Genomic DNA, 144,179 nt, shown 5'->3' with positions numbered 1-144,179 from the left:
TGTATTCCTGATACCCCAAGTATCTCTGTCCGACAACACCACCCACAGCTCCAATATTAACAGAACAAGTCACAGAAGTCAGGAGATGCCTGGAATGTGCTGCCATGGGAATTGGTTGGAGGATAAATGTTAGCTGCACATTAAAGGCATTTGGACTGACACAGAAACATGCATGCAACAGGAGATGCAGGGCATTGACAAGACATGAATATCACATACTGAGTTAGATGCAGAAAATCATCATCATAAATCAATCTAAGTAGAAGCAGGGCACATGACATGGGAAGTAGATTGAGAAAGGCCTTGAAGCCTAACGTTATCGTTCGATATGGCCATAACGTAGAACAGAGAGCTGTACAGTGTTTGGTCAGCTTCACAGCCATTATGTCTCTGCCGACCTAGTTACCATTCTAAAGTAATCCCAGTTGTCTGTGTATGCTATGTGTGTCTCTGTTCTCTGATTGTTCATCCGCCTAAATCGCTTTAAAAAGTTGCTGTCATATCTGATCGTTGCAACTGAATCAGCCGCACTTCCATACGCCACTATCTTTCATATTAAAACAATCCCCGCACATGTCCTTGAAAATTTCGGCCTCTCACCTGAAACCTATGCTCCTACTACGTGATATATACATCCTGTTGAGCCTCTGACTATCCTCTTTCTTCATATGTCTCATAATTTTATGCGATTCCATCAGGTCACCTCTTCAGTTTCTGACGCTGTAGCATAAAGAATCCAAGGTTGTCTAACGCCTCTTTTCAGCTAATACACTCCAATCGAGGCAACATTTTACCGCCCCTCTTCTGTATTCTCACCAAAGCCTTCACATTCTTCCGACAATTGAGAGAGCAAAAATGTGTTTCAAAAATTGCCGGTTCAAAGGCTCACACATTTGCAACAGGACTTGCAAATTTTATTCGCACTTCCCAGATCTATGAAGGCCAACATGCCATATGCTCTCTTTAACACCTTATCCACTTGCAGGGACCTAAGGGATTGGAACCTCATTCCACCAATTCTCCTAAGGGTCCAGCCAATTACAGTGCTTGTCACTCTTGTGTTTCCAAATGTGAGTCAACCCTGTCATTTAGAATCTTCTCCAATTACTTCCTAAGGACACGTGTACGACACAGTGACCTATAATTTCCTGAATTATCTCAGGTGTCCGTCTCAAACAAACAACAAACATGAGGTATGCTCGAGTCTTCTCGTTCCTCACCTGTGGCTAAAGACAACAAAACAAAAGTTCTGTTGAAGCCTCAATAACTCCTTCCTGACTTTTGCCCTAAGATCAAATGCATCAAACACTCGGGATAGATGTCCCTTATTGTTTTTTTAGGATACGCAAAACTTGGTCCTTCTTATGCTTAACATGATTCAGAATGCAAACATATCCGTTCCAAATATTGTCATCATCCATGTCGCTCTCCTTCGTGAGCACTGATGTGGAGCATTTATTCGGGACCTCACCCACTTCCTCTGGCTCCACGCATAAATTTCTTCTTTTTTTCTTGAGTCTTTCCCCACGAACTCTGTTGCTTCTAAAATACTTGTTAAATGCCTTGAAATTCTCCTCGATCCTATTTGCCAGGAACATTTCATGACTAGTTTTGCCCTCCTAACTGCTCAACGAAGTTCTTTCCTGCTTCTTTTATATTCCGCAGGAGTCTTGTTTCATTCCATTTTCCGAAACACGTATTTCCTTTTTTCCCCATTTTACCTAATCTTTCAATGTCTCTTCTCAATCACCTCTCATGAATCTTGCTATTGTTCTCTTTCATGATCACAGGAACATGTTGATGTCAGCACAGTTTAAAATGAGTCTAATATGTTAAGACGGATGTTGGCCAATCACAGTCAAATAGGCCTGGTTTAATTTGGGAAACTTTCAAGGCATCGACAAGTTGGACTGAAGAGCCTGTTTCCGTTCTTTATGAATGGATGATTCCTTTTCAAGAACACCATAGTGTTCTCTGGTAAAGCATCTATGTCTCCGGTTTGCTTTAGCACTCCAGCGAATCTCAGCACAAGCTAGAAGAAGACCACGTTATTTTCTGCTTGCAAACCCTGCTCCATTATGAACTGGGCAGATCTTCCTTTGGTATTGTAAAGTAGAAAGCAGATGGATGGGAAGGTGTTCATTGAAAAAAAAACACAAAAGAACCGCGGATGCTGTATATCAGGAACACAAACAAAGTTGCTGCAAAAGCGGAGCAGGTCTAGCAGCATCTGAGGAAGAGAAAACAGAGTTAACCTTTCCAGCTCGTTTCTAAGGAAGGATCATTTCCCCCAAAACGTTGACTCTGTTTTCTCCTCCTCAAATGTTGCCAGACCTGCTGTGAAGGTGTTAATTGAGCCTGTTTTTGCATGATCTGTCATTAATGTCAGTCACTTTGGATCCTCCTTTTGTCCCTGGAGGGGCATGTCTTTCTTTATTATTGAGACGGTTCTTGAAACATGCTGTACTATCGCGTCAGTGGGAGTGCTAGATCGCTCGAAAACAGGGGTCTACCACTTCCAAAAAGAGGGAGGAATCAAATTCTCAGAGCGATTGACTGGATTTGCTACAACAATGAATCGAAGATTCTATGATGGACTTTTCTGGATTTCCCAGGTGTGGATATCTCTACCAGCTCGAATTCAGAACGTACTTTGGATTATTCAGGGCGTCAATTACCCCATTTTGGCAGTCGTCGGTGTTCCAGGTATGTATCTGGTAAGGCCACAACGTCTGGTGAGGACGCCTTTGGAGTTCAATGTTTGCTTCTGCTAGGCCTGCGATAGGAAGAAAGTTATTAAGCTGGGAAAAGTACAAAATAGGTTTACAAGGATGTTACCAAGGCTGGATGGTTTGAGTAACAAAGGGAGATTCTATTTTGTAGGACATTTTTCCCCTGTTGCATATAATGGGGCATGTTGATCTTACGGTGTATTCCACCTTCGCAAAGAACGTAGAAAAGGGGAATAGACAATGTATTTGCCCCAAGGTGTTGTAGCCCAAAACTAGAGGGTAAACATTTCAAAGGGATGTGTGACGCAGATTCTTCATAAACAGGGTTGAACGCATGTGGAATGAGCTGTCAGAGGAAGTAGTAGAGGCTGTTAAATTACAAAATTTAAAAGGCATTTGCATAGGTAAAGGCATTAGAAATGCACAAGTCAAAGGGAAATGGGACTAGGTCAGTTTGCGAAGCATGGTCTGCAATGACAAGTCGCTCCAAAGCTTCTATTTTTGTGTTGAATTAATTTACGCCTCTATCTTCTTCCATCCATCAGATCTAGTAAAATCTCATCAACTCCAATATTGTTTTCCCCAAACAGGACTTTGTGAAGGTGTGCATCCCTTTCTCAGGACTATACCCAAGCCTGGTCTCCTCTGCATAATAAGCTCATGTCATATACATCGACAGCAAGGAAGAGAAAAGCTCTTCAGCGGATTCAAAGACTGAACTTATTCACCTCAGCAGGCACTTCTCCTGCCTTTTCCCCTTGATTCCATTTCCTCGTGAAAAAGAAATGTGCTCAGTCTTGACAGATAGTAGGAACTGCCGATGCTCTCAGTCCTGACATTGCCTGAGCACAGGCGATGGCTGAGTGATGTTGACATTGGGATATTGATTTGGAATATCCTTGGAGGGGTTCTAATTCAAATATTGTAGTTGGTGGAATTTGATTTCGAAATAAGTCTGAAGTTGACAGTTTTAAAATATCATAGAAACGCCCAACAGCAACTTACTGTCTGTCAGGACTGGTTAAGTCTGAAACTCGCACAATATTGATGTGCACTTGACAATTATATGAGCAAAACTGGGATTCAAATAGTGAGGTAATAAAATGTGAGGCTGGATGAACACAGCAGGCCCAGCAGCATCTCAGGAGCACAAAAGCTGACGTTTCGGGCCTAGACGCTTCAAATAGTGAGGTGTGTTTTTTGCTTATGTATGAACGATGGAGAAAGGTATATTTACTGCGTCGTGAGGGCCTATGAATCTTTGGCTCCTTACTGAGCCGGTTTTCCACCTCAGTATGCGGTGTCTCCATCTACAGATGCTGGCACAATATTTAATTCTATTTCATGTTCAGGTAACAAACATTTGTCTCACATCCCCTCACTGTATGTTTGCGGTCTTCACATGTTTCTCTTGTCCTCATCGATCCCTCGATATGTTTTCCTTGTCTGGTTAATCCAGAATATTAATTATCTCTATCTTCACAACAAATGTCCTCACATACTCCAAGGATACCCCATTTCCATGTTCACCCTGCTTCTTGTCATCCTTTATTTTATCGATTTCTCAATCCAGTTCCATGGTTAATTTCACATCTTTCAACTCAAATATCGGAAATAGTTCTGCAATCCACATTATACGAGGGAAGTGACAGCACTGGAGAGCGTGCAGAGGGAGATGTGGTAAGATGTCACCTGGTCTAAAGAGGTTCTATAATGAGGAGGGATTGGACAGACGGTAATTGTTTTCCTTCGTGCAGAGGAGGCAGGAATGGAAATGGTGGAGGTGTATAAAATGGTAAGGGCACAGACAGGGTAGAAAGGTGAAAAAAAACCTTGCGCCTTAATGGGCAAATGAATGAACAGGGGACACAGATTTAAGGGAAGGGCGGGAGATTTAAAGAAGGGAAAATTAAGAAAAAATATTGTCGTGGCAACCTGGAAGTCAGTGCCGATATCAGGCAGAAACCCTCATCACTTCAATGAAGTAATTGCGATGGCAATATATACTGTGCCATGGGCCAAGGGCTGGAAAATAGGAGTACAATTGTGAGCCGGATGCAATTGAACAGTTGAGACACATTGGGCAGTAGGGCATTTTTTTATGAGCTAGACGACAACTGTGAATTCAGAAAAGTGTATATGAACAAGGAGAGAAGGTAGAAGAAGAGCAACATCATCCATTTTGAGCTGCAATGCCAAAAAAAGTGGTTGTAATGGGAAGAAGCGGCATGAAGCAATAATGTCAATATTTCACAAGATGGAGATCAAATCCTACTTTCCTTATGTGTCGAAAATATGTATATTTTCGCCCGAAAGGCAAAATGATCAAAGAAGACTTCAATTATCGTTGCATTTCGGAGAGAAAATTTGTTGACTGACAGAGAAGAGAGGGTTGAGATAGATGGGTCTTTTTTCTGGATGACGAGCTGTGAGCAGTGGGACGTTGCAAAATTCAATTCTTCGGACTCAACTATTTACAATCGACATAAATTATCTGCAACCATGTTTTCACCATACAACACATACTCATGAGCAACCGAGTCCGCAGAAGGCTCATTAGCCAAAGAGCCAGAGACCCAGAAATGCAGAGTCGAAGGAAATCCATCATTTTACTGTATTTTTATCTCAGCAAATTTCACCCTGTTATGGTCAATGATAATGGTGTATTCAGTATGGAACCGAATGGCATCCTTGCTCCTTTCGTCATTCTGGATACACGATTTTGTTCAGGAATTAGGCTTCATGCTGCAGCTCCTCAGCTGCTGTACAAACTCTTTGATTTATGCTGTAACAGAGACTACATTCAGACGGCAATTGAAGATTGTGATGAAGTATCCCCTCACTCCAATAATACAACGTACTCAATAGAGCATAGAGAACAGTTCAGAACAGTCCTTTCAACCCATGTTGTTGTGCTGATCTCTTACTCTACTGTAGGGTGAAACTAAACTGTTTCCCCTTCCTTTTACTATTTCCTGTGTGCCTATCCAGGAGCCGCTTAAACGGACCTCATGGATTTGACTTTACTACCAACGCAGGCAGAGTATTCCTTGCTCCCACCACTTTGTCTGTAAAGAACCTACCTGAGACATGTCCCCCAGGCCTTCCTCCAATCATCTTAAAATTATGACACTTGTGATAATCATCGCCGCTCTTGGAAAATCATCTCTGGCTATCTACTTTGTCTATGCCTCTCATCATCTTGGATATGTCAATCAAGTCAACTCTCATTCTTCATCGCTACAATGAGAAAAGCCCGATCTCCATCAATCATTCCCCATGAGGCCTGCCCTTCAGTCCAGGCAGCTTCCTGGTAAATATCCTTGGCACCCTGTCTAAAACTTCTACATCCCTTCATTAATGAGCCAATCAGGGCTGCATACAACATGCCAAGAGTGGCCTAACGAAGGTTTTATGAAGCTGCAGTCTATCTTCATGGTTCTTAGACTCAACCCACCCGCAGATGGAAAACAACACATCATATGCCTTCTCAACAACTGTATCAAGTTGGGTGGCAGTATTGAGGGATCAATGGACATAGACCCCATGATCCCTCCGTTCCTCCATACTGCCCAGGATCCTATCATTAACCCTATAATATGTATGGAAATTTGACCTTCCAAAATATGAAACAGAATATCTTGAAAGTCTAAATCGTTTAAATGTAACATTCTGGCGTGAAGATAAAGCTGAGAATTTTTTTCAAAATATCTTATTATGTCCAATGCTGCCAGTTTCAGTTTCCTGTTCCATTTTGAATATTTTGTGAGTTATTGTGCAATCATTAGATCCATTTTTCTTTCTGTATAGTGTCACTCAGTTCGTGAAAGTCATTGATTCAATACATTACTCTATCCATTATTGTCCTAATTTACAGCTCACGTAGATTTATCTTCTCTGTTAATAAAAAGTCTGTCAATTCTTTAACTGCCACATTTTTCAAGGGAAAATATCATAGGACAAAACATAATAAATATGTAGGAGAGATACCACACCAATTCTCACAGGGAGATAATTCATGATATTCACATTGAGTTGCCCAATACCATGATCAAATGTATTTTTTTTCTGATGATAATAGGAGCTAGGTGACTTTCAGACGAAGGGGTGTTTCCAAAAGGGTTTTCTCGATGTTATACTTTGGAAAGTGAATTGCTACCGCCTGGATTGTACCACCTAAATTTGGAATGGTGGAAATGTCAGAATTAACATTCGACAATGATACCTGCGAGTTTATCATCTAAAGCATATTAAGAGACTGTCAGGAAGGAGGCTATGGACGAATTTGATGAGGCAGATGAGAATTTATTAAGTAGTGTCAGAGCAGCTGATCAGTTGAATGGAGACTGAATTTAATAACACGATGTTGCAATTAGAGGGTATTAAAGACGAAGTGGGCATAAAAAACCCATTCTGGTCACATTTAAAGCCCGGAATTGTGGTTAACACGATGCAGCCTTCTCCAGCTTGCAGGGTGATGGATTATGCTGTGAAGACAGAAACGATTGTAATAGACACAATGAATGACGTCTCCTGCATTCAATCTTATGGAAGCTCGTCTAGCAACATCACACTTACATGATGGTGAAATAGTGGAGAGTGGGAAAGGTTGTCAGGTTCGGTTTCGGAGACCCTCACGGACTTGCAGCAATAACAAGACACTGACCTGTTTAGAAAAACACAAATCCTTCTATTACCAAGCAAGTACAAGCTGTGGAGAATCACTGTACTCAACCCGGCACAGAGTGCAGAGTCTCACAAGTAATTCTCCCCGAGCAGCCGACATTTCACAGGTTACAAAAGACATGATACATGAAACAATTACTACAGCAGACAAAGACAGGATACCAAACAAGTATTGCATCAAGAACATAAAAGACCAGGATATAATATCGATTGCTAGTGAAGTAGCTGCTAATGACAGGAGGCGATTTCGAGTTGTTGTCTGGGACAGATTCTGATTTCAAGTTGTCAGTGTGCCTGGCTAGGACAAAGTCAGTGCCACTTTGTCAGCGACAGAAGTTGCATGCTTCAGAGGTTTCACACCTTTACAAACTTTTCCCACCTAACCCTATTTGAAAAAGTTTGATTTGAATTTTAATTCAGTCAGGAAGCTTAAGACAGTGTCTGCATACCGATGTGTGAGAAGTAAAGGAGTTACAAAAGCTTTACACTGAATTCCTAGCTGGGCACGAAGCTACAGGACAGTGCCTGCGTACCTATGTGTAGGTAGATAAGAGTTTACTTCAATAAACTAAATTCTCTGCATCGGAATCAAATGCAGATAAGAGACTATAATTTATAGAAGGTTAGAAATCAATGAGATGTTATCACATTGACGTTCAAGGTGAACTAATGATATGGGTAGCGTGAACACATGTGAATGAATACAGACACTACTGTATGAGAATGTAACTGAAATGTGGCATGTATATTGGAATGATAGCAGTAGTGCTTCGGGTACTTGTAGAGTTAGAAATAACGAAAAGGGATGAGAAGATATTGTAGGTTGTGGTCTCACATAGTTGGATAAATAAGGACCAGAGCCAAATCATGGGCACATAGAGTCACAGATTAACAGAGCTCCTCAGCACCGAACGGGGATTTTCAGTGCACTGAGTCTGCTTTGATGACAATCAAACACCTAAATAGTCATATGTCATTTCCTTATGCTCCTTGGCGTCACTAGAATACATCTGAATATTTCTCTAATTTAAATGAACATTTCTGCCTCAAACGCCCTGACAGGCAGTGAGTACAAGATCCTAATACACTCTGGATGTAAAATAATATAGTATAATCCTTCTGTTCATTACCTTAAATACATGTTACATTAAAAACTCTACGTTAACAGAGGAGAAATCTTTTTTGTTGTGTTTTATGTACCTGACTCCTGTATGTGCTAAGTCTCCTCAGTTCAATCGAAAAGAATTCCAGTCTGGCCAATTTGTCCTTGTAACTAAATTTCTCCAGGTCAGTTAAAACCCTGGTGCATTTCCTCTGCATCTTCTCCAGATCTCCCACCGACACCCACTCCAGAAAAAAAAATCTTCTGATGTCGAGTAAGAACTGCCCTGACAAAGAAATGCTTCATGCACGTTCAGAGTAATCTATTTTCTTTAAACTATTTTCTTCTGCTAATAAGAAACACTTCTCTTCCACTTAGCGACTTAAAGTGAGACTTCTGCATCACAGCTGTGTCCACGTATATTCTGAAGAAGATAACTTGTTTCTAGACTGAGTGCTGGTGTTGAAGAGTATAGTTACCACTTCCATGAGCTCACTCTTCAGAAACTGCTTTTCCAATTACAGTGAGCTAAAATGCTGCTTACATCTACCACATAGAACTCTCCTTACCTCAGAACATAAGCTGTTGCAATGACTTCTGTTGCAATTACAGATGAGTAATTTAGTGGTTTCCTGTCCAGTCAACCATATAGAATTCTATAAAGTAAGCATTGATTTTTGAAGAATGGTCTCGGCCCAAAACGTCAGCCTTCCTGCTCCTCTGTTGCTGCTTGGCCTGCTGTGTTCATCCAGCTCTACACCTCTTTATCATTGTTCTTTGAAATACATTATAAGTCATTCTCTAGAGCGGCTGAAGGCGAACCACTGACAGTCTTCCAGAAGACACTGCCTCACCTTTTAAACCATCATGCAAAGTCTGTTTCAGATTTACCTCACTAGCCCCGATCGACATAAACCAACATTAACACCCCATGCCTCATATAATTACAGTGCTGCTGTTTCCCATACTAACCATCACAAGCATTTGTTTTACACAGAATCCGGATTTTCCTGCATTATCTAAGAAATTCACTCAGAGTTTTCAGTTTATCAAATTTATCACATGATGAGACATTGCCCCCAGAGCACAAAAACCTCTATGTATTGAAGTAACGTCAATTTGAGTCATAAAGATATCCAGCACCAAAAAAAACATAAATTTCTAACTCGTCCATTCTGATCAGATGTCGTAAATTAATCTACTCCCATGTGCCAGCAATCAGCTCACATGTCTCTACACCCTTCCTATTCAGTCAAGATGTCTTTCAAATGTTGTAACTGTGCCACCCTCCACCAACTCTTCTGGGAGCGGATTTCATACTTCCACGACGCTCTGTGTGAAACATTTGCCTCTTGGGTCTCTTTTAAATCTTTCCTCTTAAACTGATTGCCATCTCATTTTGGACTCAACAAAAGTCGGATAAAGACTTAGATATTCACGTAATGCACGCCCTTCGTGATATTATAAGTCTCGACAAAGTCATGATTCAACTTCTGTCGTTGCTGGGGAAAAACCCCAGCCTATTCAATCTCTCCTTGTAACTCAAACTCTTCAACCCTAACAACCTCCTTGTAAATCTATTCAGATGTGATTCGATTCTGACTGCATCGTTTGCGCAGCATGAACAGAAGTGAGAAGTAATATTTGAAAAGTAGCCTACACAATATCCAAACATGGCCTCCCAATTCCTATACACAAGGCACCGTTCAAAGACGGCAATCATACCAATCATCTTGTTTACTGCACAAACAACCTAATCAGTTATAGCCATTCTGATCAAAAATTGCTATCGCAACGCTATCATGTCTGACAAAATCAGAAATTGTTGTCTGGGAGCATCTATCGGCCGAAAGTAACCTTAAAATTTCCAGTCCAGTGGCTGTTCACCAGAACTGAAACATTTCGTTTGCATGTGTGGTAGGTTTTCTTTTGGGCATTAAATTTTTTTTAAGAAAAAAAAACTAATATGTCACGGGCATTCATTTGGCCAGTGTCTGCTTTCACTCCAGAGATTTTTTTTAAAATGTTCTGATGATACTGTAGAGACCCGCATCCTGCATACAATGTGGCTAGCATTCAGATCCCACAGACTGTCATCTAATCCTTCCCATCTTCCATTGTAGTTAACTTCAGTTCGGCCATCACTCGTCTCAGGACCCAATTTTCACCAGAAATATTAGAGATTTTGTGAGCAAAAATTAAGCTGAATGAAGACGTTCCAGAATTAACGATCATCCGAAAATATATGATTTTTAACCATTAACATCCAGAAACGGAAGTTGATGTTGAGCCAGAATGAGTGACAAACCAGAAGTTCCAAACACCAGTATACAGAAAAGCGACTTATAAACATCAAATGCCTAACTTCCACAGCAACCACCCCAACCGTCCACAAACACATCTGCGTTGGGACACTATTTAAAAGGGCCAGAACACACTGCAACACTCCAGAATTATGCCAGGAACAAGAGAAACCTTGATACAAAATCCTCGTTTTAAATGGATATCCCCACAAATTCATTCCCAGATGCCTCCATATCAGACAACAACAGAAGGAGACAATACTACCTAACACACTTACCACACTTCCCTAAAGCAGGAACATATCAGAAATAACAACAAGACTCCTAAGACCACTAGATATCAGTGTGGTCCACAAGCCCACAGCCATTCTACGACAAGCACCAACAAGGATGAATGACTCAATTCCAATAACATGCAGAAGGAATGTGGTTTAGAAAATATCATGCAACGACAGACACAAAAATTACATCGACGTACAGGAAGGAAACTAACCAACAGAATACATGAATATCAGCTCGCAGCAAAACAGCACAATGAACTCTCCTTAACATCTGAGCATTTGGACAATGAAGGCCATCAGTTTAACTCGGAGAAAGTAACCATAGTAGCCCAAGCCAAACGTAGACCCGCATGGGAATTCCTAGAGACTTGGTTTTCTACCCATACTCCAATCAACTAACATATAGAATCTGACTCCATATATAAATCCATACAGATAATAACCGGAAATTACAGTTATCAGCACAACGGAACCGTCGGTATAAGTTACCACCGGAGGAGCATAAAATTGCTTCGTAGGATGCTCCACTGATGATTTCACCTCGCATGGTGATGGAACTTCTGAACGTTAAAAAAAAAAACAGCTCGGCAAGCAAGGCAATGCTCTCGTCCACAACCTGAGCGACAAATCTTTACCAAGACTTTATTCAGAAACAAAACTATGCTCTGGAAAAACCGAGAGGCAGGACCAGTAATGTTCTGTTGTCCGTCATGTTGTACACGTAGTAACGACAAAGCTCAAGAGATCCTCCCTGGGAGCATCAGAAAATAAAATGGCATTTCCATCTGTCAAAGCCAGAAATATTATGTGACGCGTATGGACACGAAGTCAGCGCTCAATAGCAAGTGAAACAATGTAAACACTTTTTTTGGGCAGCAGAACTGTGTGTGGAATTGATCTGTCAAACTCTCGTCATTCATCATCTATCGATGTGAGGAGAGCAGTGTGAGTGGGAGCTGAAAATTTGGGTTTGCCATGTTGACTGTCTTTGTCAGAGAATGTCGCTATAAGTTGGTCATGAATGTTCACTCTCGTCGCTCCAGAATCCTTAATTCGGGACCTTCAGGAGTAATGCATCCCCCGTCAGTTATGAACAAACATTATTGCCACAACTTCGTGTTGATAGGTTACAACAGAACGTAGGGGTGCCATTGCTTTTGAAAATAACGTACAATTACCTGTAATTTCAACCAGGCGTCGACACTTCTCACTGAAATAAAGGGATAAGAATTAACATGCCAAGAATCAATGCAACACTTATAAATAAACTCAACAGAAACAACAAAACTCGGACTAATAATTTCCTTTTTGTTTGCAAAATAAACGATATCTGGAAATGTAAAATCATCATTTCATGCAATACTTATAAAATGCATTTTAATTTTTGCAGCAAATGAATGTTGTGAATCTTTTTCTCGATCTTACAACCTGGATTTCACAGACAATGTTATCTCAATGTAATTGGACATTGTGTGAGCCTCTTTGGGATCCATGCATGGATGGTGTGACTGTTCTGCTCGTTGCTGCATTGCCGACTTACTCACCACTGTTACCGTACCTGCAGAGAGCATTAATATTTCCCAGTTTCCAAAAGAAAAAAATCATGGGCTGTATTCAAACAATAAGTAAATTAATAAGTGATTTTTAACATTTAGCATTTAACCTTCAGCTTTATACTGCTCTGCTGTCTACATGATTAAAACATCACAAGCGGAAGTCATCAGCAACATTCAGCGGTAATTCGCAATTTTCTCAATCCCAGGGACGATGGGTTTACCATGCATCAAAAGAAACATTTTAATATGTAATGGTTTAAAAATAATTCTAGTGGTCAAAACAAAGGAAGGAGGTCTTTCGCTCCAAGTGGCCTGTCCTGCCTCTTTGAACAAATTGCTGAATTAGTTCCATTTGCTCTCCTTGTTGCCCACAGATTGAAACTCTGAGTATGTATGGCCCACGTTCAACTGCACTGGGGCCAGGATGGTGATGAACCTGCTTTGTGCCTTCTATGATTCTGCTTGAGCTGTTACCAACGTTCATTGATGATATATCACATTCCTATCACAAGTTGATGTGTGAATCGAAATGCATTTTAAATTTAAATTAAGCTAAAGTGTACAATTAATGTGAAGTTATTTTTCTGATAAACTTTGACGATTTTTAGTTTCTCCCTCCGATCTTATTTTTTTTTCCTTTTGAACTTTTCAATAGTCTCCAAACATCGAAATGGTTGTTTCCAAACTCTGAATCGTTTTATTTCGATCTGTAAAGATTCTCTTGAAACCTGAATTCACTGACCTAAATCATCTCTGACTCATTTGTGATTGGTGGGCAATGTCCCTAGATTACCAATCTTAATTTTTCCCCTTCTGACTGTAATGTGTAGGAGAGAATGTGCGACAAAAATATAATACACGCTTGTAGGCTCGTGTGTTTACTGGGATATTATCCTCATTTGTCAGAATAAAATTTTCAGCCTTTCTACTTCTCAGCATGTACTCTTTCCAGCGCTCTTAAACCACCCATCACTTCAGCTGTTCTCTACCATATATTGCTGAATTATTGCCATACTTTTCAGAATTCGAACCTGTTACATTGTACACGGTCACATACATGCCACGAAGATTAAAATCGTACGAGCCCTATTGATGTGTTTTAAAGAAGTCATTTGGCCGGAATTGAAAATATTTTGAAGTACTAAGTAAGTTTTTAAAGGTAGGCTGTTGAGTTTAATGTGATGTGTCAAGACTTTTGACGTTTCTTATTAACTGAACAGTTTTATAAAATAACAAATCCACATCTGATCAGTGGCATCATTTTGAACACAGAGTCTGACGTGAGGGCTGTTACAAACTAAAGACCCTTCATCGAGCTCCTCATCTTGTTATATCATATGATGTTGTTGGCCTCAGATTATTTGTAAACACTGCGCAATTCAGCATCACATGCAGCAGCAGAAAAAAAGCTCCTGAATTTCCCGTTCTGCATTTTACACTCTTAAGTATGCAAATTGGAGTCCAAAAACATCAGAACAATTCTCTATCTTTCTTTTGGATTACAATTCACGCCCTTCCAACTTTACATATTTGTGCCCTTGAGCATTGCATTGAAATGTTCTCCTTTATCTTAACTTTCAGTCCCTCTGTCTTTTGTTCTGTGCATACTCGCCATGTGTTCCACTCGATCCTCCTCCCCACCCTGTCCACAGTCCAAACCATCACCGAAACTATGATTTGTCATTTTTTTTAGATTATGGTGTCCAAATGTTCACCATCCCCTGGGTGATTTAATTCTCATCACTATCCCATTTGACATTTGACCACTCATGCCCATTAAATAGAATTTCGTTACCACCTCACCTACAAGAGGATATGATTATTTTCTCTCTTCCTCTGGGCAATGTGGTCAAATTTCAAATAACTTTGGTTTTGCCTCCAAAAGGTTTGGATCCATTGGGACAAATGCATTGCAATGAATTATACACTACGACGAATCCAAATTCCCACATATTGGATTGGCTATCTATCCTCTTGATATTCTTCATCTGGAAAGCCTGCAGGGATTGATATCATGGCGCAGTGGTGTTTCATCAATCTAATATGTAAATTCTACAGAAGTTTGATCAATGCTTATGGCCTGATAATTTGTACTCATCAACACAAGAGGAGAGGGAAACCTATTCAATGTATGTTTTGGTATGTATTGCCCAAAGTTTTCAATTCAGCAAACATACGTGAGATTGAGAGTGAAAAATGTTCACCACATTGTTTCAGAATTAAGAAACAAGGAGAATCAAGGATGTACATTTTGTGGAACTCAGCGTTGTTTGCGAGTGATGCTGGTGTGCACCATAAGAAAAATGATAACAGGTAACTTGAAACTTTTCAACAGAGAACACTGGAAGATAGCATGGATTTCAGGAGGGGAGTTATGTTTGAGAACTCCACAACTTTTTGAGGTGATAAATATTATCACAAACTTGAGGAATTTACGCCATCAAGTGTGAATGGATTTTACAATGCTTTTCATAAAATTCCACATGACCAGATGATTTTGGACGATTGTATCAAGTGTGATATTGCCGGGTTTTCTGATGATAACCTTTCAAAATAGCGTCAAGGTCCACCAAACAAGTTGGTTTAAGAAGGAATTATGTAATCTTCTAATGCTCAGTGTGACGTTATCGGTATTGAATGGAAAATAAATGAGAACAGAATACCGATGTGTTATTTAAACCTTTAAAGAATAGGAATTGGATCGGAACAAAGTAATGCGGGTGATCGTGTCCACCAATATCTGAAAGCAAGGCAGCATGTACAAGATTTTTTTAAAAAGTCCATTGGTAAGTTGGCCATCGTTGTACAAAAACTTCAGTGCAATGGCAAGTTCTTTCACTGTAGTGCTTGCACAGGATGTTACATAGAACACTGTTGAAATATTGTGTTCAGAAGAATCAGAAGCGATCTGATTGAAACGTATTTGATTATCATAAGCCTGGACATCCAGGTACAGATTTCATCTTCCATGTGGTTTAGGATGTCTAAACAAACAACGTGGCCACTGTCTTTGGATACGACATATGTTATTTCTGTCAGACGTAACCAGAGCTTTCGTAACTCAGAGGAGAATGAATCAGTGGAATTATTGAATATTCTTGAATGGCAGTGAATACTTTTATTAAGAAATGAATACGTTTCCTGCCATGAAATTTTGTATATGATGTTTGTGGAATTTAAAGCTAAAATGTAAAAATCTAGAGGATTGTCTATTGTTGCTGAATTGTGATAGAAAGAGGAGAGAGAGAGAGCGAGGTGGAGGGGATGGGGGAATGGAGGGGGAAGAGAGGTGGGGGGGACGAGAGAGAAAAAGAGACAGAGAAAGAGAGATGGATAGACAGATAGTGTGCAAGAGAGATAGAGACGACCAATGATGAATGGAACCATAAGTTCACCGTACTTCAGGCGAGGAGAGTGTTTGAAAAGGCAGAGCCCTCAAGGTATCCTCAGCCAAAGCAGGAAACTGCTAAATCTGGAATTCTGGTTTGCGAAACAACCTAATGCCACAAAATGTCTGAGAGTCTGTATGGAGATGTGTATCATAATGTCATATACTCTCAATCGAAACAGGTCCTACTTTCCATCATTGCTGTGTTGACTAACAAACACAAAGCTGCACTAATTCAATTTACCTGCACTTTATCGTTGTGTACCTTTTCCTTTCAATTTAATTCCTGAACCAGATTCTGCTGAAATGTAGCAGGATGGCCAACCCCAATACCATCTTTTCAAACAGCACATTCAATATGTCTGCCAGGCTCTTGGTCAAAATAAAATTTCCTCAGAATTCCTTTAAACGGCTTTTAACTTTCTGCATGTTGATCTCAGACAAATTGGCCATGGCGAAATGAATCACATAATATTCCCCTATCGATGCATCACCTAGATTTGTACCACTCAACCAGTCACCTCTGAGCCTTCTCTGCCCTGTGAACAAACCCATCCTGTCCAGTCTCACGTCATGACTGAAACTTTTAATTCCAGGCAAAATCGTTAACTTCCAGTTGTTAACTTCCCGTGTGCCTTCTTCACTAACTGGCCTCCTGGTGCTACATCTTCAGGGATCTAGGTACTCTACGTCAAAGTCCGATTGTTCCTCCATACTCCCCAGGGCCCTGCCACTTGTGATATATATTCTATTCTTCCCTTATCCGGCCACAAAAAATGCAAAGCCATTCTCTTGTCAGGATTCAGTTCCATCTGGCATTATGGCACCGATATTTACGTTGCACAACTCGTCACAAGGTTTAAATCAGTAAATAAACATCCATCGTCATTCTTGGCCTCAAATTTGCAAGCCAATTTTGTGCCTAGTTTTCCACCTTACCTTGGATCGCAAGGGCGCTTAACCTTTAGGCTAGCCATCCGTCTGTGTCCTTAACAAACGTCTTACCTGAATTCCCGTAAACCACATCATCTGCACGACTTTGATAAATATGTTTCATAACCTTTCCAAAAAGACTGAATTAAATTCATCAGACGGGAACTCGCTTGAGCAAATCAATACTGACAGCTCATGATCAATTCTTGTCTTTCCATGTGTTTCTTCGACTTCTCCCTCAAAAGACTTTTTTTCTATTAAGGTCCCCATCCCTGACATCAAGCTAACATACGTCATGCTATTTTGCCTGTCCCTGTTGCTTTAATCAAGTAATAACATTGGCTGTCCTTTGGTCATCAGGCACTTTGACCTTGTTCCAGGAAAGTGCTCAATTTCTATACGAGGGCTGCAATTATCTCTTATCTCTCATTAAATATCACCTCTGTGATTGGTGTCATCAGGGTCTGTAACTGATAAAACAATACGCCACCTCAGCAACAAACCCCACTTCTTTACTGATCATAACATTTTCTACAACCTCACCACCCCAACTGAAATCACCAGCTACAATTCATTTTCTCGTTCTGAACAAAGTTTTCTCTTTTGACGTACAGAACACCGTACTATTTACCCCTTTCCGGTAATATGCTTGAAAAATACCTGCTGTTGTTGAGTGGGTGTGGTAACCTGAATCCTAACCGCCAAACATATGTTGCACCTTCCATTTTCTTTTTCAGATCACCCCACTACATAACACACACACACACACACACACACACACACACACACACACACACACACACACACACACACACACACACACACACACACACACACACACACACACACACACGCACACACAGTCCAACTGGCCCCTGCTACCTTCCGGCAGCACCCCTCCCCCCTCAACAAAATACACACACACTCATTCTTTCTATTTTGAAAGACCTTTCCTTTTCTTCATGCCCTGTGTCTGGTATGATGTGCAGCCTTTTCCCTTCTCAAACTCTGGAGATTCCTTAACATTCATGGTTCCCTGGACGTTTACGCCCGTGTCTTGCACTCTTCAAGAAATACACTTTGGCTGTTAATTTTCATTGTTCTACCTTCAAATGTCACCCATTTTCCAAATTAGATATGCCCATAATTATCTGTTCCAATTCTATGTATCCCAGATCATGGTAAATCGCATTGAAATTATTCTGACCTTAATTTAGACCCTCAAAATGAGCACTATGTAGACTTACATTCACTATCCCCAGAATGCACATTTGTGAGGGGAATGGATTTACACCTGCAATTTCTTTTATTATTATTGTCTTTGCGTCTGGTACCTGGGATCACCTCGTTGTGAAATATTTAAACAAGGTAATATGTTCTTTATAATGATTATCCAGGGTATCATTTGGTGCCAGTATGTGGATCGTCTTGCTGCAGATAGAGCAGTGCTAGGTCAAATATATAAGGAATGAAGCTGCTACCGTGTTCGAGTGCAGCTAACTGCCTCGGTCTAGCCCTACCCTATCCCAACATACTCATAACTGACCTTGTACTGATGGCCTTGCTAAGCCAGTTCAGAAATTCCATTACAGGAATTTATACCCGCTCAAGTTTCAGAAATAGTCAAGACTTATTCATGATGCGAGATTTTCTTCCCACAGTAACATGGTCAGACCAGATGATTTCTAACGACAATTGATTAATGATCAAATGCCAGTTCTTTTTCAAATAAATTGGTTTGACCTTCCACAATCTGCCATGCTATGCTTTGTAATCACGTTGCAGATTACAGGCTCGGCCTCATTTCATATCAGTCGCTGTCTTGCCTCAAAGCCCAAGTTCCAGAAGGACCTCACGAATCTCAAACATGTAACCTGAACCTCAGAAACCATTGGCTCTCGTGAATCTACATCTAAGAGGATGTTATTCTGGGAAGAGTATCATAGAAATGGCGACATCAATACAGAAGAATGTTAACGGTAAATTCAGGACAATTTGATATTTGAACAAATGTTTCCTTGCTCTTCACAACCTACGCATCTGAAAGAGGGACGTATCAGTGTTTCGGGTGTGTTCAATTGAAACAGAAAAGCAGATCATATTCTGCACTCCAAATGATTAAACTGCAAATGATTTCACATAACTATTTAAAAATGCATTCATGGAGTGTGGGCATCACTGCTTTGGAAGTCATTTTAGCACATCACTATTTGCCGGTTGAGATCATAGCAGAGCTGCCTTCTTGAATGTCTGCCGGCCATATGTTGTAGGGAGGTGTAGAATGCCGTTTGGAAGGCAATTTCAGGATTTTGACAGAACAACACTGAAGGGAAAGCGACATATTTCCAACTCAGTATGCTAAGAAGCATAGAATGGAACTTGCAGTGTTCTGATATACATGCTGTACTTAGCCAACTGGATGGAAGTGATTGGAGATTTAGAAGGTCCTGTTTGATGACGTTTGGTGAATATCTACAGCATATTTTGAAATTCTTCCACACTGCTGCTCCTGAGTGTCACTCTTGGAGTCAGTGAACGTTTGTGGATGTCATGCCAAACAAGCAAGTTGCTTTGCCCTGTATGGTATCGAGATACTTGAGTTTTGCACCAATCACTACCTTTCAGGACTATTTCAACACTCGGTTTCTCGCTCCACGGATGTAGTGAGGCATGCTGAGGGTTTTCAGCATTGTAGGTGTTCAATCGGGAGCCATGTGACCCACACAGATATCCAACAAGGCGTCAGTGTGCGCTTTCGTTTTATGTAATTGTTGTTTGATAGCACTGTAGACGATCCATTCAATCATATTTCTACTGATTGAGAGTATGCAGTTCAGTGAATAATTGGCCTAGTTGGATTTATCATTCTATTCACGTAAGAACACAAGGAGTCATTTTCCAACACTGTCTGTAGACACTTTCTAGGTACAGGGAGACTGCAAAAAACGGACAATATATCTAAACATCCTTCCCCATGTGGCTGCTTCACGGCAAAGTGTAGCTCACATGCTACGTAGTGGAACTTTTGCTTGATCACAGAAGACAAATGAAAATTGTGAAAGTCTGTTTTCTTCCACCCCCCTCTCCCTTGGTCTACAAGCATCAGTGATGGGAGCTCGGGCATTGTAATATACATCAGTAATTTGAATGAAAATGTTGGAGGTTTGATTAGGAAATTCTTCATAGCCGCTGTTATCCTAAATGCCCGAATCTACACAGAATCTACACAATTCTATTCTTAGTATAAAACAACCTTTGTCTTTTGCTCTGGTTATTCTTGCTATCTCTTTTCCTCGTGCATATTCGGTGAACAGGACATAAACACACCCATCCATCCCTCTTTAGTTCTGAAATACAGACAATAGACTCGAAATAATAACTTTGTATTTCTCCGGAGTTTCTGCAGCTTTTTTCTGTCCTTAATTCAGACTCAGAGATTTGATTGCATTACCATGGTTACAACATTGAATCCAGTTTAGTGTGCTCAATCATGTTGATCCACATTTCAGTTTAACTTGTGCTTTTTTGCTGATGTCCACATGGTAGTACCAAAACAATGATTCACAGTTGTGCTGCAGAACGTCACAGCATGTATGAGTATTGTTAAGATCGAGGGAACATTGCAAACCATCTGGTGAAAGGCAGTTTTTCAGACGGTAGCAAAATATACGAACACATAGACTGTTGTCAGCAATGCTGGACATTCCTCACGAAGATCTGCAACAGTTGAGGCATAACGTGCTGCCTGAAAATATTTTGAAGCGATTTTGTGAAAAATTGTAAATCGGAGTGAAGTAAGATTTATACAAGGCTCAATGTATGAAAAGCATTTCTCAATCTGCTGAAACACAGAACCATCATTGAACATTTTGCTTTTCTGCTGAATCAACAGGAAACGCCTGCCGTTGCCTGAATTTTGTGCTCAGGTATTCCTTTTCGACGTTTTCCAATTTACAATCCAGAATTGCAGACGGGAAACAAAATAAATTTAGAGTTGGAATTGAAGTTCCATATTGTCCTATTGAGTAGTTCATCAAGGCACCCTCTTCACAGCAATGAGGAATACGTGAATATTTTGAGACCTGAAATCCTCGATCATCGTATGCAATTTCAGTCATCTTAGTACAAGAACACAAACGTGTTAAAGAACATTTGAGCATGTAAGGATAAAGGGGTTTGAAGTCTAGTTAGTTTCAACAAACATGAAATCGAACAAAGACCATCACAGTACATTTGACGTAAATCTGCATATCACAAAAATCATTGAATCACAGTGGTGTTTCAACGTGGAATTGGGCTATTCTCCCAACTGAGTCTCCACTGGTTCTACAAGCAAGCCTGATTACCTAGGGCCAGTATCCTACCTTAACTCATAAGCTTTCATAATTTTGTTTAAAAACTTTCTTGCAATTCCCTCCAGAATGACCAATTTGCGTCTTCCTTTACCAGATTTACCGCCAGTGGTCCCCCATACACTAACTTCACACACTATTAAAGATACCTTTACATCATTTTGGATACATTTACAGGTCATTTATATTCATTTCCTTCAGTTCTTGTCCAGTTACAAGAGGGAAGAGGTTCTCCTCATGCTGTCAAAAACAAAAGGGCAGATGATTATTTAAATGATGGCAGTTTAGGGAAAAGTGAGATGCAATGAGATTTGGGAGTCACTGTGGAACTGTCATCAAATGTTGGCATGCAGGTGCAGAGGTTGGCGAGGAAATCTAATGGTATGCTTGCTCTAAAGCAAGATGATTTGAGTATCGGAGTAGGGAAGTCTTGTTGCCATAGGCAGGTCCTTGATGAGGCCAAATCTTGAGTCTTTTGTGCAGTTTTGGTGTCCACGTCAGTGAATGGTCATTTTGACTATTGCTGGTGGCCAGTGAAGGTTCAACAGACCGATGGACCATAATATCATAAAACCATAAGGCATAGAAGCAGAAATTAGACCATTAGGCTCATTGAGTCTGATCTGCCATTCAATCATGGCTGGTAAGTTCCTCAAACCCATCCTCCCACTTTCTCCCTGTAACCATTGATTCCCTTGATAATCAAGAACTTATCTATCTCTGTCTTAAATGTACTCAATGACCCGGCCTCCACAGTCTTCAGTGACAGTGAATTCCATAGATTCACCACTCTGTGACTGAAGAAGTTTCTCCTTATCTCCGTTCTAAAAGATCTTCCCTTTACTGTAAGGCTGTTCCCTTGGGACGTAATCTCTCCTACCAATTGATGCATCTCCCCAACACCCAGTCTTTCCAGGCCATTCATTGTTCTGTAAGTTTTAAACAGATCCCCCCAGTCATTCAAAACCCCGATGAATTTGGCCGAGGAGTCGTCAAACGTTCCTCATATGTTAAGATTTCCATTCCTGGGACTATTATCATGCACATCCTCTGATCCCATTCCAAGGCCAGTGCATACTTGCCAAAATATGGGGCCCAAAACTGAATATAATGTTACAAATGTGCCCTGAATAGAGCCTCATAAAGCTTCGGCAGTACATCCTCGCTTTTACATTCAAGCCATCTCAAAATAGATGCAAAAATTACATTTGCCTCCCTAACTACTGACTCAACCTGCAAGTTTACCTTGAGGGAATCCTGGACTAGAAGTCCCAAGTCCACTTGAACTTCAGACTTGTGAATTTTCTCAAAACTTAAAAAAAGTCTATGCTTTTATTCCTCTTTCCAAAGTGCATGACCACACATTGTCTCACTTTGTACTCCATCGACCACTTCTCTGCCCACTCTCCTGAATTGTTTATGAGGACGTCAAGAACTAAGAATAATGGTAAACCATTCAGGACCAAGATGAAAGATATTTATTCACTCAGAAAGTTGTGAACCTGTATAATTCTCTCCCACAGGAAGCTTATGGGCCCAGTTCATTAAGTATGTTCAAGAGGGAGCTGGACATCACCATTGTGGGTAATGGATACATGCAGTATGGAGAGAAAATGAGTTGTAATACTGAAATTGCATGATCAGCCATGGGTCATATTGAATTTTGGTCCAGACGAGAAGGGGGAATGGCTTACACCTGCACCTATTTTATCTTATCTCCGTGTAGCTCTCTCATGGTTTTGAAATTCTCTACAAGCTCTCCAAACCTCCATTTCCCACGAACAACAGTCGCAGCTTATTTTCTCGGAGAGTCAGAGAGATGCACTGGTCAGAGAAAAGTCCCTTTTGTCCATCTTCTCTCCGCCTGGCAAAAAAAAAGCCACCGACTGTACCTAATCCTATGATCTGGATTATGACCTATTGCCTTCTATGCACTGACACCACAAGTGAAATGTAAATACTGCTTAAAAGTTATGAAATTTTCTGTTTCCAACCATTTAGAGACCGTGTGTTCCAGATTACCACCATACTGTGTGTGAAAATACCTTTGCACACATCTCCTCTATGCCTTGTACACCTCTAGTTAAATTGGTGTCGCTGGCCATTGATCGTTGTGCCCAATGGTAGAGTTCCTGTCTCTCTAGACTATCTATGCTCCTCACACTTTGAAACATCTCAACACTGTCTTCACTGAGTATCCTCTGCTCCAAGGAAAATAATTTCAGTTTGTCCAGCTTGTCTTTGCAATTAAAATCCTTCAACTCGGAAACGAACAGGGCAGTCTCATCTGCAACATTTGAAGTGCCGTGCCCATTTGAGCAATGAATCTGCATCCGCTGTCATGTAAGGATACACCCTCCACTATTTGCCCTCTGCCATTTTGTTTTACAGCAAATGCAATCTAAGGACGAATTTTAAAAATACAGATGCTGGAAATGAGAAACATAAAATTAAATACTGAAAACATTTCTAAGTCAGGGTGCAACTGATGCAAGGAAGCAGAATTACTTGTTTAGCATCAGCCATGGAAAGTTTGATGTTTACGGTATACATACAACTAATTTGGATGAAAATGCCGTTGGTATGGTTAATAGGTTTGCAAACGACACTTAAATTGGTGGAGTGTGGATGGTATCAAATGTTACCAAAGAATGTAACAGGATGTAAATCAGTTGGAAAGTTAGTCAGAGAAATAGAAGATGGAGTTAACTTAAGAAAAGTTAAGTTTTAGAATAATCTGCGCGGTTCTGGCCGCCCTGCACAAATGGAAGATCTACACAGTCCATAAGCCTATTAACTTAAAAGGGGATGAATGTTACTGCGTCAATTGCTTAAGAAATGTATGCAGAAAATGGCAGGACCCATCCTGAAAATGATATGCATTGGGACCTTAGGGTCCACGTCCTAGCTTCCTGAAAGTGACAACACAAGTGGATAAAGTGTTCAAGAAAGCATAGAGGATGAACTACCATTGGTATACATACAGATTATACAAGTTTGAAAGTTATGTTGTTATATAAAGCTTTATTCAGGTTACATATAGAGAATTGCATCTAGTTCTGTTCGCCACATGACAAGAAGGATAAGGAGTGTCAGAAAAGAATGAAAAAGGGTTTTGCCAGTATGCTGCCTGAATTGGGAAGCATGGGGCAATTGGAAATTTTGGACAAAAGTTGTGTTTTCAGTGGAGTGTCAGAGGCTGATGTCCGATCTGATAGAAGTATATCAGAATATGAGAGACATGTATAAGGTGGATAGTTGGATTCTTTTCTTCCCAGGGTGGAAATCTCAAATATCAGGCGGCATAACATTGATGTTCGAGATGGAACATTTAAAGGATATAGAGTCATAGAGCCATACATCGGAGGAACAGACCTTTAGGTCAACTCGTGCCTGCAGAAAAAAGTTTCCCAATTAAAACTACTCCCATTTGAATGTATTTGGCCCAAATCCGTCTCATCTTTTCTTTTCATATTGATTTCCAATTATATTTTAAATGTTGTCAGTCTAAGGTTCCTTTTAAATCATCCTCTTCTCATTCGAAAAATATGTCCTCCAGTGTCGGGCTCCCATACCCTCGGAAAATGACCTTTGATACTCACCTTATCCATGTTCCTCGTGACTTCTAAAACTTCTGTAAGGATACTGCCCAACTTCCAAGGCAACAGAAAATAAAACTGTCTAGCTTGCCAGCCCCACTTTTTCACTCAAATCTTCCAGTCCCCGTGAAATCCTGGTCTAATTTAATTACAGCTGTTCTGGGCTTATGGACTGTGCCGATCTTCCATTTGTGCAGGGCGGCCAGAACTGCGCAGATTATTCTAAAAGCACTCTCTGCAACATCCTTCACAGCTTCATCATAACGCCCCAAACCCGAGGCTCAACGGTCAGTACAATAAAGATAGGCTTGATGACGTCTTCTTTTCCATCCTGTCCACCTATGATCCAATCTACAAAGAACTGTGAATCTCTTGCCCAAAGTCTCTCTATTCAACTTCACCCATGGCTCTGTCATTAATTGTATAAGTCTCAGAGATAGGAGGTGCCCAGAACGTGCTGCCATGGGAATTGGTAGGAAGAGAAATGACAGCAACTCGTTCCCAGGCATTTGGACTGAGAGATGAACAGGCGTGCATTTGTCAATATGGAGAGTGCACAAGGCATGATAATTACGGTCAAAATCGGATGCAGATGGAGTAAAACCATATTTAGTAGGAGCAGGGTGGGAGAGTATGGGAAATAGATAGAGAAAAACAGTGAGGTGTGATTCCATAGATAGATATGATAATAACACAGAGCAGAGAACTGTACACATTGTAGTCGGCTTTCTAGCCATCATGTTTATGCCCGCCATTACGCTAATCTAAACTGATCCCATTTGTCCATTTGTGTTCCGCATCTCTCTGTTTCCTGTCTGTTCATTCATCCGTCGAAATGCCTTTAAAATGTTGCTATGATATATGGTCATTCCAACTGAATCAGCAACGCATGACATGCAACTAATATCTTAAGTTTAAAAGAAATGTTCCTCACACATCTTGTTTAATATTTCTGCCTCTCACTTTAAACCTACGCCCCTATTATTTACATATTCACGCTATGGACCCTCTGGCTAAGCCTCTTTTCCATCCGTCTCATAATTTTAAATGAATTCATCAAGGCGCCCCCTCATTTTCTGACGTTCTAGAGAAGGAATGCAGGTTTAACTAAAGTCTATTTATTGCTAATACACTCCAATCGAGGCAACATTTTTGCTAAAGCTCTTCTGCTTTTTCTCCAAAGCCTCCACACTCTTCCTATCATCCACCGAGCAAAAATGTGCACCATACTCCAACAACGGCCTATTCAAAGTCTGACACATGTGAAATACGACTTGCAAATTTTATACAAACCGAAAGAACTGCGGATGTTGTAAATCAGGAACAAAACCCAAGTTGTTGGAGAAGCTCAGCAGGTCTGGCAGCATCTCTGAAGGAAGAAAAAAGAAGAACGTTTTGGGTTCGGGTTCGGGCTCTGAGGAAGGGTCACTGGACCTGAAACTTTAACTCTGTTTTCACGTTCGCAGATGCTGCCAGACCTGCTGAGCTTTTCCAGTAACTTTGTTTTTGTTTCAATATTTAGATTCAATTCCCACATGCCTGCTTTATCACCCTATCCACTTTCAACGACCTATGGATTTAGAATCTCAGGACATCAATTCCCCAAAGGGTCCAGCCGTTTATAATGTACTATTCTATTTTGTTTTCAAATGTGACTCAATCCTGTCATTTAGAAGTTTCTATAATAACTCAGCTAGGACATATGCAAGACACAGTGACCTATAATTTCCTGAATTATCCTGATTGTTCTTCTTAAACAAACCACAATCGTGAGCTATTCTCGGGTCAACTGGTTCCTCACCTGAGGCGATAGTCAATTTAAAAAAATCTGATTAAGCCTTAATAACTCCTTCCCCACTTGTCTCGCTGGATATCCTGAGATAGAATACATTAGACCCTCAGTAGCGATGTCCATTATTGTTTTACAAGACACTCGAAACTTCTTCCCTCTTAAAATTGACAAGCCCCAGAATATCAACATAAACCTTCCGAATATTGACATCATCTATATTGTCCTCCTGAGTGAATACTGGTACGAAGTATTCATTCAGGACCTGATCCACTTCCTCTTATTCGACGCATAAATTCCTTCCTTTGTCCTTGAGTGATTCTCCAGGTACCCTTTTGCTCCTGAAATACTGATAAAATGCTTTGAAATTCTCCAATATCCTACTTGTTAAGAACATTTCACAGATTCTTTTAGCTCTTCTAATTCTTCGGCTAAACTCTTTGCTGTTTCCTTCTTATTCCTCAGGGGTTTTGTTTCATTTCAGTTTCCTAAATGTGTGCTACCTTTTTCCCGTTTTGACTAAACTTTCTAAACTTTCTTCTGAGTCACAATTTGTGAATCTTGACGTTCTTACCTTTCAACTTCACAGGAACATGTCGATGCAGGGATAGTTAAAACACTCAAAAGATTTTGGGACATTAAATTAATAGGAAGTGTTTGGACGGATATTGGTCAAATGTAGGCACATAGCTCTCGTTTATTTTGGAAAAATTGTCTGGCATCGATGAGTTGTACTGGAGGATCTGTTTCCATGCTGCATGACTCGATGAATCTTTTCGCCGCACCACCATGTTATCTGGCAAAACATCTATCTCTCAGGCTTGCCATAGTGCTTAAATGAGGCTCAGCACAATCTCGAAGAATACCTGATTCTGCACTTGGAAAGTCTGCACCCTCATTGACTGGGCAGATATTCCTTTTGTAGTGTGTTGTAGAAATCTTCTGGATGGGAAGGGGTTAATGAACTTGTCTTCATGGGATTTATCATTGACGTCAGTCGCAATGGATTCTCATTTTGTCCCGGGAGGGTCACCATATCCTTTATTAATGAGGGAATCCTTGCAGCATTACACACTATTTTGTCAGTGGGAGTGTTACCTACCTCACAAACAGGATTCCACCGCTCCCAAAGACAGGCAGAGTTCAGATTCTGAGAGTGACTCACTGGATTTTTTGCAATGAGTCGAAGTTTCTACGATGGACTTTACTGGCTTTCCCAGGAATGGATATCTCTACCGTCTCGTATTCAGGATATGCTTTGGATTATTCAGGGCGTCTACTACCCCATTTTGGCTGTCGTTGGCGTTCCTGGTATGTATTTGGTGAGGTCATCATATCCGATGAAGCTACTGTTGGAGTACAGTCTTTAATTCTACTCGCCCTGAGATAGGAAGGGTTTTATTAAGTTGGAATGGGTGAAAAATAGATTTTCATGAATGTCACGAAGCCTGGAAGGTTTGAGTAACAAGGAAAGAATCAATGCGTTGGGATTTTTTATTTCCCCTGGAGCATAGGATGGGGTATGCTTATCGAATGGAGGTTTTTGAAATCGCAAGGGACACATATAAGGCGAATAGGCATTGTCTTTTTCTCAAGGCGGGTCAGTCCAAAGCGAGAGGAAATAGTTTCAAGGTGATAAAGGAAACGCTTAGAAGGGACCCGTGTCACAATATCTTCATAAAAAAAGGTGGTTCATGGATGGAATGAGCTGTCGGAGCAATTGGAAGGAAGACATTTGGACAGGTATGTCGGTGGAAAAATTTAAAGGCATACAGATGAGTTGCATGCACATGAGATTAGGTTAGTTTGGGAAAACATGGGCAAGGTTCCTTTTTTTAATTTTCTGTCTCGTTGGCTCTATCCTCTTCCATACATCAGATCTGGCAAAGGCTCTTCAGCTTCAATGCTGTTTCCCCCAAACTGAATTTTCTGAAGATTCACACCCCTTTATCAGCGCGAGGCTCGACCCTGATTTCCCCTACCCTACCCCTCCCCGCCGCATGAGAAGTACGCAAGACGTCGAACCATCCACATTGATAGCACGGAAGTTAAAGTCTCCTCGGCCCATTCAAACACAGAACGCTTTCTTCTCAACTTGTACTTTCCTGTCTTTTCCCCTTTGAATGCCTTTCTGGATTAAAAGTCTCTCACTTTCAGCCTCCAATTTTTTTGAGAGCAGGCAATGGTTCAACGTTATTAGCATGGCATTGTTGATTCAGAATATCCTGGGAAGGGGTTTGAATTCAGTCACAGTAGCTGGTGTAATTTGATTTCGAGATAACTCTGTATTTGATAGCTTTTCAATTACCATGGAAATGCCCCATCAAAAATTCCCTACTTGTAGGGAGTGGTTAAGTCTGAAACACTCATTGTATTGTAGAATTATTCCAAAGTGTAAAGAAGAATGTTTTGAGGAAACATTGGTTACAAATAGTGAGATGTTTTCTCTTCGACGTGAAAGATGAAATGAAGGCATATTTCCTGTGCTGTAGACCTCACTGACATCTCTGAACCTCACTGAGACTGTTTCTGACCTTAATGTGCTGGTTCTCGGTCCACATTTCATGCCAAAGTTAATTCTGTTTCAAGTTCAGATACCAAACACATCCCACACCTTCTCTCACTGAACGGTCTCTGTCTTTTCAACGCACTTTTGCTCTCACCGATCTATTGAGCTAATTTTCAGCTAGAATATCAGTTATCCCTGTCTTCAAATTGAATGGTCTCTCACATTCCAAATAGACACCATCTCCTTGTCTGCTCTTGTATTATTCATTCCCTTTTACCCATTTTTCAATCCAGTTCACTGCCAAAGTTCACATCTTTCGACTCAAAGTTCAGAAGTAGCTCTGAAATCCACATCATTAGAGGGATATGATAGCCTTGGAGAAGATGTAGAAGGAGATTTGTCAAGATGTTTCCCTCTATAGAGAGTTCCAATGATAAGGCAAGGTGGAATTGACTGGAACTGTTTTCCTTAGAGCAGAGGAGATCGAGAGAAGACTTGATGAATGCGTATGAAATGATGAATGAAATAGACAGGGTAGAACGGAAGAGGCTTTTGCTCTGATGGTACTTAGATTTCACATAAGGCACAGGAGATTTAGAGAAGGGGAAATAAAGAAAATTGATAGTGTGGAAACCTGGAAGTCAGCGCCAATAAGAGGCAGAACTCTCATCACTTCAAATAATTGAGGTGCCAAGGTAGACTATGCCATGCGCCAAGGGCTAGAAAATGGCATTAGAGTTGTTAGGCGTGTGCTTTTGAGGACTCATTAGGACGAAGGGCATTTTTTTAATGTGCTGGTAGACCACTGTGAATGCAGAAAAGTGCAGATGAGCAAGGAGGGGTGATGGAAAACGAGCGAAATCAGCCAGTTTCAGTTGCCACACAGAAGGAAGGGTTTGCAACTGAATGGAGCAGAATGAGGCAACAATGCCAATATTTCACAACACGGAGATCAAATCCTACTTTTTTGTTGTGGGGCATTTTTAAATGAGATGACAAAATGATCGAAGAGGACTTCTGACATCGTTTTGTTTCAGAGAGAAAATTGGCTGACTGCTAGAGAAAACAAGGTCGAGATGGATGGATTTTTTTTGATGGATTTTTAACTGTGATGAGAGGGACGTTGCAAGGCTCGAGACCCAGAACTTAAATATTTGCAGGTGATACTAGTGATCTGCAATCAGAGTGTAACATACCAAAGTTTGCAGATGATATCGAGATAGATTTGAAAGCAGGTTGTGATGGGGTGAAAAATGTCAGGACTCTGATAGGCAAGAAGAACGGGAAAAAATGGTAGAGGGCTTTTAACGTGAATAAGTGCTTGGTTGTCCAACTTGGATGAAAAACCCAAGGGCAACTTTGTTATTTAGATGGAAAGCAGATTTAAATTCTGTCAGTGTAGAGAAATATTTGTGCCGTTGTGCATAAATCACAGAATGTGGGTATGCAGCATATAATTAGAAAGCAAATGGAACCCTGCACTTTAGTGAAAATGAACTAGATTATGAAACTAAAGAAGTCTCGTTACGATCAGTTGTCATATTGATCAGACCATACTTGGAGTGTTGCGCTCAGTTTTGTGTTGCTTCATGTGTAAACTCATTGCTTATTTCCCTTTCTCACAGTTAACATCATGACGATAATGACCCTATCTCGCAAAAAGTGTGGTCTCACCAAATGTGTCTCCTGTTACCTAGTGGCCATGTCAGTGACAGACCTACTGGTCATTATCATCGATTTGATTATGAGGCAAATACCAGTCGTTTATTATGTCCATTTCACATTCCTGTATTTCGTCCCTGTGTGTAACATCCATGCTGTCATGCTTTATGCAGTCACTGACTGTTCCGTCTGGTTCACGGTCACTTTCAGCTTTGATCGATTTTTAGCCATCTGTTGCCAGAAGTTGAAAAGCAAATATTGCAATGCGAAAACAGCGGCTGTGGTTCTAGGTACTGTGACTGTGGTGAGTTTTTTCAAGAACATTTTCTGGTATTTTATGTTAACAGATCAGTATTGGCTGATGAACAGGCCCTGGTTTTGCCGTGTAACGATGGACATTCGGAAATCTCTCTTCTGGGTCACAATGGAGTTTGTCCATCACATTCTCACTCCGGGTCTCCCATTCATATTGATTCTGTTGCTCAATATTTTCACCATCCGACACATTCTTGTGACCAACCAAGCCCGCAAGAGACTCGTTGGCCCAAGTGCCGGAGACCCAGAATTGCAGAGTCGAAGGAAATCCATCATTTTACTGTTTGTTATCTCAGCAAATTTTATCCTGTTGTGGTCAATGATAATGGTGTATTCAATATGGTCCCGAATGGTGTCCCTTGGCTTTTTTTCTATCTGGTTGAACGATTTTGTCCAGGAATTAGGATTCATGTTACAGCTCCTCAGTTGCTGTACAAACACTGTGATTTATGCCGTGACACAGACAAAGTTCAGACAGCAGCTGAAAAGTGCCATGAAATATCCCTTTACTTCAATTATTCAGTGCATTCAATAGTTCTGAGAGAAGAAACCAGACAAGACCCAAGTTATAGCAAGACATTTTCCAATTCACTTACCATTCCCAGTGGGGGCAGTGATCTATCCCTGCATGAATCTGACCTCTTAATAAGGATCCAGAGATGATACTGAAACTGTGTGATGATGACTGGTCCAGGAGAGAGTTTGACATTGTGTTGAAATAATTTGGCATGCAACCTAACTCAAGACGTACATTTGAGTTCTGAGATTTGAGCTCACTTTAGCCCGATCGGGAGAATTGGTCGGTTGTTTTTGGTGTAGAGACTTTGGCGTGGCCAAGTTGTCTGACTCAGGAAATAGAGGTGGGACTGCCAGGTGCCATCAGCGCATTTTCACATTGTAAAGTATTCTGTTTAATACTTTCATGACTAGGAGTCCCCCTTTTACTCACACTCATTCCTCACCACCCCCGTGCCAACCAACATGTCATCAGAGGTAACATTGATCTTCTATTTTTAGCCAGGCCTCTTCATTGGGGTAGGTGAAGACCCAGTGCCATTCTCACTGAACTGCTAATGCAGAGATCCAGGTAATATTCTTGGAATCTGATTTTGCATTTTACCACTGCAGATGATGGAATTTGAAATCAATTTACGGAAAATCTAGAAATAAGAGTCTCATGATTTCAGTACCTGAAAAAAAACACCTGGCTCAGTGGAGTTCTTGAGGGAGAGAAACTGATATCTTTAACTGGTCTGACGTCCATGTGACTCCATACTCAAAACAATGTCTCTTCACTGCCTTGGAGGCAATTAGGAATGGGTAAGAAATACAAGCACAAACGAACGACCCTCTCATCTAACGAATGAATAAAAACTAACTCCACTCCGCACAATCCCATTACAGTCGCCCAACTGGCAAGATAGCACACATGATGCACTGACTCAGAACACAGAGTACTTATTGTTACATTACATGAGCAGTACCTTTAGACACCTATGTTGTGTTGATTATTACTACAAATCAAATTGATCCCTTCTGCTTGCCCTTAGTCCATATCCCTCAAGCCCGTGCAAATTTATGTGGTTATCGAAACGCCATTTAAATACATGCCCCCTGGTATTAGATAGTTCAACTCTCAGAAAAAGATTATGGCTGTCAACTGTATCCATGTACATCAAAATTTTATAGGCTTCTGTCAAGTCTACCCTCAGATTCCCCCGTTCCAGAGCAAACAATCCTAGTTGCTTTTTCTTCCCCAGTCTCTCCATATAGCTGATAGCCTCTAATCCAGGCTGCATCCTGGTAAAGATAACGAAGTGTGGAGTTGGAGGAACACAGCAGGCCAGGCAGTATCACAGGAGCAGGAAAGGTGACGTTTTGGGTCGGGACCCTTACTGTGCTCCTTCAGTTCAACACTTTGTTATCTCTGGCTCCAGCATCTGCAGTTCTTGTCATCTCAGCATCCGGGTAGTCCTCTGATGCCCCTCACAAAGCTGTCAAAAATGCATAATTGAATGTAATATTTTCAATGGGGCTGAACCAAACTTCCATAAAGCTGCAACATAACGTCCTGACTCTTGCACTGAATACCTCAAAACAATAAATGAAAGAATGTTGTGTGCCTTCTTACCAACTTATCTATTTGCGTGGCACATTCCGGGACCTATGAACTTGGACCAATGTTTTTCAGGGTCCTATCATGAGCTGCAAACATTTCTTCAACATTTGATCTTCCGAAAGGCAGCCCCTCACTATTTACTGGACAAAACTCCAGCTGTCATTTCCCCATCTATTTCTGCAACTGATCTATATCCCACTGTATCCTTTAACAATTATCTTGAACGCACGTAATGTATTGGTAGGATATTGAGCTAAAGTGCCCTCAGGGAGCGAATTGCAGGAGTTTGAAACGTTCATTTGTGATCCTGTTACTGGGGAATTCCCTGCTTCCTGGTGGTATGGGCGAACTGTTGGACACTCTCTGCACTCTCTGCAGGTAGCCATCCTGTATTCCCATCCTGATTTGGGCTTGTAAGGTGAGTACAAAGCCAGGAGTGGCCATTTTGACATCCTGAAGAGGGACAATTGTTCTGTGCTCCTGATTCAGAGCATCGCTGCTCCTGGCTGCCCAGGGCTGTGGTGTGGTAAGGCCACATGATTCCACGGGGCTGGCGATTGATCTTCACTGGGCCCCTGGTGTCATTCGGTATTTCTGGATTAGGCTCGGGAAGGAGAGAGAGAAAGATGGGGTGATGGATATGGAGAGAGTGTGAGAGACAGAGAGAAGAAGGAAATATAGAAAGTGAGAGCATGAGAGAGAAAGAGAGGCATAGATCGAAGAACAGATAAATAGAGTGGAGGGAAAAAGAGTAAGAGAGAGGAGAGAGTGAGAGAGAGAGCAGTAGATAGGTGCTGAGTTAGAGCCAGACAGAAAGAGAAAAAAAGGAAGAGGAAGAGTGAAGGGGGGAAGACAAGAGACTTGCGATAAAGGGACGGCGGAAAAGAGAGGGAGAGAGAGGTACAGAATGAGACCTAAATGGATAGAGAGGAAGAGGAAAATTGAGTGATTAATGGAAAGATTGTGAGCGAGGGCATGTGAGAGGCAGAAAGACAGGAAAAGAGAATGTGTTGTGTTGAGAGAAGCATATAAAGAGATAGAAGGACAGAAAGAAAGGAGGAGGGGGTAGGAAGAGAGAGCGTGACAGAGAGGGAGAAAGTGGGAGAGAAATAGAAAAGGAGGGGGGAAGAGTGGAGCAGAGAGTAGGAGATAGATGGAGAGAGAGAGTCTGTGATAGAGAGAGATATAAAGAGAGAGAGCTGCAGAGAGGGGAGAGAGTCGAGAGAGAGAGGGAGATGAAGAAAGGAGATTGACACACACAAACACTATTCCAAAGTGGAGAGGAATAGAATTGTGTTGTGTTCCCTCAGAATGAACCGTGCTCATGATTAGGAAAATGTGTGTTCCCTCTGCACGGTGGAAATGATTTGTCTTTGGACAGTATTCCTGACATACACAACAAATAGAATATTTCCACTCCCTCTCTATCCAGGCTCCTCCAAATGTACCCTTTTGTTGGGGAACTTAATAAATTTTATTCTCTTTTCTGCGCTTTGTTATATTTGGTAATGTACTCTTTGGATTTCTCAGTGAGGGAAGAATCCAAGACGGGTGAGGAAATTGTTCATCTCCTTCCGCTCATACCTCACAAGCAAAGTGCTCAGACAAACTTTTCTGAGTCTCCAAAGACATTGTTTGAAGCTGAAAGATACGTGCAACCAAAGAGTTAAACAGGCTTGGATACTTTGTCTGAAACAAATTCTGCCTCTTCAGTCGTCAATCATGAGGACGCCACCAGAGGGTGGCACATTTCCAAATTTGACCAAAAGACTTTGAGCCAATGACTAATCACTTCCCTCCAGGGCAAAGTGAGTCCGATTGAAACGAAAAATAGATACACAGACACAAGAACTCCGAGACACATATGGGAGCACACTTTAAAATGACACCCCACATTTTATCACTTTAAACGCTAAAAGGTCAGACAGAGAAAGGAGCAGTGTGTTCACCTCATTTCAGTGGATTCACTCCCCAAAACAACAGAGAATCCATTGCACAGATATGTAGCAATATCTTGTGTGTCTTTACTCTTCTTTATTCGCTTTCTCTCTTTTTTTAACTGTTTGTCTCTCTTTCGCCCCCAGTGCCTCCCCACAAAATATAGCCATCAAATTTCTCCCCCTCAAATATTGGTCCCAAAATTCACATACTTTCCAAATTTCCTCTCTGCGAATTTCTGCCCTTCAATATTTTCGCAAACCTAAATCCAAAGTTTCACCTCCAAACTTCGCCCCCTTTCCAGTGTTGGCATCTGCATCAAATTTGTGTCATACAAATGTTTACCCCACTCCCCCATTTGGTGGGAAGTTGAAGATTTTACGCCACACCTTGCGCAGAATATTAGAGCTGCGCCCTGCATTGTCAGTCGTGATGAATTTTCTGACTAGCTGTGTGTTCTTGATTGTTTTGCATATTCAGAAGGCAGGACAGCACATCTATCATTAAGATGTCAATCTGGTGAGGCTGCAAAATAAGCCTGCTTGCATAACAAACAAAAAAGAAAATTAATGATAGACAGAGATAAGCGATCCCACAACCAATGTATCAAAGAACAAAGACCGTTCGAACACAGTAGCAGGCTGTTCAGCCCACTATGACTGTAATAACATATGACATCTTTCTGAACAAACAATCTTTCGATTCTATGTGACCATAGCTCTCTCATTCCTCCCTGTTTATATGTCTGTCAAGACGTCTGTGAAATGTTGCGATCATATGCTCCACTACACCAATTCATCTGGAACCTCATTACAGCCACATAAGATCCTCTGTGCATAAAGGCTGCCTCTCACATCAGTTTTAAACTTACCGCCTTTCACATTAAATCTGCGTCCTCTAGTAAGTGACATTTCTACTCTGGGATAAAAAGACTGTGACTATCTATTCTGTCGGTGACTCTCACTGTTTTGTAAACACCATTCTGTCATATTGTTCCTTAGTCTTTGACGTTGAAGAGACAATGAACAACGTTTATCCAATCTCACTGCGCAGCTAATACAGTCCAAACCAAACAACATGCTGGTAAACCTCTCCTACACTATCTCCAAAGTCTCCATTTCATTCCAGCTGTGTGGCGAGTAGAATTGTACACAATATTCCAATTACAGTAGTACCAAAGTTCGATATGAATTAACTTCACGAACAAAAAAATACTCAGTGCCTGGACTGAGGAAGGCCAGTAAGTCATACGCTCCAAACTTCCAAATGCTTATGCAAACACAATTACACTCCCTAGACAGAAGTACACAAACACTGATGAATACATCCACTCTCACTCACTGAGTGACACTTCCACAGGTTCGATGGGAAACTAACAGACAAAAAAAGACACAGGATCCCAACGCATACATGTAACCATCACATTTTATTGATACACTGCAACTTACACACACGATCCATAAAAGAACTGGCAAATATTATTGTTTAACGACAAAGCAAACACTGTCGAATTCCAACCAAGTACAGGTTACATCGAGTCAAAGTAAGATTTTCAGTGTTTTGGAAATGATCGTGCACAACAACTTGCAGTATTATTTGCCTCAGAACTTCCCTTGTTGACATATACTCTGACCTTTACCTAAAATGTGAAAGAAAGTATTGTGAGCCCACTTGAGATCATGCCACATGTGGCTCTCCTTATACCACATAAATCTGTTAAATTGCTCATGAAGCACCACTTCTAGGGACTGGTGGAAAAGACTTCTTCTCACTCTCCAAAGTCAGACTGATGAAGTTCCATACTTCAAACGGCATATTGAAGTATGTCTTTATCTGTGTGCTCAGCTGGATGCAAAGAACTGCCTTGAATCTATCTCAAATAGGAGCAGATGAGTGGGCCGCAAATAATGCTTCAGACAAATTTCCTTTGCAATCAAAAATCTCACTAAACATATTATATATTCATTACCCAGTTTTGGCGCGTGGATGTTTACTGTGCACATGCTGGCCGTGCCATATCCTAAATTACAATAGAAATGATATTTCCAAAATCACATGATTGGTCATGCATTGGATGTTGGCGATAAGTGCAATATGAAGAAAAACGTATGCTTTGTTTGCTCTGGGAAAACAATTTCAATGATCTCTCTGGTGAGATAACATGTTTTCTTCTTTAATCAGAAAATTCACTTCACATTTAACCAATGATTGAAATGATAAATAAAATCCATGCTTTTTCTGATGATTTACACAATGCTCAATACATTTCTCAATTCTACCGATCGTCAGAACATCCCAATGTCTCGTCTGCATCGGCAGCATTGCAGCTAATTGGCAAAAGGTTACCCTTATTGGTTTAACCCAACGGGTTTCTGGAGGAGCACAGCAGGCCAAGCTTGAAGGAGGGTCCTGAAAGAATCATCTGTTTTCCTGCTCTTCTGACACTGCCTGGCCTGCTGTGTTAATCCAGCTCCACACGATGTTATCTCAGACTCCAGCTTCACTCCTCTTACTATATCTGACCCTAATTGTTTTGATGTGTACATTGTAAAATTTTCTATCACGCATTCAGTGCATGTCAATACTGAGCTCCACCATGGATACATGTATCATCGGAACGGGCAGGATGGCATTCTGAGAGGGTTCATGTGAAGCACAGCAAGCGCAGCCATTGCAAGTGATGAGTTGGACTGAGACGTTTTAAGTAATTATTCGCTAACTTAAGAGCTGCCGAGAAAGATGGGCAACATTGGCGTGGTGTACAGGAGAATTATGAGCCAGCTTTTAACTTTGATAAGTCTGTCTGCAATTCCTTCTTTCAGGACAGAAAATTACATTTGTTTTCATTCCTGTTCTTGTCTGCTTAAGAATGGGAGTCAGTAAATCTGTGTTTTGATCGCACTGCTCTTGGTAATGCAGAGATCGTTACAAACGAAAGTTGAACCTTGCACCTAGCGACTGAGCTAACACTGAGTCACTGTTCCCGATATATGGTGTGATGGCTGTAGATGGTTATTGCACTTTTTTTCGATCACTTGACCTTGATTGTAGTGAGTGTGAGGCATTTCTAGTAACTTTAATTTTCATTGCCCTAGTTTTTTATTGCCTCCCATGTACCTACTGCAGAACTACTTGAAAGTAACAGATCAAAGTCCACTTTTACCAGATCCAGGGTATGGTATTGAAATTATCATTGTCTGAATTTAGACCCCTGAATTCAGCAACATCGGTATCCCTTTCCATAATTATTTTGAAACTTACAGAGTTTTGGTCACGAGCTCCAAAACTGTTGTCAGTCTGCCGAACCAAGGGACCATCTCTGGAAAGTCTTGACTTTCTGTTGAATCAACAGGAAACACCTGTACTGAGGTAAAATCTGTGCTCAGGTGTTGTCACCTGTTTGTGCTTAAAATTAAAAGCCACAGTTGGAGCAAAAAAGTAAATTCCAAATTAGAATTAAGGCTCCATATGTTCCTGTTGAAGATTTGATCAGGACACTGCACATGTCAGCACCAGGGTCACAGAAACTGGGAATGCATAAATATATTAAGACCTTAAATCCTGAATCTTCATACATGATGCCAGTAATCTTGTTACACGTACACAAAGGTGGAACATCAAATTTCAGCATGTCAGAGAAAGTGAGATTGAAGTGTAGTCAGTTAGAAGGAACGTGTACTAGCAGCAAAGCCTGACACTGTACATTTGAAACTGGACTGTACATCACAGAATCACTGAATCACAATGGTGATACAGCTTATGATGAGGCTATTCGCTAACCATGTCTGCACTAGCTCTTCAAACAATCGTGAATATCTCGTGCCATCATTGTGCTTTAATCTCGCAACCTTGCATTTTGCAAAGCAAAAATGAATATCCAGTGTCCTCTAGACTGACGAATTTCAATTTTGCTTCCCCAGGTTCCCACCAAATGCCCACCATATGCTAACTTGCCGCTGTGTGAAAAACAAAATTCTCACATCATCTTTGCTTCTTTTACAGATCACGTGCCTGTGCTAGTTTCCCCTGGTGCTTTGGTTTCCTCCCAGAGTCTAAAGATGCGCAGGCTAGGCGGATTGGCCATGTTAAATTGCCAGGGATATACGATCTACTTGGATTAGCCAAGGGAAATGCAGAGTGATAGAGAGACAGAACAGGGGAGTAGGTCTTTGTGGGGTGCTTTTTGAAGGGCCCATGTGCTCTCGATGAGCCAAATTGCTTGCTTCCACACTCTGAATCTATTTTATGTTTCAATTAAATCTATATTGTATCGTTCTTGTCCCATTGATGAGCGGGAATGGTTTCTTCTCATTTACTCTGCCCAGCACTCTCATTGTTTTGAAAACCTCCAGCAGATCTCTGAGCCTCCTTCTCCCATGATGAACAGTCCAAACTTCGAACCACAGAGTAATACATGTGCATCGCACGAGGAAATAGAAAACCTTTTGGCTCATCGTGTCTGCACCTGTTAATGGCAAATACCTAAATTTTATAATCCCGTTTTCCAGCTGTTAGCCTGTCCCCTCTTATTCATTAGCATTGCAACTATGCATGTAAATACTGCTTTAGTGCTCTGAATATTCTGCCTCTACTGCCCTTACAGGAAGAACAACACCTCCTCCTTCTTTGTAGCAACATGCCCCAAAGTAGCAATGAAAATGACCATCGTCCATGTCCTTCATCTGAGTGACTACTGATGTGAAGTACTCGTTGAGGGCCTTTCCAACTTTCTGTGCATCCTCATTTACATTCCATCGTTCGTGCTTGAGTGGGCCTTTCCTTTTTATAGTGTTTTTTTTTTGATATACTGATATACTTACAAAAAAATAAAAAAGAAAGCTTAAAGGATAAACCAAAAAAAAAATCAAAACAACAGGGCAGAACACATCAGTAACTTTCATGTGTTGTTTCAAATATACGGATGTCTGTTTCTACTTCGATTTTCTGCAAATGTCGATAAATGTTGCCCTTTACTTTTCACTTTTAGAAGTTTATGACGTTCTCATAACTAAGTGCCTATTCTCTGAACTTCTAAATGCTGAAAATGTGAGGTTAGGCAGGGAAAATTCGAATCTATGCTGTATCATTAATAGCTACACTCCATAAACATGATTAGAAACCCATTCAAACACAGGAGTCTCCCGTTCAGGCTAACAGTCTCCTTCTAGAGGCCACAGTTACCATTCAACACCTGCCATCTTCTTAAGGCGAAAGTCTCTATCAAACTTCCTGGAGACAATTCTTGCCATTGACATCATCAGTCACATAGTTCGGCATCTCCTGTCACACTGTGTCGAAGGCGTGGTGGAAGGATGCATAAATATCGTGACGCATTTCTTCAAATGAACCAAGGCACAATTAACTTCCAGGCCTGGACCCACGGACAAACAACAGCTCGATCTTTCCTTCTATTTTTTTTTAAACAGACGTCACTGCCTTAAGTGCAAATGCCACCTTCAGTTCGCAGTTTAAAGCTCCAAAATCATAAACAATAAAAGCAAAACACAATGGATAGCTCAGTAAAAAAAGAAGTGAGAGTACTAAAAGTTGTCAGAACGTTATTTTCTGCTCTGAGGAGACTACCTTGGGACCTTCCCAGTTAACTATTTCTTACATTGGTTAATAATTTTCCTTTCACTCTCCCATTTTCTCTCCTTTGTGAATGTATGGTGGTGACGGTAAATGGTTCTGTTTCAAAGACTAACCCAAATCTTTTAACCATTCTTGAACTGGTGGAGCTGTTATAAACGACTCGAAACTAGTTCTCATTTTGGAATTCCGTGCATGGTCAAATTATTTAAAGAGGATTTTTTTTTTCTGTGCCATCAATGACGCAATTTCTTCAACCATATATTGACGCAAATTGCATGAAGAATACGAAAAGATCACTTTACTTCAGTAGGGACAATGCAAACAATTTCCTTCTCAATTCAGGTCTCAGTTCTCTGCCAGACTCTCTTTCTCTCTCTCTCTCTCTCTCTCTCTCTCTCTCTCTCTCTCTCTTTGTCTGACTGTCTCTTCTCCTCCTTTGCTGGTTCAATTCCATCCTCGGGCTACTCTCTATGTGGAGTTTGCACATTCTCCCCGTGTCTGTGTTCTTCCTCCAGATGCTCCAATTTCCTCACACAGTCTTAAGGTGTGCAGGCTAATGTGGATGGGCTATGTTGAAATGCCTAGGCTTGTGTCGAATAGATTGATCAGCGTTTCGAAATGCAGGGATTAGTCTAGGTAGGATGGTCCTGAGAGGGTTGATGTGGAAACGATGGGTCTAATGGACTCCTTCCACATTTCGACTGTAGGGCTCGATGTTTCTTTCTCCACATCGCTCTCTCTCTCTCTCTGTGTCACACACAAACACACACACACACACACACACACACACACACACACACACACACACACACACACACACACACACACACACACACACACACACATTGTTTTTTCTGTCTGTCATTCTCTGCTGATGTATTGTTTCCTAATATTTTTCTTCCTGGCCCTGACTACAGATCAGTTTGTGGCCTGAACACTGTAATTATAGTTACAAAGTTCTCCACCATTGACCTAGAGCCCATTTACATATATATTGCATATATATTGTTCTGAGATCATTTAGTTAATGCGCCTCATTATATGTTATGATGTTGTCATACAAGATTGCGATACAGAAAACTTTACAAAGAATCCTTCCTGAATGCGAAATTTCAGAATATAGTTTGTTTCTTTTCCACCAATGTGACAGATCTGAAGAGCAAGGAGCTGAAACAGCATAAAATGTAACTTAGGCCAGAGCTAGACTATTTTCTCTCATTCTGGAGACTATGTTATAGGAGAGATGTGCCAGCGATGCAGTATGTACAGAGGAGATGTTAACAGATCATTAAAAAAAGTGGACGTGTAGGATAGTTTTCCTCACGGCAGAGAGATTGCCAGCAGACGTGCATTAGAGGTATAAACTTATATGAAGGTTAGATAGAGTAGATAAGAAGAAAGGTGAACAGTTTGTAGAGGGATAGCTGAAACAGGGCATGGATTTCAAATAAGGAAAAGAGGTTTAGAGAAAGTGCGAAGTTTTAGAGAAAAACCGAGGGAAGATTTCTTTGTTATTTTTTAAGCAGAGCATGGTGGGAATCTGGAAATCATTGTCTGTAAGGAATGTCGAGACAAAAAGCCTCAACATATTTCAGATATATACAGATGCACAACCAATCCTTGCTAACCACCATCCCAAACTAAACTAGTTCCACCTGCCTACGCTCTGACCATATACCTGCAAAAATTTCTCATTCATGTACTTAGATAAATTTAATGGAAGCATTGTCACTGTACTGCATCTGTCACTTCCTTTGGAAGTTCATTATATGTACGAGCCATTCTTTTTGCTAAAGATTGCCCATTATGTCTCTTCTTAAATATTTATCGTTTTATTTGAAAGAAATTCCCCACTCCCAGTTGTAAAATTCCCCTACTCAGGAAAATAGACATGTCATTCACCTTATCTTACTCACACAGTTTTTCCAAACCTGCATTAGTTCACCATCAACATTCAACGTTCTAGTTTGAAAAAAGTAACTCCTGGCCTGACAAACTCTCCCCAGAACTCCAACTCTCTATTGCCAGTTTCTTCTTTCCGAAAGCGTGATGAGCAGAGCTGTATGAAGTATTCCAGAAGAATCCTCAACAACGCCCTGGACAAGATCACCATGACATCCCAACACATCTACTCAAAAGTCTGAGCAATTTCGTCTGTAAACGTGGAGATGTTGCATTCACTTCCCTCCTCTAATTTATTAATATATATTGTGAATAGCTGAATTCCAAGGGCTGAAACCAGTTATTCCAACCGCCGACACAGAACAGGGAGCTGTCGTACATTGTGGTGCTGAAAACAAACTAGCAGTCGAACTGGAAGGGGTTAACTCAGCCTGTGTTCAGTGACTGTCATAATTGAATCTCCCCATGGATCTTCATTGCGGGAGTCACTGCGGAGACTTCAACTTCCAGTAATTAGCGAAGGCTTGCATTATGTAAACCCCACTGTGGGATGCAGAAGCAACTCCCACACTACCATAGACCAGCTGATCCAGAGAGAGAGAGAGAGAGGCTGGGGGGAATGGTCAGACTCTTCGGGTAATGGAGGTGAACAGTACAGCAAGGGAAAGGAGTTTCTCTATGACAATTTTCTGACTTTCCTCAGATGATGCGTGGATTTCACTAACACAGCGGATCATGGCGATGCTTCATATTGTTCAAGCAGGTTACTATCCAGTGCTGGCCCTTGTTGGAGTCCCTGGTAAGTCTCTCTATTCATGGATTAAATTTCAGAACGACATTGCACTCTCTTTCCTTTGGTGTCATTCCACATTGTCCCAGTCACGATCTAAGTTCACTGCCCTGCTACCCTATCTCTCCTTCAGTCATTAACCAATTGTGCCCAGGCTGTCCACTTTCTTTGGGGTATTGAAGGCTTTAAGTTAACCTCTGGCTTGAAACCCTTCGAACCCTGAATTTTGTCATTTCATTGCCCTGAGAGATTGAAGTGGTCCACTTCAGGTATAATAAGGACTGGCCACATCACTGGCTTTAATTTGCATGGCAATTGATTTTAAGAGCCTTGAGGTTATGCTGCAGCTCTAAAAGAAAACTCTGCTTAGACAACACTTGGAATATTGTGTTCGGTTCTGGTCGCCTCATTATAGGAAACGTGAAAGTTTTATAGTCGATGCAGAGGGGTTTTACCAGGATGCTGCCTGGACTGGAGGGCAGGCCTTATGAAGAAAGGTTGAGGGAGCTCGGGCTTTTTTTTCATTTTTGCAAAGATGGATGAGAGTTGACTTGATAGAGGTGTACAAGAGAGACATAGATGGAATCGATAGTCAGAGATTTTTCCTAGAGCAGAAATGATGATGACAATGGGGCATAAATTTAAAGTTGTTTGGAGAAAGAAACATACAGCCCCTAAAGTAGAAACGTGAAAAGAGTGCATTCGACAAATTGTTTCCACAGCACCCTCTGAGGACCATCCCACCTAGACCAACGCCTGCATTTCAAATTGCTAATCCATCCATTCAACACATGCCTGAGCCCTTCAACATGGCCTATCCACATTAACCACCTTCACATCTTTGGACTGTGCGAAGCAAGTGGAGCATCTGGCGGAAGCACATCACGCTAAGCAAATGGCAGGAAATAATCATCCCCAATAAGAGAGAATTTAACCATCGCTGAGAGATAATGGGAACTGCAGATGCTGGAGAATTCCAAGATAATTATCATTTAACCATCGCTGTTCGTATTCAACAGTGGAAACATCACTGAATCAACATCAGCAACATCTTGCCGATTATGTTTCGTCAAGTCGCTCACTTAAGTAGTACAAGATGACTGGAGGGTAGAAAATGTCATTCCCTTCTTCAAGAAAGGGAATAGGGATAATCCTGGGAATTACAGACCAGTCAGTCTTATTTCTGTGGTGGGAAAATTGTTGGAGAGAATTCTGAGAGATGGTATTTATGATTATTTGGAAAAACACAATTTGATTAGAAATAGTCAGCATGGCTTTGTGAGGGGCAAGTCATGCCTCACAAGCCTTACTGAATTCTTTAAAGATGTGACAAAACACATCGATGAAGGTAGAACACTGGATGTGGTGTATGTGAAATTTAGCAAGGCATGCATTGAGGTTGCATATGATAGGCTCATTCAAAAATTAAGGAGGCATGGGAGTCAGGGAAGTTTGGCTGTCTGGATAAAACATTGGCTGTCCAATACAAAAGAGACGGTGGTAGTAGATGTAAAGTATTCTGCATGGAGCCCAGTGACGGGTGTTGTTCCTCTGGGACCTGTTCTGGGACCTCTGCTCTTCGTGATCTTTATAACTGAGTTGGATGAGGAAGTGGAAGGGTGGGTTAATAAATTTTCCAATGGCATGAATGTTGGTGGAGTTGTGAACAGCGTGGAGGGCTGTTGCAGATTGCAAAGGGGCGCTGACAGGATTCAGAGCAGGGAAAACAAGTGGCAGATGGAATTCAACCCAGAAAAGTGTAACGTTGTTCATTTTGGAAGGTCAAATTTGAATGCAGAATGCAGGATTAATGATATGTTCTCAGCTGTGTGGAGGAACATAGGGATTTTCGTGTCCACGTCCATGGATCCCTCAAAGTTGCTACCCAAGTTCATAGGGTTGTAAAGAAGCTGTATGGTGTGTTGGTTTTCATTGGCAGGGGAATTGATCTTAAGAGCTGTGAGGTTATGCTGTAACTCTGAAAAACTCTGGTTAGACCACACTTGTGTTCAGTACTGGCCACCCAATTATAGGGAACATGTGAAAGCTTTAGAGATGGTGCAGAGAACATTTACCAGGATGCTACCTGTACTGGAGGGCATGTCTTATGAGGAAAGGTTGAGGAAGCCAAGGACTTTTTTTTTCCCTTTGAGCAAAATAGATGAGAGTTGACTTGATAGAGGTGTACAAGAGAGGCACAGATAAAGGGGACAGTCAGAGACTTTTCCCAGAGCGGAAATGGCCACTATGATGGGGTATAATTTTCAAGTGGTTGGAGGAAGGTATAGGGGAGATGTCAGAGGTAGGTTATTTACATCGGAGTGGTGGGAAGTGCTGCTGACAGAGTCAGATGTTTTAGAGGCGTTTAAGCGACTCTTGGATGGGCACATGGAGGATAGTAAAATGTAGGGCATGCAGCATAGATTGATCTTGGTAGGATAATAGGTCAGCACAACATTATAATGTCCAGTGTTCTAATTTCTATAATGTGGTTACCACCTCCAACAAGAGAGAATCTAAAATTTTACCTTCACATTCTATGATTTTACCATCAATGAATCCTGCCACAGTAACACTCTGGGGGTTACCATTGATTGGAACCTGAACTGGACCCACCAGAAACCCAGTTCCTATGACACCCTTTGGCAACAGTCTGTATGGAGTTTACACATTATTCCCGTGACTGAATGGGTTTTCTTCTGCTGCTCTCATTTCCTTGCACATGTGGTGGTTTGACCATGGTAAAACACCCGTCCTATCTAGTTATGTGTTTGTCAGGTGGATTACTCGTCGGAGACTACGTAAAATAAGATTTAAAGGGGATGGTCCTCCTTAGCAGTGTCAGAGGGGACTCAATGAGCTGAATGGCCTGCAACTGCAATGTATGGATCATAAGTTTCTTAGGGCTAAATGCTTTGAAATAAGACCTTAAAGTACACACATATATCAGCATTTATTGTCTGACCATTATTCTGATATGATCATGGATTGTGAGCGATATAACAGTGGCGGGAGCTGCAATTAGCTATATGGAAATTACAACATTGGTGCCTTAAGACATGTTGACCCATCAATAGTTCGAATGTGTATATCTGCTCCATCACTTATTTTAATCTCCCTTTTCTTCAGCTATCTAAACTATAGGCTGTTTTGACTCATCTTTAATCACTTAATTCCGTATTCTCATCACTCTCAGTTTACATTAAAATAGGTAGCCTTCCCTGGGTTTCTTGCATTTCATCTGACATCTCAGAATCCAGAGTCCACCAACACCCTTAGTGAATCACAATGGCTTCTCTTAAATACATGGCAGTTTCAGATAACCATCTTCAGGTTAATCAAGAAAAACATTAAACATACAACTTCTTTTGAGCATACCTCGTTTGAACAAAATTTCTTATAGTCAGACAGACCAAAAACTAACCTTTACAGTTCAAATCGTTTCCAGAGCTGACCAAAATTAGCCGCATTCGCGTACGTTTGGCCCATATCCCTCGAAACCAATCCTGTCCAAGATGCTGATCAAATGTCTTTTGAATGTTTTAAATGAACCTGCCTCCACCATTTCCTGCCTCAGCTCAATCCATATACGAACAATCCTCAGCATGAAAATGCTGTCCTCAGGTCCCTTTTAATTCTCAGCCATTTCACCTTAAACCTCTGTTTTTTGGCACCCCGACCTTCAGTAAAAGTACTTTGCCATTCACCTCATATATGCCTTCCACGATGTAATGCACAGCTTCCGCTTCTCCAGAGGAAAAAGTTCCCATCTTGTTCAACCTCTCCTTATAACCTACACCCTACAATTCCAGTAACATCCTTGTCAATCTTTTCTGCATCTTCTTCAATTTAATAATACCCTTCGTACAGCACTGCATACAGAAATGTAAACAGTACCCTACAAGTGGCTTCACCAATATCCTGTACAGCCGCAACATGAAGTTCAAACTCCTATATTCAATGATCTGACCAATGACAGTAAGCTGGCCAAACGCCTATTTCATAATCCGATAGCGATATTTCAAAAAACTATGCACCTGAACCACTGCATCAAATCGTCAAAACTGCACAGTTACCTACCAATAACTACATATGCCCTGTTGCAGAATGTCTTACCAAAATCCAACGCCCCACATTTATCTAAATTACACTTCATCTGCCACTCCTCAGCACACTGGCCCAGTTGATGAAGATCCCATTGTACTATTCGATAATCTTCTTCTTCTCCACTACACAGCCAGTTGTGGCACCATCCACAAACTGACTGGCAATGACTCCTGCTGATGAATAATGTCTCGTTTTGGCAAAACCGATGCACATTTTACTTTCCAGTACCGGTAGATTTCAGCATTGGCTTTATCAGGAATAGTCAGTGCTTTGCGGAACAGCAGACTGTTTGTTTCAAAATGCTGTTGGGCAAAGTTGCAAATGCCATATCAGAATGATTGAAGATTAATGATAAGAAAAAACATTTTCAAACGACAGAGAACCCATGACGTTACTGCTGAAGTGGCAAGCTGTGTTTTTGCTGCTTTTTACATTGGTCTATGTGCAGAACCACTCACGTCTTTATGAATATTTCAGAATTTCTGCTGGTTACTGATAGTTTGCAAACTGCAGAATGCTTTGCAGCAGCCTGCCATATAGTAAACATTGAACATTTTCAGATAAGGAGAGTCAAGTGGCCAAGAGTGACTTCTAAGTTGAGGTGACAATTTTGAAGATTTCCATGTGTATAAATCTGATCATTTTCAAAGTGATTTAGGCTGGAGTTATGCAATATGACTTACAGTACCTTTGAAGGGCATGTATGAGTTTTATTTTAGTTTTGATGGTCAAATGTCTTTGAATTATTGCATGGAACAGAACACACTTTGAGGAGGGAGCATTATAGGCAGATTATACTGCTGGCAGAGAAACCTGTCAGCACTCATTGCTTCCAATTATCGTCTATTTATCTGTGTCTAGAATGAAAACGTCCTGCATGACTTAAGACAGCACAGCAAAAATAAGTATTATGGTTAATCGACTTGCAGATTTCATCTGTGTAGTCAGATCTGCAGCTGTTTTTCTTTATCAAAGAAATTTAACAGATTAATGTAACATCAAAGCAAATTTAAGTTTGCTTCAGATCAATAATCTGACTGTGGGCCTACAAACAAGTACTTAAATTAGGATAATTGCTTTAAAAATAAAACAGTTCTTAGAGCTTTTTACAAAAAGATATTCTAAGGAACTGACGTATTTGTTTCCCAATTCATCCTACACAGTTGATGAAGAGGCCTAAAAGAAAACTATTAATATAACAAAGTAAGGCATATCCCACAACATGAAAAAAAACAGTTGACCTTCAAAATTAAGTGTCAGCTCTCATACGTTGGGGACAATGCAATTGAAATATATCTCAGGCTGCTAATTACCATTGTGCTAATAGTTGAAGGACTAGGGACTGAAATCTTTGAGTTTGACGGAGAGGCTGAATAGTTTAGGGTTTTTATTTTTACCTGGAGTGTCAGAGGCCGATGGTCATATTTTACAGGTTATAAGATAACGAGGGGCTTTTAAAAGTTGACTTGAGAAGGTTTTTTTCCAAGAGTTTAGGAGTCGAAAACTAGAGGCAGAGCTTTAATGTGAGGGGGTTTTTATTTTTAAAGGAGCTGAGGAGTAACCTTTTTTTTCACACAGAGGATGGTGCATGTATGAATGAGCTGCCAGAGGAAGTCGTGGAGGCTGATGCAATTACATTTAAAAGGAATCTGAATGTGAACATTGATAGGAAGGAATTAGAAAGAAATATCCCAGATGCTGCCAAATGTGATCAGATCAGGTTGGGATATCGGGTCGGCATGAAACAGTTGGATTGAAGGGTAAATTCCACTATTGTATAACTGTCTGATCTTTCTTCTTCTGAAAAAAAGTGATGAAAGCAGAGGCCATGTAATATTTCTTGAGGCAGAAATAGATAAATTCCTGACAATCATGTGTGGTGAATTTTTATTGGGGTTCGGAGGTGTCGTCAAGAAGTATGGGGCAATCAGATCAAGCATAATCCTGAATGACAGAGCAGTCTGAAGTAACTAAATAGCCCTGACTTCCTAATTCACATGCTGATGTGAATGGTCAAGTTTATTTGCATAATCACTTTGGTACCACTAGCCTTCATTGAACTCCTCACAGACTGAACACTGATGCAAACCTGTTACATTGATTTGATTTGATGTATTTGATTTTATTTGATTATTGCTTCGTGCACTGAGATGCAGTGAAATGTGTCGCATGCTGTGCTAACAATACAAAATAACCCTTATATAAATGCATCAGTGTAATAGAACAGAATGCAAAATATATTGCTGCAGCTACAGAGAAGATGCAGAGAATAATCAAATCTCATGCATGAGAAGTCCATTCATTAGTCTGATAAAAGCGTAGAAGAAGCTTTTCTTTAATGTCTTGGTACGTGGTTTTAAACTTTTGTACTTTCTGACCGGTAGAAAGGAGTAGAAGAACGTATAACTGAGGTGAGGGGATGGATTTTGGAAGCTCAAATACAGGTGGAAATTATACGGTGAATAATTGAACCCTGAGGAGAATTGAGATGCAGAGGGATCTGAGTTTTCAGATCCACAGATTACTGAAGTTGGCAATGTAGATAAGTTAATTTAAAAGAAAAAGTCTATAGCATGCTTGCTTTCATTGGAATCGACATTGAGTATAAGCATAGGCAAGTTATGCTTATAGAACTTCAATTAGGCCGCACTTGCAATTCTGCATACAGTTCTTGTCACCACACTATACAAGGATGTAGATGCCTTGGAGAGGGTACAGAAACAGCTTACCAGGATGTTGCCTGGTATGGGGGAGGTTAGCAAAACGAACCATTGGATAGATTGGTTAAGAATGTACCGCAGGAGATTGAATGCCAGCTGAGGGAGATTTAAAAGAATGTGAACGGCATGGACAGGATGAAAAATATGATGTTATTTTTCCATGGTGGAGGTGTCAATTGCGAGGGGCTTACAGGTCCAAGTTGTGGGGAGGTAAGGCAGCATTTCAAACAAAGCCTGGTAAGTGCCTGGAACGTGCTGCCAGAATTGGTTGTGGAAGCAGACACAAAAGCAGCATTCAAGAAGCTCCTGAATGAATGTGTGGATAGAAAAGCAGCAGAGGGATCCGAATGCTGTAAGTGAAAAGTGTTTTAGTACGGAAGGGAAAACATGTGTTGGTGCAGGCCTGAAGGGCCGAACGCTCTGTTCATGTGATGTATTGCTCTTTGTTCTTTGGAAAGGGCCTTTGATTACGTCGTGCACTCTCACGAGGCAGTGTAAAGTGTACATAGAGTGAACAGGAGGATCCCTGGTTTTCGTGATGGAACGGACTATATTCGTAAGTCCCTGTAATTTCTTGTGGTCTTGGACTGAACAGTAGGCGGAGAAAGTTGTGATGCATCAGGAAAGTATGCCTTTTTCTGTCTAACTTGCTTGTTACCTCCTCAAAGAATTACAACAGTTTTGTCAGGTATGAACTTTCCATGATGAAACAATGCTGATGAAACTTAGCTATGCCATGTATTTCCAAGTACTCTGCAATCTCAGACTTCAAATTTTATCAATGGCCAGGTCAGACTGACTGGCCTATAGATTCCTGTCTTCTGCGTCGCTCCCTGACACTTAAAGTGGGTATTACATTAGCCATTTTCTAGTCGTCTGAAACCTTTCTTTGAATCACAGAATCCCTACTGTGTGGAAACAGCCCATTTGGCCCAACAAGTCCTCACCACCCCTCCAAAGAGCATCCCAACCAACCAGAGTCATTCCCCTACCCTTTCCCGTCATCCAGCATTTCCCATGTCTAATCCACCTCACTTGCAGAACCCTGGGCACGACAGCCAATTTAGAATGGCCAGTCCACATATCCTGCACATTTTTGGACATTGAAGGGAAACTGGAACACCCAGACGAAACCCACACAGACGTGGGGAGAATGTCTAAACTCCACACAGATGGTAGCCCCAGGGTGGAATCGATCCCAGGTCTCTGGCGTTGTGAGGATGCAGCATAAAACACTGAGCCACCATGCTGCCAGGACTTCGTGACCCAAGTGCCTTCGGAATGATCACTGCCACTGTCTCTAAAGTTTCCTGACCTATCTGCTTCATAACTCTTTAGTGTAGTCATCTGATCTGGGATATTTACTCACCTTCAGACATTTCTGCTTTCCCAGCACTTTCATCTTTGTGGTGGCTAAAGTACTCACCTCTCTCCACTGATTGTCTTGACATTCTGGTCTGCTACTGATAGCTTACACTGCAGAAAGCTTTTGGTTCATCTGGTCTTCACAATTGCTATGGCGTTCTTGGTGATCCCAGAGAATCACCCTTGTTTGCTCATTGACCTCACTTTGATCCATTAGCCCATAGGCCCAAAATCTCAATTTTATGCCTAATCACCATTGCTGATTTTATTGATTTCTTACTTTAAGCTATTGTGATTCAATCCGTCCCAATTTACACCTGGTCTGTGATAATGGGAACTGCAGATGCTGGAGAATCCAAGATAACAAAGTGTGAAGCTGGATGAACGCAGCAGGCCAAGCAGCATCTCAGGAGCACAAAAGCTGACGTTTCGGGCCTAGACCCTTCATCAGAGAGTTGAAGGGTCTAGGCCCAAAACGTCAGCTTTTGTGCTCCTGAGATGCTGTTTGGCCTGCTGCATTCATTCTGCGGCACACTTTGTTATCTTATGCCTGGTCTGTTTTCTTAAAAACCTTCTGTAATTTAAATACATCATTAGAAGCAGTAGGTTATTTTATAAAGTAAAATGAATGTACTTTCAAACTGTTAACTTTGCAGCACGCGATTTACAATTTCAATGTTGTTGTTTCCTTGTTTTCCATTCCTCACAGCAAACTTTCTGACGATTGTGATTCTAATCTGCAAGAAATGTGGTCTCTCCAAATATATTACCCGTTACCTGGCGGCGATGGTTGTGGCAGATCAACTGGTGGTTATCCTTTATGTGATATCGAGACACATTCCGATTATTTTTCGTGAACAGTTTACGTTCTTTCGCAAAATCCCAATTTGCAATATTCATGCTGTGCTGCTTTATGCAGCCACTGACTGTTCTGTCTGGATCACTGTCACCTTCACCTTTGATCGATTCATAGCCATTTGTTGCCAGAAGCTGAAAAATGAATATGGCAGTGAGAAAACTGTGGCTGTAGTTCTGGGGACAGTGTCTGTGCTGAGTTCTTCAAAGAATATTTTCTGGTACTTTATGTTAAGTGGGGTGTACTGGATGGAGAACTACCCCTGGTTTTGTTTCATAAGGTTGAATGTTATTCAATCTCCAGTTTGGGCAGCATTCGAGTTTGCGCACAACATTCTCAACCCTGGTGTCTCATTTGTACTAATCCTGCTGCTCAATGTCTTCATTGTAAAGCATATTGCAGTGGCCAGAAAGGCTCGCAGGAAACTCTGTACTCGAAGCAGTGGCAAGAGCTCCAGAGATGCAGAGATGGAGACTCGAAGAAAATCAATAATTTTATTGTTTGCTTTGTCGAGAAATTTCATCCTGCTATGGTCAGTGTTAATGGTTTATTCCATATGGAGACGGATGTGGCTCCTCGGATATTGGTCTCTCCGAATAGAACGATATGTGCTTGAGTTAGTCTTTATGCTGCAGCTCTTGAGTTGCTGCACAAACACTGGGATATATGCTGTGACCCAGAGAAAGTTCCGACAGCAATTCCAGAATGTACTAAAACGTCCTTTCAATACTATTCTTCAATTCATTCATTAATCAGGCAATTCCAACAGTAACTTTTTGTGAGAATGTGGGGTGGCGAGGAGCGGGGTGTGGGGGCCGTCAAGAGGCAGGTCAGAATGATGAAATGCTGTTGCAGAGCAGAGTGCAGATCATCGCCGAGATCAGTTTCAAAATCCTAAATGCCAACTCACAGAGAGAGAGAAGTAGGGTGGAGGGGAAGAGGGAGAGTCAGATAGACAGGTATATAGACAGACAGAAAGAGAGACAGAGAAAGAGCTGCAGTGATACAAAGTGATCTACAGACACAGAGGCACAGGAGGGCAGACATTGATAGAGACAGGATGAGAGAAAGAGACGGGAAGACAAAAAGAGAAAGACAGAGACAAAGCACGTGACAGAGAGACAGACAGAGTGCGACAGAGGGGTGGACAAAGAGGGACAGAGAGATGAAGAGAGAGCCAGGGAGAGAGAAAATGAGAGTCAGAGACAGATTGACAGACAGAGAGACAGAGTGATACAGAGACAACGAGGGAGAGAGAGAGAGCGACTGAGAGAAAGACTGAGAGGGAGAGTTAAAAATGCAGAGAAAAAAAGTTAAGGATCCAGGCAGTAGTTGAGAGACAGAAATCTAGATACCAAGCAAGTTTGTAAAAGCTGACAGTGGAGTGAGAGAATGAGAGGAGGCGATGGCTAATTGCGAGACTGTGAACACATAAACTCATCTGAAGTTCTACGGGTAGCCTTCTAATCCCGCTATGCCCAATAGAGGTGTTGGAATTCCATATAGAAACTGCAATTGAGGGTCTAGTCATGACTAAGAAACCATTGTCCATATCCTGGTTCATTACTGCCGTTTATGGAAGGAAATCTGCCAACCTTACTTATTCTGGCTTCAGTATGAATTCAGGAACGCAGCAATACTCCTACCTGGACGCTGGCCAGTTAGGGACGGGCAATAATTGCTGGCCCAGCAAATGAGGCTCTTTTTCTTGAATCGATTCATTTTTTTTATTAAAACGGGATAATCAGAGAAACAAGCTTTCTGTGAGAGAAACATGCGAAGATCAGAATGGGGAAGAAAATATGAAGTTGGCAGTGTATATGGGATAAATTGAATGTGACAGAAAAAGAGAGTGGGAAAAAAAACAAAAAGATGCAGTGTACAGGGAGAAAATGAGGCTGAAATCGCTTGAGACTGATAAACCAAACGGAATAAGAAGAGGAGGAAAGAGAGAGGGAGAGAAAAAAAGAGATTGAAGGAGCATTTAACAGATATTGATTGAGAAACAGGATAGAGAATGAGACAGAGGGAGAAGTGATTAAAGGAAAACTAAGGCAAAAAGACAGAAGAAAAAAGTTATGGGCAGAGTAATTACAAAGAAGAGGAGGATCAAAAGAGGAATTGACACAGAGATGAGGGAGACCAGATAGTGTAAGGAATCAGTGAGTGACACGAATGTAGAGAAAACTGGACAATTCAGATCACATATCGAGAACTGGCTTGACACAACGCTTGGTTAAAATAGTGATCGGTGTCTGAGCGCTAGAGACTGTCAATGTACTTTGAACAATGAACAAAAAGACCAAAGTTTCAGACCAAAGAATAGAGAGACAGAGAACGGAGAGAAAGGGAATCGGGGACAGAAAGACAGACTCTAGATTACTCTTTTCCTTTCATTATTTCTCTCTGTCTCTCTCCACTCTCTCTCTCTGTCACTGTGTCTACCTCTCTCTTGTCTCTTTGTGTTTAAAGCGATGCAATGCCACTCCACGTCACTGCACGGGGGATGGTATGTAGTGAAAACTCTTCGGGTTCAGTCAGACAGAAAAAGAGCAGCTCACAGCAACACCAACATACATAAACACACACACACAGACACACAGACACACACACACACACCACTGACACAAGCACTCACACAGACACACACACACACACACACACACACACACACACACACACACACACACACACACACACACACACACACACACACACACACACCACTGACACAAGCACTCACACATCAGGCTGGCGTGCAGATAATTGTGATTGTGATGCCTCAAAGTGAAGCATACTCATGTTCAATAATATATGCCTACAGAATTAAAATGATTTGTTCTTGTCAGTATTCCTAACAGCATACGCAATAAATAGGATATTTTAATTGCAGATCTGACCTGGCATCTCTGGCTGAAACGTTTTGGAAAGTGAATGTGTGAGTGTTAGTGTTGCTGTGAGCTACTCTTTTTCTGTCTGACTGAACCCTAAGAGTTTTCACTCCATACCATCCCCTGCGCTGTGACATGGAGTGGTATTGTATCGCTTTAAACACAAGGAGTCGCAGAGAGGGAGACAGAGTGACAGAGAGAGAGTGGAGAGAGACAAAGAGAATAATGAAAGGAAGAGAGTAATCTGGAGCCTATCTTCCTGTCTCTCTATATATTTCTATGTCCCCTGATGCCCTTTCTCTCTGTTCTCTGTCTCTCTCTTCTTGGGTCTGAAACTTTGGTCTTTTTGATCATTGAAAGATCATTGCACTTTCTGCAATTTCAATTGTCTGTTTCCTCACCCCTCAGATTCTAAATGTTAAAAGAATTCAAAATCAGAGTGGTGACTTCAAAACTAGGTTTGCTCTGCTGCTGCTGCTGCTAATTTCTCAGGGACAACATCATCCCGCTAAAGCTGCTGTCTGCGACAAAGATATTGTTGGAAGAACAAATCAAATGTGCAACCGAAGAGATTCCCAGGCTTTGACACTTTCACCTGGTGAAGGTATCAAACAGGGTTACTTCATAATAACTATTGTAAGAAACACGTGATAGAGAGAGCTAAGCCATCCCACAACCAAATTATCAAATAATAAAGCACAGCACCAGGTCTTTGGCCTAACAAGCCTCTGCTGACACATCGCAAATTTCTGAAGAAAAATACTTTTGCCTCTTCCTGGTCCTTAACCCTCTATTCCCTGTCTATATATATATTTAAGATGCCTCTTAAATTTTGTTGTTGCATGTTCCTCCACCATCACCTGCCGCAGCGTTTTCCATGCATTCACCACCCTCGGGGGGAATTTCTGCCTCTCACATCTTCGTAAAACCGAGCAATACTAGGGGTTAAATATTTCGACTTTCTAATATAGCAGTGCATGTGACAATTTTATGAAATTCTATCAAGTTGCCACTCAGCATCCGACGTTCGAGTGAAAACAAGCTTACTTTGTCAGATCTCTTCTTGTAGCCAATGCCCCCCCAAACCAGGCAACATCCTGGTACACCGTTTCTGCACACTCGTCAAAGCCTCCATATCCTTCCGGTAATGTGACGACTAAAACTGTATGCAACATTCCAAATGTTGGCCGAGGAACCAACTTGACTTTAAAAATTAGGTACTCTATGCCCCGACTGAGGAAAGTAAGTATGTCATATGACTTCTCGACCATGGTATCTATATTCAGGAGCTGTAAACCGAGATCCCTCTGCATGTTATTGCTGGTAAGGATTCTTCCTTTTACTATCTACTTCCTTCCCGCATTCAGCTTTCCAAAATACTCATACAAACACAACTACACTCACTGTCATACACACAGACACCGTTACACAATCACAGATAATTACAGCCACTTGTACTCACTCACGGACACTCTCATATATTGGCACAAATTCACACGAGTACTCTTAGCCTGTAGACATTCACATAATACCAGCAGAAGAAAGAAACCACTGCATTCTATGTCTACAATGTTCGGCTAATGAAGATCTGCACTTAAAAGGGTTCATTATGCCTTTATCTCTGTGCTCAGCTGAGAATAAATGACAGGCTGGAATCGATAACGAAGAGAACAGGAGGGAGCTGCAATTGATTCCTCGGTCAATATTTATTCTACAATTAGCAATCTCACTAAACATATTATATAGGCATGCATGCGAGTTGTGATAGAAATTGTAACATCAAGAAAAGTCTCTTGTTTCTTGTGGCAATCAATGTCAGTGGTCTCTGTGACAGGATAACGTTTTTTGTCAATTAGAAAGTTCAAGTAAACTTTAATTTAAACGATAAATGCCGAGCTTCGTGTGATAGTTTTCTACATTGCTTAACGCTCAATGTGCATCACAATTCTACAGACTGCCAAAAGATCCCATTCTAACCCTTGCAACAAAATATTGGAGTTAACAAGGAAGGTTCGTTATCTTCGGTATGATGATTTTGCTCCAAATATTTTATCACAATTTGGGTGTTTGTCAATACTGAAGGCACCTTGGATATTAAAGCTATCAAGAGGAAAAGGAACGATTTTCTCAGAGGGCATAGGAGGTAACTCTGCAAGGTTAGCCATTGCATGTTATGCCCTGGTATAATATGATTCATGCAACAACTGGCTCCTCAGAGGGATGTTTAAGAAGTTGGACAGCAAAGATGTAATGTGCAGCAGGGTTATGAAAAAGAGGGACATGAGATAGCTTTGACAAATAGCGGTAATGAGAATCAATAGACAATAGGGTCTGGACTAGGCCATTCGGCCCTTCTAGCCAGCACCACCATTCATTATGCTCAAAGCTGATCATCTACAATCGGTATCCTGTTCCTGCCTTATCCCCATAACCCTTGATTCCACTATCTTTAAGAGCTCTATCCATCTCTTTCTTGAGAGTCTCCAGAGAGTCGGCTTCCCCTGCCTTCTGGGGCAGAGCATTCCATGTATCTGCCACTCTCTGGATGAAGAAGTTTTTCCTCAAGTCTGTTCTAAATGGCCTACCCCTTATTTTTAAACTGTGTCCTCTGGTTCTCGACTCACCCATCAGTGGAAACATGCTTCCTGCCTCCAGAGTGCCCAATCCCTTAATAATCTTATACGCCTCAATCAGATCCCCTCTCATCCTTCGAAACTCAAGTGTATACAGCCCAGTCACTCCAATCGTTCAACATATGATAGTCCCGCCATTCCGGGAATTGACCTCGTGAACTTACGCTGCACTCCCTCAATAGCAAGAATGTCCTTCCTCAAATTGGGAGACCAAAACTGCACACAATACTCCAGGTGCGGTCTCACCAGGGCCCTGTACAGCTGCAGAGGGACCTCTTTGCTCCAATACTCAATTCGTCTTGTTATGAAGGCCAGCATGCTATTAGCTTTCTTCACTGTCTGTTGTACCTGCAAGCTTGCTTTCATTGACTGATGCACAAGAACGCCTAGCTCTCCTTGTACTTCCCCTTTACCTAACTTGGCTCCATTAAGATAGTAATCTGCCTTTCTGTTCGTGCCACCAAAGTGTATAACCACACATTTATCCAGATTAAACTGCATCTGCCACGTATCCGTCCACTCACCTAGCCTGTCCAATTCACCCTATATTCTCATAACATCCTCCTCACATTTCACACTGCCACCCGACTTTGAGTCAACAGCAAATTTGCAAATAATTCTTTTAATGCCTTCACCTATATCATTGATATATATTGAAAACAGCTGCGGCCCCAGCACCGAACCTTGTGGTACCCCCCTGGTCACTGCCTGCCATTGCGAAAGGGCCCCATTTATCACTACTCTTTGCATCCTGTCAGCCAGACAATTTTCAATCCAACTCAGTATTTTGCCCCCAATATCATGTGCCCTAATTTTGCTCACCAGTCTCCTATGCAGGACTTTATCAAAGGCTTTCTGAAAGTCCATGTACACTACATCCACTGGTTCTCCCCTATCCATCTTCCTAGATACATCTTCAAAAAATTACAGAAGATTAGTCAAGCACGATTTCCCCTTCGTAAATCCATGCTAACTCTGACCTATCCTGTTACTGCTACCCAAATGAGTCGTATTTTCATCTTTTATATTTGACTCCAGCATCTTTCCCACCACTGACGTCAGGCTCACCGGTCTATAATTTCCTGTTTTCTCTCTCCCTCCTTTCTTGAAAAGTGGGACGACAGTTGCCACCCTCCAATCCGCAGGAGCTGATCCTGAATCTATAGAACCATGGAAAAACATGACCAATGCGTCCACAATTTCTAGATCCACCTCCTTAAGTGCCCTGGGATGCAGACCATCAGATCCCGGGGACGTATCGGCCTTCAGACCTAACAGTCTATCCAACACTATTTCCTGCCTAATATAAATTCCCTTCAGTTCGTCCATTACCCTCGGTCCTTCAGCCACTACTGCATCTGGGAGATTGCTTGTGTCTTCCCTAGTGAAGACAGGTCCAAAGTGCCTATTCAACTCTTCTGCCATTTCTTTGCTCCCCATAATAAATTCACCCGTTTCTCACTTCAAGGGCCCAATTTTAGTCTTAACCATGTTTTTGTTTTCTTTTTACATACCTAAAAAAGCTTTTACTATCCTCCTTTATATTTTTGGCCAGTTTTCCTTCATCGCTCATTTTTTCTCTGTGTATTGCCTTTTTAGTTATCCGCTGTTGTTCTTTAAAAGCTTCCCAGTCCTCCAACTTCCCACTCATTGTTGCTATGTTATACTTCTTCTCTTTTATCTTTATACAGTCCTTAACTTCCCTCGTCAGCCACGGTCGCCCCTGTCTCCCCTTAGGATTGTTCTTGCTCTTTGGAATGAACTGAGCCTGTACCTTCTGCATTATATCCAGAAATTCCTGCCATTGTTGTTCCACTGCCATGCCTGCTCGTGTATTGCACCATTGAACTTTAGCCAGCTCCTCCCTCATAGCTCCATATTTCCCTTTACTCAATCGCAATACTGACACTTCCGATTCTCCCTTCAGCCTCTCAACCTGCAGATTAAAACTTATATTATGGCCACTACCTCCTAATGGTTCCTTTAGTTTGAGGTCCCTGATCAAATCCGGTTCATTGCACAACACCAGATCCAGAATTGCCTCCTCCCTGGTAGGCTCCAGTATCAGCTGTTCCAAGAATCCATCTCGGAGGAACTCTACAAACTCCCTTTCTTGGGGTCCAGTACCATCCTAATTCTCCCAGTCTACCCGCATGTTGAAATCTCCCATAACAACTGTAGTGATCCCTTTGCAACAGGCCAATTTCAACTCTTCATTCAACTTGCACCCTACATCCTGACTACTGTTTGGGGGCCTGTAGATGACTCCCATTAGGATCTTTCTACCCTTAGAATTTCTCAGCTCTATCCATACTGACTCTACATCTTCTGATTCTATGCCCCCCTCGCAAGACACTGAATATCATTCCTCACCAACAGGGCCACCCCACCCCCTCTGCCCACCAGTCTGTCCTTTATATTGCACATATAGCCTTGAATATTCATTTCCCAGGCCCGGTCCACTTGAAGCCACGTCTCAGTTATCCCCACAACATCATACTTGCCAACTTCCAACTGAGCCTCAAGCTCATCCACCTTAATTCTTATGCTTCGTGCATTCATATATAATATATTTTTAAATTTGTTTCTCTCCTCACCCTTCCTATCAATCCCTAATTCACTTGGCCATACTGTACGATCCCTTCTTGAGTTTTCTGTTCTGTTGATTCTGTTGTCTTTCTTAACTTCTCTTATTCTCACTTTCCCTTTCACTTGATTCTTAAATGTCCAGTTTGGCCCCTACCCCCCATCACTTAGTTTAAACACACTTGTGTTGCAGTGGCAAACCTGCCTGCCAGAATGCTGGTCCCCCACCTATTAAGATGCAAACCGTCTCGCTTCTACAATTTATCCTGACCCCAAAACATACCCCAGTGATCAAAGAATTTAAATCCTTGCTTCCACCATCAGTCCCTCAGCCACACGTTCAAGTCCATTATCTCTCTGTTCCTGCCCTCTCCAGCCCGAGGAACTGGAAGCTAACCAGAGATAACCATCCTGGAAGTCCTGCTTTTCAGCCTTCTTCCGAGTTCTCTGAAGTCCCGCTGCAGAATGCCCCTCCATTTCTTCCCGACATCATTAGTGCCGACATGCACCAACACCTCTGGCTCTTCACCTTCGTCCTTGAGCATTCCCCGCACTCTATCAGTGACGTCCTGGATCCTGGCACCAGGAAGGAAACACACCATCCTCAAATCTCGCCTGTTGCCACAGAAACCCATGTCAGTCCCTCTCACTATGGAGTCCCCTATTACCGCAGCTCTCCGTGATGTCTGACTCCTCAGCTCTGCCTCTACACCAATTTTTGACTCGCAGACCTGTCCACCTCTCGGACTAACAGTGTCGTCTGTCTCGACAGTTTCCAAAAAAGTCATCCTGTTTACAATAGGTGCTTCCCCTGGGGCGTCTTGTACTTCATTTATGTCTTCCTTTGTCATCGACATTCCCCTTCTCTCTTCAGGTATCCTCAGCGTATATACCTCGCTGAAGGTCCTGTCCAGAAAATTCTCGTTCTCTCGGATGAGCTTGAGGTCATCTAGTTCTTTCTTCAGGGCTGCAACAACCTCCTTCAGAAGCTGAATGTGTACACACTTACCACAGCTATAGGAGCCAGAAACATCATCAGTGTCCCTGACCTCCCACATCATGCACGCAGCACACTGAATCAGCTTGGCAGTCATGTCTTCACCCTCGTCAACAGAGGCGCAATCTCCTCACTGAGCCTCTTTGCCAAAAACTCCTGAGCCAAAGACTCACACTTTACTCACCAGGCACTTCCCTCAACCCTTGCTTTTCGCTGCCAGTCTGTGGACTCTTAATTAGGTTAGAGGAGGAGGGTGGGAGGGTTGCCCTACCGTGTAGGACCTGGGACCGAGAACACACCTACATAAATAGCACTCAGTTACCTTCCCAACTGCCTCTCTGCCCTGACCTCACGTCCGCCCGGCTCCCACCACTCTCCAAGGGGTTTGTACAAATACATCAGGACAAAAGAGTATACAATGTGACGCTGGATGAACACAGCAGGCCAAGCAGCATCTCAGGAGCACAAAAGCTGACGTTTCGGGCACAGAGAGATTCCCTGAGGTTGGTCTGGAGGGAGGAGGGTAACTTCTTCAGGTTAGGCATCCGTGGAAGAGGCTTCGCAGTGAGGTTAAAATAGTATCTGAGATAATGGGAACTGCAGATGCTGGAGAATTCCAAGATAATAAAATGTGAGGCTGGATGAACACAGCAGGCCAAGCAGCATCTCAGGAGCACAAAAGCTGACGTTTCGGGCACAGAGAGATTCCCTGAGGTTGGTCCGGAGGGAGGAGGGTAACTTCTTCAGGTTAGGCATCCCTGGAAGAGGCTTCGCAGTGAGGTTAAAATAGTATCAGAGATAATGGGAACTGCAGATGCTGGAGAATTCCAAGATAATAAAATGTGAGGCTGGATGAACACAGCAGGCCAAGCAGCATCTCAGGACAAAAGAGTAACTAGGGAGGTAATAGTGCCCCTTAACATTTGGCAAGGCCGTGTAAGCTTGAAACTGCAGGAGATCTTTCAGATACTAAACAAGTACTTTCCATCAGTGTTTACTATGGAGAAGGATATATAAACAAGAGTTTGTGGGGCAATGCATAGAAGTATCTTGAAAATTGTCCACATTACAGAAGAGGAGGTGTTGGACTCCTTAAAACGTAATCAATGAAAAAATTCCTGGAACATGCACACGTATACCCCAGAATCTTTTGGAAATCTACTTAAGTGTTTGCTGGGATCCTTGCCCAGTTATGCCCAAAGGGGACCTGCCTGAGGAGGAAAACGATTCTGACTGTCATTACTATTCATTACTCCCAGAACATTCAAGTCACGCTTCTGTCAGATCTCCCCTCAGCCTCCGGACATCCAGAGAAAACGACACTAATTTGTCCACACGTTCCTTGTGGACAACACAGTATTCTGGGAAACACCTTCTGCCCCTCTGCAAAGCTTTTGTATTCTTCCTGCAATGTGGAGATGACAATTTAACCTAATATATGCGGCCAGACAAAATTTTATTAATCAGCGACGTCATTTCTGAACCTTTGCACTCAATACCCTAACAAACAACTTCAAGCATGTCTTATGCCTTCTTTATAGCCATATTCACTTGTGTAGTCACTTCCAGGCCGCTGGCATCTCTCGGTAAGTCAATGCTGTTTGGAATCCCACCAGTAAATGTATTCTTTTTGTTAACATTCAATCTCCCACGCACAACACCTCACAGTTGCCCGGATGAAATTCCGTCTGCCATTTTTAGGCAACTTATCTAAATCACGCTGTATCCTTTGACAAATTTCTTGAACCTCTGCATGTGCTATAGGGTCATCTGCAAAGCACTTAGTTTGGAAATTCCAGACTATTTGCCGTTTTACTCATTGTGCAGTCACAAGGGGGGGCCTGCATCCCCGTGGTGTGGGCAAACCATGAGATACTTTCCACGTTGAAAAAGTCATTCTATTCCTCCCTGCGGTAATTTCCCTGATTCGGTGTCGTCGGGGCGAGTACAATGTCAGAAAGGGCCAGTTCCAGTTCCACAGAGGGACTGTCGTGCTCAATTCCTGATTCGGAGCATGCAGCTGTCGGGTTCTCTGATCTGCAGCACGGATTGGGGGCGGACCCTATGGATCCCAACAGGTGCAGGCTTTATTGTGCCCCTTGTGATATCTGGTGCTTGCAGTTTGGGCGACGGAGCGAGAGAGTGACAGACAAGAATGGAGGCAAACAATGGGCGGGGAGGGGTAAGGGAAAGAAAGCGAGAGATAGACAGAGGGGCAAGGGAACAGAGGGGTTACAGAGACAGAAAGATAGTAACAAAGAAAGAGAAGAAGAGACTTGGAGAGAGGCCAGGGGAAAGGGAGAGATAAAGGTACACAGAGAATCAGAGACTTTTGGGGGTCAAATGCAGCAATTGGCAGGACCCATCAGAGAGCTGATATGTAAGCAATGTTGGAGCAACGTTATAAATTGCTGTCAGTGGTAACACAAGTGGAAACAGTGGTAAAGCGAATGGATGTGACTTCATCTGTCGATGTGCTGACTACAAAAGTAGGCCAGTCACAGTGAGGTCTCTGAAGATTGACACAGTTGACGCGTGGAGTGTTGATCACCACCTGATAGGAAGAATGTGAAGGCTTTGGAAACTTCGCAGTAGAGGTTTACAGGGTGTTGACTGGATTGGAATTCATTTTCCAGAAGTCAACATTGGACAAACTTGGACTGTTTTCACTGGAGTGCCAGAAGTTGATGGGAAATCTGATAGCAGAGGAGCATGTTCGGAGAAACATGGATAAGGTGAATAGTTGGATACCATTTTCTGCCCTCAAGGTGTGAATTCTAAATGTTAGGGGACATATGTATAATATAAAAAGCGAATATTTGAAGAAAAGACACGCATACCACATTGAAACATACCCTTCCTTCGAACTCGTCCATGCCACTCTTTCCACAGCTAAACTGGTCCCACCTCACTGTGTTTGCCCGATATCCCTCTGAACGTATCTTGCCCAAATGTCTTTTAGGTGATGCAACTCTACCTGCATCTGCCCCACCCCAGTTAAATCTTTCTCCTCTCAACTTAAAAATGGGTCCATTAGCTTTGCGCTCGCTGGGGAAAAGACCTTTGCGATTCACCCAATGAATTCTGCCCCTTACTTGATAGACTTCGACGAGGTTACCTCTCAATCTCCTACGTTCTCATGTCCCAAAAAGCTTTATCGTTGCTTATCAGTTTAAATGCTATTTGCCATTTCGCCACCCAGATTTCTAGCCGATTTATAATATGTTGTGTCTTTTGATAACTTTGCTCACTATTCATTACTCGAATAAATATCATGGCGTATGGAAACATGTTAGACATGTCACCTATATTTCATTCAAGTGATGCACATAAACTTGGAGGAACAGTGGTCTGTGATCAGACCTCCAGTCAGGAGGAAACCACAGATCCATAATTGTACACTTTCCTCAGTTGTCAAGTCAATTTTGTATCTAACTTCCTAAATCACCATTGATTTCCTGTGACTTCATCTTCAGGACCAGCCAACCATGAAAGGCCTATTTCAAAAATTTTGTTAAACCCTTGTCGTTTACTAAAGTATTTTCTACTTCCTGTTGACCTCCCACATGTGTAATCTGGCAGTTGCCTGTATTAAACTCTAACTGTTATTACTCTGTCCATGTTCAATATCCTGCTGTATCCTATTCCGATCAGGTTGCAGAACTGATCCATGTGTAACACCCTTCGTCACAGACGTCCAATCAGACAAACAGCCTGACAAAATTATCCTCTGTCTTCTATGGTCAGGCTAATTTTGTACCTAACTAGCCAATGCAATACCACAGATTCGGTATGGCTTAATCTTACAGATCAGGCTACAATGGAGACTTTGTGAAGTCCTTCAGCAAGGCCCTTTAGACCACCTCCACTGACTTACTCTCAGTAATCAACTTCGTCAATTCTCCAAAACACTTTACACATTTGGTCAGAAAAAAAAGTATCCTTCATAAACTCATGCTGATGATCCATAACTGGTGTGTTCTTCTGCAAATGTAATTAAATCCTGTGCCACAGAATTGGCTCTCCAATACCTTCCCTACTGCTGACATTAGGCTCAGTGGCCTACTATTTTCCACTTTATCCATCTTCTATTCTTGAACAAAGAAACAAGTTTAGCAGTTCTTTCGAGAACAAAGTGTAGAGCTGGATGAACACAGCAGGCTGAGCAGCATCAGTGGAGCAGGAAGGCTTACGCTTCGGGCCTAGACCCTTCTTCAGAATGTTTTTCCTGAATTTCTGAAGAAGGGTCTCGGTCCAAAATGTCAGCGTTCCTGCTTCTCCGATGCTGCTTGGCCAGCTGTGTGCATCCAGCTCTACGCCTTTTTCTATCATATTCTACAGCGTCTGCAGTTCCTACTGTCTCTTAGCTGTTCTTCAGACTTCTATGTGATCACCTGTGGTGAGAGAGAAAGTAAAATGTCTGTCGAGGCCCCTGAAATCATCCCACTTGACTACTTAATTATCCTGGGAAATATCCCATTAGACACTGGGGATTTATTTCATTTAATGCATTTTTTTCAGGATATCCAGCTCCTTCTCGGTATCGACATGCACTAGAAAATCAACAAACAAGGCTTTATTCAGAAGATAAAATATAATACATTTCTGATTCATTTGCTCGTCTTCAATTATCCAGGCATCTCGTTTTGAAAATCGGATCACATAAAACACAAAGAGTCCTTGGGATGGAACTGAGGTCGAAAGATCTTTTGCAAGAGTGAAATGGATGTTTTGCCAGTGTTGAGGGCAGAAAGCTTTTCCTTCAGAGTTTGATGATGCCTTACTTTAATTCAGCCAAAGAATCGAGCTGCTGGAGGATGCAGAAGGTGGAGTGCCATAAGTATGCGCCTGTTCGCATGTTCAGCGATGGGGAAGGAGCACAGCATTCGAATTTGCAAAGCTGACCTGCCAGCGTTGAGAAGAAAGGCCATGTTGTGGGATAAGAATGGGCGAAATCACATGACAAGTCTGCTTCAGAAATTAGATACCAGAAATTGAAAGTCACGAAGGGATCTACGAGAGGATCAAAACATCAGCCCTGCTAAATCCGAGTAGTCATCTTGAATCCATTGATAGAGTGGAGGATGTGAAGAGAGTAGAAGTGGGCATAAATTAGATTCTAATGGCTGACTCATACATGTATTTTGAGGAGGGAGGGGTTAAAGATAGAATGATTAACGAAGCTGAAATGACCAAGAGTCCTTCTTCAAATTGGGTGATAATTATGAAGATCTCACAATGCATAAATCCGAACATTTTCCAACTCTATTAGGAAAGAGTAATGCATTTTATCTGAGTAGTTTTCTCGGATATTGATGAAGATTTTTTTTTAAATTCAGATGTTCAAATTATGTTCATTTATTACATCGTTCAGAAAACAAGCTACCGAGGGTGTATTATAAACACATCATTGTGCAAGAAAAATACACTTTATCACTCATGTTATGACTTATTGTTCACTTATGAATGCAGAGAATAAAATTTTCCTGCCTCCCTTCCAATAGCGATTTACGTTCCAATTAGATTCCCTACAGTGGGGAAACAGGCCCTTCGGCCCAACAAGTCCACACCACCCGTTGCAGCATTCCACCTAGACCCATCCCTCTATAATCCACACACACCGCTGAACACTATGGGCAATTTAGCATGGCCAATCCACCTAACCCGCATATCTTTGGAATGTGGGAGGAAGCTGGAACACCTGGAGAAAACCCACGCAGACACAGGGAGAATATGCAAAATCCACACAGGCAGTTACCCGAGGCTGGAATCGAAGCCGGTTCCCTGGCACTGTGAGGCTGCAGTGCGAACCACTGAGTCACCATGCCAATTAATATATTTCAGGATTAAATGCGAATCAATCATCTCTGTAACTTTTATTTTATTTATCCAAATGGATTATATTAACTTAAATCAAAATTTACAAATCTGTATTTGTTTCAGATGAATAATTTGTCTTTTTTCCTGAAAATATTTAAAGCTGCTTTATTTATTTCAAAAGCATTTCTCAGCGTTATATTTAGAGCGTTAAGGAATTGACATAGTCCTTTTCCAGTTATTTTAGGTATTTGATTCAGTGGCCTTAACGTAAAATATTAGTGTTATGAAGGAAAAAATGTCCCATCATGCCACGAAATCAAAGTTGATTTTCAGAATTAAGCTTCTGCTCACATATTTCAGAGACAGGTCAATTCTAATATAACTCTGGCTAATGGTTAGCATAATTTTAAAATTTGGAGGACTAGGGACTGAAGGGTGTCAATTGTAGGGAGGCGCTGAATAGATTAGATTTTTTTTTCTCTTCCATTGAGGGTCGGAGGCTAGGATGTGATCATATCGAAGTTTATAAAATCATGAAGAGTACTTTGAACGGCCAAGGAGTTTTCCGTGAGTTGTGGGGAGGGAAAGCATCCAAAACTCGAGATCATAGGTTTAAGGTGAGAGGGGAAATAATTCAAAGGAATCTGCGATGTAATTGTTCCACGCAGAGGGTGATGCATGTCTGCAACAAGCTGTCTGAGAAAGCAATGGAGGCAGGTACAATTACAGCACTTAAAAGGCATGCAGATGGGTGTATGAATGGGAAGGGTTATAGGAATACTGGTCAAATGCTGACAAATGGGATCAGTTCAGATTGGAATGTCTGGTTGGTGTGGACAGTTTACACCTCTGCCGTGAAGGGCCTCCTTTCTCTTCACGAAGCTGCTTCTCTACTCGTTATCTTCTATTAACTCTGAGTAATACTTTTCTGGCGTTCTCCCACACTTCCTCTTTCTCAAATCCTAATCCAGGTGAAACCTCAATAATTATCAGCTGAGGCCTTACCAGCCAATTCGTGAAAAATCCCATGACTTCTTTGAGATGCCTTTTATTTAACTCAATGTTCAAAAGTAACTCGAAGATCTTATCAAAATAAATAAATAACCACTTCACAGAAATGAAAACTAAGATTTATTTTTTCCACCACTTCATAAACCAAGTTCTTGAATAACCACAATACATTGAGCATTTTGATCACAACTTCCCAGGTTAAGAAAATGAAAAAGTGATATCTAGATGAAACTACCATTCTTAACAATCATTTCTCCTTGTCACAATTATTTTCCTTGTCCGGGTTTTGCTTCAAGCATAAAAAATATGTTCACAGGAAGCACTCAGTGACTTCCCTACAATAATCATTTTTTCACTAGCTCATGCTGAACACAACATTTGTTTCCCACCATGTTCCCTCTTGTTCTATTATCCTGTGACACTGTATGGTTGAAACAATAAACTTGAAGGGAACATTGACACAGTTCTGTTGTGAAACGTCAGTAGGTCAGTTATGCAAAGTTGTCAGATATTATCGAATTTACACGACAGACGAAGGCCACTGGGCCCATTACATCCATACTAGAAATGTAGAAATGACGGCTCTAAATTGTTCTACAGTCGATGTCAAACTCAACTTCATTTTTTCTTTGCAGTTGACCATCCTTTGTTGTACTTTTAATTTTTAGCAGAAATGACAGGTTTGTCATTTGATTCCCAACTCGCACTGCACCAAGAAAAATGCAACTTTCATCAAAAGCCAATAAAAATGTTTCAGAATTATTTGTACCTGCATAACATGGAGTGTAACACAATGCAGGTTTCAGATTGCCAAAGCCACAGTCTGACATTCCTTACCTCAGTCAAGTTTATTGTTTCTTTCTGAACAACGTTCTGAAAGGATCCACCACAGTGGAACAATTCGAAATGAACGTCCAATACTCTTCATAGATGCTTATAAAGTTGGGTGCCTCTCTATTTGTCTTATGCAATGGTGATTTCAGTGGCAGATGACATCTAAGATCTGCGGTTCTGCCACATCCCGTTGTGAGTCGTGTTGGACAATTAAACAAATTGCTGAGGAAAGAGGCTACACAAGTATCCCCATTTTCAATGAGTCTTGTACATCAGTGCAAAAAATAAGTCTGACAGCAATCTGCAACCGTAAGTGCCGCATGGATGATCCATCTCGGCCTCCTCGAATAAGCATCACAGAAGGGGAGGCAACGGCATAGCGATGTTGTAGTTAAACTATTAATCCAGAAACTCAGCTAATGTTCTGAGGACCCGGGTTTGAATCCTGCGGCAGGAGATGGTGGAATTTGAATTCGATAAAAATGAATTTGGAATTCAGAGACTACAGATCGCCATGAAATTATTGTCAATTGTCAGGAAAACCTATCTGTTTCGCTAGTGTTCTTCAGGGAAGGAAATTTACCGTCCTCACCTGTCCTGGCCTACATATTACTCCAGCGTAATGCTGAATGTAATGGTGAAATGTAAAGTTGAAAACCATCAGTGGTTTCGACGAAGAAAGAGAGAGCAGCTCACAGTAGCATCAACAGACATACACACACACACAGACATGCAAACACACTCAAGTGGTTTGGTGATCATTCCAGTTGCCATGTGTTCCCCCAGAGTGAAGTATGCGTGGTCCCTTTGCAGGGAGAAAATGACCCGTCTTCGGGCAGTATTCCTGACATTATACACATTAAAAGAGCATTTCTATTGCAATTGTATCCAGGCACCTCCTGACAAATCGTCATGTTGCATTTATTTGTACTTTCTGCAGTTTTTAATGCCTTGTAATGTCCTCTTTTGAATTTAAGTGAGGAAGGAATTAAAAATTGGAGGGAGTGTGACTAGCACTGGATTTGTTCAACTTATTCTGTTCACATCTCAGGGGCAACAACATTCAGACTAAACTGCTTCGTATCTCCAAATATATTATTAGAAGTATGTAACGACTGTGTAACATGTGAGATTCTCAAACTTTCATGCCTCCTCCAAAACAACTTCCTCTTTTGTACTGGCAAAGGAAGACCGCCAGAGGGTGGGATTGTTTCAATTTTAATAAACAACGGAGCAAAAGATAGACACCGAGCCTTTGATTCCTGACTTCTGGATTGATACATTTAAACTTCCCTCGAGGACAAATTTGTGCTGGCTATTCTGGCCACAGCCATAGACGCATAAATGCATAGAAAGACAGATGGATACACACATTAACATGAACATCAGCTTTGTATCAGTGTCAACAAAAGACGGACAGTCAGAGAGAAGGGGAGCAGGGAATTAATGCGATTTCAGTGGATTCGCGCTCAAAATAACAGAGGGACCATTGCACAGAGACACAGGAGCAGACATACTTCCAGCATCTCATTTCTTTTTTTTTTCACTTCATCTCTTTAAATTTCACCATTACATTCACCGTTGCTCGAGTAATACGTAGGCCAGGCCAGATGAGGATGGTAGTTTTCCTTCCCTGAAGGACATTAATGAAACAGATGGGTTTTCCCAACAATTGGAAATAATTGTCCATCCCTGTCTTCCTTCACTGCCAATATTTCTTATCGAAATATTGCCCCAAATATCTTCCCCTCAATTATTGCACACCTCCAAAATGTTGCCCCCTGTCCAATTTTGGCATCCACTCCCAAATTTGTGCTCGCCTAAGCAGTTATTCCCCCAATCCAATCTGCCGATTTTGCACCACACCTTGTGTGGGATCCCACAGCTGCACCCTGCTGTCTCGTCAATGATAAATTTTCTCAACTGTCATTTTTTGGGTCTTTTTTTGGACGTTTAGAGCATATGAGGACACTTCTAACAGTGAGAAGTCAAACTGGTGAAGCTATCAAATCAGCTTACTTGCATGACAAACAATGTTGGTAGCAAGCTACAGGCAGAGCTCAACAATCCCGATCAAAAAACGAACAGTCAAACACATGAACAGGCATTTCAGCCTACCAAGAATATTATTGCATAGGGCGCATTTCTAAACAAAATGATTTCTGTTTCTACGTGACCGTATACCTTTCATCTCTACCTCTTTATATATCTGCCGATCTGGCACTGAAAACCATGTCCCCTCGCAAGTGGCATTTCTACCCTACATTAAAAAGAACTTCGACTGTATATTATGTCATTGCCTCTCATCAATCTGTGAACTTCTATCAGGCTGCCACTCAGCCTCAGATGTCAAATTACAATAAATTAAGTTTATCCACGGAGCTTTCCTCGGAGATGATACCCTCGAAAGCAGGTAACATACTGATAAGGCCAGGCGGCGTCAGAGGAGCAAGAAAGTTGACGTTTCGGGTCAGGAAACTTCGTCAGAAAACCCAACCTGAAATGTTAACTTTCCTGCTCCTGTGATGCTGACTGGCCTGTTGTGTTCCTCCAGCCTCCACACTGTGCTATCTCTGATTCCAGCATCAGCAGTTCTTACTATCGCTGAACAACATTATAAAATGTTTCTGCAGCGTCTCCGAAGCTTCGACATCATTTTGGACATGCGGCAATCAGAATTATAGGAAATATAGACAAATGGGCGATGATGGGATAGTGAAGGGGGATGGGCTTAGATTACTTCACAGGTCAGAACAACATCGAGGGCCGAAGGGCCTGTTCTGCGCTCTATAGTTCTACGTTCTATGTTCTAATATTGTACGTGTTCTACCTAGGTTTCGATAGCAAGCACCCTGACATGAAAAGTAACTCTATCCCTTGAACAATAATAAGAAGCATTCCATGAGCCTTCTTGCCTGTATTGCCACTTTCTGGAAACTGCTGACTTGTACTCTGAGATTCCTTTGTACCATAGTGGTTCCAAGATTTCTGATATTTCGTGTGTACTTGCCTCCTGCATTAAGCCTTCCACGAAATACATACACAAACGCAATTACATTCATTCCACAGACAAAGTTACACGACCAAAGATAGTTACGCCCATTCTCACTCACTGACACTCGCGCACGTTCACAGAAACACAGACAACTGCGATCACATTCCCACTCCCTGAGGCTCAAACACATTCACTGTGGGACTGACGTCAATAAACAGACACAGAATTCCAAAATAAACATGAAATCACTGCATTTTTTATTGATGAAACTCAATTTCCACTGTGCATCACCAGTAACAGAAATATTCAGAACTCTTCAATAAGGTTTAAGCCCTCCTTCATGGCAGATGAAAAAGCAAAGCAGTTACAAATCAAACTCCTTAAAAGACTTCATTGATAAGCGATTGGTACTTCAAACCCAATACAGGATCAATTAATCCAAACAGAGAAATGAATTACATGATGAATACACACACATAAAAGAAGAGCATAATACATTCCATTTACTGCCCCTTTTAAGTGATCACATAAAAAGGAGGCATACAAATATTGTAGTTTAATGCAATGTAAATGCCAATGATTACAATCAAATGCCGTTTATTTTGAGAAAAAGAAAGAAGTATTCAGTATCTTGGATTTGATTCTGGACGACGTCTCACCATATAATCTGTCTCAGCACGTCCTATGATGAAATAGATTGTAACATTAACCTGAAATGATAAAGAATGGAGTATGAGTTCACTGGAGGTCATGTGGCCTGTGACTCTGTTGACAGCACACGAACCTATCATTCCGCAACTGAAGGTCACACCCCATGGGCTAGTGAAATTGACTATGTCTGCCTCTGCAATGCCAGGTTGAGGAAGGGCCGTATTTCAAAAGGGACATTGATGTGTGCCTCTATCTGCGTTCTCAGCTAAATGCAAGGGACCCCCCTTGACTCTATCTTGTCGAGTAGCAGAGATGTGGGCAGTACGTGATCACTCAGGCAATGTTTATTCCACAATCAAAAAACTTACAACTTAGATGATTCGCGGCATAATAATCCATCGTATAGACTAAAAAATAAACGCTATGCTTTCTATGATGAGATTCAATATTACATAATGCACAATACATCTCAATTCTAGGGCCTGTCATTGAGTGCAAAGCATGAGAAACATTGGAACTCATCAGAAGAGTTCGCTCTGATTGGTTTGATCTATTTGCAGTAAAATTTTCTATCACACTTTCAACCCATATCAATATGAAAGGTACCATTGATGTATGTGTTACCAGAAGGGAAAAGGATGGATTTACTGAGCAGGTATCGGAGGGAACACTGTAAGACCATCCATTGTATAGGATGCCCAGAGCTGCGATGATTGAAGTATGATTTAACTCGTTTGAGAGCTGTACAATGGCTGGTGAGGAGTTAGGAGAATTACCTGGCCATGTGAAAAACTGTGTCATGCTAACTTCAAATCATATGGTACAAAAATGCCCTGTTGGCTCATTGCCTGTGTGCTACACAAAGCTAAGCCACTATCTGTACAAGTTTCATGTTCCTGCAACATGACCATAGCTTTCAATTTCATAACACATCAAGTGTTCATACAATTATGTTTTAAACGTTTTGAGAGATCCCACTTGAACTACCTCATAGGAATTGCATGCCAGGTACACAATGTTTTTCTGTTCCTCTCCCCTCTAAACTTCCTGTCGTTCTCTTTTCACTTATGTCCTCCTTGTTATTGACTTTTCAGTCAGGTTGATAAGAATTTTCAGAGGGAGTTAGGAATTCATTTGTGACTTTGATAAGGTATCTTCAAATATTGTAAAGGGTGAAACCAAACTTGTAGAAATTGAATATATACTATTATGTTTCATTCTTGGCAGAGATTAGCATGAAGTGATGTTAAAGAGGGAAAGGAACCAGAGTGGATGCAGTTGTGTGGTTGGAAATGTCGTAAACAATACCTTTCGGAGAAGATATCTCAGAAAATGAGAAACGACCTCACTTGGGGGCTAGAGATAGAATGAGGCAATGTGATCACTAACGAAGCTAGGAACTTTGAATTAAATTTGTTTAAACAGCCTGTCGGCTATGCGCAATTGGCTGAGTGGCTGATGACATCGTTTAGATTTTGTTGACAATGATGCCCATGAGTTATAGCCATTTACAATATTTAAGTCATTGACACTTATTAGACGTCGGAAATTACTACATGTGCAGTTACACAGAACAACACGTCAAACCAAACTCTCCTTTATATTTAAAAACTTAATATCCCCTCCGTCTGTCTTCCCAATCAGCACCAACAACTGCAACAGTTGAAATGTCGAAAACTTAAAAGCCTACGTTCCATATTTTCCAGTCAAGCAATTTGTGATCGATTGACAGAGTAGTTTTGTGGACTTGTAATTCACTGTTTGATAAACACAGTTTTGGCTATTCAAAGAGCTGACAACCACGCAGTGTCTCAATGACTTCGAAATTTTCTTTTTTTTGAAGAATCAATTCTTCATTGTCTTGAAATAGACATTCCTGTCCAGTATTGCAGCACTTTCACATTGGCAGCTTGGGGAACAAACCTCTGATTAGAACATAGAACAGCACAGCACAACACAGACCCTTTGGCCCACGATGTTGTGCCAACCTGTTATCCCAAGAACATAAATATTCTCTGAATGTTCTTCTTAGATTTTCAGAAAACACAAAATTGATAACAGAATGGAAAGTAATTAAGGCACTGCGAACATATACAGTTCTGGTTAAGATGACAGCAACTGTAATTAAGGTGAGAGTATCTGTGATACTACTCACCAACTTCTTGTTTTTGTCAGTGAGAGGGTTTCGTTAGGATCAATGTCCAGTTGTGACTGGCCATCCAGAGATTCAGCGACTTCAAGCTCAATGTCACGGTAATTGTCACAAAATGGATCTTGGAGAAAAGATAATTATCACTGGCACAAACTGTAAGCCACAACACCAAGAGCCAGAAGAGGAAATGCCAACTGGAATACAACACTTGCATGGGAAGGTGGGATTAGAAGAGTGAGTTAGTTCAGAGGACATCAGGAGCACAGCGTGAGCAAAGATCAGCAGCAAATTTGGACGTTTTCTTGAGAAATTTGAAGGCAAAGTGAATCTGATCGAATTCTCCAAGATATTAAAGGGAGGCGGGGAAGCATAGATAAATATGAAATGCTTTCAATTGTCAGAGACTCTGCTTTTTGGATTTATGGCCAGGCCGGTCAGCGGATACCATGGAAGCCAAAAAGCTGCGACTGATTTTGAATTATCTTCCTCAAAAAGCAGTTAGTGTTTATTTCAGATCCGAATTTTAAATAGGGAAGAGTTTTTCTTTGTTAATCAAAGGTATTAATCGATGTAAGCCAAAGGCAGGTATCTGTATTTAAGCCAAACAACAGACATCATAACCTCATCGAATGACAAAAGAGGTTCTATGGGTAGAATGGTTACATCTGTTCCACAATTCATATACTTTCCTAGGAGCTGATAACACTGAGGGATATTCAGAATTGTGCTGCAGGAAATGATGAAGGATATATCTGAGGTAGATTGAATGAAACTTTTCTCTCTGATGAAGCGATCAACGATCGGATCATAGATTTCGGGGAATGGAAGGGAGAATTAAAGAGAATGTGAGGAAAATTACTATCACTCAGAAGCTGTTGGGAATCTGGGATTCACCGTCTCCAGGGTGTTGGGCAAAAGAAGTCAATTATACAAGGAGTACATAATGACACATTTGTGATGCTAAGCCATTTAAGGCTGCGGGTCATGTGCTTGTAAATGGGATTAGAATAGGAAGGATGTTGTTTGTCACAGACACGGAGTCGATGGACATTTTCCTTGAGCATGTGATACCAATCTAGCGACTTTCTTTTTAACTGGCACTGCTGATGAAACAGTTAATGGTGACAGTGTCATCCTCAGTCTTGTGAGAGTTGCCATCTTTAAATTTGGAACTGTAGTGGGAGTGAGGGATGGAAGTGAGCTGACAGAAAATGAGCACATACAAACCTGGAATGCTGTTGGAGATCACCTCAGGATTTTCTGATCCCAGATTATTATCACTCAAGCTGTCGCTTGTGTAGTATTCAACGCGATTGAGTGAGTCAATGGAAGCAGAAATTACTAGAAAAAAAATACAAAAATGAAGAGTGACTCCCAACATCAATCTCCTAGTTAAGCCATTATCCTTGAGAATTGTATTGAGGCGAAATTTGCTCAACCAGATGTTGGTGACTCTGTGGAACGCGTTGATCCAGATTACTAAGTAGTAAATTTAAAATAGAGACGGAGCGGCTATTTATTGATAAGGGGATTAGAATTTCTAGGAAGAAGTCAGAAAAGTACTTTGAGGAATATATCGGTCAAAATAGAATGGCAGAAGAGATTCAATGTAACAAATAACCTAAACTTGCTCATCAATCACCGAGACATATGGGCTATGGTTTCATGCTTTGTGTTCTTAATTGAATGTGAAAATGGGAAGCATTATTGTTTCATCGTGCCTGCAGCAATAACTGGAGAATTTTCAATACAACCTACTATGGGAAAGCATTCAATAGGCAGAATGGGGTGATTTAACATAAAGTGAAATGCAAAATCACTGTGATGTGAGATGGGAAACAAACTTTAATCTGCATATCGAACAGTCACTTTCACAGACTGTACATTTAATGACTTAATTTAGAATTTCAACTACTAGTTCAGAGTTCACCAGAAACTGAACTAAACGTCCTTTAGATTCCCCAGTAACATCCTTCATTGTGTCTGATTTGCTTTATAGGATGATTATTTCTGTGACAATATACTCATTTCCTGAATCTGGTGAATATTATTTTTCTGGTTATTTTTATGTGTCATTCCTGAGAATGCTTCATTTAATTGTTTCTCAGTTCAAAAATATAATCAATCATTTCAATTATGATCATAAAATGATTCTTCTCTGTTTTATTTCGACGATATGTATGTCAAGATCAAAACTGCCCCTTTTTACTTTAAATCTATTTTTTGCCTGACTTCACTTTACCCTATCACCAGCCTCAGCAGGCAGGCGCAATGTACAGAAGGGTTTCCGCCTGTACTGTTTACACTTCTGTGATTTTTCACATTTGTTTTCTTATCAATTCCTCAATTTCCTCTGCAATTCTATGTACTGTGTAACTGAGACTTGTGACAAAGTTTATAAAACTTCACAATCAATCAGTATTTATTGTTCAGATATCAAAAGGAGACAGAGTGAATCCGGTGTCATATATAAAAGGATAGTTCCGTTCGTATTTACTAACACAGGTCAGACATAATCTATCCGGAATGAAGGCCAGTGGGAATTATCAAACTGTTATTCTTCCTCGATCTAAAACAAACTGGATTCATTCGCTATGCTGGCTTCCTTCACATGAGGGCAGAGATTTGACAAATAATCACGTTCACTGATCACTGAAATTGAAGGGAGGCCATACTTATCCAGTAGTGACTCACTATGAAGGAGACAGGATATACCTGGTCCATATTCGTGATCCGTCTTCTTGCCAGAGGGAATATTCTCAATTTCTTCGTAAATTCCTTGGTACAAACCAAGACTTGAGTCTCTGTTACCAGTGCAAAGGCCTGTTGAAGAAAGGATAGACAGGTTAGCATTTGCAGCTGAACTCTCGCAGCAACACTGAGTTTATTTCTGAAGCAGCATTAGTGTGAAGCTCTGATAGTTCATGCAAGGCAGAAGAAGAGAATACAGACACAACATTGGCTGATCAGTGAGGGCAGCGCCCGTGTAGAAAATGAAGTGGACACGCCATGATTAATCGTCATGTCTGATCATTTTGTGAAACTTCCTCTGTTAAACACAGAGGTTGTTGTGTGTTTGGTTTGGAAGCATATTGTCAGTTCTGTTCGAATTAGAAGCCATCACCTCAGATGCAAATATTCATTCGAAAACAAAAATCATCTCGTCATTCTGTATGAGGCAGTAAATGTCAGTGGGCATGGAAATTGCATCAGACATGGAAAAAATGGTAAATATCTTTAATTTATGGAGGATAAATAGACAGCAAACCTCGACGACTCTGAAAAGGTTACAAGTAAACATTCAGGAGAGAGGTGCCAGTCAAAAAATACTTAGATAACAGCAAATTTAACAGTATTTGAATGTTGAGGTGACTCAAAAGTATAATTGTCGTCATTCGTTGGAAATAATAGCATGAGGCAAATGAATTGAGAGCATCATTGACATTGAAAGCCGTAAACAAAGTGTAGACTTTTGATTGCTGCATATGAGCCAAAGTAAAAAGTGTGGAAAATGATGATTGCTCGTGTTGACCGTCATTGCCCTCTCGTGGAACATCGTTCCCAGGCAAATGTTTATCAATATTTTAATGGCCAGTCAAGGGAAATCATTTGTTTGATGACTGAAAGTAAATATAAAAAGGTGCTTAGTGCTCTCACTGATCTTAGTTTCCGGTAGCAGCAACCAGAAACACATTGACTGTTGAGGAAAACTAACCGATGAATAAGCAATTATAGGAAGTGGGCAGACCTCTCACTGAAATTCAAAGATGCATCGCTACAAATAACTACTTGTTCTGGAGTTTCGTCTTCAGGGTAATTATGGATAACTATTCATTCTTTACATTTCCTTCCCATTGATAATAATTTGGTACAACACCACGTTAAACGTTAAGTCTGTTTCTCTCCAGAGGTACTGAAGGATTTGATGAATATTAGATGCAATTTACATCTCCTTTTAGCTTCAAACAGTTCTCATTAAAGTATTGTATCCTTGTCTCAAATTTAAGTGTTACATTTTAGTGGGTAAAGCCCATTGAAGAAACCAAGTGGCAAGAAATGGCTTTGTACTCGTCCACATCTGGACCAACTGGTGGAAAAGTGCAAAACAATCTATGGCTCCAACACCTTAATGAACAAGAAAACTGACTAAGTGCCTACTCTTACGGTCAATGTGAGGCTCACCTTTCATTTGCAATTTTCTCCGCATTACCATGAGCAGTGCGATCAAATCAAAGATTAACAGAACTCCCAACGTTAAGGAGACGACAACAGGAATGGAGGAAGATTCACGTTCCTGTCCTTAAAGAGATTATAGCGAATTTCACTGTAGTTAGAGGCTGCATTGTATAATTTCAAAGAATTCATTAATGAGAAAACACTGGCATTAGTTACAATTTCGTGAAAATGCCAGCAGCATTCATGCCATTAATAGGAAACTAATGTTAACGCAAAATTAATAATAAGACCATTATAAATACCCGCAGGTCGAGGTGAAGCGGAAGTCTGCGTCAAACAGGATTCTGCGGAAGAAGTTGCACAAATATTCATGAAGAAATTTAATTCAGGAAGATAAATGGAAGTATTACTTTGCAATGTTAGAAATCACTGATCTGCGCCAGTCAGCGTCGTCCTCACCTGAACAGACCACACTGGCAATTTTATTGCGATTACACTCCTTTTGGGCTGGTGCTTGGAAGAGACAGTTGGACAGAGATGATTCACTTCCCTTGCATTTCACATCATTCTGCCAGATCACACGTTCACCGTGGGGGACGGCGATCTCTCCTTGGGCAGATAGGGCGAAACCACATCTCAGTTGTCTGCAGACAACATTGGCATCAGTTATATCCCAGAAGTCACCACACAATGTGCCCCAGCGTTCATCGCACATGATCTCCACTCTCCCTGAACAGTTGCTGCTGCCTCCATTCAGGCGCACGTTACTTAGCGAATCTGTGGCACAGAATGGATTATTATTGAAAGTCGCACAAATCAGAAATATCATTCTGAGAGAACGCACATTCAAGAAGTCAAACCTGATTGTTGGTGGCAGGAAGTTGAACTGAGGAGCTGGTCCTTCATCGCATCGCTCTCTGTTAAGAAGAGAAACATGCTGACTCGACTAGAAATTTGTGCTTCAAATGACACCTGACCATTGAGAACGTTTGTAGAGTTACCTGAACAAACAACACCGGCATCTTCCGTGTGTTTACAGTTGTGTTGTCCCCACGGATCTCTCTGACATTGCCACAGGGTCGACTCGTCTGAAAGGCATTCTATCTCATCAAGCCAAATCGGACCTGTTCCTGCTCCAAATACCTGAGCTTCATCTTCAATGGACTGGAGGGCACCGCAGTGCAACTGTTTACAAATCACTTCCGCATCGTGGTAATCCAGACTTTCCGAGCACACTGTCCCCCAGGTCTCATTGTAGAACACTTCCACTCTCCCCTCACAGCGATGTTTTCCATTCACCAGCCGTATCTCCTTGTGCTCTGTTCGTACAGCAACAGATATCCAATTCATAGTTTGTTTATGTCTTTGGTGCATTGCTGTGACTGTCCTTTGATATTCAGCTCTGTTCTTCTAAATGTATATGCTACAGGAGATGCCTTTTAAACGATTGGAAGAAGCTACAGAAATAAAAAATAGAGGCAGCGCAGAAGATGCATCCCTCACGGAGTTTTAAAAGTCATGCAGCAAGGAACTATAAGAATCTTGAAAGGATTGAGAATGCGAATTTGCAGAGAGAAGAAACTGACAGCAGACAAATCGCCTGAGGTCAAAGTTGCTTATCAGATTTTCAGAAGAGTGGAAGAGGAATCTAATGGCACTTGGACTGATGTTACGGATGTTTAATATTGGGAGAATCAATTCGGATTTGGTAACTACGAGACAATTGCAAATGTTCGAATGACAAACAGAGTTATGGAGTATGGTAGAGGAGATAATGGGAACTGCAGATGCTGGAGATTCCAAGATAATAAAATGTGAGGCTCGATGAACACAGCAGGCCAAGCAGCATCTCAGGAGCACAAAAGCTGACGTTTCGGGCCTAGACCCTTCATCAGAGAGGGGGATGGGGGGAGGGAACTGGAATAAATAGGGAGAGAGGGGGAGGCGGACCGAAGATGGAGAGCAAAGAAGATAGGTGGAGAGGGTGTAGGTGGGGAGGTAGGGAGGGGATAGGTCAGTCCAGGGAAGACGGACAGGTCAAGGAGGTGGGATGAGGTTAGTAGGTAGCTGGGGGTGCGGCTGGGGGTGGGAGGAAGGGATGGGTGAGAGGAAGAACCAGTCCTGAGCAAGGGGCTCACCTTTGTCCCCCTACAACCACACATCAACGAATACCTTTCACGGTCGGACATAGAGCAGTTTTTCCGCCGTCTTCGCCTGCATGCCTACTTCTTCAACCGGGAACCCAACCCTCCTTCCACTGACCCCTTCACCCGCTTCCAACACAAGTCCTCCTCCTGGACACCACCCCCAGGCCTCCTACCCTCCCTCGACCTCTTCATCTCCAACTGCCGTCGAGACATTAACCGCCTCAACCTCTCCACCCCTCTCACCCACTCCAACCTCTCCCCCGCAGAACGGGCAGCCCTCCGCTCCCTCCGCTCCAACCCCAACCTCACAATCAAACCCGCAGACAAGGGTGGCGCAGTGGTAGTATGGCGTACTGACCTCTACATCGCCGAGGCCAGACGCCAACTCTCCGACACCACCTCCTACCGCCTCCTCGATCATGACCCCACACCCGAGCACCAAACCATCATCTCCAACACCATTCATGACCTCATCACCTCAGGGGACCTCCCACCCACAGCCTCCAACCTCATTGTTCCCCAACCCCGCACGGCCCGTTTCTATCTCCTTCCCAAAATCCACAAACCTGCCTGCCCTGGTCGACCCATCGTCTCAGCCTGCTCCTGCCCCACCGAACTCATCTCCACCTATCTGGACTCCATTTTCTCCCCTTTGGTCCAGGAACTCCCCACCTATGTCCGTGACACCACCCACGCCCTCCACCTCCTCCAGGACTTCCAATTCCCTGGCCCCCAACACCTCATATTCACCATGGACGTCCAGTCCCTGTACACCTGCATTCCGCATGGAGATGGCCTCAAGGCCCTCCGCTTCTTCCTGTCCCGCAGGCCCGACCAGGCCCCCTCCATCGACACTCTCATCCGCCTAGCGGAACTCGTCCTCACACTCAACAACTTCTCTTTTGACTCCTCCCACTTCCTACAGACTAAGGGGGTGGCCATGGGCACCCGCATGGGCCCCAGCTATGCCTGCCTCTTTGTAGGTTACGTGGAACAGTCCATCTTCCGCACCTACACAGGCCCCAAACCCCACCTCTTCCTCCGGTACATTGATGACTGTATCGGCGCCGCCTCTTGCTCCCCAGAGGAGCTCGAACAGTTCATCCACTTCACCAACACCTTCCACCCCGACCTTCAGTTCACCTGGGCCATCTCCAGCACATCCCTCACCTTCCTGGACCTCTCAGTCTCCATCTCAGGCAACCAGCTTGTAACTGATGTCCATTTCAAGCCCACCGACTCCCACAGCTACCTGGAATACACCTCCTCCCACCCACCCTCCTGCAAAAACTCCATCCCCTATTCCCAATTCCTCCGCCTCCGCCGCATCTGCTCCCACGATAAGACATTCCACTCCCGCACATCCCAGATGTCCAAGTTCTTTAAGGACCGCAACTTCCCCCCCACGGTGATTGAGAACGCCCTTGACCGCGTCTCCCGCATTTCCCGCGACACATCCCTCACACCCCGCCCCCGCCACAACCGCCCCAAGAGGATCCCCCTCGTTCTCACACACCACCCTACCAACCTCCGGATACAACGCATTATCCTCCGACACTTCCGCCATTTACAATCCGACCCCACCACCCAAGGCATTTTTTCATCCCCACCCCTGTCTGCTTTCCGGAGAGACCACTCTCTCCGTGACTCCCTTGTTCGCTCCACACTGCCCTCCAACCCCACCACACCCGGCACCTTCCCCTGCAACCGCAGGAAATGCTACACTTGTCCCCACACCTCCTCCCTCACCCCCATCCCAGGCCCCAAGATGACATTCCACATTAAGCAGAGGTTCACCTGCACATCTGCCAATGTGGTATACTGCATCCACTGTACCCGGTGCGGCTTTCTCTACATTGGGGAAACCAAGCGGAGGCTTGGGGACCGCTTTGCAGAACACCTCCGCTCAGTTCGCAACAAACAACTGCACCTCCCAGTCGCAAACCATTTCCACTCCCCCTCCCATTCTCTTGATGACATGTCCATCATGGGCCTCCTGCACTGCCACAATGATGCCACCCGAAGGTTGCAGGAACAGCAACTCATATTCCGCCTGGGAACCCTGCAGCCATATGGTATCAATGTGGACTTCACCAGCTTCAAAATCTCCCCTTCCCCCACTGCATCCCTAAACCAGCCCAGTTCATCCCCTCCCCCCACTGCACCACACAACCAGCCCAGCTCTTCCCCCCCACCCACTGCATCCCAAAACCAGTCCAACCTGTCTCTGCCTCCCTAACCGGTTCTTCCTCTCACCCATCCCTTCCTCCCACCCCCAGCCGCACCCCCAGCTACCTACTAACCTCATCCCACCTCCTTGACCTGTCCGTCTTCCCTGGACTGACCTATCCCCTCCCTACCTCCCCACCTACACCCTCTCCACCTATCTTCTTTGCTCTCCATCTTCGGTCCGCCTCCCCCTCTCTCCCTATTTATTCCAGTTCCCTCCCCCCATCCCCCTCTCTGATGAAGGGTCTAGGCCCGAAACGTCAGCTTTTGTGCTCCTGAGATGCTGCTTGGCCTGCTGTGTTCATCCAGCCTCACATTTTATTATTATGGAGTATGGTTACGTTTCATGAGGTTCACGAAAAAGACAAATGTATGGTAGTAAACGGGAAGTATGGGTGAACAAAGGGTGTTAATATTTTAATTCAACTAAGTCTCACGTGGTGAAATGTTGCTCACACACCTAGAAGACATACAGCTATCACCAACTGAGAATCAACCTGATACAGATCGGGCAGAATCATTGTAGCTTATACATACATGAACCACATTCCTGTGTACAAAACCAAAGATCATAAAAAGCACTTTCTTATGAGAAACCTAGTGTATATTTTGAGAAATATTTACTTCATCCGGTCTATGTAAAAATAAACGCAAATTTTGCCTTAGAAATTAGTTTGGCATGTTTTTGACAGAGAAATATATCCATGGAACTTTAATGTTGATTGAATGATATATCCGGTCGGTCTTGCAACGTGGTCATGATATAGGTCATTACATTCAATGGCTGCCTCTGCTCTACACACTCCCTAATTCACTATAAGGCAGCCCTAATGATGCCTATCTATGATATTGTTGGAGAATAACAACACTGAGTGTGGCCTCACCTGAACACACAATTCTCACATCCTCTTTATGAGAACAGTCGTCTTGTTGAGCCAATGGTGCTGACGGACATTCCCAGAGAAACGATTCATTCCCAGAACATTTCACATCTTTCAACCAAATTGGGCCTGAGGCCTGTCCATAGGATGAAGGAAGTGTCATATCCAGTGCATCTCCACAACCGAGTTGTTTGCAAACAACTTCAGCGTTTACCACATCCCAGGAGTCATCGCAAATCGATCCCCACGTTCCACTGTAGTAAATCTCAACACGACCAGCACAGGGGCTTTCACCGTCTGACAGCCTTAACTGGATATGTTCTGTTTGACAATAACACAGATGATTATACGTTCAAGACCCACTTCATTCATTGTTCAATCCAATGCATGTAAAGCGAGTTATACATTTTCCACGAAGTTTATTTCTATTCATTCATGGGATGAGGGTTTCGCTGGCTAGGCAGCATTTATTGCCCATCCCTAATTTCCCAGAGGGCAGTTGAAAGTCAACTGCACTGCTGTGGATCTGCAGTAGCATGTAGGCCAAACCAGGTCTGAATGGCAGTTTCCTTCCCGAAAGAACATTAGTGAACCACATGGGTTTTTCACAACAGTCATCATTAAATATTTTATTGAATTCAATTTCCATTATCTGCCCTGGCAGGAAATGAAGCGAGTCCTCAGAACATTATCTGGGTCTCTGAATTAACAGTCCAGCAATAATATCACTGCATCATTGCCTTCCCAAAATTAAAAGCTTGAAACAGAATATATGGTAAAATTGATAAATTAAATCATTCCATTTGGAAAGAATTCAAAGCAAATAAATATTTCAACAAATATTATTGCATCGATACCCCAACACCCTACTTGAAACATTGACTGTCATTTTTCTAACGCATAATATTATGTTAATCCGATATAAATCCATTCTTCCTCCAACATTTATAACTGAGACATACAACAGGATAAAACACTGCTGCACATTAACTGGAGTGACACCATTCCAATCTTCAAACAAAGCGGCTCAGAAATATTCACGTTGGGATGTCCAAAGACATGCTAAAGTACTAACTTTTCAGGAGAATACAAGGACAGATTGAAAGACAGGGAGTTCTCGGAGGGATTTATCGATGTTGTGTTTTGAGAAAATCGCATTACCAGCGTCTGTGTTGGAAGTGTTAAGTTCAGGATGGAGAATAGGCCAGACTTGCCGCAGATCAATCGAATCTACGTGTTCTGCATCCACAGGATGTTAAGTCCCTGTAAACAATGGAATTATTTAGCTGACTGGGAATGTAATAATTGGTACCCTAACTTGTAAATATTTGATTTTTTTAAAATAGTATGAACTTATCAGCCGTATTTGTTGGGATGAAATGAAGGGTAGCGAGTAATTGCCAAATTGGTAAGTGAAAATAGACTGAGATAGATCATTGATAGAAGGGTTTTGGATGACTTCAAGTTACAAGACGTTGGCACGAAGGAAGGCAGTGGCAACGCAATAATTAGACCAGGCAGTAGGATGAATGCTTCAGTTCTACATCAATTGAATTAAGAGTGAAGGTTACAAATGTTAAAATGGTGCAAAATGGCCTCCTGGTCAAATGTAACACTCAGGTTGTGAAAAGGCTGTTTTAACTTTCGACAGTTTACAGGATGAGAGATTATCCTACGAAGCTGGAAATTGTTGTGATGGTAACCAAAGAGGATGTCCGTAACTTCCGAATTACCTACTTCTACAAAACTCTTAGCCTGACTAGCAATATAACACGTATTAAACGCTGAAGACGTAAGAGAAGGGTCGTTGAAGTTGAGCTAATGAGAGGGTGAACACATGAAAAATGTGATACTAAAGCTTAACATAATTTAAATGAAAGTCAGCACATTTATTGCAGAGAGTGGTAATAGTTGTTTGGGCAATTGCAGAGGGAGAAACATGGAAATCGCGGGGCAGTTTATTATTTGACGACAGCCATTTTAAATTGAATGCATCGAGCTGTAAGCACAGACAGCTTCAACCAAGAAAAAGAGGTTCAGAATATCGAATTGTTTGGGAAGAAACGAAACACCTCACTTTTCTAATCACAGTGCCCAACACATGGATTAGCCCGGTATCCTTTGGCATCACAACTGACCATCTATAATCCCTTACATTTTAGTAGAGTTTATGCCTCTCCCATCCACAAATGCAGTCAATTCCAGATTCCCAGAATCCATTGGGCGAAAACGTAATCCTTGCATCCCTCCTAAAACTCAACGCCTGACAATAGCTCTCTGCCACTTGGTCATTGATAGCTTAACCAAGCGGAAATGTTCTTTTCTGTCTACCTTACTGACGCCGCCATAATTTGACACATCTCAATCACGCCCGACTCCTAACTTTGCTCTGCTCCAAGGAAAACAGTCTCTGACATTCCAATCTTTCTTCACCATTAAAATGCTCCACTGCAAGAATAATCCTGGCAAGGCCAAACTCAAGTGCAACATGTCCCTCAATTAAGATGGGTTCCAGAGCTGCATTCACTGTGCTATCTTTGTTTGAAATTAATTTTAACACACTTTCAGCATGATCTCCATTTTCTTCTACTTCATGCCTGCGATAATAAACACAAGTATTCAATATTCCTTCTTTACCGTCTTTACTGGATGTCCCTCTATTGTAAAGAATTGGTGGGAATGCCCATCAAGTTCTGTCTGATACTGGCTGCTCCTCAGCCTTTTACAATTACTCACACCGTGCCTTCCCTTAGTTTTTCATACTTAAGTAAACCACCTTATATGGGTTCAATTGTATTTACTACTGAGTGCCAATGTGAACATCTGTCTACACCATTCTGTCATCTAAGGCTATTCTCCTCCCTATTCAGCAACTTGACAATTTAGGTTTCACTTTTGCTCAGTGATCAGTCATCGTGCATTCGTTTCTTAATCATTTGTGTATTTCAGTGGTTCCCTGTCCTGTCAAGCAACAAGCACTCAATGGAAATTTCAACTCAAACCAGATATTTCTCCCTGAGCTAACTGAAGTCACATTTTCCAGCATTGCTGAAGCTGAACACATAAATTCGTCACATGGCAATTTTGGCCTTGATGCATCGACATAAGTATTTTAGTTTCTTATCTTCAGGGCTTCCTCATCGTACTCCAACTATGCCACCCACTATTGACACTCCATGTCTCATATGACATGAGTGTCGCTGTTTCCCATGCTCATCTTCTTAAAACACTGTTTTACACAAAGTCTATCTTCTTGCGTATCAGCTGCGAAATACACTCTGCTCTTTTAGACTCTGCAGCATTGTACAAGATCTGACCATCCTCCAGAAACACGAAAATCTCTATAGATTGAATACAGGTCGTTGAAGCACACCATTCCTACCGAGCTATTTACCTTTCCCCATGTTGATCACTCTCTCGTTAACTCTGCCAGTTTTATTTTAGGGTTATAAAATAGTTATATCTTGTATCTTGTAAACAAACAAAACCTCAATTCTTCACACTCAACCATCAGGCCCACACCTGCCATTGTACCAGAGTTTAATAATTGTTCTGTGTGACACAGAAGAACAAGTGATGCACGTTCTCCACAGACAAATGTTTGGACTGATATTTTTGAGAAGGTTGAAATGCAAGGCTTCTTCTCACCTGAGCAGAAGACTCCTACACCACTGCTGTCAGTGACAGATGAGATCAATGGACTGGAGATCTTGCAGTCCTGGAGCTGCGATTCCTGTCCAAGACACTGGATACCATACACTCTCAGGCTTCCATCACTCTCCCCGTACTTGGAAGAGTTGTATGTTTCTAAGGCACACCCGCATCCCAGCTGTCTGCAGACAACGTGAGCCCCATTCAAATCCCACAGGGTGTGCTGTGGTCTTCCCCAGCTTCCATTGTAGTAAATTTCAATTCGGCCATCACAGCGGCTTCCCCCATGCACCAGTCTTGGCCACCAATTTTCATCTGCAACATGAAATGCATTTGGAACAACAGTTAACCTAAATAGAGACATTTAAGAGTTAACAATTAAAGGAAAATGCTTCATTTTTTAAAAAGTTATTAAGCATGGTTTATCTGATAGTTTCTTTTTGGAAAGTTTCATTCATCTATCATTTTTCTCTTCCTAAAATTTGGAACAAGTGGGGAACAGCGTGTGCAGCTAATAAGGAAAAATAGCACAATGAAGTGTTCTGTGAACAGCCCATGACAATTTTTGGGCAGTTGTCTGTTAGACGTCAGAATCAGGGAATTGAAATGCTTCCTGCTTATTTGCAATCCATCATACCTAATTGGCAATGCATCGTCACATGCAATACCTGTGAGGATTTATTCAGTGCTCCCAAACTCATCGTTTCTGATGTTTTTGCTCTGATGCTAAAAACTCCCGATATGTTGTTGAAATGTCCGAGTATTTTTCTCCAAAAAGGATTCCCTCACCACAGTCTCACGAGAATGCATTGTTCTCTCATATTCCTCATCCCGCCCTGATTGACAAGCTGACAATCGTTCGCACCTTCCAATCTGAGATATTAGGTTTTGAAAGGTCTATCAATTTAGTGGTTAATTTAGTGATGCTGCGTCAAACACATAACCCCATCAAAATAAAATGCTGCAAGTTTCCAATGACGTCATTTGGCAATGGTATCCTGCTCAAGTCGGAAAGAATTCTCAATAAGCTACTTCTCGCCAGACTGTCTTCACCTGCACGAGGAGAAGCAAGAACAAGTCTTTTCTCATCTTCCAGGGGCACTGCACAAGGCCCAATTGAAGGATTCCATGCCAAACTGTGGTTTTGGAGCACAGTTCTGAGAAAGTGTCTCTGGACTCGAAACACTGCTAGAGCTGCGAAGATTCTGTTGCAATATCTGTCCACACAAATTGGTGACCAACTAGCATGCAAATCTCTTCAATCCCCATGGAAATAGATCCCCCTCTTCCCTCCGGTGTTCAATGTCTGTAATCTTTTCTGGAATTGACATTGAGTTCCACAGCGTAATGGCATATTGTCACTCCCCGTTTGCCTTCAAACGTTGTTTTTTGTTCTATTGGTGAAGTTACATCAGCTGTAGAAATACTCGACTTTTCCTAGGTTAGGAGCTCAGATGCCCGAGTATGCATTAACTTTTTCTTTCAAAAGTGAGCATTGAAGAAGACCATGGTTGGGAGGGTGTGCTCCAGTTCCACGTTAATGTCTGCCACTCCTTCAGTAATGAAGAAGGGTCCAGACCCAAAACATCAGCTTTCCTTCTCCTCTGATGCTGCTTGGCCTGTTCGACCAGCTCTACACCTTGTTATCAATAGATTTTGAAAAGTGAGAAGTTCACTCAGTATAATTACTGTTGAGAGAATGTACGTTCGCTTTAAAATAAATCATGCCTTGATTACATAACAAGTTTTTTTAAAGTATTAATCATGTATGTAGTTTCCGTGGAGACATTTGTGACTGTTTTGAATTTCCTGGCTGGGATATTAAGGCTGCTGTCCCTTTCGACAGAGGTGACTAGTGGGCGATTTGACCTGATGGTGTCTACTCGTCATGTGAAGGGCAAGGAAAGAATGTTAGGAGATTCACGACAACTTCAGATTGTGAAGATAATTAACTAACGCTGTTAGTAATCCATCAAGTCCACCGTTTCACACAATGGAACTATTCCAAGTGTGGGTGTAGCAGTCCGCTGCGACTAGATTGGCAAAAGTTGTCAATATTTACGTTATGAAGGAAACTTACTAAAACGTGGGTAATGAGTGAATGTATCCGTTTCAGATATTTCAGGTGTTTGCCATGTTGAAAGGCATTTTATACAATAAGATGCCGAACTTCTTGGCGACAATTTCCTGAATACTGCATTAGTTTCTGCCTGTAATTGCAATTGTCCCAATGTCGTTATTTATTCTCCCATTGAACCCAAGCAGAATCCAGTTACGTGGCCGTAAACCTGTGTTCCCTGCAGTTTTGTTTGCTATGTTTTTTTTTCATTTCCATCAACTAAATGATTTGGAAAAACATAAGAAGCTGAATTGTGTAAAATCGTTCCCAAATAGAAGCAGTTTAGTTGACTCCAACTTACATAACATCGTAAGCACATCAATTGCAAGCTGGGGTTTGAGATTTTCGGAGAATGGAGTATGGAATTCCCACTTTTGCATTACGATGTAGGGTAGATTTTCAAAATTATTTCATGGTACCTGACTTCGTTAAATTCAAACCATTAATTATGGTTTTAGGGCGTGCAAAACACTGCAGAACAGACATAAAAGTGGTAGAAGGAAATTAACGCAAAGAATTGACAATGAACAAGTTTTGGCAGCCTGCAAAAGGACTTGCAATATGTTTTTAGAGGCTTTCACTTCTTCATGGTTTGCACCTTGAATAAATATATTTGTCCAGATGGTCCTCGGGCTCCAAGAAATGAGATGCCAGATATTGACTGTAAACTTGGCAGAATGTTCAGCGATGCACATTAAATTTGTCACTAGAGTTAATTGGTGCAGAAGGAGAAACATTACGATTGTTGCTCAGGTGTATGTAAGTCGATAGAAAAGCGTTGTGTGCAGCATATACTTCACAAAGTGAAAGTATGGATGAACTGTACTCGAGTAGAAATAAGAAACAGACTTTTATTTTTCACAAGGTTGGATGAAGCTAGCTGTAGATCGTTCTGAAGCAATGAAGCTGAAGAAGACTGAGGTCTCTGAGAATATGACTAGCTTGAACAAGTGAGGAAAAGAAAATCCTGATCCCGTTAACTGGTCGGTGAAAGATTAAGGGGCACAATTTTTACAGTTTGGAGCAAAAGGTGTGCATATCAGAATGACAGTGAATCAGACAACTGATTGTATAAATACTGTTGTAAACAACGCAGTGACATTAAGGCAAGATAAAATCATACCGATACGAAAGGTAAAGGAACCAAAAACATTGTCCTTTGTATCTATTTCAGGGACAGAATATGAGTGGAGCATAAATGAACCCCATGATGATGCATGAGAGATGACGACCTACTGAGAACTGAAATCGTTGCTGAAGAATATATTGGAAAGAGAGATATTTAGTTAATTCAAACTGTTTGAAAACTTTGCTCAAAAATACAATTCTGGCAAGGAGTTTAAAAAGAAAGTGTTGGAGAGTTGTAAATTTAATTTCCCAAAGTTCACCTTCATGCATCTGTACTGAACAGTGCTTAATATTACTGTGAATGATTGACTTTGAAATAATCAACATCATCAAATACATTGAGTGCAGACAGTTTTCAAACTTGATGAAATCTCATTTCCAAGACAAGTACAAACATTTCGAAGCATTTTAATTCCCAAAAAATCGTGAGTACAGTTTATTACTTTGAAATTTGCGCATGATGACATGAGAAACTTTAAGGATTAGGTTAGATTGGACTCTGTCAAGCAACGTCAGGAATCCCAACGCCATCACGTTTGCAAATATTAAAGGGGTTTTTTCTTCATTTAGTTTGTACTCACGAGAACACATGAGGGTAACATTGTTGTGTCCACTGCAATCCTGATATTTGGAAGAAGACCGAGGGCACTTCTGCAGCTCAGTCTCATTCCCTGCGCATGCAAAGACCTCATTAGCCATGAGCACAGTACCACCACCAGAATGAGCAGAGCTTGTCACAGACACGGCCACTCCACAATGAAGCTGTGCACAGGCAACATGGGCGTTTTTCAAATTCCAGTCAAGACCACACACTGTTTTCCAGCTGTCACCAAACTGGATCTCCAATCTGCCGAAGCATTGGGAATTTCCAGGCTTGAACTTCGGAGCTCTGTGCTCTGGGGGAAAAGAACACTGAGTCACAAGAGATTGCAACAGTTGTAACGCACATTATTGACTGATGAACGTTCATATGATGACTGACAGAGTTATCATTTCCGGGCGTCGCACACTCCAACAATCTGTGTGTGATTGGTGCCCTGTCTACCGCATTTATGTTCACTCCCAAATTCTTGACCCCCAACTGGTCCCAGAGAAAGCTAGTTTCAGCCTGCAGATGAATGGCACACAGTGATTCTGCCAGCAAACAAATATTGAAACACTTTATTCATTGTAACAGTTCCAGTGGTGAAGATCTCTCAATGTGGCTTCAAATGAAATCACAATGGACATCTGTCCTGCCTCCTCAGAGGTGTGTAAAGGATAAATGTTACTCACCCCTGCCATTACCTTCAAATATTCAACACATTACATAATGATACCAAACAGTTCAGAGAATCTGTCATTTCGATGTGCATAATTATTTGGCATTCTTTGATTTCAGACAGCACCAGGCTGTGCTTAAACTACATAGAAACAGCAGTCAATCTTTACCTGAACAGATGACACCAGAATGATTGGCATACGGATTAGTGTAGTGACTCCATTCCGCTGATGGACAGTCCCGCAGAGCACGTTCGGTCCCGCTGCACCAAACTTTCCCAGTCACAATGGGCCCGGATCCTGGTCCAAAGTGAGATCCTCCCAGTGCAGAGACTGCAGTCCCACAGTCCAGCTCCCGACAAACAACTTGAGCATCAGGCAGGTCCCAGTAAATATCATCCACAGTCCCCCACAGCCCCTTGTAATGAATTTCCACCCGGCCAGCACAAGGACTGCCCCCATTCTCAAGTCTTAGACTCACAGTCTCTGTAAAACACAGGAGTAGCAACGAACGTTCACAACATCTCAACATGAAAACACCCACTACAGTATATATTCCCCAATCACCACGCAATGGCTGCGAGAGGATGGTACAAATGCACACTGCCACAATATCGCTCTCAAAACTGGCTGGAGAAGGTGATAAGGTAAGGGTCTTTTTTTTATAAAATGGTATCACTCGCAGAGAGCGAGGATCAGAGAAATGTATCCAAAAAAGTGATTACTCCAAATAGGCCAACGTGAGAAGAATATCTTTATTCATTCATGGGACGTTGGTGTCGCTGCCTCAGCTCGAGCGTATCACCCCGTCCCTGAATGATCTCTTGAGAAAGTGGGGATGAACTGTTTTCCTGGACTCCGTGACCATGTGACCATGATCTCACTGCTCATATCTGAATGAAATAATTTAAATGAGTTTCCGACAGCAGCACTGTGTTGTTAGCTGATCCTTCAATTTCCATCCATATATTGCCTCTCTCTCTGAGTACAGCTATGTAAGTAGGAGCTGATCCTTCTCTCTATCCTCCCCACGAACATTCATTCACTGTCTCACTATGTGAGAACAGCAATATGAGTCCAGGCTACCACTCACACTCAACTGTCCAGCAATCCAAAAAAATGGACCTTCAGGAGTATTGCGTTCCCCTTCAGTTATATGCAGACAGCTGGTTAGCACATAAACATTAAGGCATGCACATTAACATCACAACATGGTGTTTGAGCATATACAGCAGAATATATGGATTCTGTTCCATATAGTAATGGCGTGGAATTACCTGTTTTCTCGACCTGTGCGTTGACAAGTGTGCCTGAAATAGAGAAATGAGAATAAAGTGTCAGGAACCAGTGCAACACTGAGAAAATAATTCAACAGATACAAGTAAACTAGGGGTAAGAATCGTCGTTAATTCCCGTAATAAATGAATGAAGCTACTCCGCATCACATTATTTGTCATCTGATCCATGAATTTTGTCAGTTCAGTACAAAATAATATTAAATGAAACAAACCAATGTGTCTAACCATTTCACAACTGTTAGAGATTGCAATGAACTCAGTGAAATAACATTGTCACATGTATTCATTCACAGGAAGAGGACATCACTGGCTTGGCAGCATTTATTGACCAGACGGCAGTTAAGAATAAACCACGTTGTTGTGGGTCTGGATTCACACCTCGACCAGACCAGCAAGTAATGGCATCATCAATCCCTACAGTACCAGAATATCCAGATGGGTTTCTCCTCACCAATTTATTTGCAGTCATCATTCGTCACATATTTTGAATTCAAGTGCAACAACGTGCCACGGCAGAATTCAAACCCTGCCCCCCACAGCGTTATCTGGGTTTCCTGGATTATCAGCCCAGCAACATTACCACAGGGCATCTCCTCCAAGTAACTTGCAGGTTGCGTGCAAGAGATCCAGATCCAGAGTAAGTCTACTACTCTAACAGATCGACTAGCTTGTCCCGGGGCTTCCTTCTCTATTCCTTTTCTGTGACCTTGGGGGTCTATTTATGGAATACTCTTGCCCCTTAAAGATTAGACATTCTCAGCATTTTCAATCATTTGCGTAACTCTGACTAAACATTCCTGGTCGCGAAGGTTAACAATCTAAACTCTTAAACTATTTTGTCAACAATTCTGAAAAAATTCCCTTTCTATGAAAATTTATTCTTACATCTTTCTCCAGTCAAGCCTCCTTCCTAGTAAATCCAAAAAGTTTTTTTTTATTAAACTACCATCGAGAATTTCAAGATTTCTGTCTTTGGTTTGTGACAGGTGTCTCGTACAACACTGTGGACCCCTTCACAAAAAGACCAAAACAAATAATACGCCAGGTTAAAGGAAAATACTTTGGAGGCTGGAAATCTGCAACAAATACAGAGAACACTGGAGAAACCGAGGCGGCCGAGCAGCACCTGTGGAGAGAGAAATAATGTTAATGCTGCCGATCTGGTCTGACACTTCATGGTGTGTTCTTCAGTTCTGAAGAATACTCACACCAGGCTCGAAATTTTAACTGTGCTTCTCGCTTTCCAGATGCTGCTAAACCTGCTGAGTTTTTCGAAAGCTCTCTATGTTTATTTCAGGTGTGACTCTGTTAGCTAAACTCGACAAAATTTGAATGTTAATATGTTTAAATGAAACTCATTTCTCGGTTCATCAAATAGTTATTAAAACTGTTTATAACGTATTCAAATTCTAAAAATGTGATAGGTAGTTATCGAGCAAATTGAACAAAGTTGTTGTGTATGTCTCCTTTTTATCTAATGGCACATATCTTAGACACACCAGAGATGGTCTGAAATTCAAAGGAATCGAAATAAACTCAACATGTTAGATATAAAGCTCACTTGCTACCAGTATAATTAGTTGCAATAAATGAGGTGTAAACGAATGGACCAAATATGCCAGCATTACTAACTGTAACATTTCAGCCTCGAAAGGTTGACTTAACTCCTGCATCACGCTTCATGAAAATAATTCACTTAATTGGAATTTTAGTACTTAACTAGCTAATACACATGGAACGATCATGGATAAATCCGAAAAGGATCCACACATCGGAAATTATCCTGACCATGAATATGTTTACTGCAGTAGGCAGGGATCATTTAAAACAATGAGAAGCAGGTTTCCAATACTGAGAAACTGAATGAAGTTATGGACTTAAAAACTGAACTGCGTGTATGTGCGTGTGTGTGGGCGTGTGTGTGTTATTTTAGATCTTTGTATATTTCCAGTGGAGGGTGAATGAGCAAGCAGTGTTCATATCTCACAGAATATTCAGTAAACAGGACTAAAGTTTGAAAAGATCTCGAAAACACAAGGTGAGGTGTTTAAAAATAAGTGCACACTCTTCAGATGGTACCACGCCGTAGTGTATTTCAGAATATGTGCTCTGGTACCTATCATTAAGCAACGTTTGGTTGCAAGATGTAGATTTTCCATGAAATGCATCTTCTGACTCCCATAACATGCTCACTATGAATAATACACAATCCGGGTTTATCAAAGAAATACGATTTAAGTTGAACTGCAAGAAAAGTTTCAGCAGCTGAACGGTACCTGGGATGAAGAAACCAGAATGATTTATATCTAGTCCACTGTCTAAAAAGCTTATTGCATTCACGACGAATACTCAACCATGGAACTGACACCATCAAAGTTAACTGCAGTAATTCAGCTAAGGTCCTTCAGACAGCCTAACAAAATGGCATCCACACCACCAGCAAAGGTGCACAGAAACTGAAGTCTCTGCCACCTGATTGTCCTCATCCTGATTATATGGGCATTGTTGTACATTGACGAATGCTTGAACAAGATTCTGCAATTCTCTTCCTTAAGCATTGTGGATGTACCTATCCTCAATGAAATGCAGTGTTTCCTGAATTCTGATCACCACCACTAGTTTGAATTTTCAGTTATGCTAGCGAAACCGGATGTCCCCATGTTTTTGAACAAACAGAAAAAAGATTCACAGGATTAATCTCTTCATATTAATTGTCTGCTAAATCGTTCATTATTAAGAAGGAATTAAGGAAATGTTTCAGTCAGTATGGTTTTCAGAACCGTTACGATGTCAGCCAATATGTATAGAAAAATATCAGTCCTGCATCAATATGTTTACACGAACCTTGAATGTGATAAGTGACTTAAAATCTATTCTTACATCACATCGCAGTCAAGCAACCCTTCCTACAATCCAATCGGAAAGCAAAATGTTTGTGTGAGTTCAGTCGATGGTAAATATAGGATTAACTTTTAGTTTGCAGGCACAGAGTTCGCTGTACAACCAGAAACCTATGCACCCAAATGAAACAAAAAATCTGCCCTGCTGTTTAGATTCAGATAATTGAGATAATTATTGTGTTGTAAGACGTTTTCTGGAATAAGATGCAAAGCATCCAAGTGAAAAGAAAGCAACCTGTGGTTTAAATACTGCTTAGAATATGCTATTGTCACGATGTCAATGTCAATATTAATTGTCCAATTGAGCCCACTGTTATCTTTCTGCAGAACCTAGATATGTTGCTCTAATCTTGTGCTTCCTTCTACTTCTTACTTTGCACTTCAACGGATCAAATTTATTGCAGAAAGGTGAGGAACTCAGTTGCACAAACTATTCAGAAAATTGGAAAAGCAGGGTTCTTTAAAGATTACATCACATAATATGGAAATCAATTACAAACTGCTTATTTCAGTTTTTTTTTCAAATGGGGCATACACATTTCCAAGTTTGCATTAAGATACAAAGTAACAGTTCAAAATTAGTTCATGGTACGAGGCAGTAATGTGTTCAAATCAATAATTACAGCAGTGAAGAATTTTGGTAGAGCATTCAAAGGACAGCAGAACGGATAGTCAAGTGGCAAATGCAAACTCATGTAAAGGTGCTGGGGGGGGAGACATTTTGGCAAGCTGGAAAATGACTTGTAAGATATATTTAAATGCTTTCATTTTTACACTAGTAGTGCTTTGAATAAGTGCACATTGACAAATTATCCCAACACTTCAAGAGCTCAGATGGGTGAAGTTGGCACAAAACTTGGCAGAATTAGCAGAAATACAACTGAAACATAAATTTGTAAATAGACTTAATTCGGGCAGAAGCAGAAATATTACGACCATAGTTGTCCAGTTCAATTTAAGTCAATAGAGAGCCATTGTGTACAACTGAGTTCGATGCAGTGGATGATTCAGGAAGGAGTCGTCTCGGTCACTACAACTGAGGAGTGGAGTGGAGAACAGCATGTATCAGTGAACTGTCCAACGGCATAGAACAGAGAGAGCTGCTGCGGGGTATTCTGTATATCTGTCTATGAGTCTGAATTGCAGACCCTGTGATTGGCTGGCACAGTGAATCAGTGGTTACATCTGCTGCCTACCAACTCCAGGCACCTGGGATCGATTCCACACTAGGATGACTGTTTGTGTGGAGTTTGTCCCTTCTCCCCATGTCTATGTGGGTTTCATCTAGCTTCTCCAGTTACCTCCAACAGTCCAAAGATGTGCATAGTAGGTGGAATTGGCCAACCTACGATGTCCATGGTGCCAGGGATGTGTGCTTCTTGTGGATTACCCACGGGAAATGCACGGACAGTGTGGGATGCTCTTTGAAGAGTCGGTGTGGATTTGTTGGGCCAAATTCCCTGTTTCCATGCCGCAGGGATTCTACGAATCAAGTCCATCATACAATTCAAAAAGGATGTCATTGTCCTTGAGGAACACAAACAGGTTTGTATTTTCTATTTTTTTGAACCAGTTTGTATTGGAACAATAATTGTTGGCCTTGAAGTGACGGAGCTGGCGGAGATATAGTTATACAAGAATGTGACTTGCTCGAATGAGGCAGATGAGGAATAAAGTTTCTCCAGTTAGCTCATCGTTGGAGGCGTAATGTGTATAAATGTCAAGGTTTAGGGCATGAGGTGTGGTGTGCATTGGAATGATACAGAATCAGACAACTATTAACATGGACACAATTGTAAAATATACAGTGATTTTAAGGCAAGGTACATTCAAAACAATGTTAAATATCAGAGATCACCTCCAGACGCCATGATAATTTTGGAATATGGCAGTAGAGCAAGTGACCTCGGTGGCGCATGTCAGATGATGGCGTACTGTGAGCTGGAAATTCTTGCTGAAGAATTTGTTCAGAAGAGTGATGTTCAATTATTTTAATCAGACTGGAAACGTTGTTCAAAAATATTATCGGGAGCCTTGAAGTTAAAAGAAGTGTGACAGGCTTCCCAGTCAATTTAATATTCATTTAAATGTATCTGCATGAACTTCTTGCGGTTATCATTTTGGTCTCGGTAATAAAATAAGTTAAGTGCATACGTGTTACAAACTCAATGAAGTCTGTTATCTTCTCCGAAATAAGAGGAAACATTTTGAAACATCCCCATTTCCAATAATTGCATGTATATATTGTCACATTGCATTCAGTGCATGAGTAAACTGGAAGCTACAATGATTATTTGAGATTTGATACTCTTAGAGCAATGTCAGGAATGACAGTTCAATCACTTTTGCAAATATTAAAGCAAAATTTGTTCTTTTTTATGAAGACTGTACTCACCAGAACATCTCAGGGTGACATTGTTGTGTCCACTGCAATCCTGGTGAGTGTATGAAGACTGAGGGCACTTCTGCAGCTGAGTCTCATTGCCCACACATTCAAATGCCTCATTACCAATGAGCAGAGTACTGCCTCCAGAATGAGCAGAGATTGAAACAGTCATGACCACTCCACAATGAAGCTGTGCGCAGACCACATTGGCGTTTTTCAAGTCCCAGTCAAGACCACACACTGTTTTCCAGGTGTCACCGAACTGGACCTCCAGCCTGCCAGCGCATTGGGAATTTCCTGGGACCAACCTCGGAGCTCTGTGTTCTGAAAAAAAGGCACAGATTCATCAAAAATTGCAACAATTATAGCTCACATTATTAGCTGATGTATATTCATCTGATTACTGGAAGATTTGTCACATTCATGGGTAAAATGTTCCATCAATTTGTGCAGGCTTGGTGCCCGGTCGACCCCATTTCTGTTCCCCACCAGATTCCCGACCGTCATCTCGTCCAAGAGAAAGCGACATTCAGCCTGCAGACAAATGGCACAGTTATTCTGACAGCCAACACAAGGCAGAGTTTTGTTGTTCATTGGGTTGTAAATGTGATACTTCCACCTTTCCAGCTCAATCAATATGGCTTCAGGCAAAATCAAAATGAATATCTGCCCTGCCTCTTCACTGAAGTGAAAACAGTAACAAGGACTTAACTCTGCCATTTCCTTCCTATATTCAACACATCAAATAACGATACCAAATAATCCAGTGATTCTATTATATGGTGTTCATAATTATTGGACATTTGTTGGTCTATTTTCATGTGCCTTTTTGGTGTCAGACAGCACCGGGTTGTGTTCCAACTACATTAAGACAGCAGTCGATTTTTACCTGAGCATATGACACCAGCATCATTGGCATGTGGAAAGGCGTGGTGACCCCATTTTGGTGAAAGGCAGTCCCGCAGAGCATGCTCAGTCCCATTGCATAGAATGTCTCCGATCACAATGGGTCCGGATCCTGGCCCAAAGTGAGATCCGACCAGCACAGAGACCGCAGTCCCACACTTCAGCTCCCGACACACAACAGTAGCTTCCATCAGGTCCCAATTGTATTCATGCACAGTCCCCCACAGTCCTTTGTAATGAATCTCCACTCGGCCAGCGCAAGGACTGCCTCCATTCTCAAGTCTCAGTCTCACAGTCTCTGTAAAAGATAGGAATAAAAACGAACGATCATAATGGATAAATATGAAGACTTGTTTCACAACCAACATTCCCCGTTCACCGTGCAATGACTGTGAGGGGACGGTACAAATTCACTCTGCCACAATATCACTCAGAAAACGGGCTGTGTCTGGGGAAAGTGGAAATGTCGTTTTATGAAGGGGCTCTCACTCACAGAGATAAATATTTCCGGAGCAACAATACTCTAACCGGGCAACATGGGAAAATTAGTATTATTCACTCAAGGGGCGTGCACTTCGCTACCTGGCACAGCCTTCATCGCCCCGTCCCTTGTTGACCCACTTGAGAAGGTGGTGGTGAGCTGGCTTCTTGAACCGCTGCCGTTCCTGTGCTGGAGGTGGATGCAGGAAGACTTTTGCGACCAAATTCTGACCAAGTAATATATTTCTAAGAGAGGATTACTGAATGGTTTAGATATTGAACTTGCAGCAGGTGGTTATCCTATGCATCTGCTGTCTTTGTCCTGTTAGTTGGAAGTGGTTGGATGTTTGGTAGGTACCGACTCAGGAGCTTTCTCTGAATTTCTGCAGCGCATCTTCTAGATGGCACACACCACTGGTACTGAGTGCCCTTGGTGGAAGACCTCTTTGTGGTGCCAATCTAAAGGGCTGGTTTGTCTTGAATGGTTTCGAGCTTCCTGAGCTATGTTGGAGCTGTAACAATTCAGGCAAGTGTTCAGAAAATGTTTCACATTTAGGAAAGCCAAGAGGAGCGGGCCAGGAATGGCCTGCTTTCCATCGTTCTCAGTACTGACTGGCGAGAAAACGGGAACAGCCCGACGTGAAAAAATAACAAAATGAAACACTGCATCCATCCAGCACAGCCAGAAATATTCTAGGATACGTAGTCATGTGATCACGACGTCACGACTTACTATTGAGTGAAATAATTTCAATGCATTTCTGACAGCAGCACTGTGTGTTTTGCTTATATTTCCAACACTCCTCTCCAGGAACCCTCATTCGCTCACTCACAGTCTGAGGATGGTAGTTGATCCCTCCCTCTCTCCTTTTCAGGAAGCCTTATTGATTATCTTGCTTCCTAGGAACAGTAGTGTGAATGGGAGATTGCTGCTCACACTCTCATCTCCAGGAATCCTGCAAATACAGACCTTCTGGAGTACTGCATCTGCCTTCAGTTATGTGCAGTCAAACGGTTAACATATGAACATTAAAGCATACACATTTTCGCCACAACTTCGTTTAAGAACAGAAGAATATAGGGATTCTACTCCATATGGTAATGGAATGCAATTACCTGTGCTCTCGGCCTCAGTGTTGACGAGGCTACCTGAAATAGAGGCATAAGATTGAAGTGTCAGGAATCAATGCAGCACCTCGAAATAAATTCAACATATACAAATAAACTAGAGTAAGAATTGTCACTACTTTGCGAAAGAAATGACATCTAGAAATGTGAACTCATTTTCAATCAATGCATATCAAACAAGAAATGTACTTTCTGCTGCAAACAAATGTGGGCTTATTTTTTTCCTAAATTTAACTGAATTGCTTTCACACAGAAGGACACGCTGACAAACCAAAGTACTGGACCCTTAGTGAGCTTCTTTATGATTCTTGTGTTAGGAGTGTGAAGGTTTCAGACCAGTATTCATTGTTCTGCTCAGTCCTCCACTGCCGACTTACTGCAGATCATTATGATCCCTGTTGAGAGCAGTAATATGTTTCAGTGCGGCCGAAGTATGTCCGCCCTTTAAAACATTGTAGGAGTTTAAGATGTTTGCTCAATCTACAATGATGAAATAAGCAACGATTCACAGCAAATTGGCAATTTGAACATTAGATGTTATCCTGCTCCCCTGGCTACTTGGCAACAATAAGCGTCACTCATTACAATATCTAACCGGAATTCTCAATTTCCCCAACTCCAGGACATGCGGCTTTACCATGATTCAAAAGGGATAGTTTACTGTGTAAGTGTCAAAAAAAAGCATTCTAATGCTCCAAACAAATGTAGGACATCAATCGGTCGAAGGTGCCTGTGCTACCTCTTTGAAAACACTGCTCAATTCTTTCCATTTCCTTTGCTAATTGCCCTCAAAATGTCTCTGAGTATGTGTTACCCACGTCCAACTGCACTGGGAACGGGAAAGTGAGAAACGCTTTATATTTTCTCAGGTTTCCAAGGAATTCTGAGCTTGCCCTGCGAATGTTGCTTATTTAAAATAAATTGTACACCTATCCCAAATGATGAAGGAATCAGAACATTTGTTCAGTTTAAATTCAGTTGGAAATTCTCCAATTGTGTGACAAACTTTGATGATTTTTAATTTCCAGTGAATTCTCTCCTACCTAACTTTTAAATAATGTAGAAACATAGAATTGGTTGCTTTGAATCTCAGAATAAAGGTATTTCGATCCTCACACATTATGCCAAGACGAACCGTGTGTCAGATCTGCTCACAGAAGGTCTGTCAGTGCTCGCCTGAGATTCATTCAGCCCTCGCTGTGCAGATTTTCTTTTTTTTAATTCCTTTCATTCATTCACAGTTTGAGGGCATTGCTGGAGCGCCAGCATTTATTGTCAACCACTAATTGCTCAGGGGAAAGTTCATGGTAAATCACTTTTCTGTGGGTCTGGAGTCATATGTAGGCCAGACAGGGCAGGGATGTCAGATTGTTAGGAAAAGAAGGCATAGAGGGAGCAGATTTAGGACTGAACTGAAAAGGAAATTCTTCACCCAGAGGGTTGTTAACCTGTGGAATTCCTTGCCCAGTGAAGTAGTTGACATTACTTCAGTAAACGTTTTTAAAGCTACGGTAGATATTTATTGAACTATAAAGGAATGAAGGGATACGGTGAGAGCGCGGGTAAGAGGATATCAGTCCACAAAAAGATCAGCCATGATTTTATTGAATGGCGGAGCGGGGTCGAAGGGCCGGACGGCCTAGTCCTGCTCCTAGTCCTTATTTCGTTACTTGAAGGAAATGAATGAACCGGATCGGGTTTTGTTTTCTATCATTCGTGACAGGGTTCACGGTCATCATTGGACTGTTAAGTCCAGAGGTTTATTGAATTCAAATTCCACCATCTGCCATGACAGGTCGGTCTCTGGTTTGACAGACCCGTGATAATAACACTCGACAATCCTGCACATCGCCTGCACATCTCTTATAATCTGCATTCAACGACCTGACTCAGCGTTTACCTCTTTATGGTGTGTGGGTAACGTCCTTTCAATTCATTTCTGAATATTTATTGCTCGTCTTTTTGTTTTTGTTTTGCTCGATGTAGTTAGTCGTGTGAAATGAACAACAAAAATATGAAACAATGACCTGCTGCCTAGCGCAAGCACTGCGATATTGTCTTTCTTCATCCAAGAAAATTTCAGCCTTTCCTCTTTGTCAGCCTTGACTTTATCACTTCATTAAACCACCCACCACATCGTCCGTCCTCCCATCTCCTGCTGAATAATTAATCACAGTTGCAAGAATTAAAACTATTTTTCCTACACTGTTATGTACATTCCAAGATAGTTAAAATTACAAGGGCTCTGCTTGTTTAGTGGAAAGAAATGAATAAGAACGATGTAAAGTACTTTTTGAACCTTTATGTACAAAACTGCACAAGAATGGCCTTTGATCTCAATGTGTTATTTTTGATGTTTCTCACTGACTGGACAGTTTATTAAAGAAATAAACCACATCAGATCAGTGGCATTGCTTTTATCACAGTAACTGACGCAACACCGTTACAAAATAAGATTATTCAAAACATTTTGTTTGCGACTCTAGACTGGATATTATTACAGAATAGTTCTGGCTGCTTAACAACATGCATGCGCATTTGAACAATTAAATTTACTGCCACACATGATAATTCGATTGCAACTTTGCAGAGGGCATAACTTTCAAAGTGCAATGAGCTGAGAATCGGTATAATTGAGTTCAACATATTTCACTCTGAAGTACTCTATTCTCACTCTGATAGCTGCCTACTTTCAGCTGAACCGACGGAATGAGCAAGATGGCAAATTCATTTCCATTGATCATCAGCTACACATAGGCATCAAGAACGTTTTTCAAAATTTATAATGTTTATTTAGGTTTAAAAACATAATCACAATTTGACTGTAATCCCTGTAATTTACTTTAATATTGCATCCTCACAGTATAAGCACAATATATACACGACGGTGATTGAGAAAGAAGCATGTATACTTCAATGAACATTGAGTGAACAGGAATAGTGTTTGAAAAGAGGTTGAGAAACCGCAGTTAAAGCCAAGTTAAACATGCATAAGTAAATTCACACTGTTAATGTCCTGCCATGACACACTGATTATCAGAATCCGAACTGTTGTGTCTATCTTTCAGCTACAAGTGGAGGATAACTGCTGTTAATTCACCTTCTGGCTTACAAACGATGTTCACTCTCAACTATACACAGTGCGGGTTTAACAAGGAACTACGAGTTTATTTGTCCCTTTGAACTGCAGCAAACATTTCAGCAGCTGGATAGAACCTGCGGCAAAGAAACAGGCTTGATTTACATGCTTGTCTTTCGCACAAAATTCAATGCAATGACGACCAGTGCTCAAACATGGAAATGGCACAACAAAGTTGACAGCGACGACTCAATTTGTGTCCTTCAGACAACCTAAAAAAAAAACGGTAACCACACCACCTGCAAAGGTGCACAACAATATGCAAACTCCGGCATCAACATGCCCCCATTCTGATTAGAATGATGTTGATGTTCATTGACTGCTGCCTGAAAACGATTCTGTACATCTCTTCCTCAAATATTGTGGATGTACCTAGCCTCAAAGAAAGGCAGTGATTCACGGATTCAGATCACTGCAACGAGTTTGGATTTTCTTCTGAAGCCAGATATCCCCACATTTTTAACAAACAAAATAGAATCTCAGAAATAATCTCCTCATATTAATTGCCTCGTAACAAATTGTCTCCTCATCATTATGACAACTTTTCAGTCAAGATATTTCAGTAATATGGTTTTCAGAACCCCTGTAGTATTAGCCAATGTCTCTCCAAACTGATCAGTTCTGCATTGGGTCCAGATCTAGAAGAGCCGTGATCCGAAACATTTTCTATCCTGATCCTCTGATGCTGCCTGGCCTGCTGTGTTACTCCAGTTCCGCACTGCATTATCACTGACTCCAGCATCGGCAGAGTTTACTATCTCTCAGTTCTACATCAGTACGTTTATACAAATTGTGAACGCAGAACAAGTGGTTGAAAACAACAGCTATATTCTTATATCACACTGCTGTCAAGCAACCAAGTGCTCTCAGTATAATCTGAGAGAAATGGCTGTGTTTGTGTAAGTTCAATTGATGGGAAACACAGTACTGATTCACGTTTTACAGACACGAATATCTCAGAATCCTCTGCAGCCAAATGTAGCAAAAAATGTGCCCAGCTGTTTACATTTTGTTAACTAGTTAAAAAAAATGTTTTCTTGTTTGCTCACCTTAAGTGATAACACAACTGTTGAAAAAAAAAACTCACGGCAAGACATGGCGTGTAAACTGTGTTGGTATTTCCATTCAAATCATCTCTTACACTGCGTTTGGCACAACTCTCACCAGAGAATGGGAAATTTGTTTGAAATGAATATAAATTTTCATTGCGCAAATCCTGCCAGCAAAATGATATCATTTGCAGCCCAGCCACGGTATGCAGCAGTTTTGCACTGACACAAAAAAAACAATTGTTCAAACACATTGCCGGCCAAATAAAGATAAATTCAACACTGAAGGAACAGCGCAGTACTAAGAACAATTTACATGCTCAAGAGTGTGTCCATGAAACCCGGCGGGAAAAGGAGAGGGCAAAAACTGTCAGATTGATCCGTGATCAGCCTGTCCAAAAATATTCGCAGGATATCTCATCACCAGGAGTTTTCAAAAGGCGTGCAGGCATCGTTTGGCTGGCGCTGGGTAAATCAGTACCTGTCAGATCCTTCATGGATGTCTGGGCTCTGTGCGCAGATTCACATTGCCCTGGAAGAAGCTGCATGGCTTTGGGTTGGGGTGTGTATGTTCATGGTAGAGAGTGTTTTACATATTCCTTCTGGAATGCGCTTTGCAAATGATGTCTGAGGAAAGATGTAGTGATATTGCTCCAAATAGCTCAGTGACGCATGACAGTTCTCTGTAGTCTGCACCCAGGACACACACTGATGCAAATGGCGACTCAGCCTGGAGGACCATCAACTCAGTGGATGACTCCCTTTGATCTTCCCGAAATTTGTTGGTCTTCCAGAAGAGGGAGTTGACGCGGGCCGAGTATTACAGACTATTCCAAGTCCCAGATGTTCTGCACAGGGAGGCTCGAAAGCTTGGGGCAGCTGCAGCCAAGGCGCAGGGAGACAAACTATTGTCTGAGGTCTTTTCTGCCAAAGTTATATGAGGGTCCCTTCAGGACTTGGACCTGCCTGATTGCGTCAAATAATTGTTAATTAAATCTTGTAAATGTAAGAGTATAGCTGGATGAACGCATGTCTTTGGTTTGTTTGCTAGTTAGAGTCAAACTCTTTTCTTTTTCCTTCACATGCTACGGTACAACAAACTGCCTCAGTGACTGTGTCCGCCTACAGCTACTGTTTCAACAAAGTGCATTTTTGAAAAGAAGAGAAAAAAGTCTTTTGGAAGTTATGAAGTCTAAATCACTCTCACATAAACGGATTGAGAAAGTGGAAAAGAATATAATTTTCATTCCTCGTCATGTCCATATTTTCCCTGGCACAGACTGATCATTATGTTATTCTGAATTATCTCGAAGCAATGATTGGCCTATTAATATTTAAGAGAATGTGTTCAAATGGACCATAACTCACAGTTCAGGAGCTGCAGAAGAAGCGCCTTCAGGAGTGTTGCAAACATCTTCCCATCTGCTGGTATCAGGTGATATCTGAACATTAGTTGAGCTTTGTTTCAGAGATACTGAGCAGCAGTTAACGTATCGAATGGCTCCTTGATTTCGATCAGAATTAATTCCTTGACCACAGTTTGTACAGAGGCCCTTGTTTCTTTCCAACAACCAATGGTATTTGATGTGTACACACTGTGAAATTAAGTCTTGTCTTCTAAACCAATGAGAAGTGATGTGACCATTAATGGGCAAAATGAAACCAGGGTTCTTGAGTGAGTAAATTACGTTTTCGATGGTGACTTGTGAGCGACCCCCCCCCCCCCCCCGCCGAATGTATATGATAGATTCATGTAACCACAGGATGTTATTGCCCTCAGACTTGAACAACAAAGAACAACTAAAATCACATTACAGGAACAGGCCCTTCAGCCCTCCAAGCCTGCACTGACATGATGTGCATCACAACACAAACCCCCTCCGATTCCAGGTCCATATCCCTCCATTCACATCCTTTCCATGTACTTGTCAAGGTGCTCTTTAAAAGTCATTTTTGTATCAGCTTCCATTTCCTCCCAGGCGGTGAGTTCCAGGCACACACCACCTTCTGTGTAAACATCGTGCCTTGTACATTTGTACATGACGTTTAAACATTGCCCCTCTCACCTTAAACCGATGGCCCCTGATAACGTAATCTTCCACCCTGGGAAAAAGCTTCTGATGGTCTAGTCTATCCATGCCCTTCATAATCCTTTAGACCTCTATCAGGGATTATTCAACCATCGTTCCAGTCAAAACAACCCAAGATTCTCTAAACTGTCCTCACAGCTAATGCCCTCCATACCACGCAACATCCTGGTATATCTTTTCTTAACCCTCTCCAAAGCCACCATATCCTTTGGGTAGTGTGGCAAACAAAAGTGAACATAATATTCAAAATGTGGCCTCACTAAGGTTCCAGAAGAAAGCAATATTACCTGCCAACTATTAAAATCAATGCCCCGGTCGATGAAGGAAAACATGCCATGTGCCTTGTTGACTATCTTTTCCTCATGCATTGCCACTTTCAGTGACCTGTGTACCTGCACACTCAGATACTTCTGCCTCCCAGCACTATGAGGCTTTCTGCAATTTACTGTGTGTTGCCCATCTGAATTAAAGATTCAAACGTGCATCAACTCTTCTTTTTCAATTAAACTCCACCTGCCATGTCTATTTATATCCTACTGTATCCTTTGATGGCCCTCATTGCTATCCACAATTCCAACAACCATTGTGTCATCGGAAAACTTACTAGTCAGACCATTTACGTTCTCCTCCGAATCATTTATATATATTACAAACAGGAAACGTGTCAACACTGATCCCTGAGGAACACCCCAAGCCATGGCCCTCCATTCAAGAACACACCCTCCCACTGCTACCCTCTGCTTTCTATGAACGATTCAGTTTTTCTTTTTAATCCATCTTGCAACCTCTGACCCCGTGCGACATTACCTTCTCTATCATCCTGCCATGAAGGACCTTGTCAAAGGCCTTACAGAAGTTCTTGTAGATGACATCCACTGCCCTACCCTCATTGGACAGCTTCGTCACTTTCTCAAAAAAACTCACGCAAGTTAGTAAAACACCACCTCCCCTTCAAAAAACCATGTTGCCTCTCGTTAATATGCCCATTGGTTTCCAAGTGGGAGTAAATCCTGTCTCGACAAACCGTCTGTAATAATTCCCCTACCATGGACATCAGGTTCACTTGCCTGTAATAAACTGATTATACTTTCCAACTTTCGTAAACAAAGGAACAACATTGGCTTTTCTCCAATCCTCTGGGATGTCCCTTGTCGTCAGTAAGGATGCAAAGTTTTCCCTCAAGGTCCCTCCCTTGCTTCTCTCAGTATTCTGAGTTATATCTCATCAGGACCTAGGTGCTGGTCAACTTTAATGTTTTTCAAGACCCCCAATACTCCTCCCTTTTGCTCTCAACATGACCAAACTATCTAAATCTCCTTCTCCAGACTCATCATCCACCAAGGCCTTCTCTATAGTGAATACTGAAGCAAAATACTCATTAAATATCTCGCCATTTCCTATGACTTCACACAGAAAATTCTTTCCCGGTCCTTGGGCAGGGCAGCCTTTTTACCCTCTTACACTTTATATATGTCTAAAAAGCCTTGGGATTTTCCTTAATCCTGTTGGCCAATGACTTTTCATGATTCCGTTTCGCTCTCCTCACTCTTCTCTTCAGTTTCTTTCGACTTCCCCTGCTTTCCACCATTTTTTCGTGTGTTCCCAGCCTCCTAGCCTTGATAACTGTTTCCTTTTACATTTTGATTTGGCTCACAATTTCTCTCATTATCCAAGGTTCCCAAAACGTGTCATACATATCATTTATCCTGAAAGGAAAGTAACAGTCCTTAGCTCTGAACAACCTACACTTGAATGCCTCCCACATACCATATGTTCATTTGTCCTCAAACATCTGCTTCCAATATACATTCTTCAGCCCTTGTCTAATCTTGTCATAATTCGCCTTTGCCGAATTTAGAGCTGTTACCTGACAACCACATCGATCTTTCTCTGTCAGTACTTTAAAGATTACTGAACTGTGATCACTGTTCCCCGACTGAGACGTCGAGCTATGTGGCAAGGCTTATTCCCCATTATTAGCCCAGTATGGGGCATCTCCTAGTTGGACTATCTACGTACTATTTCAAGTAGCTGTTCTGGATTTTCCTTGCAGACTCTTCCCCATACGACCCACTAATTCTAAGTGTGCACCAGTCAATACATCGGAAGTTAAAATCACTTAACCCTGTTACTTTTACATCTTGCGATTATTTACCTACATATCTGTTCTTCTATCTCCCACTGACTGTTGGGTAACCTATAGTGAAGCCCAAAAATTGACTTTGAATTCTTCTTGTTCCTAAGCTCTGCCTATATTTCCTCTCTGTGTGAGCCTTCCGAGGTGTCCTCCTGCAGTACAGCTCTGATATTGTCCTCAATAAGGAGTAAAACTCCCCCAACGCTTAAATATACCCCTCTATCCCACTTGAAACATCTGTATCCTGGAAAGTGAAGCTGTCAATCTTATCCCCCCACCCCCTTAACCGGATCTCTATTATAGCAGCAACATTAGAGTTCCAAGCACCAAGGGCAGACGGAAAAACAACTTCCCAATTTCTGATTCTGTATTTTACACTCTTGAGGTCTCAAAATGGTGTCCAATAACTTCAGAACAATTCTCTATTCATCCTTTGAATTACACTTCACCTCCTTCCTCCTTTTCGGATTTGGGTCTGTCTGCATTGGTCACAATCATGCAGGCCATTTTGACCTAATTGCCCAAACAATTAACATCCATTCTGCATCCTGAATCTTTCCTTTATTACAACTTAAAGTCCCTTTGTCTTTTGCTTCGGGCATACTCACCATCTGTTTCACTCGCTACTCCTCCCCAACAGATCCAAAGTGTAAAAACTACCATGAACCCAAACACTCTTATTGAAATCCAATCATCAACTCTTTTTCTCTCCAGAGATCCCGCCAGAGTTATATACTTCCTCTATTGCTTGTCTTTTTTATTTTAATTTTAGCTTTCATTAATTCTTAAGATGTCCGTTCTTCACCTTGCATTCCAAATGAACTAAAACAGATATCCAAAAATCTGATTTTATCAATATTTTAGACAGTGATTTTCACCAATCTATCGCTCCCTGGACGAACTGATTCTTGTAATGTTCCCTTTCAATACTTGACCAATCATGATCATTTGGCAGAATTTGTTTTCCAATTAAACTTCGAGAGAAAATGGTTCTTTTTCCTCTTCATCTGTGACACCGGGTCAAATTTGAAATAACTTCGATTTTGCTCCAAAACAGTAAAGTTCAAAATAACTGCAATCTATCAAATGCATGATGAGTTTGGTTTCCCATAGCATCTGGTTGATAAACTTTGTGTGTAAAACCTCCAGTGTTTGCAATCATATTGCCCATTGTATTCCATCTATATTATATGTAAATGAAACTAAAAGTTCAACAATCCCTGGGCCCTGATAAATTGCATTTACCGTCACTAGAAGAGGTGGCAAATAAATTCAATGAATGCTTTGGTCTGTTATATTTTGAAAGTTTGCATATTCTAAGAAAATCTGGCGTATTGAAAATGAAAATTTTGACCTAATTGTTTTAAAATTCAGAAAAAAAGAATCGGGGATGCGCAGACGTCAAATTACTTATAGGTTCAGGGTCAAAACTGGAAGTTGCTGGAAAAGCTTAGCAGGTCGGCCTGCATCTGTGAATTTAAAAATCATGGTTAATGTTTCATTTTGGGCGGATCTTCTTCACAGATCCTGTAAGACCGACTGACTTTTACAGCAAATCCTGTTTTTGAACATGATCTACAGCACCTGCAGTTCTTTCGAATTTTATCCAGTATTATGGTAATGCTCATGTCCACTACGCATAATGTGATAACAAGCAAATTGAAAGGTATCGACGGAGATCAGACAAAGATAGAGTGGATTTATGGGAGATAAGCCATGTTTGAAAAACTGCACAATTATTTAGGAGATAACTATTTTATTAAATGTAGTTACAATGGTCTACGTGGCGTTAATTGATTTTAGAGTGCTTTTGATAAAATCCCACATAACAGGTTGGCGTACATAATTAGAGATCACACGAATACAGGTAATTTACTGACAAGGACTGGGAATTAGTTCACGGACAAGAAATTGCCATTTTGTTTCCAAAGGTATTAGGTTGGGCGCAAGAGAAATCAGCTGTTGAGCCTCACCTATTCACAATATAAATCAATGATTTTGTATGAGGAAATCAGATGTGATATTGCCAATTTTGATTATGAGGGCCATGCAAAGAGGCTTCAAGGCATTCTACACAAGTTGAGTCAGTGAGCAAGTTTTAAGAAGATGAAGTCTAATTTGTATTCATGTGAAGTTAGCGTCATTGGAGGGAAGCTAGATAATAGAATATCATAGTGGCCCTAAAATAATGAAATATTAGGAAGTGGTGAGGTACAGCCATATGGGTGACTCTGCACAACTGGAAACTGAAGTCAAGGAAACAAGTATGAGATGGAAAAGTGAGTGGTAAATTTGCCTTATTTGAACAAGAACATCCCTATTAGATTCCTGACAGTGTGGAAACAGACCCTTGGCCCAACAAGTTGGCACTGGCTCTTGGGGCATTCCATCCCCTATGACCCACACATCCCTGACTCTTATACGCAAGTTAGCATGGCTGATGCCCTGAGCCTGCACATCTTTGGACTGTGGTGGGGAAACCCATGCAGACATGGGGAGAACATACAAACTCCACACAGACAGTTGCCTGAGATGGGAACTGAACCCAGGTCCCTGGGGCTGTCAGGCTGCAGTGCTAACCACTGAGCCAACGTGCCGTCCTGGCTAGATCACCACTTTTTACAGTACTTCTTCAGGACTCTGCTAAAATCACAGCTGAAGTATTCTGTGCACTTTTGATGACTTTGTATGAGATGAAGTTCTTTGTTATAGGATGTTTGCAGTGACAGGTAAGCAGACTGATAGTTTAAATAGCAGATGTGAGGAGCCATCAGATTGTCTGGATCTAAGTACATTTTTTCAGTATAAAGACGGATGATCTCATTGAAAAGTAGATTTATGATAGGGCTGGGCATGCAGGTGAAGGTTGAATGTTCCACGTCGTTTAGCGTATCCAGGAAACAAAAAGAGTTACAGTCTTGGGATGCAAGGTACGTTATTTCGGCTGAAATGACGGCAGATTTATTATCTCACATGACCATGAACCTCTGGAATTCTCAAGCACAGATGACAGCCCTTCAAAACATTCAATGAGAGAAGCATACATTTCTTTTCACGAAACTGTGTCAATGTAATCTCTGGAAGTTTAAAGTAAAATGGAAAATCCCTGGCGATCTTTGGGCTTCTCTCCTTTTTAGACAGAGAGAGAGAGACATTGACTGGGGGTGAGTTTAACTGGAGGATAATAACTCGTCCAGCCAGTGCTTGGTTTGAGGAGGCAGAGACCACATGGTCTTCCCAGCAGATGTAAGAAACAGTTATCTGCATTGGCTGACTGTTCAGTTTGCGATGCAGATTCATGCCAGCAAGTATTTTAAAATGTTGTTGATACATCGGTCATTGAGTCAGACACAATCTTTCGAAACAGGCTGTTTGCTGCACCGTGTCTATGTTGACCAAAAAAAACATAACTGCACTAATCTTATTTACATTATCTTGATCTATGTTCGACTATTCTCTGACATGTTCGAAATTATCCACATGTTTTCTTAACTGTTTTGAGGGTATCTGCCTCCATCAACACCTCAGGTAACACAAACCATATTTCTCCCATTACGTACCTCAAAGTTGCCACCCAGGTGGGTAAGGTTGTTAAGAAAGCATATGGTGTTTTGGCTTTCATTAACAGCGGGATCGAGTTTAAGAGCCGCGAGGTTATGCTGCAGCTCTACAAAACCCTGGTGAGACCACACTTGGAATATTGTGTCCAGTTCTGGTCGCCCTATTATAGGAAAGATGTGGAGGCTTTGGAGAGGGTGCAAAGGAGGTTTACCAGGATGCTGCCTGGACTGGATGGCTTGTCTTATGAGGAGAGGTAGACTGAGCTCGGACGTTTCTCTCTGGAGTGAAGGAGGAAGAGAGGTAACCTGATCGAGGTGTACAAGGTAATGAGAGGCATGGACAGAGTCGATAGCCAGAGACTTTTCCCCAGGGCAGGATTGACTGCCACGATGGGGTCATAGTTTTAAGGTGTTCGGAGGAAGGTATAAAGGAGACATCAGAGGGAGGTTCTTCACCCAGAGAGTTGTGGGCGCATAGAATAGTTTACCAGGGGTAGTCGTGGAAGCAGAGTCACTAGTGACATTTAAGCGACTGCTGGACATGCACATGGGCAGCAGTGAATTGAGGGGAATGTAGGTTAGGTTGTTTTATTTTTGGATTAGGATTATTCCACGGCACAACATCGTGGGCCGAAGGGCCTGTATTGTGCTGTACTTTTCTATGTTCTATGTTCTATGAAAGGCAAATGGCATCAGATCTCCTTTCAAGCATTGGCACCACACGTTACTTTTGTGCTGGCTTGTCTTAGGCATGACAGACATGACTACCAGATTCTCACAGTCTGCCCTGTCTCTTCCTTTCGTAATTGTGTACACCTCAATCAGATCCATTGTGAGCCTTCTCTGCTCAAGAAAAGGAAATCCTGCTGATCCATTTTAACATAATCACTGAGAAACTTCATTTCAGGCAAATCCTAATAGGCTTGACCTGCACCCCGTTCACAGCACTCGCGTCCTCCTGATCATGTGGCAACTAGAAATGTACACAGAATTTCGTCTGTGACCTAAACAATGTTTTGTATATTAATAACAATTATTCACTGTTTCTATGTTCTACATTCCAGCTAATGAAGGCACACTTCCCACATGCCTTCTTTACCAGAATTTCTACCAATGCTAACACCTTCAAGGGTATAAGCACTATACAATTTTTGTTCACCAGCACTCGCTGGAGACCAAGTTTATTTATACAGCCTTCCCGATTAGACGACAGAAAATGAATAACCATTCATTTGTCTGGATTAAAATCCATCTGCCAACGCTCTGCCCAATTTACCAGCCTTTTGCCATCAGAGTGTAGCCTCAGACCATTCCCCTCAATAACAAAAACATGAACAATTTTCATGAATACTGAAAATCAGCTCCTTATACCTTCCGCATTCATATCTGAACGGTAGTGCGTCATACAGCACGGAAACATACCCTTCTGTACCCTTATGGCCATGCGGACCATAATCCAAAACTAATCTTGTCCCAACTACCAGCTCCTACCCTACATTCCCCAAACCCCGTCTATTCAAGCACTTACATAAATGTATTTGAAACGTTGTAATTGTAACTGTTTCCACCAGGTCCTCTGGAACCTCATTTCACACATGAACAAACTTCGGTGTAAAAAAAGACTTCACTCAGTCCTTCTAAATCTCTCTCCTCTCACCTTAACTAAATGCCCATTAGACTTGAAATCCCCCATCCTTGGGAAAATCAACTGCTGTTAAATGTATCTATACCACTCATTATTTTATGCATTTCTACAAGGTCGACTCGCAATCTCGTATTCTCCAATAAAACAGAAGTCCCAGCCTATCCAGCATTTCTTTACAGCTCAAACACTTCATTCACAAAAGCATTGTGGTAAATCTCTCCTGAAAAATTTCAATTCAATAAATCCTTCCGACAACTGGGCAACCAGAAGTGGACACAGTTTTCCAGAAGAGGCCTCACCAATTTCCTCTGCAACATGATCATGACATCCCAACTCCTATACTCAAATGATTGAGCAATGAAGGCAAGCATGCCAAATGCCTCTTGAACCAACCTGCCCATATGCAATGCAAATTTCAAAGAATTGTTTCCCTGAACCCCTAGGTTCCCCTGTTCTACAACACCATCAAAGACTCTACCATTAATTGGAAACGTCATGCTCTTGTTTGATGTATCAAAATGCAATCATCGGAAATTTACATAACAAACAGCAAGAATTCAAGCACAGATATCCGGGGTCCATTACGAGTCACAAGCTGTCAATTGTAAAAATAAATTCCACTGTCGGTCCTTGCCTCCAATTTCCAAGCCAATTTTGTCTCTAGTATTCCAACTTACTGTTGATCGCATAGGCACTTAACTTTTCGATCAACCTTCCATGTGGGAAATTATCAAAGCCCTTACTGACATCTGTGTAAACCACATTAACTCTCAGTCTCTCATTAAATGATTTAACCACCTTTCCAAAAGACTCAACGACATTCATTAGACAAATTCTTCCAAAATAAATCAATGCTGTCCACTTATCATCAATCTCTGTCTTCCCAAGTGTTTATTAATCCTCGCCCTCAGAATATTTTTCCCGTACTTTCCCTGCCCATGACACAAGATTATCTTGTCTGTTATTCCTTCGCCTATGGGGGTTGTCTTTGTCAATGAAATGCCTTAGCTGTCCCCAGTCATCCTCCACATCACATCTGGCCAGTGAAGTGTACAAGATAGCTGCCAGTGGCCCAGTAATCTGCCCTCCTGCATCGCATAGCAGCTTGAATTGCAATTTGTCAGGGTCTCAGATTTATGCAACCATTCTCCCTGCCACAGCATTAAATACATTTTTTCTTATTTGTCCTAAAATGTTCTAAACCCTCACCACCCCAACCGAAATCTCCAGCTACAACTTCTTTCCTGCTTGAGAGCACAGATGAGAATAATTCACTTGAAAACTCACCCACATCCTCTCGCACTAAGCATGGACTGTTCTGTGGTCTCTAGTAGGCCGCACTCTTTTCATCTCTGCCGAGATAAATTTATAAAATGGCTGGCGGTGTTGGCTGTTTGTATTTTCATTCATTCTGCAAACCCAAATATGCTGTGGCTCCTCTGCTACTTGTTCACAGTTTTTTTTAAATTAGGAACCAAAACTAAGTCCCTCCAAAAAAAACACATACAGAGAGACACACATGTTTTCATACTCTTGACGTGTCTCTCCTGTTTTGATTTCATTCGCTGTCCCTAACATATCATTCCATCCATTTAGTTATCAAAATGTCGAGAGAACACTCAACTGACACTGTTTCCTGGACTTATGCATCCTTGCCTTCATTCTTACAAAAGTACACTGGTGATGAATTCCCATTATACTACTTTCAAAAGACTCCCATGTTCCAAATGTAGACTTACCTACAAATAACTGTTCCAAGTCAATGCTTGAAGGACGCTGTCTAATAATAATGATAATGATATTACATACTTCAGTTCAGATAATTAACTGGTCAGATGCCAGTTGTTATTTAAAGAAATTGGTTTCAAGTTCCAGTATCTGCCATGGCATGCTTTGTAATCAGGTTCCAGAGCCTCCGGATTACTGGCCCAGTATCATTTCATCCTCGTCACTGCATCTCCTCAAAGCCCACATTCCAATCGATCCAAGGTATCGTGAACATAAAAGAGGAATTTGAACCTCAGAAACCATTGGCTGATAAGAATCACTTTGAAGATCATGTCTTTCTGAAGACAGTTTAAGAGAAATGCACCAGGAATGCAAAAGTACAGGAAAGGTAAATTCACACCAATTTGGAGTTTGAACAGTTGTTTCCTTGCCCTTTAGAACATGTGCAGCAGAAATAAGGACAGATCACATCTTCTGGTACATTCAGTTGTGAAGGAAATACAGATCATGGTCTGTACTGCAAACAATTTCCCTGCAGCCAACTTCACATCACTATTTAAATGTTATGGGTATCGCCAGTTTGGCCAGCATTTAAATGCCCATCACTATTTGCCCCTAGAGAACTTGGTTGTGAGCTGCTTTCTTGCAACTCTGCAGTACATATGCTCTGTGTAGAGCTAGATCCACAATCCCAATAGGAAAGGAAATCCAGAGGATTAATGGAGCAGCAGTGAGTGAATGGCAGTCTATGTCCAAGTGCAGGATGATGAATGACATAGATGGGAACGTCCAGTGACCCCATGCATTCCTGTCCTCCTCCTTCTGAAGAGAATTTGTCATGGGTTTAGAAGATAAGTTCTGGGCGGCTTTGGTGAATTTCTCCATATTTTTTGAAAATACTGCGCACTGCTGTTCCTGAGTGTCAGCAGTGAATGTCTGTGAATATCACCCCAATCATGAATGCTGCTTTACCATTGATGGTGTCAAGCTTCTAGGATTTTGTTGACAATCCACACATCCTGGCATTTTGGGAAAATTCCATGTTTGGCTGTCTCTCTGCACGGATGCAGCGAGACATCCTGAGTGTTTACAGCATCCTCTAAGTTTAATTTAGAGCTAATGTTGATTGGGAACTCACACCGGGCATGAGTTTGCAATTTACTACTTTGGAAGGGCCACTTCACAGTGTTGTTAATGATCTGCTCAATGACATAATTCCTGAATGAGAGCGCGCTGTTTAGAAAATCAGTGACCTGGTTGGATTAGCCCTGCAATTTATTTGAGATGACACGCGCGCAATTTCCATATGGATTGTACACAGTAAAAGTGCAGAGAAAGTGAAACAATGGTCAGTGTTTCCAATTAACTCTCCACTTCTTGTGGACGTGTGGAAAACATGGCGCTTGATACAAAATTGGCTTGGTCAGAGAAAGCAAAAGGAGGTTGTGTTTTTTTTTAATATTTGTGAATGTCTGTGATGAGTGTTGTTCCACAAGGTTCATTCTGGGTCCCCGGCTGTTTGTGACACAAGTAAGTGATTCGGATGGAAATGTAGGTGGTCTGCTCAGTGAATGCCTGACAGTAACACTTTATCCTGTATGCCCGTTTAAAATACACATCGCTCCTTTATTGCTGTGAGGCTTCCCTTTGACTTTTGCTCCAGTTACGTTTGCCATTTCTTTCACTGATTATCTTAGCTGAACAGTACATGAACCAATACTACTCAAACCCCTTCAGTTCTCAGCAACTAAATCATAATTAATTAATTGTGTTTCTTCTGGTTTTTTGCAGCTTTTTTCTGTTCTTAATTCAGACTTCCAACATCCTCAGAACTTTGATTGCGTTTCTCTGGTCACATTCCAGGGTCCAGTTTAGTGTATTCACTTGTGTTTATCCACAAAACCAGAAATATCCAGTTTAATCTATGCTGTTTAGTTGTATTTGTCTACATCATAGTGCCTGAGCAATGACTTACGGATGTGCTGCAGAATTGTACACCATATATGGGTTGATACCGGGCAACATGCCAACTATCTGAGCAAATCTGATCTTTCAGAGAGAAGTAAATACACCAACACACCGACACTTATCTGACATTCCCGCTCTTTAAACTGCACCAGGAAGGCAGGAGAGTAGTCTGGAAACATACAGAAGCATATTTTACAGCAGATCAAAATGTGGGATTCGGCAAGATTTACAGAATGCTCGATGTACGAAAAACAGTTCTCAGTTTGCAGAACCACAAGACCATCACTATGCACATTGCCTTTCGGTTGAATCAACAGGAAACACCTGGCACCTTGATAAATTCTGTGCTCAAGTTTTGTACTTTGAAATTAAATACTTCTGGTTGGAAAAAGAGTAAATTCCAAAATCTAATTCGATATCTTTCAATGGAGAATTTCATCACAGCACAGAGCATCTCAAAGAAAATTCACAGAAGTTGGGAATCCCGAAATACGTAAAGACCTTAAATTATGAATTGTCAAACACAATTCCACTAATCTTGTCACAAGAACACACAAAGGTATACGACAAAATTTCAGCATCACAACACATGTGTTTGAAGTCCAGTCAATAAGAACAAACGTGCGCTAGGATCAAAAAATGACCCAGTGCATTTAAAGAGAATCTATATATCACTTGATCACAGGTGGTGTTACAGTGTGGAATGAGTCTATTTGGTAAATCTTGTCTGTACTCGATCTCCAAATAATCATGATAGACTTGTGAAATTATCCTGCTTTGGCCTCAGAATCTTGTACATTTTTAAAAACAACGAACATCCAATTCCCTTTCGAACGATTAATTTGATTGGGCCTTCCCCATATTTCCAGGCTGCGCCCATCTTTTTCCTAACATCCCTCTGTGTGAAAAAAAAAACTCACTTAGTCCTTTCTTTTTTTCGGATCACGTAAATCTGTGCTTTCTTGTTCTTCACCCATTCATGAGGGGGTTCTGATTCTCCTCAAAAACAATGCATAGTCATCTTATTGTCTTTTAAACCGCTACCAGATCTCTTCGCCTCCTTATCCCATGAAGAACAGTCATAACTCAGCATCATTGAGGTCCAACATACAGAGAAAGATCCCTTCAGGCCATCGTATCTGCATCTGTTAAAAAAAAGTGCCTAACTTTTCTGGTCCTATTTTCTAATTTTGGCCCATTGCACGATTATTTGTGATCGATTAGTGTTGGTTTCTTTTGGTGTTTCTGGCATAAATATAATTCATTTGAATGAAACGGCCGGTTGTCTGGTTCATAGATTTACCGATGATAATAAAATTACCGAAGTTGAGGACATGTAATAAGAGTTGTCGAAGGATGTAGAAGAATATACATCAGCTGGAAAGTTGAGAATAGAAATGGATTTTGCTCCAGGCAAGTGAGAAGTGGTATAATCTTGAAGATCAAATGCAAGAGGGCAATAGGTAATAAATGACTGGAATCATGGGAGCACTGATTTGCAAGGGATCTTGGGCCAAAGTAATAAATTATTGAGAATGTCAATGCAAGTGAATACAACGGTAAAGAGAATGAATAGTTTGAGACGTCATTAGTTGAAGTACCGAGTGTAAAAGTTGGCAAGTCACACAACACATGGATATAGCATTACATAGGCCACACGTGGAGTGTTGCATTCTATTCTGGTCACCACATGACAGGAAGGATGTGGAGGTTTTGGAAAAGTTACCAGAGAGGTTGAACAGAATGTTGACTGGATTTGGAATGCATTTGCCAGAAGGGAACATTGGACAAGTTTGAATTGCTTTCACTTGCGTGTCCGAAGTTAACGGTCAATCTGATAAATGTCTGTTAGAATTCGGACAGGTATGGACAAGGTTGATTGTTAGAGACGACTTTCTCCAGAGGTCGTCGATGTCAAATATTGGTGGACAGAGGTTAAAGCTGAAAATGGAACATTTGAAGAAGATACAATCACACAGCTTGGAAATAGACCCTTCGTTCAAACCTGTCCATGCCAACCAATTTTCCCATCTAAATTGGTCCCGCCTGCCTGCATTTCGCTGATATCCCAGTAAACATTTCCTATTCCTCTACCTGTGCAAAAGCTTTTCTTTTTAGGTCATGCAACTGTACCTGCATCTGCCATGCCCCTGTTTATTTTTTTCTCTTCTCAACTTAAAAATCTCTCCACTAGTTTTGAGCTGCCAAGGGAAAGACAGTTGCTATTCACCCCATGTTGCTCATTATTTTATAAACGTCGACAAAGTCATCCCTGAATTTATTGCGCTGTCATGACAAAGGTCCCGGCCGACCCAGTCAATCAGACAAACAGCCTGACAAAAGTATCTTCTGTCTTCTGTTTTCTTTCCAATTTGGTATCTAACTTACCAACTCAATACTGTGGTTTCTGTGTGGTTTAATTTTTGATGCCAGCCACCCTCGGTGAGCCGGGGCGGGGGGGGGCGGTAGGGAGGCCGGGGAGTGGGGGTGCAGGGGAACGGGGATCTTGTCACATACTTCAGAAAAGTGTTGTAGACAAGCTCCAATGTCTTATCTTCAGCAATCTTCTACGTCACTTCTTCCAAACACTTAATCCAGTTTGTCAGACAGGACAGCTCCTTCATAGTGTCATACTAACTGTCCATAATCAAATGTCCATAATCTCCAAATGTGATTAAATCCTGTGCCGACGAATCTGTCCGAATGCCTTCCCTACCACTGAGAAACAGCGAAGTGGCGTATGATTTTCCATTTTATCTGTCTTTCGTTTTTAAACAAGGAAATAAAATTGGCATTTCTCTCGACTTCTTCCTCCTCGCATGTGGTTAAAAGGTACAGTAAAGGTCTCTCTGGCGCCTCTGTAATAATTCCCCATCCCTCCTTCAGTATCCTGGGACAGATCCCATTAGGAACAGGGTTGTTATTTCATTTTTTGCGATTTTCATTTTCTTTCATAATATTGACATGCCCTACAGTGGCAACGAATGCCTCTGTATTCAGAATGTGAAATCTCATCCATTTTTGATTCATGTGCCAGCCTTTACAATGATCCAGGCGCCTCATTTTGAAATCAGATCAAATGAAAGACATACAGTCTATGGGATGGAACTGATGTGTAAAGTTGTCTTTGTAAGAATGGAATAGATTTATTGCAAGTGTTGAAAGTTCTTCCCATCTACGTTTGATGTTGGATAACTTCACGTTAGCCAAAGAATAAAGCTGCACGAGGATAGAAAAGGTGGGATGGCATAATTACAACCTGGTTGCTTGTCCAAGAAAGAGGTAGGAAGACAGCATTCGAATTTCCAAAGCTGACCTGCCAGCAGAGAGAGTAAACACCTGCAACATGACAATGTGTTGGGATAAATATGGGCTAAATCACATGGTGCAATAGTTCGCAGATGAGTCTGCTTTGAAAGTTGGTGATCCACTTCATCAGAAGCCAAGAAGGGATCGTGGAGAGGACCAAAACATCAGTCTTGCCAAATCTGAGTGAATGATTACTTTGAATCTAAGACAGAATACAGGATGTGAAGAGATTGAAACATGGCGTACTTTGGGTTTTATTGGCAGACAGGAGCATGATCTTGAGAGTAGGGAGGGGTTAAAGAGGCGATGCCCAGCGAATTTGAAGTGACCAAGAATCCTTTCTCAGATTAGGTCATCATTTTAAATATCTCCCAATGTATAAATAGGAACATTTTCCAAATCATTTAGGAAGGAGTAATGCAATATAAGTTATCACACTCATCACGGAAATACATGAAGGAGTTTTTGTTTAAATTCTGGTGGTCAAATGTCTTTCAATTATGACACGGTGCAGAAAACAGGTTAACAAGGGTGCATTATAAATACATGGCCGTCACTTTTTTTATCATTGTCTACTTATAAATGTACAGAATAAAAACTTTCTGCCTACCTTCAAATAGCACGGAAAAATTAAACGTGTTGATTAATAAATTTGCAGACTAATTGATACTTAATCAGCTGATTTATTTATCCCACAGGATTATATCACCTTGAATCAAAATTCACAGTTTGTTTCAGATCAATAAATTATCTTTCAGATTATTCAAATATGAAAATATTCAAAGAAGCTTTATTTGTTTTAAAAGAACTTCTGAGTTTTGTTTAAAACTGAAAGCAACTGACATACTTCTAGCGAGTTTTGAGAAGATTTGTAGCTCAGATTGAGGTTCTGGATGTGAGTTTGCTCGCTGAGCTGGAAGGTTGGCATGACATTCCAACCGGAATTCCATCAACAACCTTCCAGCTCAGCGAGCAAAATCACATCCATGACATACTCCTTTCCCAATTATTTTAAGTAGTTGTTTCAGTGGTCTTAACGTAAAATATTAGTGTTACAGAGGAATATATGTACCATCACATTACAAACTCAGAGCTGATCTTCAGAATTCAGTGTTAGCTCACATATTTTGGACACTAATGCATTGTAACATAACGCTGGGTTATGAATGTCATAATTTTAGAATTTGGAGGACTCGTGACTGAAAGGTATGAGTTGTAGGGAGAGGCTGAACAGGCTAGAGCTTTTCTTCCATGGACTGTCTGAGGTTGATTTGTGACCTTACAGCTGTTTATGAAATCGTGAAGAGCATGGGTAGGTTGAACAGCCAAGGCCTTGACCCGAGGGTGAGGGGCGTCCAAAACAAGACAGCATAGGATTAAGCTGAGAGGGGAACGATTTCAAAAGTACAAGTGTTGTAACTTTTTCATACAGAGGGTTGTGAGTACATGTAATGAGCTACCAGAGGAAATGTTCGAGGCTGGTAAAATTACAACTTTGAACGGGCATTTACCTGCGTTTGTGAACGGGAAGGATTTAGAGGGACATGAGTCAAATGCTGGGAAGCGGGATTATGTCAGGCTGGAATGTCTGGTAGGCAGGCCCGAGTTGAACCGAAGAATCTGTTTCTGTGCTGAGTGACTCTGATGACTTTATGATTTGCAGCATCCTGAAAATAAATAAGTGCAGGAATTACATTGCATGGTTTGAGAGTGTGCAAAGATCAGAAAAGTGGAGTTCTGAATGGGCAAGTTGCCTTGTAAAGAAAAGTTTGCATCTGCTGGAGTTTAGAACAGTAAGAGATGACTTGATTGATACATGTAAATGTGGTCTTTTGAGGTTACAAGTGAAGAGGATGTTTCCTCCTGTGGAAGAATTTATAGCTGTGAATCACAATTTGTAGACATACGTTTGAGGTGTCTTAGGGCATGGATAAGATTATTTTTCTCTAGGTTGATTTTCTTTTAATAAAAGATGACAGAGGGCAAGCATTTGGATTTTTTCAAGTCAGGGTAGATGGATTTTTGACAATCAAGTGTGGCGAAATGTTATCATCGTGGAGGCTAATCAGGAAGCATGGAGCAATCAGATCAGCCAGGATACAGAATGATGACCACCCCAAGAAAGATCGAACGGCTCTCAGCCTTCCTTCTTTCTTGATGAGATGCTTTGCATTAGCCATTTCCTTGGCCCGTGGGACCCTTCCTGACTCCAATGATTTTCAAAAGATCATTACTAATGCTTCTGAAATCTCCTGCCCTATCTGCTCCAGAGCTTTTTACTGTTCTGGATCATTTATCAAACCTCAGACCTTTCAGATTTCCTCGTAACTTCTTCTTAGTGATGGCTACTACACTCACTCTAACCTGATTATCTTGAAGGTCTGGTTTGCTGCTAGAGTTTCCCAACGTTAAATCCTATTGCTTCCACTCATCTTCACTATTGCTTTAATGGTAGCGCTGATTCCACATGCATCATCTCCATTCTCCCATTGTTCTCACTTTCATCTATCAGCCCAAGGGCGCCAAACCATAGCCCACTTCCAATCACCATTCCTGACTTTCTTGACTACTTACGTACAGCTATTGGGATTTAATTTCTCCCACTTCACTGCAGCTCTTTTTCTCACATTGCCTAATGTAATTGAAATACATCACTGGAAGCAGTAGATCATTGGGGAAAAATCTGAACGCCTCCTTCTACAAACTGGTAACTTTGTCCTGGCCAGGTGTGCAATTTCATTCTTTTGCTTTGTTTTCCATTACTCACAATTAACTTTCTGGCGATTATGACTCTATCCCACCAGAAATATGGCCTCTTCAAGCATAACACCCTTTATCTGGCAGCAGTGGTCATGGCAGATCAACAGGCAGTTATCCTTCACCTTTCCAACAGAGATTGCGGGACAGTCCAGTAATGGAGCAATGGGAAGACCTCGAGAGACACAGAGATGAAGAGTCAAAGAAAAATCAATTATACTACATTTTAAAACGGCGACCAATTTCATTCTGTTATTGTTGGGGTAATGGTTTATTCCATATGGAGATGGATATGTTTGTTAAGATATCAATAGATCGATATATACCCGAGAAATCAAGATGTAAAGCTGGATTAACACAGCAGGCCAGGCAGCATTAGAGGAACAGGAAAGCTGATGTTTCAGGTCTGGGCCCTTGTTGAGAAAGGGGAGGGGAAGCAGACTCTGAAATAAAAAGAAACGGGGGGAAAACACTGATGGAAGGTGGATAAAGGAACGGACCTTCCATCATCGCCTCCCCTTCTCACTACTTATTTCAGAGTCCCCTTCCCCTTCTCCATTTCCATGGAAAGGGCCCTGATACGAAATGTCAGCTTTCCTGCTCCTCTGATGCTGCCTGGCCTGCTATGTTCATTCAACTCGGCACTTTGTTATCTCAGACTCCAGCACTGGCAGTTCCTACTATTTCTCGATACGTAACTGAGTTGGGCTTCGTGCTGCAGCTCTTGAATTGCTGCACAGCCATCAGCCAGAAGTGCTGAATGGATGATGTATCTTGGCCTCCGCTGGTGCTCCCCAGTATTAGAGTTACCAGCCTTCAGGCAATTTGATACAGTCTGTGTGATATCAAGAACTGCTTGGCGAGACTACTTACTGCAAAGGCAACCAGTCCTGATAACATTCCAGCAGTAGTCCTGAAGTCATGTGCTGCAGAACTTGCCTCTCCCCTCGTCAAACTATTACAGTACAGTTACAACACTGGCAGCTATCTGAGAAGGTGGAAAATTTCCCACCAGCAAAAAGCAAGGCAAATCGAACCTGGCCAATTCCCACCAAACCAGTCTACTCTAAATCATCAGGAAAGTGCCATCTCATTGAAATATGGAAGAAGTCATCAACAGTGCTTTCAAGCGGAGCCTGCTCAGAAATAACCCAGTCACCCCCAGTTTCGGTTCTGCCAGTGCTACTCAACTCCTGAGCTCATTACAGCCTTGGTTCAACCATGGACAAAAGAGGTGAATTTCAGAAATGGGGTAAGAGTGAGAGCCCTTCACATCAAGGCTGCATTCAACAGAGTGTGACATCAAGGGGCTCGCGCAAAAATGGAATCATTGGACATCGGGGGACAATTTGCTGGTGGTTGGGGTCATGCCCGACAGGAAAGCAGTCATGATCGTTCGAGGCCAATTATCTCAGCTCCAGGACATCTCAGCAGGACTTTCTCAGGATAGTGTCCACAGTCCAAACATCTCAGATGCGTCATCATAGACCTTCACTCCATCATAATCACGAAGTGGGGATGCTTGATTATGACTGCACAATGCTCAGCACCAGTCGAAGTTAATGTTCTGCAGTCCTGCCATATTCCGTCGTGAATGTTAGTAGGCATTTCAACAACTTACTGGAGAAGCTGGTTGGAGGAAAGTATAGAGGGGATGTCAGAGGCGGGCTCTTTACACAGAGAGTTGTGAGAGCATGGAATGCGTTGCCAGCAGCAGTTGTGAAAGCAAGGTCATTGGGGTCATTTAAGAGACTGCTGGACATGCATATGGTCACAGAAATTTGAGGGTGCATACATGAGGATCAATGGTCGGCACAACATTGTGGGCTGAAGGGCCTGTTCTGTGCTGTACTGTTCTATGTTCTATGTTCTAAGGAATCTCCACAAATATCCCCATCCTCAATGTTGAAAGAGCCAAGTGCATCAGTGCAAACATAGAACATAGAACAGTACAGCACAGAACAGGCCCTTCAGCCCACGATGTTGTGCCGACCATTGATCCTCATGTATGCACCCTCAAATTTCTGCGACCATATGCATGTCCAGCAGTCTCTTAAATGTCCCCAGTGACCTTGCTTCCACAACTGCTGCTGGCAACGCATTCCATGCTCTCACAACTCTCTGCGTACAGAATCTGCCTCTGACATCCCCTCGAGACTTTCCACCAACCAGCTTAAAACTATGACCCCTCGTGTTAGCCATTTCTGCCCTGGGAAATAATCTCTGGCTATCACCTCTATCTATGCCTCTCATTATCTTGTATACCTCAGTGGGGTCCCCTCTCCTCCTGCTTTTCTCCAATGAAAAGAGTCCGAGCTCAGTCAGCCTCTCTTCATAAGATAAGCCCTCCAGTCCAGGCGGCATCCTGGTAAACCTCCTCTGAACCCTCTCCAAAGCATCCACATCTTTCCTATAATAATTAAACCCTCTCGAACTATTAAGGCTAACAGCATCTGACAGCCAGAAGTGCAGAGTGTATGATACATCTGAGCCTCCTCCAGTCGTTCTCAGCATTATAGATACCAGCCTTTAGCCAATTCCATTCACTCCTCGTGATATCAGAAAAAATGGTTGGAAACACCGCATACTGCAAAGGACCTGACGACATTATGGAAATAGTGCTGAAGACCTGTGCTCCAGAATTTGCCACTGTCCAAGCCAAGCTGCTCCAATTCAGTTGCAACACTGGCACCCACCCGACAATGTTCAAAATTGCCTGATATGTCCTGCTCATATAAAAGCAGGACAAATCCAACCCATTCAATTCCCACCGCCTTTGCCTACTCTCGCTCATAAGTAAAGTGATGGAAGTTGCGATCAAGAAGCACCCAGGAAGATGGTCATTGTTGTTGAACGCCAGTCATCTCAACTCCAGGACATTGCTGCTCAAGTTCCTCAGGAAGATAGAGGAGGTGAACTGCGAGAGAGGCCGAGATGGTTGGGGGGCGTGGGCTGGCAGAGACAGAGGGAAAAAGGCAGACAGAGAGCAAATGAGATGGACAGAAAAGTCTCTCTCCCGATTACTCCCTTGTGTTAAGAGTGATACAATGCCACCCTCTGCTGGCCTCCACCACCACCACCACCAGCAAAGTCTGGGCGAGGGCGAAAACCATCGGCAGTTTCGACAAAGATGGAGTGAGAGAGCGAGAACAACTCAAAGCAGCATCAACACACAGGCATGCATACATACACCATCCTGACACACAAGCAGACAAACACACACAAATAACACAGGTAAACCCCACATGCATATATGAACACACACACACACACACACACACACACTCTCTCACACACACACACACACACACACACACTCTCTCTCTCTCACACACACACACACACACACACACACACACACACACTCTCTCTCACACACACACACACACACTCTCTCTCTCACACACACACACACACACACACACACACACACTCTCTCTCTCTCACACACACACACACACACACACACACACACACACACACACACTCTCTCTCTCTCACACACACACACACACTCTCTCTCACACACACACACACACACACACACACACACACACACACTCTCTCTCTCTCACACACACACACACTCTCTCTCTCACACACACACACACACACACACACACACACACACACACACACACACAAAGAGAGAGAGAGAGAGAGAGAAAGAGAGAGAGAAGCTGCACTGACATAGATGCATACATTTGCACAGAAAGAAATACAAACATACTCTGAGGAAGGGCCACTGGTCCTGAAACGTTCACTCTGTTTTCTCCTCCACAGAAGCTGCCAGACTTGCTGAGCTTTTCCGGCAACTTTGTTTTTGTACAAACATACTCTGCTTGTGTGGAAAGGATTACAGTCATCCTAAGTGCTCCCTCAGAGTGAAATACGTTCATGTTTAGAAATGCATGTGGTCCCTTTGCAGTGAGGAAATGATTCACATTTGGGCAGTATTTCTGACATTCTACACATTAAGTAGAGTATTCCTATTGCAACTGCATCCAGGAAACTCTGAATAAACCATCTAATTCGGGGACATGATAAATTGTATTGCACTTACCGCAATTTTTAATGTCTTCTTTCAAATTTTAAGTCTGGAAGGAATTCAAAAGTGAATGGAGTGGGGCCAGCGTTAGGTTTGTTAATCGGCTGTGTCTTGCAGATTGAGGGTGGGGGAATAATATTTGGATGGACACAAATTTCGGGGTGGATGCCAAAATTGGACGGGGACAATATTTTGGAAGTGCGCAATATCTGAGGGGCAGATGCTTGGGACAATATTCTGAGAGCAAATATTGGCAGCAAAGAGAGACAGAGAGAAAAGTAAATAAAAGAGACAGCATAAAAGAAAGAAATGAGAAGAGACACAGAAAGTATGTCTATGTTGGTTGAGAGTGAATCCTGTGGAATCGCGTTAATCCCTTTCTCCTTTTCCCTCTGTCTATCCCTCCTTCGTTGACAATAATACAACGCTGATGGTCGAGTTGATGTGTGTTTCATTCTGCATGTCTCAGTGTTTGTAAGTGTTTATCACTATGTTGGGCGGCAACAGGACAAGCTCTGCCCTGCAGGGAATTTTGAACGAATTAATTAAGAAGTGACAAATCAAAGGCTAGGTGTCTTAGACTTAGATTCCCTCTAGTGTGGAAACAGGCCCTTTGGCCCAACAAGTCCACACCGACTCTCAGGACATCCCACCAGGGCACTTCCCCAGATAACCCACAAAATCTACACATCTCTGAACGGTGTGGGCAAATTAGCGTGGTCAACCCATCTCGCCTGCACATCTTTAGAAACTGGGAGGACACCAGAAGTCCCCGGAGTAAACCCATGCAGACACGGGGAGAACGTGCAAACTCCACATGAAAAAAAAATCACCTGAGAGTGGAATCGAACGCAGGCCCCTGGTGCTGACAAGGCAGCAGCGGTAACTACAGAACCATGGTGTACCACACCTTGGGGCAGCCCACAGCTACGTTTCATCAATGGTAAATTTTCTGAACTGTCAAACTTTGGGTGTTCTTACTACGTTTGCATATTTGGACCATATGGCGACACACCTAACCATGAGAAATCAACCTGGTGAAGCTACCATACGGGATTACTTGTTTGACAAACAGCACAGGCAGGAAGTTGCAGACAGAGCTCAGCAATCCCACTACTAATTTGATCAAAAAATGAAGAACGGTTTAACACGCAAACAGGTACCTCGGCCCAAAAATAATGGACATCTGGAACATTTCTAAACAAACAAAATGTTTCATTTCTACGTGGTCATATGTCTTTATTCCGTGTTCTTCATGTATCTGCCAGTATGTCTCTTAAACCCATTTGCCCTCGCATATCTCCCTTGAGAAAGAAAACTTTGGCTATACATTATATCCATGAATCTCTTCAATTTGTGTGCTTCTACCAGGTCGCCCCTCAGACTCAAATACTCAAGTGACAACAAACCAAGTATTTCCAAGCTCTCCTCACAGCTAATACCCCCAAAACAGGCAACGTCCATTAAAAACTTAGGGGCGACACAGTGGATCGGTGGTTGGCACTGCTGCCTCACAGTGCCAGGGACCTGGGTTCAATTCCACCTTCAGGCAACTGTCTGTGTGGAGTTTGCACGTTCTCCCTGTGTCTGTGTGGGTTTCCTCTGTGTGCTCCGGTTTCCTCCCACAGTCCAAAGATGTGCAGAGTAGGTGGATTGGCCATGGGAAGTTGCCCATCGATTTCAGGGATGTGTAGATTAGGGGGTTGGTTCAGGGTGGGATGCTCTGCCTGTCAGTGCAGACCTGCTGGCCCAAAGGGCCTGTTTCTACACTGTAGGGATTCTATCCTCTGAAAACGTTTCTGCAGTCTTTGCCAATGTGCCAACCAGAACTGTACGAGATATTCCACATGTGACACAACAAAAGTGTGACAGTAAGCACCCCGACTGAAAAAAAGACTCGATGCCTCAACTGATAATAGCAAGCATTCCATGAGACTTCTTGGGCATCTTATCCACTTTCTGCAAACTGCTGAACTGTACTCTGAGATCCCTCTGTACTTTATTGTTTCCAAGATTTCTGGCATTTACTGCGTTCTTGACTCCTGGATTAAGGCTTCCAAAATACTCACACAAACACAATTACATTCGGTCACAGACACAGTTACACAATCAAAGATAATTACACCCACTTTCAGTAACTCGCTGACCATTGTGCATGCTCTCACAAACAGAGAATTACAATCACACCCCCACTCCCTGATGCCTACACACATTCACTGCCGGACTGAAGTCTGTATAGAGACACAGAATTCCAAAACAAACATGAAATCATTGCATTTTTATTAGTGAAATTCAATTTACACTGTGCGTCACCACTGACAGAAAGATTCCTGGTTCATCATAGGTTTTAAACCCTCCTTCATCGGGTATGATAAAACAAAGCAACTACACATCAAATTCTTTCAAAGACTTAATTGATAAACAAGAAGGTTGTTGTGTCCAATGCAGAATCAATTAATCCAAACAAAGAAATGAATTACATGATTAATACACGCATAAAAGTTAATCTACATTCTGTTTATGTCCACTTTTAAGTCATTACAACGCCAGATCAAAAAAAATGGAAAGTGTACAAATATATCGATGCGAAGTAAATACTCATGAATGACAATCAAATGCAGCTTATTTTGAGGAGAAAATATTCAGCATTTTGTCACTGATAGTCGATGACATCTCACAATGTTATCTGTCTCAGCATGTCCCGTGATGAAATAGACACTAAAATTTACCTGGAATGAAAAAGAAAGTAAATTGAAACCACTTGAGTTCATGTTACTCGAGCCTGTGACTCTACTTACAGCCAATCAACCTGCCATCCCGCAGCTGAATCTCTCCCTCCAGGGATTGGAGGAAAATTCTATGCCTGCCTCTGCAAGACCAGGCTGAGGAAGGGTTACATTTCAAAAGAGGGAATTGATGTGTGTTTCCATCAGCATTCTCAGTGCGAATCAAAAGACACAAGGAATCCATCTTGTACCGTCACAGAGGTGAGGGGAGCATGTGATCACTCAGACAATATTTATTCTACATTCAACAATCTCAATAAGCGTACTATCAAGTAATTATCGCCTTCTGATTTCTGGGAGCTAACTGTGCGCATGCTGGCTGTGACATTTTAAAATTATAGCGGAGAAGGACCCTCCAAAAGTAAATGATTTTGGCATGCCTGTCTTTGCAACTCGAGTGTTGGTAGAAACTGCAACACAAAGAAAAGTGAATAATTTATTTTGCTCTTGTAACACAATTTCAGTGATCTCTGTGAAACGATAGAGGAGTGTTTTCCTCATGAATTAGAACATTCCCATCACAAGCATTCTTTGTTTGGACTGATAAATAGACGCCATGTCTTCTATGATGATTTTCAATATTACGTAAAGCTCAATGTATCTCTAAATTCTGCAAACCACTAGGGCACACTATTGGCTCCTTGGCATCAGAAATATTGGAATTCACAAGAAGAGGAAGCTATGATTGGTTTGATCTTTGTGTGGTAAAATTTTGTATCACACTTTCACTCCATGTCAATACTGAAGGTACCATGGACCCAAGTGTTATCAGAAGGGAAAAGGATGGATTTTCCAAACCAGCATCAGAGGTAGCACTGAAAGACCGTCCAATGCATGTAATGCCGTGAGCTAAGATGATTGAAGTAAAATTTAGCTTCTTTGAGAGCTGGACATAGCGGGTGAGATGTTCAGGACGAATATGTGGCCATGTCAAAAGTTGTGCATTATAAACGTCGAACCATGTAATACAGGAAAGGTCTGTTGGCCCATCCAGTGCGTGCTGCCATGTTCTATGTTACTACTTATACACATCTCACATTCCTGCAGCATGACAATATCTTTCAATATTATAACTCATCAAATGTTCATGCAATTAAGTTTTAGATGTTTTGAGAGATCACGCCTGAAACACCTCACAGACATCGAATGTCAGACACATACCAATGGCCGGGAAGAGGCATTTTCCTCACATCCCATTTAAATTTCCAGCCTTTCCCTTCTCAGTTGTGCTCCCCCACTTCTTATTGACCCTTTAGTCAGTTTTGTATTGATTTTTAAAATCACTTAGGAATTCACTTTTGACATTAATAAGGTATATTCAAATATTTTAAAGCATAAAACCAAAATTAGAGAAGTTGAAAATGTACTATGCTGTTTCATGCTTAGCAGAGATTAGCATGAAGTGACGTCAAAGAGGGAAAGGAACTACTGGAGATGCAGTTGCTTCGTTGGCAATGTGGTAAACGACACATTTTGGAAGACAGATCTCACGAAAGGTAATTAACTGAAACATGGCTTCACTTGGAGCTGGGTGATAAAAGATAGAATACCGCAAGTTAATCACTAAAGAAGCTAGGAACGTTGGAGTAAGTTTGTCCCAATGGCCTCTTGGACATGTTGAAAATGGCTGAGCAGTTGATGGGACAGTCAGTTGGTGAAGATGCCCAGAGTTTTTATCATGTAAATGATCAAATCTGAGGCAATCATTCCACGTCAGGAATTACTATATGTACGGTTACATAGAACAACCACGTCAAACCATGTTCTTTTCATTTTAAAACTTAGTGTCCCCTGACTGCAACAGCTTAAATGACAAACACTTAAAACCCTAGCTTCTACAGTTTCCAGTCAAGCAATTTGTGATCGATTGACAGAGTAGTTTTTATTAGAATTGTAATTCATCATTTGGAAAACATTGTTTTGACTATTCAATGAGCTGACAAAATGCAGCAGTGAATTGATAGTGATGCCATTTTTTTTCCCGAAAGGATCGATTCTTCACTGCCTTGAAATAGAGATCCCTGTTCAATAATGCAGCTCTCTCACAATGACAGCTTATGGAGACAAACCTTTTATATAGCTGAATGCTGTTCTTAGATTTTCAATAAATACACATTGGTCACAGAATGGAAAGAAATTAAAGCAGGGCTAATGCACAGGACGCTGTTTCTGATAAGAGTAAATGCAATTGCGGTAAGAGCAGTTGCAATCCTACTCACCAACTGAGCAAAGGCTGCTGTCAGCATTTGTCAATGAGGGGGATTCATCAGCATCACTGCCCAATTGTAACTGGCCATTCTGAGTTTCAGCATCTTCAGTCTCAATGTCATCATACTCATCACGAACTGGACCTTGGAGGCAAAGATTGTGATCAAAGACATAAACTGGAATACACAACGCCAAGAGCTGGAAGAGGAGATTCCAAGTGTAATGTAACACTAGTGTGGAAACGTGGGATTAGGAGGGTTTTTTTAAGTTCTGAAGATATTGGGGACATGGCATGAGCAAAGATGAGCATCACAGTAGGTCTTTTTCTCGAAAAATTAGAAAGTTAATGGAATCTGACCGAATTCTCCAAGACATTTAAGGCAAAAAAAGATAGATAAAGATGAAACATTTCCTATCGTTGGAAATTCTAGTTTTCTGTGCTACGGCCAGACTGATGAGGAGATGCCATGGAAGACGAAAGGCTGGGATTTGTCTCGAATTGTCTTCCTCGAAAAGTAATTAACGTTAAAATCAATTATTAATTTTAAATATGGGACTTTTTTTTGCTAACCGAAGGTATTGTCCAGATTTGTCCTCGGCTGCTTTGGGAAGCGAGAAATGCAATTGCTTCGCCACTTACGAAGATCTTTGCATCCTCGCTCTCCACTGGAGTCGTACCTGAGGACTGGAGAGAGGCAAGTGTAATTCCTCTCTTCAAGAAAGGAAATAGGGAAATCCTCGGCAATTACAGACCAGTAGGTCTCACGTCTGTCGTCTGCAAGGTGTTAGAAAGGATTCTAAGGGATAGGATTTATGACCAACTGGAAGAGCATGGCTTGATTAAATGCAGTCAACACGGCTTTGTGAGGGGCAGGTCATGCCTCACAAACTTTATCGAGTTCTTTGAGGATGTGACTAGAAAAGTTGATGAGGGTCGAGCCGTGGATGTGGTATATATGGACTTCAGCAAGGCATTTGATAAGGTTCCCCATGGTAGGCTCATTCAGAAGGTCAGGAGGAATGGGATACAGGGGAACTTAGCTGTCTGGATACAGAATTGGCTGGCCAACAGAAGACAGCGAGTGGTAGTAGAAGGAAAATGTTCTGCCTGCAAGTCAGTGGTGAGTGGTGTTCCACAGGGCTCTGCCCTTGGGCCTCTACTGTTTGTAATTTTTATTAATGACTTGGATGAGGGGATTGAAGGATGGATCAGCAAGTTTGCAGACGACACGAAGGTTGGAGGTGTCGTTGACAGTATAGAGGGCTGTTGTAGGCGGCAGCGGGACATTGACAGGATGTAGAGATGGGCTGAGAAGTGGCAAATGGAGTTCAACTGGATAAATGCGAGGTGATGCATTTTGGAAGGTCGACTTTGAAAGCTGAGTACAGGATTAAGGATAAGATTCTTGTCAGTGTGGAGGAACAGAGGGATCTTGGTGTGCAGATACATAGATCCCTTAAAATGGCCACCCAAGTGGACAGTGTTGTTAAGAAAGCATATGGTGTTTTGGCTTTCATTAACAGGGGGATTGAGTTTAAGAGTCGTGAGATCTTGTTGCAGCTCTGTAAAACTTTGGTTAGATCACACTTGGAATACTGCGTCCAGTTCTGGTCGCCCTATTATAGGAAAGATGTGGATGCTTTGGAGAGGGTTCAGAGGAGGTTTACCAGGATGCTGCCTGGACTGGAGGGCTTATCTTATGAAGAGAGGTTGACTGAGCTCGGACTCTTTTCATTGGAGAAAAGGAGGAGGAGAGGGGACTTAATTGAGGTATACAAGATAATGAGAGGCGTAGATAGAGTTGATAGCCAGAGATTATTTCCCAGGGCAGAAATGGCTAACACAAGGGATCATAGTTTTATGTTGGTTGGAGGAAAGTACAGAGGGGAGATCAGAGGCGGGTTCTTTACACAGAGAGTTGTGAGAGCATGGAATGCGTTGCCAGCAGCAGTTGTGGAAGCAAGGTCATTGGGGCCATTTAAGAGACTGCTGGACATGCATATGGTCGCAGAAATTTGAGGGTGCATACATGAGGATCAATGGTCGGCACAACATCGTGGGCTGAAGGGCCTGTTCTGTGCTGTACTGTTCTATGTTCTATGCTCTATGTATTAATGGATATGGGCCAAAGGTAGGTATCTGTATTTAAAACACACAACAGACAGCCATAATCGCATCAAATAACAAAACAGTTTCAAGAAACTGAAGGGAATCTCCTCTTCCTCAATTCATAAATTTTCATTGGATCTGAGGACACCAAGATGTGGATGGGGTTGTGCTGCATGAAATTATGAAGGACATTGGTGGAGCAGACAGAATGTAACTTCTCTCTATGGTGCAGAAATCAATGATCATGGGTTTTGGGGAATGGTGCGAAGACTTAGAGAGGATGCGAGGAAAATTATTTTCACTTGGAAGCTGGACTCATCATCTGCAACGGTGTTGGGCAAAAGAGGCAAATTATATTTAAGAAGCACTCATTGGCAATTTCGATTCTAAGCCAAACCAGGCTATGGGTCATGTGGTATTAAATGGGATTGAAATAGGTAGGTGGCTATTTTTCACAAACCGGGACTTGCTGAACATTGTCCATGACCATGTGATACCAAACCAGCGACTTTCTTTTTAACTGACACTGCTGATGAAACAGCCAATGGTGACAGGCTCGTTCTCAGTCTTGTGAGAGTTGCCATCTTTAAATTTAGAAGGTCAGTGAGTGTGAAGGATAGAAGTGAGCTGACAGAAAGTGCACACATACAAACCTGGAACAGTGTTGGAGATCGCCTCAGGATTTTCTGATCCAGGGTTATTATCACTCAAGCTGTGGCCGGTGTAGTATTCAATGCGATTGAGTGAATCAATGGATGCACAAATTACTTGAAAAAAAAACAAAATACGGAGAGGTATTGTCAGGTTTAATCTCCGAGCAAAGTCATGATCCTTTGGAATTTTATTGAGGTGAAATTTGTTCAGCCAGAGGTTGATGAAACTCATTGGTCTGTGGAGCTCATTGACACAGAAGACTATGGAGACAAAGACGTTGAATAACTTTAAGACAGCGACAGAGAGTTTATTTAGTGATAAGCGGGATAAGTACTTCCAGGGAGAAGCCAGATGAAAGATGTTGCGAGATATAACAACCATTAAAGAATGGCAGAAGAGACTGGATGGCCCAAATGACCGAATTTTGCTTCCAAATCTCCTAGATTTATGGGCTATGGTTGACTGTTTTATGTTCTTAATTATAGCATAAAAATAGGAACCAATATCCTTTCATGTGACTGTAGCAATTATTGTGTCATCAACAGAGCCCATTACGGGAAAACATTCAATACACAGAATGGGGTGGTTCCAGCTTAAGTGAAATGCCAAACCACTGCGATGGGAGATGGGAAACAAACTTTACGCCTCACATCCAACAAACACTTTCTCACACGGTACAGCTAATACCGTAATTTGTGATTTCAAACATTAATTCAGAATATTCAATGGAGTGAAGTGAAAGTGTTCAGATTCCCAGCAATTTTCTTCATTGTGTCTGGTTCACTTTTCAGTGTGATTATTTCTGTGACAATATGCTTATTTCGTGAATCTGTTAAAGGTCATTCTTCTGATTATGTTTATGTGTCATTCCTGAGAATACTTCTTTTTTATTGTTTTTTTTCCCAGTGGCATTCTCAGTTCGAAAATTTAATCAATCAATTTAATTAATCAGTTATGATCATGTAATGTTCCTTCTCAGTTTCATTGCAAAGATGTGTATGCCAAGAACAAAAATTCCCGTTTTTACGTTAGTTCTATTCTCTTCCCTATCACCAGGCTCGGTAGGCTATCCTCACTTTGGGATTCTTACACTTTTGGTAAACTTGAACTGTGTCAAAATTTTGGATAACTGTCGACTGTTCTTACATTATAGAAGTAAAACATCTCGTTACTTTATAATTGCTGGCATTACAACCAATGTAGACTCAACGGACAGAAGGGCATTCGTCTGTATCATTTGCACTTCTGTTATTGCTCACGTTCGTTTGCATATTAATTCCTCAATTCCCTTTGCAATTCTCCGTGCTGTGGAGCTGAGAGTCGAGTAGAAAATTTATATTATTGTACAATCAATCAGTAATTTGTTGTTCAGATACCTGAATGAGTCAGAGCGAAAACAGTGCCGTTTTTAAAAGGATAGTTATTTTCGTATTTAGTAACAAATGCCAGAAATAATCGATCAGGAATAAAGGGAAGTGGGAATTATCAAATTCTTGTTCTTTCTCACTCTAAAAAAGACTGAAATTCATTCGCTATGCTGGGTTCTTTCACACGAGGCCAGACATTTCACATTAATCATGTTCAATCAGTTCACTGGTCATTGAAATTGAAGTGAAGCCACATTTATCCAGTAGTGACTCACTCTGAAGAAGGAAATATATACCTCGCCCATGTTCCTGATCCGTCTTCTTGCCAGAGGGAATATTCTCAATTTCTTCATAAATTCCTTGGTACAAACCAAGACTTGAGCCTCTGCCACGAGTATAAAGATCTGTTGAAGGAAGTATAGACAGGTCAGCATTTGTAGCTGAATACTCGCAACAACTCTGCGTTTATATCTGAAGCAACATTCGTGTGAAACTCCTCTAGCTCATGCAAGTCAGGAGAAGATATTGGCACAACATTGACTGAGCAGTAAGGGCAGCGCCCGCGTAGAAAATCGGGAATTGTCATATCTGGTCATTATGTGAAACTTATTCTGTTGAACATAGAAACTGAGATGTTGTTGGTTTAGAATCATATTTCCAGCTCTGGTCAGATTAGGAATAGTCACTTCCAGATGCAGATTCGAGATGTTCATTCAAAAAACAAATCTGCCCACAATGCCTTATGAGAGGTTAAATAACAATGGCTGTAAAATTGAGTAAGGTGAGGAATAATGGTCATTTTTTAAAAAAAACAGATTATGGACAATAAGTAGAAAAAACCCTGACCGCTGTGAGAAGATTACAAATCACGGTATGCTGGATTAAAAACAAATGTTTGAATGACAGCAATATTTATTCGTCTTCGAAAGTTGTAATTCAAAAATGTTTAATTGTGGACATTAGTTGGAAATAATAATGTGAGGCAAGCGAATGAGGAGAACATTATTGACATGGATAGCCACAAATGAATTGCATATAGAACATAAAGCGCAGTACAGGCCCTTCGGCCCTCGATGATGTGCCGACCTTTGAAATCAATCTGAAGCCCACCTAACCTACACTATTCCGTTATCATCCATGTGTTTATCCAATGAATAACAATTTAAATAACCAGTGCTGAAGGTATTTTGCTCGAAACAAACTGAGTCTTAACATCAACTTTCATTACACAAGAAGTCTGTGACTTTACTGGATAATATGGTGAAAGTAGGAAGGCAGATAATTGTTGGGTTGTAAATTGAGACACCTGGCTGTCCTCATGAACTAGTTGCTGAAAGTAAGTGTACAGGTGCAGAGTACTGGGATAATGGTAAGATTCTTGGTAGTGTGGACGAGCAGAGGGATCTTGGGGTCCACGTGCATAGATTCCTGAAAATTGCAACCCAGGTTGATAGGGTTGTTAAGAAGGCATACGGTGTGTTAGGTTTTATTGGTAGAGGGATTGAGTTTTGGAGCCATGAGGTCATGTTGCATCTGTACAAAACTCTATTGCAGCCGCACTTGGAGTATTGCGTACAGTTCTGGTCGCCGCATTATAGGAAGGATGTGGAAGCATTGGAAAGGTTGCAGAGGCGATTTACCAGGATGTTGCCTGGTATGGAGGGAAGGTCTTACGAGGAAAGGCTGAGGGACTTGAGGCTGTTTTTGTTAGAAGAAGGTTATACTTTTATTGCTCTGTATAAACTAAACTTAAGACAAAGTAAAAAGTATAGAAATTGATGATTATTCGTGTTGATCGTCGTGGAAAATATAAAGATGTTTTATCTGACCAATCGAGGGAAACCAGTTGTTGGATGACTGAAAATTCATTTAGAAGTTATTTAATACTCTCACAAACCTCAGTTCCTGGTATCATCACCCAGAAACTAAAGAATTGTAAAGGGAAACTAACTGATGGATAAATAATTACAGGCAGTGGGTGGGCCTCTCAATGAAATTTAAAGACACATTGTTACAATCAAGAATTTGTTCTGGGATATCATGTACAGGTTAATTAAGGATAATTATTAAAACTTTACATTCCCTTCTCGTTGACAATAATTTGGAAGCACACCACGTTAAACGTTAATTCTGTCTCTCTCCACAGGTACAAAGGGAACTGATGAATATTTGATGCAAAATCTTGTTTTACTTTTAGCTTGAATAAGTAATTGTTATAGTATTGTATCTTTATCTAAAATTTATAGCTGGCGTTTCGATGAGTAAAGGTCCTTGAAGAGATAAAACATCCAGAAACGGATTCAAACTCGTCACCATCCAGGCCAAGAAATGGAAAAGTGCAATATTAATCGACAGCTCTGACACCATAAGGAAGCAGAAAACAGACAGAGTGCTGGCTCAATTCGGAAATGTGAGGCTCACCTTTCATTTGTAGTTTTCTCTGCATGACCACCAGGAGTGAGATCAAATCAAAGATTAACAGAACTCCCAAAGTTAAACAGGCGACAACAGGTATGGAAATAGATTTACTTTCGTGTCCTTAAGTAAGAGATTATAGAGAAATTTAACATAGTTAGAGGCTGCCTTGTATAACTATAAAGAATTCATCAAAGAGAAAACGCAGACATTAACTTCAAATTCATGAGATTGCCATCAGCATCAATGTCATTAATCAGGGACATAATGCCAATATGAACATTGATAGTAGTATCATCATTAATACCCGCAGGTGGAGATGAAGGCGAAGTCGTCAACAATTCGGATCCTGTGGAAGAAATTGTACAAATATTTATGAAGATGAAATTTAATTCAGAGACAGAAGTACTGGCACTAATTTGCGACATTAATGATCAACGAGGGGCGCGAGACAGCAAGGTGCTTACCAGAGCAGATCACACTGGCAACTTCCTTGTGATTACATTCACTTTGTGCTGGCCCTGGGGAGAGACAGTCGAACAGACAGGATTCACTTCCCTTACATTTCACGTCATTCTGCCAGATCACACTTTTAGCCTGGGAGACAGCAGACCTTCCGTGAACTGACAGAGCGAAACCGCATCTCAGCTGTCTGCAGACAACATTGGCATCAGTTATATCCCAGGAATCCCCACACAATGTGCCCCAGCGTTCATCGCACATGATTTCCACTCTCCCTGAACAGTTGCTGTTCTCTCCATCCAGGTGCACGCTATGTTGCAAATCTGTGGCACAGAATGGATTATTATTAAATGCAGTAGAAAACAGAAAAATTGCTCTGAGAGAATGCACATTTAAGATGATTTCACACCTGATTGTCGATGGCAGGAATTTGAACTATGGAGCTGATCCTTCGTCACATCATTCCCTGTTAAGAGGGAAAACACGGTGACTCCACTAGAAATCTGTGCTTCAAATCACACCTGACCATTGAGAGCGTTTGTTGAGTTACCTGAACAAACAACACCGGCATCTTCCCTGTGCTCACAGTTGTGTTGTCCCCACGGATTTCTCTGACATTCCCACAGGGTCGACTCGCCTGTAAGACAGTTTATCTCATCAAGCCAAATCGGCCCTGTTCCTGCTCCGAATACCTGAGCTTCATGTTCAATGGACTGGAGGGTACCGCAGTGCAACTGTTTACAAATCACTTCCGCATCGCGATTATCCAGACTTTCCGAGCACACTGTCCCCCAGGTCTCATTGTAGAACACTTCCACTCTCCCCTCACAGCGATGTTTTCCATTCACCAGCCGCATTTCCTTGTGTTCTGTTCATACAAATACAGGCATCTATATGAATAGAGATAATAGAAACTGCAGATGCTGGAGAACCCGAGATAACAAAGTGTAGAGCTGGATGAACACAGCAGGCCAAGCAGCATCTTAGGAGCAGAAAAGCTGATGTTTCGGGCCTAGGCCACAACATATCCAGTTACAGCTGTCAGATGGTGGAAGCCGTTGTGCAGGTAGAGTGGAGATTTACTACTAAGGGACGTGATCATACAGCTTTACACTTTGTTATCTGTATGAATTGATTTTTTTAAGTCCTCTGGCATTCAACGCAGGTCTTGTCAATGAATATGTTTCCTGAGGTACCTTATTGAACGAATGGAAGAAGTTACACACGTACAAAATAGAAGCAGCAGAAGATGCATCGTTCATGGAGCTTCAAAAGCCATTCAGCTAAGTCAAACGAGAATCATGAAAGGATTGAGTATGCAAATTTGTGGAGAGAAGAACCGGGCAGCAAGCAGGAAGACTGAGGTTAAAATAGTCTGTCAAATTGGTCAGAGTGTAAGTGATAACCTCGTGGGACTGGTGTGGATATCGTGGCTCTTTAATATTGGAGGGAATAAATTGGACTTGGTGACCCGAAGGCAATTGCAAACATTCTGATCTGCAACAAATTAAGGAGTATGATTACAGACCAGTAAGGTCGCACAAAAGACAAGTACATGGTAATAACTGGGCAGTATGGCGACCTAAGTGTGATAATATTTTAATTTATCTCATCCTAACTTGATGAAATGTGGCTGAAAGGACAAAAAGACATGCACTCATTGCAAACTAAGCATCGACTTTATATAGAAACACAGTGTGGCCCAGCGATGTACAGACAGGAATCACATTTCTGGATACGAAACTCAGGGTCATAATTAGTAATTTGAAACAAAAATCCTGGTGGACATTTTGGGAAATATTTGCTTCTCTCCGACTATTTATTCTGGAGCATATGTTCTGCCTTAACACTTAATTTGACGTATATTTGGTCGGAGAATATATTCATGGCAAGACACATTAATGTAGATGAAATAATAGCTTCAATCACTCGTGCAGCGTGGATATGCCATGGACCATGAGGTTCGTTTGCTGTCTATGTTGTACATACTCCCAAATTCACGGTACAGCAGCCCACATGAAGCCTCATCCATAACATTGTTGGAGAATAACAACACTGAGAGTGGCCTCACCTGAGCACATGATTCTCACATCCTCTTTATGAGAACAGTCGTCTTGTTCACCCAGTTGTGCTGAAGGACATTCCCAGAGAAATGATTCGTTTCCGGAACACTTCACATGTTTCAACCAAACTGGGCCTGAGCCCAACCCATTGGAGCAAGGAAATGTCATATCCAGTGCATTTCCACAACCCAATTGTCTGCAAACCACATCAGCGCCCATCACATCCCAGGAGTCATCACAAACAGATCCCCATGTCCCTTTGTAGTAAATCTCCACTCGACCAGCACAATGGCTTCCACCATCTGACAACCGTAACTGGATATGTTCTGTTAGACAACAAAGCAGATGATTATACATTCAATACACACTTCCTTCTTCGTTCAATCCAGAATAGCACACTGATTCAGGTAAAGTAAGTTTTACCTTTTTCTGTGAGATGCAATAGAAGCCTGAAACTGAATATCTGACAACATTAAGCAATTAAATCATTTTTTTAACAACAATGCAAAACTAATAAATGTTTAAAAAGAAATCTTGCTGCACCAATATCCGAACACACGACTTGACACGTTTACTGCCATTTTCTACCATCCTTAACATTATCTTCGACTGATGCAAATCCTGCCTCATACTTCCTTCAACTCCAAAGTTTACAGCTGACATGTATACCAGAATAAAATGTTGGAACACACAGACAGGAGCGACACCACCCCAATATTCACAATAAGATACTCAACAATATCTTGTTGAGCTTTCCAAAAGATGGTCAAATTTTAGCAGTTCAGGGTGAGCCAAAGACAGTTTGAGAGGAAGGGAGGTTTCAGAGGGA

General features: G+C 41.7%; 2 protein-coding genes across 2 annotated transcripts; one reads left to right on the top strand and one right to left on the bottom strand.

Moving 5' to 3' along the window:
• Nucleotides 1-27,899: 27,899 nt before the first annotated feature.
• On the top strand, nt 27,900-31,742 carry LOC132206806 (probable G-protein coupled receptor 139). The gene is made up of 2 exons (XM_059641853.1): nt 27,900-28,032; nt 30,856-31,742. The coding sequence occupies exons 1-2, from the start codon at nt 27,900-27,902 to the stop codon at nt 31,740-31,742; spliced, it is 1,020 nt and encodes a 339-aa protein (XP_059497836.1).
• A 16,035-nt stretch (nt 31,743-47,777) lies between these two features.
• LOC132206805 (scavenger receptor cysteine-rich type 1 protein M130-like) lies at nt 47,778-116,300 on the bottom strand. The gene is made up of 16 exons (XM_059641852.1): nt 116,153-116,300; nt 101,844-101,876; nt 100,231-100,545; nt 99,351-99,665; nt 94,035-94,067; nt 92,929-93,243; nt 91,941-92,393; nt 88,248-88,565; nt 84,603-84,926; nt 80,203-80,661; nt 79,802-80,119; nt 79,349-79,465; nt 77,882-77,989; nt 76,394-76,507; nt 52,518-52,696; nt 47,778-47,957 (listed from the first exon to the last, which is right to left on the bottom strand). Exons 1-16 carry the CDS (start codon nt 116,298-116,300, stop codon nt 47,778-47,780), a joined length of 3,729 nt encoding a protein of 1,242 aa, XP_059497835.1.
• Nucleotides 116,301-144,179: the final 27,879 nt, after the last annotated feature.

The sequence above is a fragment of the Stegostoma tigrinum genome, chromosome 43 (genome assembly GCF_030684315.1).
Source record: "Stegostoma tigrinum isolate sSteTig4 chromosome 43, sSteTig4.hap1, whole genome shotgun sequence".
NCBI classification, from domain to species: domain Eukaryota; kingdom Metazoa; phylum Chordata; class Chondrichthyes; order Orectolobiformes; family Stegostomatidae; genus Stegostoma; species Stegostoma tigrinum.
Note: the sequence above shows the minus strand (reverse complement) of the source record. Positions and strands in the feature narration are given on the sequence as shown.

Excerpts from the sequence above, each read along its gene's own strand:
- LOC132206806 (XM_059641853.1), top strand. The coding sequence starts at position 27,900 with ATGAGTCGAAGTTTCTACGATGGACTTTACTGGCTTTCCCAGGAATGG. Across the intron at positions 28,033-30,855 it reads GGCTGTCGTTGGCGTTCCTG|TTAACATCATGACGATAATG; the intron begins GTATGTATTTGG and ends CCTTTCTCACAG.
- LOC132206805 (XM_059641852.1), bottom strand. The coding sequence starts at position 116,300 with ATGAATGTCGTTGAGTCTTTTGGAAAGGTGGTTAAATCATTTAATGAG. Across the intron at positions 88,566-91,940 it reads CATCATGCGCAAATTTCAAA|ATGAAAATTGGTGGCCAAGA; the intron begins GTAATAAACTGT and ends TTCATGTTGCAG. Across the intron at positions 80,662-84,602 it reads TGTGAGAATTGTGTGTTCAG|AGCACAAGGAGATACGGCTG; the intron begins GTGAGGCCACAC and ends CTGTACGAACAG.